The sequence below is a fragment of the Bos javanicus genome, chromosome 1 (assembly GCF_032452875.1).
Source record: "Bos javanicus breed banteng chromosome 1, ARS-OSU_banteng_1.0, whole genome shotgun sequence".
Classification (NCBI taxonomy): Eukaryota; Metazoa; Chordata; class Mammalia; order Artiodactyla; family Bovidae; genus Bos; species Bos javanicus.
In genome coordinates this window covers 106,830,740-106,966,128 of record NC_083868.1, presented here as the reverse complement: position 1 = coordinate 106,966,128, position 135,389 = coordinate 106,830,740, and the positions used below count along the sequence as shown (strand labels likewise).

The window sequence follows — 135,389 nt, the reverse complement described above, 5'->3', positions numbered from 1 at the left end:
ATAACAATGTGAATTCCCTGAGCCTAGGGATAAAATTCTCATTTTCTTTAGATGTTTGCTTTTAAATCATTTGCAATTCAAAATGTGCTCTCCCACAGAAGTGGCAAGAATGAGAGAAATGAGGAAGAGGAACATCATGGGGGAAAAAAGTGTCTCTAGGTATTTGAACTAGCTGGCATTACAACTTCCTACGGTGGGAGGAAAAGAAAGGAGACAATGTGAGAGCCATTCTCAGGGTACGTCACGAAGCACAAGGCAGCTTGATTACTTTCCAGAGAAATGGCCTTGCGTGGAGCCTCTGTGAGACAGTGTGTGGCCGTCTACTTTTACACAAAAGTCTTTTATAACTCAGATTTGTGTCCCTTGGTCATCACTGCATAAACAATCCAAAGTCACCATTCTGATCTCCAGGGTAGATACAGAATCTCTTTGCTGGTTCCATGCGTTGTCCAGAATCTTCTACAACAGTTTTCTGTTATAATCAGTTTGAATATAAGGTCCATGAGAGAATAGACCTTGTCATTTTATTTGCTACTCAATACTCGTAGGGCCTAGAGCCAAGCCCAGCATGTAGTAAATGGAAGGTGTTCGGGAAATATCTGTGGCCTGATTAACTGATTGAGCTTCCTGCAGGATCCTGGACAGACATCTATTAACCAGAATGTAGATGGTAAAGAGTCTGCCTGTAGTGTAGGAGACACAGGTTCGATTCCTGGGTTGGGAAGATCCCCTGGAGAAAGAAATGGCAACCCACTCCAGTATCCTTGCCTGGAAAATTCCATGGACGAAGGAGCCTGGCAGGCTACAGTCCATGGGGTCACAAAGAGTAGGACACAACTGAGCGACTTTACTTTAACTGATTATTTTGTGCTATGATGAAACTCTTTTCTCAGCATATCCTATACTGAAGACAACAATTCTATAGTGTATTGGCTTACTCCAAATTTTTCTATGTAATAGTTACATTTTGGAGCTGTACTTTAGATATATAACAACCTTTACTACAACACTAGTTTCCATCTATTAGAAGACACTTTTCCAGGATGTGTGTGTGTTTCCCATAATCAAGAGATGTGACCGTGCAGTTATGGCAAAAACATAAATGGTCATATTTGAAATACTAAATGAGGCATTAAGCTCAGAACAAAGTTACTATTATTAGTTTAGTCTACTGGTGGGGTTTATTGCCATTTAATTTATCAAGTATTTATGAAGACCGAAATATTTGACTTAAAAGATAGGAACCCAGGCCTTCTAGCTGGGAAGCCAGGAAACCTACACTGTAAGGAAATAGCTAAACGACAGCACAGTGAACATGTGATTAAAGCTCAGATGAGTGATAGCAATGTTGAATGCTCTGGGAGCATCAAAGGTAAAGTGAGATCACTATGAACTCTCAGCGACAAAGGAGGCTTCAGGAAAAAGTAAGTCTGAACTGGACCAAATAGCTTCACTTTGAACCCACGTGGATCCCCTCCGGTTCTTCTTTGGTTATATACCCCACACAAGCAAGGAGTGTGGGGGTACACCTCCCCCGTCTTCTGGACCATGCTGTGTACTGCGGCCCCAGGATTCTGGCCAAACGTGGAGCCACTTTCAGGACCTCATCTCCTGGCAGCCGCAGGCAGGCAAAGGGTTGAGTGGAAGGTGGAAAAGAAGCAGGGTGGACCCAGGGCCTGAGGCTGCAGACTGGTGCTGGTTTATCCTGTACCATCACATCCTGCCGCAGAACAAGAATTCTAACTTAGAGCTCAGCCTTCCAGATTACTAGGAAGGTCAAGGGAGGAAGATAGAACAAATTAAAAAAAAAATTTTAGGATAATTTGTAACACTTACATATTTAGCCATAGTAATATTGATTCAAATTTGTACTTTTGCCCCAGACCTGACAAATTTCAGGGGCAAGCCCGACTAGAAAGGATGGGGGAAGGGGAAGGAGGAGGGGAGTGGAATGAAAAAGGGGATGCCTAGGAGACATGGTATCCAGGGAGCTCCGCGCGATAGGTGAAGGGGATCTCTTGGAGTGGGAAGGTGACAGTGACGGGTTCTTCTCCATGACTAAGAGAAGAGAAGCCCTTACCTGAACTTGTGCACACACACGTTAATAAATCATAAGTTCCCTGTGATTTGTGGTAATTTTGTGGGATATCTGCTTTCCTTTTAATAAATTTGTCACTGTATAAATCAAACAGAGTACAGTTCTGAACTGCAATTACTACTAGTATAAAAACACAAAAGAGGGGCTTCTCTGGTGGTCCAATAGTTAAGGATCCACCTTCCAAAGCAGGGGACATCGGTTTGATCCCTGGTTGGGGAACTAGGATCCCTCATGCTGTGAGGCAACTGAGCTGCAACTAAATTCCAACAAAGACAAATAAATATTTAGAAAGAACTTATAAAAATAAACAAATAAAAAATCAAAGCACACAAGAAAGGCTAGGGGTGATAGATATATTCTATGATAACAAATTAAGAAACAAACAAAAAAACCTGGAGCCAAGCAAAATGGCCAACAACAGAATTAGTAAGTGAATGATAGTCTATCTGTATCGTGAAATACTATGTAACCATTATAAACCATATCAGAGAAGATCATTTAGTGACTTGAGAAATTGTTCATGATACAAATGAAAAGAGCAGGATATAAAATTGTACTTGGTAAAAAAAAAATTGTACTTGGTATAATATTAAGTCTGTTTTTAAAAATAGATCATATGCATATTGAAAAGACTGAAAATAAATCATCATAATGGCAACTAATTATTTCTGTTTGGTGAGTAATAGACATTTTTTATTTTCCCATATTTCCAAATTTTATATGATGACATGTATTAGGGTTGCAAACTGCTGCTATAAACACACACACACACACACACATACTTACACACATACATATGCACACACATGATCTGGAGAAAAGAGAAAAAAGCAGAACTAAGAATCATCATCAGAGTATTCCAGTTCAATATGGTGATAGAACATATGTATTCCCATATAAGAACTTGTTGAAATGCTGAAATTAAAATGACCATGTAAAAGAGCAAAAAGAAACAAACCTTTGGGTAAGGAGGGTAAGTGAGAGGGTGCATCATCAGAAGAGGGGCATCAAGTGGTTTCAAGAAGATGAGAAGCACGAGCGGGTTAATCAGAGTGGAGGAAGCCCACAGTGCAAGTCTAAAGAGACTGAAGTGGAGGTGAGAGCCAATGCTAGGGCGGAAATCTGGGGAGATGCTAGGCCAGGAACTGGGGTGGTGGAGAGAGAGATGAGGGGGGTCTGGAACAAGGGTACATGGAAGGTGAACATTTAGCCCCTTAAATGCCCTCCCTATGCCTATATGCAAGCAAAACAATTGACATTTATCTTGAGTGCAACAAATTGAAAACAAAAACAAGAAGCATTTACCCAGAGATATGGATCTGCTTGGGAAGAACTAAGGCTTCCTCCTCCTTAGTCTGAAATGTTGAGGCTCTTGGGTAGATGATCAGCATCTTAGCCACACACTTTAAAGCAAGTCTGCAGTCAACAAGATCTCCTTAAATCATGCAAAATTCTCAGCCTTGTCAGTTTAAGAAGAGATACCTTGGGGGAAAAAAAAAGACCTACAGTGTAATAGTAGAGAAAACACACCAGTGACCTATATCAATCTGATCCTTCAGTCTTAAAGATGAACAGAACACCAAAGATCACTGTGTTTAAGTACCAACAGCAAGAAAGATAAGGATCCAGGTAAGCAAAGCACCTGATCACAGAAAAAACAAATTTGGGGAATAGAGGGGTAAATGGCTTTCTAATTAACACTTAAAGAGATTTAAGAAGTCAGTAATCCATAAAACAAGAATAGAATGCATCGAAGAAGGAACATTGAAAACTATAAATGAAGCTGCTTGAAAATGAGAAATAAAAATTGCCAAAGTGAAAAAAGGAAATTAGAGAACTGTTAAAGGAAAATACTTCTTTGGTGGCTCAGTGGTAAAGAATCTGCCTGCCAATGCAGGAGATTCAGGTTCAATCCCTGGGTCAGGAAGATCTCCTGGAGAAAGAAAAGGCAACCTAATCCAGTATTGTTGCCTGGAGAATCCCAGGGACAGAGGAGCCCGGCAAGCTACACAGTCCATGGGGCCAGAAAAGAACTGGACACGACTTAGTGACTAAACAACAACAGCAGTATTTCCTTGGGGGTAATTAACAATTAACCAAATAACAAAGTAAACAAACAAACAAACAACTCTCCCAGAATGTCGAGAAAAAACAGACAAGGGATGGGATGAAAAGTAGCGTCTAAGGGTCAACATTTATGTCCTCCACCAAAAGAAAAAAAAAGAGAAGAAAATGGAGCAGAAAAATTTTTTTTAAAAAAGGACAAAACATTTCCAAAATCTAAGAAAGACATGAATCTGCCTAACATGATAAATGAGGCAAAATTCATGCTCAACACCATCATCATTAAGTTTCAAAACACCATGTATAAAGAGATCATAAAAAGATTCAGAGGGGAAGGAGGATAATCAGATTACCAAAAAGGGAATGAGAATCCCACTGTTACAGGAACTACCATCAGTAATATTAGGTGCCAGAAGACGAGTGATTTCTTCAAGGCTCTGAGAATTCTAGATCTGAATGAAGGATTCTATACTTCATTATAGAATTATATGTCAAATTAATGTGAAAGTAATGTAAAGATATCTTCAGACATTCAAATATGTCAAAAATGTATCTCCATCAACTATTTCTGAGGAAGTTACCTGAGGATGAATGACCTTAAAACAAAAAGAATAAACAAAAAAGAGAAAGATGTGGGATCCTCCCAGGAATTATCAATCCCCAGATTACCTCTTGCAGTGAGTCTACATTGGAGCAGACAGTGGAAGGCTCTGGAAGAGATATTTCAGGGGGATAAAGAACTTCATGATGTCAGTTTTGTAGCAAAGTTAATATAATCCTAGTGCACTATTTGGCTCTTGTAGTGAGCAACATATACACAATAATATAATCATATTCATTATGTTTCAATGTTTAGAATCAAACTATAGGCAAGACAGACAAGATGACTATAACACATGATTATGTGATTATAACACATGGTTAAAGAAAGATTTACAGAATACAGTTACAGAATAAAGTGAAAAATAAGTCTAATAGTTTATAGCAACATTATTCATAATAGCAAAACAAAAGTGCAAATGACAAAAAATGTATATCAACCAAGATGGAAAAATAAAATGTGGTATATCCACACGATGAGGTATTATTAAGCAATAAAAAGGAATAAGGTACATGCTTCAAAAGCATTTTTCGAAGTGAAAGAAACTAGTCACAAAAGACTGCATATTACATGATTTCAGTCCCATGAAGTGTCCAGAATAGGCCAGTCTATGAAGACAGAAAGCAGGTTAGCGATGCAAAACGTTGTGCAGAAATGGGGAGCTAATGGAAATGGGGTTTCTTTTGAGGGGTCCTGAAAATGTTCTAAACTGAGATTATAGTGATGTTGCACAACTGTAAATACACACAAAAAATTTGAGTTGCACACTTTAAATGAGTCAACCTTAAATTGTAAATTATATCTCAACCAAGCTTTTTTTTTTTTTTTTAAAGTAAAGCTAACAGAAGTTGGGAGGTGGATGAGAGGAGTGGAGAAAAGAGCTGAGATGGTAACACCCTTATCTAATTGTCAGGAGGTTAAGAGACGATGTTGAAAGTTGACAAGAACTGGAGACTTAAAAGAACAATTTAAAGTATAGAGGTCACCAACAGGAGAATTCAAAAATAGCTTATCAAAAATTGGTAAGAAAAGAAGAGAGGGTAATTTGAGGGAGTAGAGTTTGTCTTTCATATATAGGAAGCACATACTATCTAACGTTGAAAGAGATATATGCATACTATGCAAAGTTTTGTGTGTCACCCCAATTATAATAAAGATAGCTGTCCCTGGGGAATGAAACTGGAATGGAGAGGAAGACTAATGTTTCATAAAAAGCCCTTTTGTCCTCAGTTCAGTTCAGTTCAGTCACTCAGTCATGTCTGACTCTGCGACCCCATGAATTGCAGCACACCAGGCCTCCCTGTCCATCACCAACTCCCAGAGTTCACTCAAACTCACGTCCATCGAGTTGATGATGCCATCCAGACTTCTCATCCTCTGTTGTCCCCTTCTCCTCCTGCCCCCAATCCCTCCCAGCATCAGAGTCTTTTCCAATGGGTCAACTCTTTGCATGAGGTGGCCAAAGTACTGGAGTTTCAGCTTTAGTATCATTCCTTCCAAAGAAATCCCAGGGCTGATCTCCTTCAGAATGGACTGGTTGGATCTCCTTGCAGTCCAAGGGACTCTCAAGAGTCTTCTCCAACACCACACTTCAAAAGCATTAATTCTTCGGCGCTCAGCTTTCTTCACAGTCCAACTCTCACATCCATACATGACCACTGGAAAAGCCATAGCCTTGACTAGATGGACCTTTGTTGGCAAAGTAATGTCTCTGCTTTTGAATATGCTACCTAGGTTGGTTATAACCTTCCTTCCAAGGAGAAAGCGTCTTTTAATTTCATGGCTGCAGTCACCATCTGCAGTGATGTTGGAGCCCAAAAAGATACAGTCTGACACTGTTTCCACTGTTTCCCCATCTATTTCCCATGAAGTGATGGGACCGGATGCCATGATCTTCGTTTTCTGAATGTTATCCACTGTTTATTTTACCAAGGACCTACAGTGCTTTGCTTAAAGCAAAAAGAGAACAAAATTGACTATGATTACAAAACTATGGAGGGAACTCAAGGAAAAATACTTACCTGACTCCCAAAATAATTGTCTTGTATGATAATACATTTTATATATTTTAAACCCTCGATTTAGATCCTTGAAAATTATAAGCCAAATAAAAATTTGTCATAAGACCAATTTCAAAAGGCTTCCATAAAACCTTTTTCACACTGCCACCTTGTGGCAGAAAAAAAGCAAAAGTGTATTTATGTAGAAGTTATATATTAATATTAATTTATATTACACACATGGTGTGTCTGTGTTGTGTGTTCAGTCACTTCCGTCGTCTCCGACCCCATGGTCTGTAGCCCGCAAGGCTCCTCTGTCCATGCGATTCTCCAAGCATGACTACTGGAGTGGGTTGCTATGCCCTCCTCCAGGAGATCTACCCAACCCAGGGATCGAACCAGTTTTTTCCTGCATCTCCTGCATTGCAGGTGGATTCTTTGCTGAGCCACCCAACAAGCCATTTGGTACACACATGGTACAAAATTCAAAAAGAATTTTTTTAAAGCATCATGTTTAAAAAGGTGTCTCTCCAACCATGCCCTTCAGGATCCCAGTTCCTCTCCAAAGAGAATCCAGTGTTAATATTTTCTTGTGCATATCCTTCCAGTTTGAGCAAACTCCGGGAGATGGTGACAGACAGGGAAGCCTGGTGTGCTGCAGTCCATGGGGTCACAAAAAGTCAGACATGACTGAACAACTGAAAAAAAAACAACAACAATCCTTCAAGATATTTTAAACATATTCAAGCAAATATGTTTATATATAGACATACACACAAAAAATACTGTACACAGTTATATATTTTGCTTTTTCAATATTTTGGAAAATTTTCTGTATCAGTACACAAAGAGTCTTCCTTAATTTTATTAGTAAGTGTAAAATATTCCATTATACGAATGTTGTTGCTGCCGCTGCTTAGGCACTTCAGTCGTGACTGACTCTGTGCGACCCTATGGACTGTAGCCGGCCAGGCTGCTCTGTCCATAGGCTTCTCCAGGCAAGAATACTGGGGTGGGTTGGCATGCCCTCCTCCAGGGGATCTTCCCAACCCAGGGATCAAATCCCAGTCTCTTGTATCGCAGGCAGATTCTTTACCACTAATACCACCTGGAAATCACTTCATTTTAACTTAATTATATTTTTATGGAACCTATCTCTAAATAAGGTCACATTCTGAGGTACCAAGTGTTAGACTTCAACATATGAATTTTAGGAGGACTCAACTGAAGTCAAAATAAAGCCATTTATAGTTTCTAAACTGTTCATATATTTTATCTATTTTCCACTGAACCTTTAAAAACTGATTTGTAGGATCTTTTCATGTTAGAAAGATTGATTCTTCCTCTAGGATGATTATGAATACTTTTCTCAGTTGTTTTTCTTTCGAAGTTTTCTTTCTTATGAAGATTTTCCTGCAGAGATTTCTCTAATTATTATGCAAATAATCAATTTCTTATTTATGGTGTTTCTGAGTTTTTGTATTATATTTGAAAAAAATCCTTCCTTGAGATGTAAATATTTGAGTGAGTGAATGAATGAATGAGTGAACGAACAACAACAATAAAAACTGTCCTTTTACATTGATAAAATAACCCTTTCATGGCTCTCCACTAGCACTTCCATAGTATCAGTATTTTTTTTTTTTATTCATTTGAGTTTTTTCCTGATAAGCAGTGTGATATATAAACCAATTTTCTTTCTGGATGGCTACTCAGTTTTCTATTACTATTTATTGAATAATTCATCATTTCCCATTTATTTGAGACACTGCTTTTAATATATACACTATGTTTCTAAATGTGTTTAGATCTATTTCTGGACTTTCAGAAAATTTGTCTCTTGTAAATTATTATTAATAAGCCAGTTCTATACTGTTTTAATTAAAATTTTATATATATTTTACAACATAGCAGAGCTAGTAAGTACTCCTTTTAAGAATTTTCATATTTCTGTTCATATTTTTTTCTTTTAAAAGATCAACTCAGGAGAACTGACATATTGGTAACTTAAGAAATTTTCGACTTTTAATTCAAATCTCCACTTGTGTTCAGCAAGAAGTAGCATTTAAAAAAAACTTTAAGTATATTTTATAGTGAATTTAATCCTTTTTAGTGGACAGTTCTATGAATCTTGACAGATGAATACACTTTCTCACCACTCCAAAAATTTCTCATGCCCATTTTCTCTCCCACCTAGTCCCAGGAGACCACTGATCAATGTTTTGTCCCTACAGTTTGCCTTGTCCAGATTGTTGTGTAATTGGAGTGAAAATCAAGTGGCTTTCACTTAGCATAGTGCATTTGAAATTCGTTCATGTTGTTTTCAAAGAAGGCAATAACAACCCACTCCAGTACTCTTGCCTGGAAAATCCCATGGGCAGAGGAGCCTGGTAGGTTGCAGTCCATGGGGTCGCAAAGAGTCAGACATGACTGAGTGACTTCACTTTCACTTTTCACTTACATGCATTGGAGAAGGAAATGGCAACCCCCTCCAGTGTTCTTGCCTGGAGAATCCCAGGGACAGGGGAGCCTGGTGGGCTGCTGTCTATGGGGTCTCACAGAGTCAGACACGACTGAAGCGATTAAGCAGCAGCAGCAGCAGCAGCAGCATGTTGTTTTATCAGTTTGTTTTTATTGATGACTAATAATCCATTATTATTAGTCATCAATAAAAACAGGAGGAGAAGGGGATGACAGAGGATGAAATGGCTGGATGGCATCACTGACTTGATGGACGTGAGTCTGAGTGAACTCCGGGAGTTGGTGATGGACAGGGAGGCCTGGTGTGCTGTGATTCATGGGGTCACAAAGAGTCGGACACGACTGAGCGACTTAACTGAACTGAACTGAATTGAATAATCCATTATATGGATGTACTTGTTTAGCCATTCTCCAGTTGAAGGAATTGGGGGTGGTTTACAGTATTGGGTGATGATGAATAATGCAGCTATAAACATTCACATGCAGGTTTCCCTGTGAATGAAGTTCTCATTTCACTTGAGGGCATATCTGGGAGTAGACTGCTGGTTGCAAGGTTAACTGTGTGTTTAAGTTTATAACAAACTGCCAGACGGTTTTCTGAAGTGACTGGGTCATCTTGGGTTCTCTCCTGGAATGTAAGGGAGTGTAAGTTGCTTTGCATCCTTGTCAATAATTGGTATTGTCAGTTATTTGGCCTTGGTTTTTTGTTTAAATTTTAACCATTCTAACATAGGAGTTTAGTGGTATCTTGAAGTCTTTATTCACACTCCTCTCATGACTAATGATGCTGAACATCTTTTCATGTGTTTGTTATCCACATGTCACTTTTCCTGAAATGTCTGTGCAAATGTTTTCTCATTTTAAATTGGGTTTTCTTATTATTGACTTTTGAGATTTTATATAATTTGAGATTACATTGATTTCCTGCAGTGGCATTTAATGTTTTATCTTAATCTGGCACATTTCTTGTAAAGTTATTCTTTGGATAACATTCCAGTTCAGTTCAGTTCAGTTACTCAGTCATGTCCGACTCTTTGTGATCCCACGGACTGCAGCATGCCAGGCTTCCAGTCTATCACCAACTCCGGGAGCTTGCTCAAACTCATGTCCATCGAGTCCATCACCAGATGCCATCCAACCATTTCATCCTCTATCAACCCCTTTTCCTTCTGCCTTCAATCTTTCCCAGCATCAGGGTCTTTCCTAGTGAGTCAGTTCTTCACATCAGTGGCCAAAGTATTGGAGTTTCAGCTTCAGCGTCAGTCCTTCTAATGAATATTCAGGACTGATTTCCTTCAGGATGGACTGGTTTGATCTCCTTGCAGTCCAGGGGACTCTCAAGAGTCTTCTCCAACACCACAGTTCAAAAGCATCAATTCTTCAGTGCTCAGCTTTCTTTACACTCCAACTCTCACATCCATACATGACTACTAGGAAAACCATAGCCTTGACTAGACAGATCTCTGTCGGTAAAGTAATGTCTCTGCTTTTTAATATGCTGTCTAGGTTGTTTACAGCTTTTCTTCCAAGGAGCAATCATCTTTTAATTTCATGGCTGTACACACCAACTGCAGTGATTTTGAAGTCCATAAATTAACTGTTTCCATTGTTTCCTCATCTATTTACTATGAAGTGATGGAACCAGATGCCATGATCTTAATTTTTTGAATTTTAAGCCAGCTTTTTTCACTCTCCTCTTTCACTTTCATCAAGAGGCTCTTTATTTCCTCTTTGCTTTCTGCCATAAGGGTGGTATAACCTGCATATCAGAAGTTATTGATATTTCTTCCTGCAATCTTAATTCCAGCTTGTGCTTCATCCAGCCCAACATTTTGCATGATGTACTCTGCATATAAGTTAAATAAGCAGGGTGACAATATATAGCCTGGAGATACTCCTTTCCCAATCTGGAACCAGTCCATTGTTTCATGTCTGGTTCTAACTGTTGCTTCTTTACTTGCAAACAGATTTCTCAGGAGGCAGGTAAGGTGGTCTGGTATTCCCATCTCTTTAAGAATATGATCCAGCCAAAGGCTTTGGGATAGTCATTGAAGAAGTAGATTTTTTTTTTTTTAATTCTCTTGCTTTTTCTATGATCCAACGGATGTTGGCAATTTGATCTCTGGTTTCTCTGCCTTTTCTAAATCCAACCAAGAACATCTGAAAGTTCTTGGTTCACATACTGTTGGAGCCTAGCTTGGAGAATTTTGAGCATTACTTTACTAGAGTGTGAGATGAGTGCAATTGTGCAGTACTTTGAACATTCTTTGGTATTGCCTTTCTTAGGGATTGGAATGAACACTGACATTTTCCAGTCCTGTGGCCACTGCTGAGTTTTCCAAATTTGCTGGCATATTGAGTGTAGCACTTGCACAGCATCATCTTTTAGGACTTGAAATAGCTCAGCTGGAATTCCATCACCTCCAAGAGCTTTGTTCATAGTGATGCTTCCTAAGCCCCACTTGACTTTGCATTCCAGGATGTCTGGCTCTAGGTGAGTGATCATATTATCATGGTTATCTGGGTCATTAAGATATTTTTTATAGAGTTCTTCTGTGTATTCTTGCCACCTCTTCTTAATGTCTTCTGCTTGTTTTAGGTCCATAGCATTTCTGTCCTTTATTGTGCCCATCTTTGCATGAAATGTTCCCTTAGTATCTCTCATTTTCTTGAAGAGATCTCTAGTCTTTCCCATTCTATTGTTTCCTCCATTTCTTTGCATTGATCATTTAGGAAGGCTTACTTATCTCTCCTTGTCATTCTTTGGAACTCTGCATTCAGATATATCTTTCTTTTTCTCCTTTGCCTTTCACTCCTTTTCTTTTCTCAGCTATTTGTAAGGCCTCCTCAGACAACTATTTTGCCTTTTTTTGCATTTCTTTTTCTTGGAGATGGTTTTGATCACCGCCTCCTGTACAGTGTTATGAACCTCCATCAATAGTTCGTCAGGCACTCTATTAGATCTAATCTCCTGAATCTATTTGTAGCCTCCACTGTGTAATCATAAAGGATTTATGCCATACCTGAATGATCCAGTGGTTTTCCCTACTTTCTTCAATTTAAGTCTGAATTTGGCAATAAGGAGTTCATGATCTGAGCCACAGCAGATCCCAGTCTTGTTTTTGCTGACTGTATAGAGCTTCTCTGTCTTGGCTGCAAAGAATATAGTCAATCTGATTTCGGTATTGACAATCTGGTGATGTCCACGTGTGAAGTCATCTCTTGTGTTTTTGGAAGTGGGTGTTTGCTATGACCAGTGTTTTCCCGTGGCAAAACTCTATTAGCCTTTGCCCTGCCTCATTTTGTACTCCAAGCCAAACTTGCCAATTATTCCAAGTATTTCTTGACTTCTTACTTTTGCATCCAGTCGCTTATGATGAAAAGGATATATATACATTTTTTGGTGTTAGTTCTAGAAGGTCTTGTAGGTCTTCATACAAGAAGAAACAACTTCAGCTTCTTTGGCATTAGTGGTTAGGGCATAGACTTGGATTACTGTGATATTGAATGGTTTAAACTTCAGCTTCTTTGGCATTAGTGGTTAGGGCACAGACTTGGATTACTGTGATATTGAATGGTTTGCATTGTAGACCAACAGAGATCATTCTGTCATTTTTGACATTGCATCCAAATACTGCATTTTGGACTCTTGTTGACTATGAGGGCTGCTCCATTTCTTCTATGGGATTCTTGCCCACAGTAGTAGATAAAATGGTCATCTGAGTGAAATTCACCCATTCCAGTCCATTTTAGTTCACCTATACCTAAAATGTCGATGCTCACTCTTGCCATCTCCTGTTTGACCACTTCCAATTTGCCTTGATTCATGGACCTAACATTCCAGGTTCCTATGCAATATTGCTCTTTACAGCATCAGACTTTACTGCCATAACGTCACATCCACAACCGGATGTTTTTTTGCTTTGGCTCTATCCCTTCACTCTTTCTGGAGTTATTTCTTCTTCACTCATTTCCAGCAGCATATTGGGCACCTACCGACCTGGGGAGTTCATCTTTCAGTGTCATATCTTTTTGCCTTTTCAAGCTGTTCATGGTGTTCTCAAGGCAACAATACTGAAGTGGTTTGCCATTCCCTTTTCCAATGGACCACGAAAAAGGGAGAAGGAAATGGCAACCCACTCCTGTACTCTTGCCTGGAAAAGTCCATGGACAGAGGAGCCTTGTAGCCTACGGTCCAGGGGGTCGCAATTACTTTTCAATGGACTACGTTTTGTCAGAACTCTCCATCATGACCCATTTGTCTTGGGTGGCCCTACACAGCATGACTCATAGTTTCATTGGATTAGAAAAGGCTGTGCTCCATGTGATCAGTTTGGTTCATTTTCTGTGATTGTGGTTTCATTCTGTCTGCCCTCTGACGGATAAGGCTAAGAGGCTTGTGCAAGTTTCCTGATGGGAGGGATTGGCTATGGGGGAATCTGGGTCTTGTTCTGATGTGGTGGTGGGGGGGTGGGGGGGTGGGGCAATGCTCAGAAAATCTTTAATCCAATTTCTTGTTGATGGGTGGGGCTATGTTGCCTCCCTGTTGTTTGGCCTGAGGCCAAACTACAGTAGGGGTAATGGGCGCAATGGCGACCTCCTTCAAAAAGACTTATGCCAACAATGTTGTATTCAGTGCCCCTGACCCCATGGCAGCCCACTGTCAACCCATGCCTCCACCGGAGACTCCTGAACACTCACAAGCAAGTCTGGCTCAGTCTCTTGTGGGGTCACTGCTCCTTTCTCCTGGGTCCTGGTGCACACAAGGTTTTGTTTGTATCCTCCAAGAGTCTGTTTCCCCAGGGTTCTAGGCGATGCGCTATATGGTTCTTATGTTAGTCTTGTGAACTTTAAGGTGCTCCAAAGAAAAGGAATGGAGTTTTATGTGAATAAAGAAATTTTAAGTTGGGCAGTAAGCGCAGGTATCCCTTAGAATGTGATGCTCAAGCTGAGGGATAACAAAGAAATGGGAAGGTGACATTCTAGCAAAGCGAAAAAAATCAAAGGCCTCATGAGAGGAGAAGCTAAAAAGCCAGTGCAGTCAAAGCACAGAGAAGAGTGGTCTGAGTGAAAAAACAGCCAGAAAAGCAGGCAGGGGCCAGAAAATGAAAGGCTATGGCCATGTTAATGATTTTGGTTAGTACAATGGCATTTGAACATGGATTAGATACTTGCTATTAAATGCTAATTTTTTAAAGATTTGAGTTTAAAGTTCTTAATTTTTTGGAGATATATAATGCCTAGGATTTGCTTCAAAATAATACTATCGAGATAGGAAATGTGGGTGGGTCAGAGAGGAAACAAGACTGATCATGTATCAGACTTCCCTGGCAGTCCAGTAGTTCGGACTCTGCCCTTCCATTGCAGGGGGCGTGGGTTTGATCCCAGGTTGGGGAACTAAGATCCCACAAGCCTCAAGGTGCCGCAAAGAAAAAAAAAAGATTGACCATGTGTTGTTGACGGCTGAAATTGTGTGATGGGCACTTAAGGATTATCTTACTGTATTTTATGCATGATTAAAATCTCCGAGAAAAAGGAATGTTGGTTTTTATTCTACAAGCAATGAGAAGATATGAAGTGTTTTAAGTAACAACACTGGCACACACAGATTTGATTTTTAGAAAGATTATGTGCATGTGTGCAAAGTCACTCTAGTCGTGTCTGACTGCGACCCCATGGAATGTAACCCACCAGTCTCCTCTGTCCATGGGATTCTCCAGCCAAGAATACTGGAGTTGGGTTGCCATCCCCTCCTCCATGGAATCTTCTCCACCCAGGGACGGAACCCACGTTTTGGCTTTAATGCAGAGATCAGACTGAAAGGGAGCCAGAGTAGTCAAGGCAGATTATTTTAATATACTTACAATGGTTCAAGAAGAGATGATGGCTGGACTCAGGTAGAAATGGAGATAAGTGAAACGATGCCAAGAGTCATTTAAAACTCAGGGGAGGTGGCACTCACAGAGATAGGGAACAATCCAAGAGGACACACTTGGGGGTAGGAGAGGAAAACCACAAGGCTTAGGCTGGGCAAGTTTGAGTTGTGCTTGCTTTTTCAGGCATCTAAGTGGTGTGACTATTGTATCCTTGCACAGATTAGAGGAGACTGGTTTGAGAGGACCCTGGGTTGAGGGTTAAACCTCTTAAACACTTAATGAAAAGGAAACATATGTGCTAGAAAGGAGACAAAATGCTGGGTAGGAGTTTGAGGGGCAGGGCAGAGATACAGGGAAGGAGGTAGCAGTGGTCGAGGAAGAGGGCTGTGATTGATAGGAGAGGTCAAGAGTCTAATTTTTCTGGGAGTCAAAAATTGCTGATTTAGGGATCATGTAGGCATCACGTCAAGGGCTTTATGGGGTGACGAGGGTGAAGGAGACTGTAATGGGCTGAGAATGAGGCTTGAGCAACTGGATGGAGCAAAGTCCTTAAAAGAATTTTTGCTGTGATGGTAAGGGGAGGGTGCGGTAGGAACTGGAAAGGGAGGGCGGGCTGCATTCCCATTTTTAGGTTGGGAAATATTTGTTGCATGTTCAAATGTTAATGGGAAGGATCACTCTGAAGGGCAATAGTTGAATACATAGGAGAGAAGAGTGGTGATTCATAGCGTGAGGGTCCCGAGTAGCAGCAGGAGGTAGGACTGAAGACAACAGGATGGCCTTAATTATGAGGAAAGATACCTACCTCCTCTAACAGAGGATGGAGTGGGTGAGTAATCCGTTAGGTTTAGAAGTGGGCTGAGGAAGTTTGTTTCATACAGTTTCTCTTGCCACCTACCCACCCCTAAAATAGGTAAGTTAACCTACTAAGAATGAGAGAAAAACAGAAGAGGGGGGGGATGTTGGGGGAAAAAGAAAAAAAAAAACCTGAATAGCCAAAGAAAGTCTGAAGTTGGAAATAATGAATTTAAGACACAGGAAGTTTTTTTGTATGGTCCATCAAAAGCTAATGTAGTCCCCAAACTGGGGGTACTTTTATAGGTTTACCTATATGATGATATGATGCACATCTGTTACTGTACTTAGTTTTGGTTTTTCCATTTACAACTGCCTCTTTCTCAGTAAACTGAGAACAAGTATACATTTTAATTAACTTCGTATCCCTAGCCCAAAGTGGGTTCTCAGGTATTTGTCAAATGTAAAAAATTAGGTTCTGCTTTTATCTTCAGCAGAAGCTAAAGGGAATTTCTCCTGCTGCTATGTTTATTATTTACATAAGATTATTCTGAGTGTTTTACATGAATTAACTCATTTAAGCCACAAAATAACCCATTGGGGTAGGTATTATTACATTTTCCATTTTTTCAGATGAACAACTAGGAAACACATAAAATAATTTTACAAGGTTCCACAAGAGCTGAGTGGCAGAGCAAGGATTTGAAGCTAAAGACTCTGTCAAAGGGGCCACTGTACGCATTTGTTCTTAAGGCCTCTGGGACACTGACCAGCAAAAAAAAAAAAAAAAGAATAAATACCATGGTGATTATCCAACTGTTTAGATCAGGACTACATAAAACTGACAGAGTTCCTTGTGCTTGTTCCTAATTATTTTTAGCATCCAAAAATTTGTGTAATTGCTAGTCGGGTATAGGAAAGCTTATTATGTAAAGAACACTGCAACATCAATAACCAAAAAGGATTCTGATTTCATACTGTAGACTAAGACAGTAATCACTTAACTTTATGGTTTGGCTACTTCGTAAAAACACTATTATGATGCAAAGATATTTCAATAAATGACATTGCAAAAATTAATTGGATCAATAGTATTAGATACTAGGTCACCCCCTGCTTTACAGTATGCAGAGCTGGTATTTTAAAGACACATGAGGATGCATTGCAATATCCTGCGAGTGTCAGATATCCAGATCTGACATTGGTAAATGATCAAAAGTGATGAAAAGGAAGTAAAGAAATGAGCATTCATCTGACAAGGAATGAAGTATCTCTTCCTATAGAAAACATCCTAAATTTTAGATCCAATAAGGCAAACTGGACAATTCCAGATTGAAGAGTTTTAGAAAGTCACTGTGATCAGTTAATGTGGGAGGTTGCATTGTAATCACAAACCTTTATTGAGTGCCCACAGAACTCATGGCACTTTCATGGGATTTACAGAGCTTTACCTGTTGACTTTGCCCTTAAGGAGCTTACAATTTAGTGGAACCGACTCTACAGACTGAAACATTACCATAAGTATGAAACACACACTGTAAAGTGAGAGCTGATGGGGATGGCGAGGGTAGTAGACAGTATGGGATGTGTTTGGCTTCCTGAAGGAGACAGGCATCTGAATGTTAACATGTAAGGTGGCTGGGAGTATAGGGATCCAAACAAGACACTTCCTTATCTGCTACTTTGAGCTTTCCTTACTCTCTGCAGCTGGGGAGAACTGCACAAAAGTTGTGTGGGATCAGAGGTGAGAGGGAAACAAACTTTTCAGTCTCTTTCAGCACCTCTGATCACTAGCGGACTCAGACTGGAGCAAAGTTACCATTTAGGTATTTTAATAGGAGCTCTTTAACAACTTTCCTATACCATCCTGTTAAACAGGTTCAAAGAAAAAAAAAAAAAAAGGTGAAAACCAGTTTCTCTGTACCAGTTATACACACAGAGGTGGGGGACCCTGTAGACCACACTGGGAGCTACTAGATTTGAGGCAAAGTATAATTTGTTTATGGAGGGAGCACACAGGCAAGTACAAAGGTAAGCGGTTGGAAGTAGAAAATACCCATAACGTATTACGGACAAGTTCTCTGCTAATGAGTTGAACAAGGGGACAACCCCTAAGAGATAACAAGTATGGAGTAAGGCAGCGGAGAACACCACTATGTCAACTCCTTCCCAAATCCAATTATGACCCAAAACGATCTTTTCTGGCTGTGTAGTATGAGGGATCTTAGTTCTCTGACTAGAGTTGAAATCTGTGCTCCCTGTAGTGGAAGCTGAGTCCTAATCAGGGACTGAACCGAACCCCCAGGAAGTCCCCCTTTTTGAGGTAAGAGAAATACCCTCCTGAGTCCAAGTGTTTGGATATTAGCATTATAATAGCCAATTATAAAATCAGTCAAAAGGTAACCATGTACAAAGTATGGGGGAAAGATGGCTTGGAAATCTCAAAAATCCGAGGACTAGAAAGATGCGACACTGAAGGAATGATCTGGAAGGCAGGTAACTGGAGACTGAGTGCAACAAACAGCATGTAGATTTAAGCAGATTATCAGTTGTTAGAAGAGCAAAAATAGATGAGGAAATCTTGGGTAAGGTCACAGACTTACAAAGAATCCATGAGCTATACAAATCAGGGTAAGATATAGTCAGGGAAAGCAGGATTCATGCTTGAATAATAGAAACAAAAAGGTTATAAAAGTTTTTCTTCATGAAGAATAAACTTGGAAGAATTGACACTTTGGAAAAACTAAGTAACCTGGAGCAAGCAGCATATTTAGAGCTGCAAAGATGCAAAACTTGTGAAGGCAGAAATTGGGACAACAACATAAACCATGAGTGCAGGTCTCTTCTAAGAGGTAAATCTGAAAGGATCTTCAGGGCAGCACCTGCCCTTATACACAAAGTAGCAGCTGTCAAGTCAACTTTATAAACAGTACATCCTGACATGGACATCCTGAACCAAACTTGTCACTTAAAGAACCTGAATTTAAAGACATGTTCAAACTGCTAGGTTAAGTCTTACAGAAAAAACATTAAACCTACCTTCCTGTACATTGATACGATAGTTAATATTCACTGTACACTACAGTTCAGTTGCTTCTGATCACACCAGAATATAGGCTTTATAAATCTTCATTCTTTTCACCTTAATTTAGGAATTAACTGAATACAGTAAGACTATGAATGTGCACTTTGATTTTATTTAAAGGCATATAAATTTCATTACTCATATTTTTAAAAAGCATACACTTCATTAATGTGTCTGCTAAAATGAAAAACCATTTTCTCCTTAAATGTTTAAAATGTCATGTTTAAGAGATAAATAACCCATTAGGCCTCAGGAGTTCACAACTGGTAACTTCTCTAATTCAAGCTAAATTGGCCTGTTTATATATAGTTCACCTTCTTAATATCCACAATGAAAGATTCAATTTTGGAAAATCAGAAAGAAATAAAATACAGTGGACCCCTGAATAACATGGGTTCACTTACACGTGGACTTGTTTTCACTGTAATACTGCATGATCTGTGGCTGGTTGAATCCTTGGATGCAGAACCATCGATGAGGGCCACTGCCCCTAACCTCAGCTGTATTCAAGGGATTAGCTACACAGTATTTACAGTGTACTTAACAATTATTTACATAGCAGTTATACTGTATTAGGTATTACAAGTAATCTAGAGACAGCTGATTTAAAGTACAGTTGACCTTGAAGTACGTATTTAGTGGGGAAAAAAGGCATGTAAGTGGGCCTGCAAAGTCCATGGTGTTCAAAGTGTCAACTGTAATTTCAAAACTCACAGACAAGCTTCTGTAAAATTAGTGTGTCATTTCTCAAACTACAATAAGAAATGCTGCATAAATGCTTTTTGGCATTGGCTCACAAATTTAAATGAGTTTTGCAGCAGTAATTGAAAGCATAGCTCCCTATTCTAAGAGTTGAGATCTGGGTCTTATCTAGCCCTTAGTAGTAGTTGTGACCTTGGTCAAGTCACCTCTTGGCAAGTCCATCATCTGAAAGGGAGGACTCGGACAGATCATATCTTGAAATTCAGACTCCCACAGAGCTCCCAACTGTATGTATATGTATTCTGGAAGGAAGCTCGGGCAGTTTTCATTAGATTCTCACAGGGGACCTTCATCCAAAAATAAGCTTGTGATATGTTAGGTGATCACATCTAAATTGCTCCAGCTCTAAATGCTAGTTATTTCTTTGTGGTACAGGAACTCTTAAGGTGGCTTCCAAGATTCCCTGATATACATACCCTTTATAATTCCATTTACTCAAGTGTTGACAGGATTATTTGAGCATGATGGATATCACTCTGTGACTAGGCCAAACAGTAGGCTTCCCAGGTGGCGCCAGTGGTAAAGAATCCACATGCCAATGCAAAACACTTGAGAGATGTGGGTTCGATCCCTGGATCAGGAAGATCCCCTGGAGGAGGGCATGGCAACCTACTGCAGTATTCATGCTTGGATAGAGGAACCTGGTGGGCTATTGCCTACAGGGTCACAAAGAGTTGGGGGCAACTTGGTATGCACGCATAGGGTAAAGAGGAAGGGATAGTGCAGGTATAATAATGTACTCATCAGTTTGGCTTTGGGTCAATTAAAAGGGAGATAATAAGGGGTAGGCCTGATTTAATCAGGTGAGCCCCTTTAAAAGACAGTTTAGGTTCTTCTCTGAGATCAGCTTCTTCTGCAGGCCTTGACTAATCAAGCTGATATGAGTCCAGCACTCGTAAGAAAATTACTCTATAAAATCATTTGGCCTATTATAACCTCACTGGCTTACTTTTAACCAGGTTTTTGTACACTAAGAAACAAGATTTATGCAGAGCACTGTTATGTTACTTCTGGTAACTTATGCCATTTGTAAAATCATACTTTGTGTGCACTCTATCATTTGCAGCCATATGCTGAAGTAATAGAAATACTTAAAATATATTTCAGGTTGTCTCTCTCAGTCCACTTTGCTGAAGGAGTGAAGGTAGGTCAGAATCTTGGTTTGGACAGGGAAGAAGTAGAAGCACAGATGGCATCAGCTGAACAAATTCAGTAAGTTGGAATATTAATACATCTATAGTGAAATTAGGACTTCCCTGGTGGCTCAGACAGTAAAGCATCTGTCTACAATGCGGGAGACCCAGGTTCAAGCCCTGGGTTGGGAAGATCCCCTGGAGAAGGAAATGGCAATCCACTCCAGTACTATTGCCTGGAAAATCCCATGGACAGAGGAGCCTGGTAGGCTACAGTCTATGGGGTCACAAAGAGTCGGACACGACTGAGCGACTTCACTTTCACTTTCATACTGAAATTAAAGAATTTAAGAAACTTCTTTTGTAATGTTGGGTCAATGTTAAAAGCTTATGAAAGACAAGCAAACACAAGCCACTGAGTTGTACTCTAACTTTACATTAATATATATATAAAAAATGCACACAGCACACACACATGCCCCATGTAAAACATTGCTTTGAGTTTTAATGTTTATTTCCCCAAGATAGCCTAGCCTGCACTCTACCTGGATAAATTTTACAAGCTAGTTTTCTGCTGCTTCTAGTTTTAAACTTTAACCATGTTTTTGATGACAAGGAATGCTGCAAAAATACTCTAGTTCAACAAAGAGTTATGATCACAAAATAATTTTTATCCATTCTACAGTGTTTCAGAATTACCAGTTGATTTTTAAACACAAAGTAGATATAGATGCTAATGGTGGCTAATCTGGTATGTTTCTTATAGCAAACTGTTGTTCATGCAACACTTGTGCTCAAAGGGGAAGGCACAGGATTTCCTACAATGAGCCACCTTATAAAGAGTTCTTTTTGTACAAATTAATTTATGTCACATTTAATTTAGTGTGCATAACCTCAAAACTGAGGTATTATTCCAATTTATAAAAACCACTTGCATAACTTTTATGCAAGTTTTAAAAATACAAAGTTTTCTCCCTAAAGTGGCTCAAAATAGATTGTTCATGGCTGCCTACATCTAAGATAAAAAGATTCTAAAACAATTGAACAGATTAGGCATATTATTAAAGGTGTTCAAACCATTACTTGATTTGTACATCTATTCAAACCTCTTCATCGGTCTTTATTCAGCAGTACATATGCACCAAATTCCATTTTAGAAGTTTCCATATCATTTTCATAGAAAACAAAGTTTGAAAACAAGTAACATTTAAACACAGCACGGTATTCTACCACAACTGAAACTTTTTTCTTCTTCTTCTTTACAGGACTCAACAAAATCTAAAAATGAACTAGGCTGTAGATTTACCTCATGCAAAGATCTTTATGTTATCTCTGAAAATGAAAAGGATGGCTTTTAAAAGCACATTTTACTGTTTTATACTATAATGGCAACTTGTGTACTGCAACACAGTCTATTTTGAGGGAAATTTATGATTTTTTTTTCATGCAAAAATCTACACAAATTAGTTTTGATGATATGGAAAGCTTTTCATAGCATCAAACATTCATCTGGTGCAAATGCACAGGGAAACCTTCCTGAAAGTTTTCTGACTTGAGAAGCAACTAAAAAGCCATACTAGGTAAAGTAAATAAAAACTAAAAACAAAACAAAAAACTCCCACAAAAAAAAAAAACCTAAAAAAAAAAAAAAAAGGAGGGGGTGGGAACAGGGAGGAAGGGAAATAGAAAACACAGGCTGCAGAGTACACCAATGTCTGCTGCTGAACTGGTCTTTGTTTTCATGTCCAGTGTACAGTAACACTTATGATCTCACTCTGATGATTTTACTAGGTTTGTTATCAGCCCCCTGAAGGCAAATCAAGCTTGCATGCGTTCACATACAGCACCACAACCATACTCTCGTACACAGTCACTCCAGGACTAGGAGTCTGCTTCGTGAATGAAGAGCCCTAGATTTGAAAGATGAACCTGGCTCTCCATCACTGAGCCAGACATTCATTCAACACTGTCCACTCACACACTGCTTCATAGCAAGGCCTGGGCTCGTTTTCCTTTGACTTTTATGGGCATCCTATTCTCTTTCATGCTTACAAGGCTTGAAGATGACAGTACTGCACTTTCCCCTCAATTGATACAAAGTCATTGTTCCTTCTCAGGCACTGAAGATCTGTGACCTGTAGCCCTTTTTACTTTGAACAACCTAAATAAGCATCCATGTAGAGTTTTCATTACATTTTGCCACTCATTCTCACTCGCACCCACTCGCCATCTTGACCTCATTTGGGCATTTTCTGTGATTCCAAATGAAATCTTCACATTTTCTTTCCCGATTTAATGCAGCAGCAGATCCCATGAGCCAAGCTTGATGGATCAAACCTTTTTATATATATGTATATATATATATATATCCCAGTGCTGCATTGTACCTAACTTCCACAACATCTTTCTAGAACTGGAACCCTTCTGTTGGTACATTGGCAGATGAATTGAAACCAAATGTTCCACCTTGTATTGCCTCTGGAACAAGGCTAGGGTCTTCATCAATCTAAAGGGGAGGGGAAAAAAAGAAGGTGATGGTTAGTTTTAAATTATAAAACATAGAATTGTAGTTAACACTTCCATTTAAAAAGTATGAGAGATTATGGGTGGCCAACACTGTCCTACCATCCCTTGAGAACCCTGAAAACACTTCATAAAGGTTTTTTTCTTAAGGGATGCCAAAAGAGAAGAAACTGAAGAGAATATGCAAAATGGATGAAAGAATGAAAGAGATTGGAGATGGGACTATGTCTCAAATTCAGACAGTATACTCATTCTAATGCTACCACTTTTGGAGGCTAAGTGTATTCTTCGGTTAATATTTTAATAGCAACTGGAGACAACTTTTGAGCTTTAAGTGTAACATAATAGCCCTATTAAAATGGATAACTGATATTCTTTCTATATGCTTTATATCTAACAGTTGAAATACCACAAAATTATGTGCCTATGGTATAGTTCCTATAAAGAGGCACATCATCTTTATTATTATTTTCACAATGTAACAGAGTAAGCAAGACTTGCATGTTGAAGTATTAAAAATCATTAAGGCTTTGTGTATACCTAATTATCAATTAGGACTTCTAAAAATATCCAACTTTAATACATGATAAAAGCTACTTTTAAAAAAGTATGCTTTTTAACAAATATTATATTCTAAATAGGACTTAGCTTGATAATCTGTAGGTATATAGTCTAATTCTTTTTTAGTATTGTCCTTCTCAAGTTAATCTACAAACCATATATACTTAACAAAATATTTAATAATATTCCATTTTCTTTTTTAAAAAGTTGAGAAACTCAATCAAGAAATCTACTGCTGGCTATATCTGATCACTATAATTTTAGATTTAACATTCCCAAAGAGATAATACTAAAAATAATTCTTTAATTTCAACTACCATATACTGACAATCTGAAAACATTCTTCTATAGTATACGTTATATAGTAACTTACATTTCTTGATAATTTTTTTCCACTGTATCTATTTATCTTCATATTTGTTTTTGGTCACCAACTAAAATTAATGGTGGCAATATATTCAAATACAGATTAATTATTGTCATAATGGATTTATTATAGGATATACTAGCTTCACTATTTTGTTTATAAACACATTAGGCTATTAGCAATATAAAATATAGAGACATCAAGGGAAAATAAAGCCTAATTTATTCACTCTCAAAAAATTCTCTTCTGTTTTTGCCATTTGAGCTAATACTACTTTTTAATACCCCAAAGGACTTTAAAAAACTGAAATATTATGTATCTATTTCAATTCCATTCTCTAAAATGCATACATATATGTCCTAGCTTAAATTTCATCCAGACTTATGCTTATTAAGTAAAACTAAGAAAATGATAAGATTATTAAATACATCATCTGAAGAGAAGAACTGATCAATGATCTCATAGGCCAATTTGTAGATGTCTTCATTTTCATGATTTTGAAGCTGTTCAATTTTCTCCAGTCCTGTAAGAGATTTTATGAAGTGAAATAATAATAATATTAAAACAACAACAACAACAACACAGCAGCAGAAAGTGTTACAATAATCTTGGGAACACATAAATTCAATTTTGGGGTATCTATTCTAAAGGTGAATCTTAAAAACAGTAAGGATTTTTTCACAAAGATATAGCGTATTTATCTTAAAAAATTATCTGAGGGACCTCTCTGGCAGTCCAGTAGTCAAAACTCCACACTTCCAATGCAAGGAGCTCTGATTCAATTTCTGGTCAGGGAACTAAAATCCTATATGCCATGTGGCACACTGCAGCCAAAAAAAAAAAAAACAAAAAACAAAAAACCCAAACACTTGAGTGTTTAACTACATATAAATTAAGCAATGGGATATCTATCTATTCAGAAGAAAATTATATATCATACATCAGTGTTTGTAAGGAGTAATAGTATGTAAAATTACTCTGTTAAAAGCTGGGAAATCCCTGGTGGTGTAGTGGTTAGGACTCTGGGCTTTCACTGTCATGTGGCTCGGTTTCAATCCTGGTTGAAACTGAGGATCCCATGAGCCATGTCTAAAGAAAAAAACCAAAAACACCCCAAAACAAACAGTAAAACCCAAAGGTGCAAGAAAAGTAAAAGAAGTTAAAAGCAAGTTCTTTCTATTTAGTAGCATTTGCCAAATTTTTCTAGTGAGCATCTAAGAAAAAACTTTTAAATACTCATGATTAACAAATATGAATGTTAAGACAGCTATTAAGTACAATGAAAAATGATCATGATCAACAACAGTATTTCAGGGGAAAGAGGATTTTTCCCCTGTAAATACTAACAAATGTATTAAATCAAAAGCAAAATATGTAAACAACCTATTGATATAAAAATTGAATACTGTTTTGCTTTGTAGTGGTTTAGTCACTAAGTCATGTCTGATTCTTGCAACTCCACGGACTGTAGTCCACCAGGCTCCTCTGTCCATGGGATTCTCCAGGCAAGAATACTGGAGTGGGTTGCCATTCCCTTCTCCAGGAGATCTTCCTGACCCAAGGATCGAACCCTTGCCTCCTGCAGGTGGTCTCCTACATTGCAGGCGGATTCTTTACCAACTGAGCCACCAAGGAAGCCTAACAGGAGTAATAATTAATTTTAAAATCTCTGAATTAAAGTGAAATTGCCCTTTTATGAGTATTTGTCCTCTATTTCTTAAGCGGAGGAAATTGCTTTAGGCATATTTCTCACTTTACACACTTTCCTTATGGGGCCTTTTCACGAAAAGGCTTAACTACTATTTACATATAGGTTGAGGACTTGTACTCATCTATGGATTCATTTTTCTGAGCGTCAGATGCTTAAAACTTTAAACCTGCTTGATAATTCCATGAGGACACTTTATAGGTACCAAAGTTCAAGCTGTACAAACACAATGTTATCTGCCATTCTTCATTTACACTGTTTATTCTACTGTATTCTTACTGGTGATAATCAACAACAGTTTGAAATCTGTGAGAAAGACTAATTATTAAAGTTCCCCTTTCCCTCAACTCTATAACAGAATCTCAAAAACCTCAAAGCCTATCCTATCCATTTTTTGAATCCTGTCATCTCCCCCTCGTCTCTATTATCACTGCCTTCATTTATTGTGGTGTGATCGCTATACACTTTCCTAGGTGGTTTCCTGCCAGTCTCTACCAGGGTTCCATTCCCCTCATATCCATGTTCCATTAAACATATCAATTCCCTTGGTAAAATCTTCCAATGACTTGTTGTACCGTATGGCAGAGAATCCTTTGGGAAATCTGTAAGGTAGGCTTTACTTCCAGTGAAATAGGCAATGCTCAAGATCTATATTTTTATATTAATATAGAAAATAAAATTTTAATTATTAAAAGGTTTATATAGTAAAAGAAAAAAATACACAAGTAGGAAAAAAATTTTTAACTATTCCTTTTAAATTTCAAATTTTTTAAGTTTTAAATTTTTTTCTGGAACTCACTTTCTAATTATAATTAGTTACCTAACAGTATTTCCCGTTTCCTGTTCCCAATTTGATAGTTACAAATTTTGTTGTTGTTGTTCTGTCATTTTGTGTGCTGCGTATCACTTAAGTAACTTTAAAAACACTTCCTATTAATTTTCAAGTCACCAAATTCTACTAAATAAGTTGAAGATACTTGTTCTCCTATTCTTAGCTACCTGTCCTTTCACTTACTTCTCAACTTCTATCCAAAACAGCTTTACTTTTACGCTTACCTAGGTTGATAATATATTTTGTTCCACACCCACACGAGAAACTTCCATGTTCTGTCTAGATGTTCATCTTAAGAGCTGAAAGCTAAGGCATGTTGTGTACCTTCTTGGTGGTTCTGCTACACTGCTAGATTTGGGAACCACCGCCTTAAAGTATCTGCTGTGCTACAAAGCTTCCAAGACTGTAGGGGCCTGATCAATGGCTAACTCTACAGTCTCATCTTCTGGCGTTTTCTATCTCATACTTTGTGATTTAGCAACACTGAACTACTTATAATTTGCTGAATGCTATTTCTCACCTCAGACTTTGCTCATGGTGTTATCTCTGCCTGGAACACCTTTCATCCCTTTTTACTTTCTTAATCCTTATTCATCTCTCAAATCTAGCTCAGGTTACTTCCTATTTCTTCCAGGACAAATTCGGTTTTTCACTTTGTTGCACATTTCTATTAGGGTAATCATTAAATCAGTTCATGTTTATCTCCATGATTGGACTACATGCCTTGAGGGCAAGGACTGTGTCTTGTTTATCACTGTCTTCCCAGTATCTTAGCACAGTGCCTGTTCAATATATGGCAGCAATTCAGTTACCTAAGAATATGCAGCAAGCTCAGCAGGACTGTACATATAGAATATAGTATTTAGACAGAAAAATATAGAAGTGTGCATTTGAAAATAAAAGTAGTTACAAAAAGAATATTAAAATGTGGAATAACAGCATATAATAAACTTACCTCCACATTCTTCTATAAGATTGGCTATGGTTTCTGCCTCATCTTCAGCCATTTTTAATATATTACTTAGTCCATCGAGTACTACTTGCACAACTTGTGCATCTTTTACAGTCAGCAAGTTGCAAAAAGGTGGGATAACATTTTGTTGGATTAGGTAGGCCACCTGAAGAACAAAAATACCATGATATAATAAATGTTCAGTGAACTTCTTTTGTGCATCCTGTTATCTCACTGGAATAATTCTGACTTTATAATCTTGAATTTGGAAATATGACCTCATTTCTCACATGTTAAGTTCAGTTTCAGTTCAGTTCAGTCGCTCAATCGTCTCCAACTCTTTGTGACCCCATGAATTGCAGCACGCCAGGCCTCCCTGTCCATCACCAACTCCTGGAGTTCACTCAAACTCATGTCCATCGAGTCAGTGATGCCATCTAGCCATCTCATCCTCTGTAGTCCCCTTCTCCTCCTGCCCCCAATCCCTCCCAGCATCAGAGTGTTTTCCAATGAGTCAACTCTTTGCATGAGGTGGCCAAAGTATCGGAGTTTCAGCTTTAGCATCAGTCCTTCCAAAGAACACCCAAGACTGATCTCCTTTAGAATGGACTCGTTGGATCTCCTTGCAGTCCCAGGGACTCTCAGGAGTCTTCTCCAACACCACAGTTCAAAAGCATCAATTCTTCGGCACTCAGCTTTCTTCACAGTCCAACTTTCACACCCATACATGACCACTGGAAAAACCATAGTCTTGACTAGATCGACCTTTGTTGGCAAAGTAATGTCTCTGCTTTTGAATATGCTGTCTAGGTTGGTCATAACTTTCCTTCCAAGGAGTAAGCGTCTTTTAATTTTATGGCTGCAGTCACCAGCTGCAGTGATGTTGGAGCCCCAAAAATAAAGTCTGACACTGTTTCCACTGTTTCCCCATCTATTTCCCATGAAGTGATGGGACCAGATGCCATGATCTTCGTTTTCTGAATGGTGAGCTTTGAGCCAACTTTCTCACTCTCCTCTTTCACTTTCATCAAGAGGCTCTTTAGTTCCTCTTCACTTTCTGCCACAAGGGTGGTGTCATCTGCATATCTGAGGTTATTGATATTTCTCCCGGCAATCTTGATTCCAGCTTGTGCTTCTTCCAGCCCAGCATTTCTCGTGATGTACTCTGCATAGAAGTTAAATAAGCAGGGTGACAGTATACAGCCTTGACGTACTCCTTTTCCTATTTGGAACCAGTCTGTTGTATCATGTGCAGTTCTAACTGTTGCTTCCTGACTTGCATATAGGTTTCTCTAGAGGCAGGTCAGGTGGTCTGGTATTCCCATCTCTTGAAGAATTTTCCACAGTTTATTGTGATCCACACAGTCAAAGGCTTTGGCATAGTCAATAAAGCAGAAATATATGTTTTTCTGGAATTCTCTTGCTTTTTCGATGATCCGGCGGATGTTGGCAATTTGATCTCTGGTTCCTCTGCCTTTTCTAAAACCAGCTTGAACATCTGGAAGTTCACGGTTCACGTATTCCTGAAGCCTGGCTTGGAGAATTTTGGGCATTACTTTACTAGTGTGTGAGATGAGTGCAATTGTGCAGCAGTTTGAGCATTCTTTGGCATTGCCTTTCTTTGGGATTGGAATGAAAACTGACCTTTTCCAGTCCTGTGGCCACTGATGAGTTTTCCAAATTTGCTCACATATTGAGTGCAGCACATTCACAGCATTATTTTTCAGGATGTGAAATAGCTGAACTGGAATTTCATCACCTCCATTAGCTTTGTTCATAGTGATGCTTTCTTTCTAAGGCCCACTTGACTTCACATTTCAGGATGTCTGGCTCTAGGTCAGTGATCACACCATCGTGATTATCTCGGTCGTGAAGATCTTTTTTGTACAGTTCTTCTGTGTATTCTTGCCATCTCTTCTTAATATCTTCTGCTTCTGTTAGGTACATACCATTTCTGTCCTTTATTGGGCCCATGTTTGCATGAAATGTTCCCTTGGTATCTCTAATTTTCTTGAAGAGATCTCTAGTCTTTCCCATTCTGTTGTTTTCCTCTATTTTTTTGCATGGATTGCTGAGGAAGGCTTTATCTCTCCTTGCTATTCTTTGGAACTCTGCATTCAGATGCTTATATCTTTCCTTTTCTCCTTTGCTTTTCGTTTCTCTTCTTTTCACAGCTATTTGTAAGGCCTCCCCAGACAGCCATTTTGCTTTTTTGCATTTCTTTTCCTTGGGGATGGTCTTGATCTCTGTCTCCTGTACAATGTCACGAACCTCCATCCATAGTTCATCAGGCACTCTATCTATCAGATCTAGGCCCTTAAATCTATTTCTTACTTCCACTGTATAACATAAGGGATTTGATTTAGGTCATATGTGAATGGTCTAGTGATTTTCCCTACTTTCTTCAATTTAAGTTTGAATTTGGCAATAAGGAGTTTATGATCTGAGCCACAGTCAGCTCCCGGTCTTGTTTTTGCTGACTATATAGAGCTTCTCCATCTTTGGCTGCACAGAATATAATCAATCTGATTTTGGTGTTGACAATCTGGTGATATCCGTATGTAGTCTTCTCTTGTGTTGTTGGAAGAGGGTGTTTGCTATGACCAGTGAATTTTCTTGGCAAAACTCTATTAGCCTTTGCCCTGCTTCATTCCGTATTCCAAGGCCAAATTTGCCTGTTACCCCAGGTGTTTCTTGACTTCCTAGTTTTGCATTCCAGTCCCCTATAATGAAAAGGACATCTTTTTGGGGTGTTAGTTCTAAAAGGTCTTGGAGGTCTTCATAGAACCGTTCAACTTCAGCTTCTTCAGCGTTACTGGTTGGGGCATAGACTTGGATTACTGTGATACTGAATGGTTGGCTTTGGAAACGAACAGAGATCATTCTGTTGTTTTTGAAATTGCATCCAAGTACTGCATTTCAGACTGTTTTGTTGATCATGATGGCTACTCCATTTCTTCTAAGGGATTCCTGCCACAGTAGTAGATATAATGGTCATCTGAGTTAAATTCACCCATTCCAGTCCATTTTAGCTCGCGATTCCTAGAATGTTGACGTTCACTCTTGCCATCTCCTATTTGACTACTTCTAATTTGCCTTGATTCATGGACTTAGCTAACATTCCAGGTTCCTATGCAATATTGCTTATTATACATTGGACCTTGCTTCTATCACCAGTCTCATCGACAACTGGGTATTGTTTTTGCTTTGGCTCCATCCCTTCATTCTTTCTGGAGTTATTTCTCCACTGATCTCCAGTAGTATATTGGGCACCTACCGACCTGGGGAGTTCCTCTTTTGGTATCCTATCATTTAGCCTTTTCATACTGTTCATGGGGTTCTCAAGACAAGAATGCTGAAGTGGTTTGCTATTCCCTTCTCCAGTGGAATTCCCTTCTCCATGTTACGTTAGCCTACATTAACCTTTTCTTTTTATGCAGTATGTTTGTTTTTCACGAACTTAGAGAAAAAAAACTGAAGTGAAAATGAAGGAATCAACCCATTTCATGTGACACATTTCTCTGCCATAAGGAGTACTTCCTTCAGAGAGCCTTTCTCCTTTAATATTAAATTATGAAGTCATTTAAGAGGCCAGGTAATTTTTTTTAAATTACAATTGTTCAGTGTGACAGCATCCTTTCTTTGCTTTAATATTTAGCACTGTCATATACCTGGCCACCTCTCAATCTGCTATTCTGTGGTTCCATAAAATCTGAAAATTTTCTATCATCTTTATATTAGTTATTGCCATGTAATATATTTATATTCTGCTCTATATTCATATTTGAGTGGATTCAGTCTATGGCTTATCTGTGACAATTATGTGCTCCAAATTTCCCCTTTTTACTTGTCTGTGAAACGTATCTGGGACTGGGACTTTCCTGGCAGTCTAGAGGTTAAGACTCTGTGCTGCCAAGGCAGCAGGCATGGGTGTACAGTCCCTGGTCCAGGAACTGGCATTAAAAAAACAAAAAAACATTAAAAAACAAAAACAATGCTGACAATAAGTGCTTCATCTTACCCTGGATTAGAAAAACTCTTGTAGGCCAAGAAGCTGGAAAGTGAACACTTCACATTTATGAAATATAACTAAAGGAATTCAAGGTGACACTTTTATATATCACAGGATGTCTATTATCTTGCTATTATCTTAAATTATGATTTACTGAAATACAAACCTTAGAATTATTAGTACTATTACTTATCAGTTTTGAGACATACATAAGAGCTGAACTTACTTGATCCTTTCTTCCACTAATTGTTAAGTTACTTATGGCCCACGCAGCTTCTTTCTGAGTGCCAAAATCTCCCTACAAAAGCAAAGTAAAGGATATAAACTGCAATATAAGATAAACTGGAAAAGGTGTTTCCTGAAATGATTTTTCAACTGCATACTCCCCCTGGTTTTCTTCTAGCCTTTATGTATCCATATAATAAAAATAAGGCTTTGAACCCAATTTACCCTAAACAAATGGAGATTCTATTTTGTGAACTTTCCCAACAACAAACTGACTTGATATTGCTGTTCATAATATCAAATGAAGTCAATGATAAAATACAGGAAAATCAGTTAAAAAAAATAAGGAAGTTACAATTTTACTTTAGTCAAAGAAATGTCAAGGTGAAATAAAGTATCTTTTTAAACACATAGTTTTAAAAATAAAAATACCCATGATTAATGAGACTGATAAAGACTACTCTTATAAAGGTTACTCTCATACAAATTAAAAAATAAATTTAAGAAGTCATATATTTGATTTAATAATCTCACCTTTGAGAGTTAACCAAGAAAATTTAAAAAACCACAATGGATTAATACTGAACACTAAATCAACCATACTTCAAAAAAAAAAAGCTGCAGTAGGACATCTACTTTTACTTATCAGATTGAGAAAACCCAAGTATCTGTCAGTAAGACTGGTAGGAGTGTAAAACAGTGCACAACCTTACTTGCAATAAATGGGCATTATATAGCAAATTTATGTCTATTTGTGGATCCAGTGATCCTAAATGTAACCTGGCACGCGGAAAAAACCTTACATAGACATTTGCTTATATTTAAAGAAGAAACAATATTAGAATAACCCAAAAATTAAGGGAAAGAGTAGGGAAGAACAGACAGAGACAGAAGTTAGACCTTTGTGTATTACCTTGAAAACAAGGTACTTATTTTTCACTTGGAAACTATAAATGCTTTACATAACCAAAAACAAAATAAAAAAGGGAATTTTTTAGCAGTCCAATGGTTAGGTCTCCACACTCTCATTACTGAGGGTCTGAATGAGGAACTAAGAAACCATAAGCCTCTTGGCATGCGCAAAAATAAAGAAAAATAAAACCCCAAAACTGAAGCAATTTCCCCAAATAAAAGAAAACACAGAAACAAAAAACTGTATATTAAGCTGGTGGCTTAACTACACATATAGAAATTATTTCAAGTGACATTATTTTTAAGTACATCATTGATGGAATATATCCTGAAGAAAAAAAATCCTCAAGGAAATCCCAAAAGTGGAGTAGTGATGTTATTAGCATCAATGTGGTCTTGTTATTTTGACAGATTTTATATTATATACCTCAATATATGTCAAGTAACTGTGTCTACAGAAAGATTTCCACCATAGATGAGATAAAAATACAAAATCAAATAAGTGAAAATAAAAAAGTTATCTTAGTGATATCTGATAGCTTTCTTTCATTCACAATTTGTTTTTATGAATTCTCATGTTTACAAAAATTACAATATGTATATCTTTCATTTTCTTAAAAAAAAAAAAAAAAAATTTACTTCCTATTTTATTCATTCAAGCCTAGATAGATATCATGACAATCTTGTAGCAATGATCATCCTTAGTATCTGAACTATGACCTTTAAATACCACTTGCTACAAAAAGGAAGCAAGACACCCTGAAAATAGTTAATTCTAGGTCTAGGTCAGAAAATATACCAAAAAAAAGCGCCCAAGAATCATGTCATATCCAAAAGGTAGGAAGCTCTCAACAAATACTCGGGTGATGTTAAAAAGACAGGCACCAAACTTAAAAGAGATTCCCACTGGTCAGGGACAACCTGAGTGTCAGAAAGAATAACTACAAAGGACTGAAACTTTTAATAAAAATAAATGTATGTAAATCCGTAATTTCCTAATGACACTGAAAACTTCGCACTAGTCTCCTTTTGAGGTTGCTAGGGAACCATGTCATTCTAAAAACTGAATGATAATAAGCAGGAATCAAACATTTATCTTGCTTTTAATATATATTTAAGAGTAAACAAACAGCTGATAAGGAAACGCTCTTTAATCTTCTTTACTGAAGAATCACGCCTAATACATAAAGAATGACACAATTACAAAGTCATCATTTTGCAGTTCCTAGTAAAATAAGAGATCTAGGTACTGTTCATCATGACTGCTTAAAAACCACTATGTGAAAGAATGATGAATAACATTATAATAATGGGTGGAACAGTCTGGTAACACTTGAGCTCACTTATCAATCTAAATTATCACTAAATGTAGGATAAACAGAATGAATCTCCCCATGTGAATCATTAGAGCATTAAATATTTTTCCCTAAAAACTGAACCCAATCTAGCAGTTTGTAAGAAACATGGAGGAAAAGAGGATAGAGATAACTTCTCTTTAATGAACAGATCAGTGTTCAGGAAAAAACCCGCATGCTGTGATTGTGACATTTTATTTTTTGATTGTGACATTTTAAATTGTGTCCTTCCCAAAAGTTAATGTAAGCATGTGATGACATGGCATATGACTAAATAGCACAATTACTTGCTGTTTGATCTTGGGCAGTTTATTTGTCTATACTGGAGTTTCTTCATCTGTCAAATGGAAATAATTCTTGACCTTATAGAGTTACAGCATTAAATAAGGTAATATATGTAAAGTGCATGGAACAATATTCAAGCATATATGATTTTTAATAAATTCTAAGATAATGGTAATTTTGATAAAAGAATAAGAAAAAGGGCCAGTGGTTTCTAAAAAGAAATGTTTCATGTATATAAAAATTGCTTGTAAGTTTTAATATTAATACTACTTTACTGTACTACTCATGCCACTGTATCAATTCTAATTAAACAGAAAAATATATATACACACAATTAGTTATATTAAGTTCTTCTCCTCTTACACAGATACTAACAAGATGACTTTCTTACCTTATCCAAAAGGTGTATTATCATTGGTACAAGATTGGCATCAATTACTGCCTGAACCTGCTGCTGATTTCCTGCAGTGATGTTAGAGAGGAACCACACTGCTTCCTGTAGAAAAAAACTCCTTTAATATTTCTTACTGAAAAATAAAATCTGCAGCTGAAGTAGGAAAAAGCATTCACTACCATGACCAAATGATTTTTACTATGGAATGAGTTTCATAATAAAAAATTTCAGCATCTGTATTTCCCTGTCCCCTTTTCTGTATTTTTCCTTGGACAAATTGCTAATGAAATAAACTAACCTTCTAAAAACTTCTTGAAAATGTTCCAAGCACTAAGACTATAAAGAAGCTTGGCTGAACAAATACTAAGAAATTGATGAACTCTAACAACCCAGCAGAGGTGATGGAATTCCAGTTGAGCTATTTCAAATCCTAAAAGATGATGCTGTGAAAGTGCTGCACTCGGTATGCCAGCAAATTTGGAAAATTCAGCAGCAGCCACAGGACTGGAAAAGGTCAGTTTTCAATATAATCCCAAAGAAAGGCAATGCCAAAGAATGCTCAAACTACCGCACAATTGCACTCATCTCACATGCTAGTAAAGTAATGCTCTAAATTCTCCAAGCCAGGCTTCAACAGTACGTGAACCGTGAACTTCCAGATGTTCAAGCTGGTTTTAGAAAAGGCAGAGGAACCAGAGATCAAATTGCCAACATCCGCCAGATCATCAAAAAAGCAAGAGAGTTCCAGAAAAAAACATCTATTTCTGCTTTATTGACTATGCCAAAGCCTTTGACTTTGTGCTGCTGCTGCTGCTAAGTCACTTCAGTCGTGTCCAACTCTGTGCGACCCCATAGATGGCAGCCCACCAGGCTCCCCCGTCCCTGGGATTCTCCAGGCAAGAACACTGGAGTGGGTTGCCATTTCCTTCTCCAATGCATGAAAGTGAAAAGTGAAAGTGAAGTCGCTCAGTCATGTCCGACTCTTAGCGACCCCATGGACTGCAGCCCACCAGGCTCCTCTGTCCATGGGACTTTCTAGGCAAGAGTACTGGAGTGGGGTGCCATTGCCTTCTCCATTGACTGTGTGGATCAAAACAAACTGGAAAATTCTGAAAGAGATGGGAATACCAGACCACTTGACCTGCCTCCCTGAGGAATCTGTATGCAGGTCAAAAAGCAACAGTTAGAACTGGACATGGAACAACAGACTGGTTCCAAATCGGGAAAGGAGTACATCAAGGCTGAATATTGTCACCCTGCTTATTTAACTTATATGCAGAGTACATCATGAGAAATGCTGGACTGGATGAAGCACAAGCTGGAATCAATATTGATGGGAGAAATATCAATAACCTCAGATACGCAGAAGATACCACCCTTAAGACAGAAAGTGAAGAACTAAAGAGCCTCTTGATGAAAGTGAAAGAGGAGAGTGAAAAAGTTGGCTTAAAACTCAACGTTCAAAAAACTAAGATAATGGCATCTGGTCCCTGCACTTCATGGCAAATAGCTGGGGAAACAGTGACAGACTTTGTTTTTTGGGGCTGTAAAATCACTGCAGGTGGTGAATGCAGCCATGAAATTAAAAGACACTTGCTCCTTAGAAGAAAAGCTATGACCAACCTAGACAGCATATTAAAAATCAGAGACATTACTTTGCTGACAAGGGTCTGTCTAGTCAAAGCTACGGTTTTTCCAGAAGTCATGTATGGATGTGAGAGTTGGACTATAAAGAAAGCTGAGCGCTGAAGAACTGATACTTTTGAACTGTGGTGTTGGAGAAGACTTTTGAGAGTCCCTTGGACTGCAAGGAGATCCACCCAGTTCATCCTAAAGGAAATCAATCCTGAATATTCATTGGAAGGACTGATGCTGAAGCTGGAACTTCAATACTCTGGCCACCTGATGCAAAGAACTGACTAATTTGAAAAGACCCTGATGCTGGATTGAAGGCAGGAGAAAAAGGGGACAACAGACGATGAGATGGATGGATGGCATCACCGACTCAATGGACATGAGTTTGAGTAGGCTCCAGGAGTTGATGATGGACAGGGAGGCCTGGCATGCTACAGTTCATGGGGTCGTAAAGAGTCAGACACGACTGAGCGACTGAACTGAATACAAACACAAATTTTATTTATTCCCTCTTCTATTCTGATCAAGAGACCTAGCCAAAATGGATGAGTATCTCAATTATTCATGATGATGAAAACACACAAAAATGAAACAACGGATTGTTTTTGTACACTTATTTGTAATATTCATTTACTGCACCACCTCAAAGATAAAACAGAATCAGATGTTCAACGGCTTTACTGATCTACCTCAATGATCTTTTTATGCTACCCTTTATACCACAATGGTGCTACTGCTACCAAGAGGATTACAAATCGCTTTTCCTCATAGAAAATAAAAGCAACTTGAAAACACAGAAAGAAATGAGACAAAAAAAAAAAAGAAATGAGACAAAATATCTGCCTAGTGTCCTATGTAGGATATTACTATAATTTATAAACTTAATAAATCTATTAAACATATCAATTTACTAAAGGAAACATTTTCTCTCTTTTAAAAAACTAGTAAACAAATTTTACTCCTAATGTGCAGAAGGCTCTTTTGGATCAGATCACAGGATCACGTTCAGTGAACCTGTCAGAGATTTTAAGGTGCTAGGCTACTTAGGTGAGCTGCTCCTGGGCTATAATCATAGGCAATGTTGTAATCAACAACCCATGCACTTCTACAACAGCCTCAGATGCACTCCAGTATCAGCATCACCAGTCAGTGCCCCCTTTTCATAGCCTCCACAAGCACACACACATGCACACGCACATACACACACTATCAGTTAAAAAATATTAAACTTAAGATTACTTAGATATTAAAATTTTCTAATCATACAACATTTAACACCCAATTATCTCTATTTCATCATTTCCAGGAGAGCCAAGTTTGCACTGTTTGCAACTGGTTTATTGTAAAAATGGAAAATCATGTACCAGTCCATATCATAAAGAGTAAAATATCTTAGTTTCTCGTAATGTCTAAATGACAGCTTATATTAACAATAAATATTAAAGATTCTCAACCATGTAATTTCATAAATGAAAATGACTTCTTCACATGCTATTTATTAAACAGTATTTAAAAATACTTACTTTATTAATTTTCTCTTTGGGATGTGTCAGAAGTGCAGGGAAGTGTGAAAGAGCATCACAGTTTAAAACTACTTGTGTTTGCTCATCAGTTCCAGTAACAATATTGCCTACAGCTCGAAGTGCTGCTGTCTGAAACATAAAAATATTTAATAAGATGATGCTGTTCTACAGGAATCACTCATTATACACAAAGGTGTATTAGGCAGACTATGAGAAATATCTTCATTCATTCATGGCAATCTATATTTTTGAGCAAGTTGTGTCAGACACTGATTTAGAAACAGAGGAGTGAATAGGTCAGATACAACCTCAGTTCTTAGGGAGCCTCCGTTACTATAAGAGTAAATGGTCAATAAACAAGTAAGTATGAAGGATAACTTTAGATAATAATTATGACCATAAAGAAAATAAGATAATACAGAAGTTTTGTGTGAACACGTTTTCAGTTTTCTTGGGCATACACCTGGGTGTGGAATTTCTGGGTCATATAATAACTGTCTAACTTTTCCAGGTACTGTCAAATTACATTCCAAAGAGGCTATACCATTTTACATTCTTACCAGTAATGTACAAGGATCATATTTTCTTTACATTCTTGCCAACACATGTTACTGTCTTTTGGATTATAGCAATCCTGGTGCGTATAAAGTAGTACTTCACTGTGGCTTTGATTTACATTACCTTAGTGACTAATGATGTTGAACATCTTATGTGCTTACTGACCATCTGTATGTCTTCTTTGGAAAACATTACTTTTTAAAAACCATTTAGAATTGGGTTGCCATTTTTTGTTGAGTTTTAAGAGTTTTTTATGTATTCTAGACACAAATCCTATTTCATATATGATCTGTGAATATCCCCTTCCATTGTGTGGGTTGTCTCTTCACTTTCTTGATGGTCTCTTTAGAAGTTTTAAATTTTGGAAGTCTAATTTGGGGGGCGGGGGGGCATTTTTTCTTTGGCTTCTAACTGTCAAATCTAAGAAACTACTGCCTAATTCAAGGTTATGAAGATTTATGCCTTGTAAGAGGTTTATATTTCCAGATGTTTCATAATACCTGTTTTCATTTAATAATAGCTGTGATTCATTTTTGAGTTTATTTTTTAAAAATATAGTGTGAAATAGGGATCCAACTTCATTCCTTTATATATATGGATATCCAGTAGCCTCAGAACCACTTGTTGAAAAGACTGTTTTTGCTCACTGAATTTTCTTGGCACCCTTGTTGAAAATCAACTGATCACAAATATATGAGTTTCTTTCTGGACTCTTGATTCTATTTCATTGATCTGTATGTCTATCCTTATACTAGAATCACAATTTTGTTTTCTCTAGCTTTGTAGTCAGGTTTTAAGTGAGAAGTCCCCAAACTTGACTCCTTTTTCAAGACTGTTTTGGCTATTTCTGGGTCCACTGTATTTTCAATATCGATTTTAACAAGAACTGCATTTAATCTGTAGATAATTTGGGGGACCATTACCACCCTAATACTGAATCTTTCAATCCACAAACATAGGTATCTTTCTACTTATTTAGGTCTTATTTAATTTCTTTCAAAAATGTTTTGTAGTGAGCCAGTTTCTTCAACTGGAGAATGCACTGGCGACCCACTCCAGTACTCTTGCCTGGAAAATCCCGTGGATGGAGGAGCCTGGTGGGCTGCAGTCCATGGGGTCGCAAAGAGTCGAACGCGACTGAGCGACTTCACTTTCCCTTTTCACTTTCATGCATTGGAGAAGGAAATGGCAACCCACTCCAGTGTTCTTGCCTGGAGAATCCCAGGGACGGGGGAGCCTGGTGGGCTGCCATCTATGGGGTCGCACAGAGTTGGACACGACTGACGTGACTTAGCAGCTTAGCAGCAGTTTCTTCAACAAATAAATTTAATAAGGGAAAGAATAAAGGAAGAGTAACAGAAACGTAAGGGCATGGCTACTAAATGTAATGTGCTGACCTTGTTTGAAGACCTACTGATTTGGTCAAGTTGTGGGAAAAAAAAGAGGCAAAAAGTAAAATTCAGATACTGATTGGATTTGAATGATTATTTCTAAAGTGCTCTTAACAGTACTGTGAATGTTAAAAAATAGGCTTACTTCTTACAGATGCAAGCTGGATGAAATTATACAATATCTGGGATTTGTGTCAAAGTAATCTGGAGGGGAAGTAGAAATATACAGGAAACCTACATAGTTCATTACATTATTCTTTCTACATGTCAAATTTATGGCATGAAAAATTAAAAAAGTTTTACAAAATCTGTATTAGTAATCAGGTAAGGTATAGAACATTAAATTTCTCTGAGAGCTGGCTAAAGTAAAAGTCTAAGCGCTATTTTCTCAAAGTCCAGTATTAAAAGTGAAGATGCATTCAGAAAAAAAAACAAAATGCAAACCAAAAACCTATACCAAGACATAAATACCACATTTAAGAAATGCAAACTTCATGATAAGAATTTAGTAGGAATATTTAAAATAGACTACAAATACCCCTAAATGACAAAGTATTCTATTAATCAATTATTTGTGAATTTAGCTAAGTGTTCCTTCTTTTCTTTAAAGTGCTTTAAATTTTAGAGATGGGTTTTCATTTTGATAGCATATGAAGAGCTTTTTAAAGCCCAGATTTCAAGGAAATATAGCAGATTTATTGAAACAAATTCTAAAAGTTGGGCAAGGGAAACCAATTTTTTTCTTTAAGCTTCACACACCTGATTTTATCATCTGGCCAAGGTTGATAAAGTGAATCTGGTTAACAGTTTTCCTTATGCTATTATTGTAGTTTATAGGTTCTTTGTCATTCTATGATTAAAGCACCCTATTTACCTCTGAAGGACAGGGAGATCTTGCTGCACCTCCCTTTACCACCGTTGTTTGACAGTTATTGCTTAAAACTGTGTGAACGTCTCACCTTCTCTTTATTAGCTTTTTCTAGATGCAGGTTATTTGGGATATTTCTATGGAAGGATTTTAAAATAATACAATAAAACAAAAATCAAAGAAAACGATTTTACATAACTGGAAGAATACAAGTTAGGAAGCCCCTAAGCAGCACATTTCAGTACAGAGCCTTTATCACAGTGCCAGTGACGCTGAGCATTAACTAAACTTGCCAGGTGCAGTGAAGAAGAGTAAAAAAGGACAGCTGTAGGGGGAAAAAAGAGTAGGAGAGTAAAAGAAGAAAAACAGGGAAAGTAGGAAACATAAAATCATCAATACTTGTTTCAGATGCTACCCAAGTTGCTTTAAGAACTGCCCTGCTCTACGTTAGAGATCAGTAATTTACAAAGAAGTCAACTTGGCTTTTTTTTCTGAAGGAAAAGGGATATTCTTGTAGTAATCATACCTCATTGTCTCCTTCTTTAAAATGGGGATATAATAATTCACTCTTTTCCATCACAGATATATTATTATTAGACTAAAAAATACTTTAAACTATTGATATTATCCATATTCGAATGTCATGTTTAAAGCAGATAGTAGCATGTTATTAATATAAAACTCACCTGCACTTTAACTTCCTGGTGGCTGAGAAGAGGAACCAAATGAGGGACTATTCCAGAGTCTATTACCATCTGTATCTGTTCGTTGCCAGCATCAGTAAGGTAAGAGAGGGCCCAGACTGTATCTACCAATATCTAATGAATAAAAACAATTAAAATAATCCTTGAATATTTTCTCATTTCAAAAAATGTTAACCATATGGACTAACCTCTGATTGTTCTACCATCTTCTTTCTTGTTTGCTCTCACTTAAAATCACTGGAATGTTAGCCTTCTCTATTATACTAAGCACCGTCAACTATGAATGTCTGTATCAAGTATGTTCATGTTCCAGTCATAGTTAGGATATTTAGGTTAATTATGATCCCAATCACTAATAGCCACTCCTCAATCACAAAGATACAAATATACTATGTAGCACATAAAATATGAGAAAAAGACATTCTCTTTCCCAATGCTCAGATGGAGGGATAATAGGCCCAAGGACATTGTGATAAATGTATACAGTTGGAAAGAGTATATGTATCCAACATTATATGTATATGTATCCACTTTAAAAATATCTGGGGTAGGTGAATATACTCAAGGTGTTCTCACATCAGTACCACGTTGGCTGGTCTAAAGCCAACACTCCAGTATTAGGGTTATAGTACTTTCATCTTTTCCAACCAGTTTGCTTTACTTTGTAAAACCAGAGGCAATTTCCCAGAAGTCTCCCACAGCTACAGATAAAGACATTAAAAGTAACCACAGGTCAGCCTATGAGATCTATAATCAAAAAACATGTTCTAGTTTAAAAAAACAAAACAATGAATCAACCAACCAAACTATAATTTACATCAGCTGCCAAAACTACTTTTTTAAAAAAGCTCATGTAATTAACTTATTATGATTATATTTCAAAGTACAACAGGCCACTGTGTTTCATCTTTGTATGTTAAGTCCTAATTAGAAGTTATGGCAAAACAAAGTATGAAAAACAACTGTTAAGCTGCTAAATAATGCAATTATTGACAAAGATACAGTAATAAATTATGTTTGAAACTTTACTTTCAAAGCCTTTCTAGAATATGAACTCTATGAACCTTTAGATTCTAAATCAATGGTATATTTATAACATCCAAGAAGCCCCCAGAAGAAAACAGCACTTTGTCATTTTTCCTTTCAGAAATTCAAGAAAGAACTATGGATATTTTTTAATGTAAAAAGAAGACATTGAATGAAAAAATTCACACACATAAGTATCAAAACAAGTGAGACAACTAAATTTCAACTCACAAAAGTAACTTCATATGCACTTTTTGTGTCAGCAAAGTTAAGTCTATGGATAAGTTTACTAATTACAACTCTCGTGTAATTTCAATATTTCACTTATGGTTTGTGGAAACAGTTTCGTTATTTTAGTTATTTTTACTTCTTTGATGGCCTGATTTAAGAACTTGCTCCTAAGTGTTAACCAAAGAAGATTTTAATTTTAGTAAACATTATTATTTAGCAAACAATATCACTAATGCTAGTAAAAAAAGAACAATGCGAACTGGTTTAGGAAATTCAAGATAACATCAAGAGTAAGAAAAATGGAGTTACAATCTCAAATGGATTGGGGTAAACAAGTGGAAAGAACACAATACAGCTCTGAAAATAAGGTCAACCAAGATATCTGATTTTTCCAGTAGACTTACAAACTTTGAGATTAATCTTTCTTGGAAATCTTTTAAAATAAAATATGAAAAATTTGACTATAAAAAGCCAAAACCAAAATTTGCTTACGTGTGTTTTCTGTTTGCTTTTAAAGAGCTTAGACTATTTGGAGCTATTAAAAATATCTTTAGAGCAAAGATCATGTTCCTCTATGAATGTCAAACACATAATATAATTCTAACTTAACGTAGTATAATTTGAAGTTTAAGTTGTTCCATATCTTTAGAGAGATCTTGGTAAAAAGGTATTACTACGTAAGAAACTGAAGAAATGAAGCAGTTTGTCACACACTGATCATACCAAACTGTGTTTTTAAAAACTACACGTTTCTGATGGTTGCTATGCATTTTGTTCATGTGATTTCCTTTTACCCATAACATGTCTAGCTCCTCTAACACAGGAAGGCTAGATTGACTTTATAAGCAGTTAGATCTGTTTCCTACTCATTCATTCTTCCTGAGTTGCTTTTTCCATTGCTGTGTTAGAAAGAATGAGTAGGATATATTTATTATGTTTAAAATCTAGTTTGCACTGATTTTTTTTCCCCTGTTGTTTGGATACTCAAGAATTATCTTTATACCAAGTGAGGCCATTAGCAAAGTCACTATAAATGAATTAACAGAGTAATAATGAAATTAAAGAGCAACTGACGTTTATGGTCTGGTGTAAGAATGGTACATGAATGCAAATGCACGCATAAAGGCACACACACTTTTTTTACCTTTCAAAAAATAATACCACTAGGCGTATGTGTTCTCTCACGGGCCAGCTGTCAGAATGAGCTTCCATAAAAAGATTATGAACAGTCAAAGCTATAATCTTAGTGAGAGCTTACTAACTGGCAACTTTAACAACTTCTAATGTCAGTTTTCGCAAAAAAAAATACATAATATATGCACACACATTACTGCCCAGACCAAAATAAAAGGCTTGATTTCACTTGAAATTTACATTTTGTGATATGGGTAAACACAGAGTAAATACAAAAATACCAAACTACGTATAACAGTTCTTGAACTAGGGTGAAGCCTTAAATATATATACACATAAAAATATATGATGGAAAGCATTTACTCACATTTACGTCCGTGTGGTGAATTAAAACACAAAGAGCTGGAAGAATCTAAAGAGGGAGAAATATATAGATTTTAAAATATACATAGATAAAAATATACACATAATAATATCTACTTTAGTTTTTTAAAAAAATACAAAAAACACTTGTTACCTCCTGAATGGTTTCCATTGGGGGTGGTGGGTCTTTGTGGCGACATAGGTTGACCATAACCCAAGTAACATTTCTTAAGAATGTTATAGGAATAGATGGACTTATGAAGGAAAGTAAAGGTTTCACAACTCCAAGACTTATGACATAATCTCTACACTGTGGCCCATCACCTGTAGGAAGGAAGATTTATTAATACAATAAGTAATTCAGAAAACATAAAGCACTGGGTTCAATATGCTGCTTATTCTACTTGAACCATATATTTTGATATATGCAGCAGTTTTAGACAATAATAACCTAGCTCACATTTTAGGTCTTTGAGCCAAGAGATGTAACATAAGGTACTAAGACTTCCCTTGCACATTATTCATGTATTCAGGTTTATATGCTGCTCACCTATAAAATGTTTTTATGGCATCTAAATGCCAGAAGCCTAAATAAGGTTTTCAAGTACTTTGTGAACAGAGAATTGTTGCTTTTTGTCTTCTCTCTCAATGGTACTCTAAAAAACCTTCATGTTATAAAAAGAAATATGGGAATACCATTACAGAGAAAAATATCTAGAATTTATACTGATGACCTGAACGTCAAAGCACAGACAGTATATTAACTTTATATATTTAAACTATGTAAACTATGTCTACAGCATTTGAAGATAAAATATTTGTTCTTTTTGTATCCATTTATTATATAATGTCACTAGAATTAAAAACCAGAGATCAAGATGTGGTATTAAAAGTTATAAATCTAAAATTTGATATAAAGTAAGGGACTCTGGATATACAAACGATAGCATTCCTAACAGCAATATATTGTATGCCGAGAACAGTTTATAGGGAAATCTGCCCATTTGAAAACTCACAACTGTGGGGCACTAACCATACTTCACCTTCCATCTTGGCCCCCAAAAGGGTAATAAAGAAGAGCTTTATCAGAGCAAGGCTGATTACTTCCACGCAAAAAAAAAATCTGTGGCAAAAATAACTTTTAATATAATGGTACACAATACAGTTCAGACCCCAGATTTTTTCCATTCTCCAGCTTTTTTAATTTTTGAGTTTGCGTAAACTTAATGTTGTAGTTAAAAAACAAATTCCTGAAATACTGGAGCTGTCTTTAATTATTCTTCTTGCAATTATTTATCAGAGAAAACCAGAAAGGTATGGTAATCACGGTGGTCAACATTTAACAAGGCTGTCTATATGACAGTCATATAGACACCTGTATGATGATGACTTCATGATAATAGTGGACAACATTACTATATTTTACTGTACTAAAATCTATGAGATATAAAAATTTTCAACTTAAGATTCCTCTCAGAACTGCTATTGTAGAGAAAAAGTTTGGTTTAAGTTTTACCACCTCCTTTTTTCTTAATATTTCCTAGGACAGTTAAGAGAGTTGAGGAATAAAATGGACCTCACTGTAATGAAGGAGGATGAGGAAAATACCTAAATCATACACATATTTTGTAATTATTCAAATAACTAAGAGCTGACTATATAAAAAGAGATATAATGGCATAAGCAACAAAATGTTCCTTCTGTTTACTATGTGTTTACACTTAAACAGCTGTAATTTCTGTAAAATAGTTCATAAACACTAGAACTGAAAACGGCAAGCTGCTTTTCCTTTTCAACTCCTAGTAGGCATTTGTACTACACAGTACATGATCACAACAACTGCTGGACTAGAATTATGAGTTTTAGACAAACCTATGATATTTCCCAGGGCCCACACTGCTTGCTCACAGACATTCTGATGAGGTGAATGGAGAAGCCTCAGGAAAAGTGGCACAGCATCTGAAGGAAGAAAACACATGCTATCATTTAAGTCTGAAAATATTATTATATATTAGATTTTTTTAAAATTGAAAAAAAAAAGTTGTCAATACTGTAAACTGAAAACTGAACTTCTTTGCTGAAATTCCAAAAGAAATGAGTCTATCAAAAAAATATACATATAGAAAATAAATTCTCATTAAATGATTTTCATTAGAATAACAGTAGTACAAAATTTCTGAGGAGCAGACAAAACTGTCACCATCAAAATGACAGCTTCAACATATAGACAAATATCAAATTAAGTGGATAAAACTTTATTCATAATTAAACCTGGATTTAAATTAAAAAAATTCCTTATAGAGTAAGTATTATCTTCAAATTTGAAGAAAAACTCTCCAATAATTAAAATAACTTTTGAATATAGAAATGTAAAATAGTATATCACATGGGTCTTTAACCTGGCCACATGAGACATTTTGAATCAGAAAATGCTTCTGTTACTTAACAACAAGGAAATACAGAGGGACATTTAACAGAAGAATACTACACTGAATACATGATTCTTCCATTTCTTTTCCTTCTGATATTGTTTTGAAAAATGCTACTTTTAAGTACATAGAGATCAGTCAGGTATACTTAGGTGTGTGTTAGTCATTCAGTTGTGTCTGACTCTGTGTGACCCTATGAACTGTAGCCTGCCAGGCTCCTCTGTTCATAGAATTCTCCAGGCAAGAATACTGGAGTGGGTTGCCATTTCCTTTTCCAAGGGATCTTCCCAACCCAGGGATCGAACCTGCGTCTCCTGCATTGGCAGGTGGATTCTTTACCACTGAGCCACCTGGGAAGCCCTTAGACAAGAATACTGCTTATATATTTCAAGGGGATTTTCAAAGTACCTTCTCAAACTCATGAATTTCTTTGTTTAGTGTGTGCTAAGTCACTTCATTCGTGTCCAGCTATCTGCAACCCTACTGACCATAGCCCATCAGGCTCCTCTGTCCATTGAGTTCTCCGGCCAAGAATATTGGAGTGGGTTGTCATTCCCTTCTCCAGGGGATCTTCCCAACCCAGGGATCAAACCTGTGTCTCTACTGTTTCCTGCATTGGTAGGTGGGTTCTTTACCACTAGCACCACCTGGGAAGCAGAATGAAATAATACTCATGGACATCTCAAGTTACAATAACATAACTCAGTGATTATTTCCTACCTACATTTGTTGGAACATAAACAACCAATCCTATAATAACAATGAAAAAAAAATTCAAGCCATTCTCTCAAAGGGCTACTTTATAAAATAGAACATGTCACTCACTGGGATAAGATGATCAAAGTAACATACTTAAGTTGGCTTATTTCAACTGCCTTATGTGTTACTGAATTCAAAGTAATTATTTTATAATTTAATAGCTCTATTCTTTCAGAAAAAGCACTAAGTGTTTTAAATAACATGTTTTTGGAAAATTACAATTTTGTTTCTTAATAACCAACTTACTAGACTGAACTACTGCTTGAGTTTGTTCAGAGGTTCCAGATGCAATGTTTGTCAAAGCCCATGCCGCTTCAAACTGTAAAGAAGGACTACAAAAAAAAAAAACAAATTGTTTTAAACAGCAGGCATTTCTATATTGGCCCAAAATATCTACCAACCACTCCTCCCTTCCAGCATTTTAAAAGTATTAAATATTTTGATGTAAAAGATCTATATACCCAGTATTTTTTAACTTCCAATGACCATTTAAAATATCTCTTTGGTATAAAAAGCATATAACCCTCTCAAGGTGTCCTTATTTTTATTAAGAACTCTTTATTAAGATACCTGCACATTACTAACTAAACAGCTTTCTCAAGTAATTATCTGGATAAACTAGATCTTACTAATTTTCAAAGCTTAAAGGCTAACTAAATTCACTTGCAAGTTCCCGTTTGATCTTTATCTTCTCTTAGGGTAAACATATCTTATATTGTTTTTCACGTTGGCTTTTCAACTCCATCTTATAGCCCTTTTTTTTTTTCGTTGAAGATCTAATTAACTACTAAGAAAATGTTGTCTTCTGCAAAGGACACACTGTAAATTATTTCTTAAAAGAATGTACTTACTTGTCATCTCTTTCAAGACAATGGACTAAAATAGGCAATATTCCAGATTTTATTAAGTCATCAATTGGTGGGTTTCGATCACTGGACAAAAGCTTCCTATAAGAGATATACATACTCCTTATGAAACTTAATGAAACATAATTAAATTCAAATTAATGTTTGATTACAATAACCTGAATATGTGCCACACTCTTCTTGAAAGTTACTTTTAAATTTTATATAATGCAATTTTCTCTATTATAAAAAGATTTATAAATTCACAGAAATTATTACTAATTAGGAAAAATGGTAGACATGAATCATTAGACATAGTTCTAACAACCATAAAGACATGAACACTTTACCACTTCTTTTAAGTTAGGACAAAAGTGTGTAGGATGCTGGTACAAGTTTATAGCTGATACCAGTTTCCAATTCTTTATCCTACTCTATACACTAAATTAAAGACCATAAAAGGTCAACCATTCTCAACAACTAAAGGAAATGTTATTCCCATATATAAACCAAGTGATAGCTGCTAATTTACTATCTTATCAATGTAAACTCCTTGACTGAGCTTTGTAACATTCCACAAACTGACTCCATTTTATTTGTCTAACTAATTCTCTGTAATTCAAGGATCAGTTGTCTGTCCCAACATTTCAATCTAATTTGCAGGCCCTTTAAATCCTATTTCCCACACTCGGAATGCTCTCTTTTCTGTCTAGGCAAACTCTATCTATATAACCTGTGTGTGTATGCTTAGTTGCTCAGTTGTGTCTGACTCTTTACAACCCCATGGACTGTAGGCCACCAGGCTCCTCTTGTCCATGGGGAGAGCTCCAGGCAAGAATACTGGAGTGGGTTGCCGTGCCCTCCTTCAGGGGATCTTTCCAGCCCAGGTCTCCTGCACTGCAGGCAGATTCTTGACCGTCTGAGCTGCTCTCTCTAAATTCCAAGAATATCTACATGGCATACAGCCATACTTACTGTTGAGCATCACTATTTTTTATATAGTTTTGCCTTCCCAATTAGCTTCTAAACTTCCTACAGAGCAACAATTATTCCACATGCCTCCTCACAGTATTTTCCATAATATATGGCACAATTCTTTACACAAAATAGGATATAAGCCAGTCTTTAACCCAGTCTTTGTTAATCAAGGTTTCAAATTTGATAAAAGAAAACTTTTTTACTACTTCACTGAGGACATTCTTAAAGAGAAATGATGTTTTTTCTTGGATTACAAAATGGTATATACCATATATACAATGTATCATTAGTTTGGTGACACTGTTTTGGTTTGTGCTAAGGTGCCAGTTAATTTACCCAGCCAATTTTGCAACATCAATGTGAATGCTAACACAATTTTTAAAATGGCAAATAAAGTCTTATTCTTTTTTAGAATTATTGTGAAAATAAAAGCCCCTAAAGTTATCTCAGGATCTCCTAGGGATCCACACACTGTATTTTCAGATACCCTGCCTTAGGACTTTCATTATCTTGCAGAACTCATGTTGAGAAGAGCTGCTCCAATATTTTAATTAACACTGACAATGGTGAGCATAATGTATTAATTTCTTAATCATTCTTCCTATTAACATTAATTTGCTGAGATATGAAGATTTCTGTGACTTTCTTCCTATATTAACTAAGACCTTTCTAATAAGTTCTTTAACCTGTAGAGGACAACACTGTAATCTTATAATTTCCTTATCGGTTCTAGGCCATATACAGTGAATATACAAAAGTAGCAAAGTCTAATAAACATAAAAGGGACTCAAAAGCACTGGATAAGATATTATATGAAGATGTGAAGTCTTTTTCCACTTTAACATTTTATAACAAGTTAATTTCTTGCTTAAGTGTCTCTTTCCTACTGATAATTAGAACATAGGGTATTATTCTTAGATATATAAAAAAACAAAGAAACCACTATATTGTACTATGATACAACCATGTCTTCCCCAAGCTATTTATTAATACAAATGTCTCAGTAGTTAAGTTTCTCTGGCTTTTCCTTTGAAATATGAGTGCACAGGTTTTACAACAGAAATATGTAAAATGATAAGTAGGAGTTTCTGTAGTCCTAAATCTTAACATCTTGCAGCCTGTACATGCTGTTTAGTTCAGTTCAGTTCAGTCGCTCAGTCGTGTCCAACTCTTTGTGACCCCATGAATTGCAGCACGCCAGGCCTCCCTGTCCATCACCAACTCCTGGAGTTCACTCAAACTCATGTCCATTGAGTTGGTGATGCCATCCAGCCATCTTATCCTCTGTCGTCCCCTTCTCCTCCTGCCCCCAATCCCTCCCAGCATCAGAGTCTTTTCCAATGAGTCAACTCTTCACATGAGGTGGCCAAAGTATTGGAGTTTCAGCTTTCACATCGGTCCTTCCAAAGAAATCCCAGGGTTGATCTCCTTCAGAATGGACTGGTTGGACCTCCTTGCAGTCCAAGGGACTCTCAAGAGTCTTCTCCAACACCACAGTTGAAAAGCATCAATTCTTCAGCATTCAGCTTTCTTCACAGTCCAACTTTCACCCCCATATATGACCACTGGAAAAACCATAGCCTCGACTAGAAAGACCTTTGTTGGCAAAGTAATGTCTCTGCTTTTCAATATGCTCTCTAGGTTGGTTATAACTTTCCAAGGAGTAAGCATCTTTTAAAGCTTTAATTCAACTTATCGTTTGATCAATATGAAAATTGTGAGAAGAATCAGCTACCCGAGCAGGAGCTGAAGAATCTGACTTTTAATAAAATTAAACCTATTATTCATTAAAGAATGAAAAGTTTTACAATGTTTTTCTATTAGTCTATAGCAATAACATGTCAAATCAACCTTTCTCCAGTGTTTGCACATTTTAAATGTACATTAAAGTTTCTGGTTTTTAGTGAATTAGAAATTTGCTAATTTTAATATTCTAAATTAGAGAATAATCTTAGAGAATAATTTTTAAAATAAATTCATTAGGTCTATGACTATTTTTTATTGTTTGTCATCAAAGTTAATAAGAAACAGGACTACTATATAGTAAAAACCCAAACCTAAGTTACAAACATTAAATATGTCCTTAACTTACCTAGCAGCTTGAACTGCACTTAATTGAATTCCTTGGTTATCACTTGAAGCATTCTATAAAAAACCAAACAATTTTTGATGCAGATACACAATAATTAGTTGACAAGTACAAGAAATATGAATGAGGGTGGGGGAGGGGAAATCAACTTACTTGAACTATAGCTTCTAGAGAGGTATTTTGCTAGGAAAAAGTTAGAGAAAATTAAGTTAAAAATTCACCTTGTAATTCTGTATTTATGTAAAAATCACAGAATTTTTAAATTACCAGAATAACAATAACTTACCACTCTATAATCGCCATCTATGTCAGAGTCTTCACAGATATCTTCATGTGGTACATTCCTCCTCTTTAAGAGATGTTCATCTCTTTTATTCTTAAAAAAATACAACTTCAGTTAAATTTTTAAAAGCTAAGTAGTTTCACATAAAAATTAGACAATCCTGTGCCTACAAAAAAATACAAAGTGACTTTTAAAAGTAAAATGCAAATGCAGACAATTAAACCAAATTGTGAATTAAACAGGTAAGCAACACCTATTTGAGCCCCAAACTCCAAACACTACATTTTTAATGAACTGTGAACAATGTAAAAACAAACTAAAAAAAAAAAAAAAAAAACTAATTTGATTAAAAAAGATAAGAGTAGAGTTTAAGCCAGGACCAAACAAACATACGTATTTATTTAAAAGTACTGAACCATTTTATACATCATCTGGGAGCTTCTCTTTATCACCTAAAAGCAAAGTCAAAGCAAAAGTTGGGCAGTTCAAAAATCAGACAAAAATTAACAATGTCTTACAAAAATTAAGGGTCACTTGAATTTCACTAAAATGTTCAGGATGAATTTTAAAATATATTCTCAACTAACCTACTTTAATACTTGAAAAGTTGATGAAATTTTTAAATACCAAGCTCCTTTTATGGAGTAATTATTGTAAATAGCAGAACTATTTAGTATAACCATGACATACACTTTATATAAACCATTTAAAATTACAGAAGAAAAAACCATCAGATAATATGTTTACCTTTATTTTAGATACTTGACAAAATGCACCTTGCCAATAGTTGTCAAATTTAGTCAATATCTCCATTTTCAAAGAAAAAAGAAATGCTCATTTAAGCACTTGAGATTCATATACATTTGCTAATTTCTCTATATATGGCTGCTGTAATTATACTTGAAAGTACACAATATTAATCAGACTCACCTTTCTTAATTCAACTACAACTTCATTTCGTTGTCTTCTCATGGTCTGAAAGAAATTAAAGAAAATTGTTTTTAAAAAATCACCTCAAATTCCATCACCCAGAGAAAACTGCTATTACCATTTTGATGTACACCCCTAATCTTTTCTTCTAGTCATATATATACATAAAGTCATATTTTACTCCTAATAAAGATTATATGATGATTTCCTATCTTCACTTCATATTCACATTCTTAAATACTGAAAATCTCTTTGAAATTACTACTGGAACTATAATATTGGATATATCATAAAAGTTTAAAACTGTAACATAGGAATTATTAAAAACACAAAGGTACAAAGAATAATCCATAATCTCACTTCTTGTAAGAATTCCCTATTTAAAAAGTAATATATGTACAAGGTTAGTAAACGGAATTGCTTTAAAAAAGGGGGGTGGGGGAGGGGGCGAAAACCTTGCTGACAATTCACAGCCTCTTTCTTTAAAGATAAACATAGCTAGGTTTACTATGATTCTGATACACTTATTCTGTTCTTTACCTTATTTTTATTTATTTTATTTAAAGATCTGGAAGACCTTTCATGATGGTATATGCAGATCTATTTTATTCTTCCTAAGGAGCACATAATTATTCTATCACATACTGTAACCATTCTGTTTTTTAACCTGTTTTTCTCACTTTAAAGTTACCTAACACATGGATACATGGATACATGTAAAACATTCAGACATTCAGAAACGATACCAGTTCATATTATGTACAGGACCACCTCATTCTTTCTAATAACTGCATATGCCAAGACATATTAAGTGGAGCGAGCAATTCATGAAGTAATACTTAGAATGTCTAATAAATACATCAAATGTATCTGAAACCGAAACTTTTAATCTTTAACAAACATATGTTCTACCCCATCTCACATGGTTCATATGAGGGTTAGATTATGAGTTCTTTTACTCTTAGTATTTTTGTATTTTTATAAGCCTTATGTTACTGTTTTAAAAATTTGCAATATATCCAATATTCCAGGTCTATTAATAATTTCAAAGAGAATTTCAGCAAATGGCAACTCCATCCTTCCAGTTGCACAGATCAAATTATATATTAAAGCCAACCCTAATTCTTCCTTTTCTCTCATATTACACACTTGATTTGTTAGCAAAGCATATTGCTTCAATCATCAAAACTTATCTGAAATACAACTACATATGATGATTTCTCTGCCACTCTCTGACCCAACTCACCATTCTCTCTCCACTAGATAACTGCAAAAGCCTCCTAACTTGCATCCCTCTCTCTGTTCTTGCTCTCCATCTTTCTTCCAGTCCATTATTATCACAGCAACCAAAGTAATCCTCATAGGGAGTCTTAATCTTTGTGTGCCATAGACTTGTCAGCCCAGTGCAATCAATGGCTACCTTCTCAGACTGTTGCTGTTAGTTGCTAAGTCGTGTCTGACTCTTTATGACCCTATGAACTGTGCCAGGCTTTCTTGTCCTGTATCTCCTGGAGTTTGCTCAAATTCACATCCATTGAGTTGGTGAGGCAATCCAATGAACTCATTCTCTGTTGCCCCCTTCTCCTTCTGCTTTCAATATTTCCCAGCATCAGGGGCTTTTCTTTTGAGTTGGATCTTGGCATCAGGTGGCCAAAGTATAAGAGTTTCAGCATCAGTCCTTCCAATGGATATTCAGGACTGATTTATTTTAGGACTGACAGTCTGATCTCCTTGTAGTCCAAGAGACTTTCAAAAGTCTTTTTCAGCACCACAATTAAAAAGCATCAATTCTTCAGTGCTCAGCCTTCTTTATGGTCTAATAACGCTCACATCCGTACACAACTACTGGAAAAACCACAGCTTTGACTATACAGATCTTTGCTGGCAAAGTGATGTCTTTGGTTTTTAACACACTGTATAGGTTTATCATAGCTTTTCCTCCAAGAAGCAAGTGTCTTTTAATTTCATGGCTACAGTCACCAGTAATTCTGGAGCCCAAGAAAATAAAATCAGTCACTATTTTCATTGCTTCTTCATCTTCTTGCCATGAAGTGATGGGACCGGATGCCATGATCTTAGCTTTTTTCAAAAAGCTAATGTTGAGTTTTCTTTTTTTTTTTTTAATATAAATGTATTTATTTTAATTGGAGGCTAATGTTGAGTTTTAAGCCAGCTACTTCACTCTCCTTTCACCCTTATCAAGAGGCTCTTTAGTTCCTCTTTGCTTCCTGCCATAAGGGTGGTGTCATCTGCATATCTGAGGTTGTTGATATTTCTCCCAGCAATCTTGATTCCAGTTTGTGCTTCATCCAGCCCAGCATTTCACATGATGTACTCTGCATAGAAGTTAAATAAGCAGGGTGACAATATACAGCCTTGACATACTCCTTCCCCAATTATGAACCAGTCTGTTGTTCCATGTCCGGTTTTAACTGTTGCTTCTTGACCTGCACACAGGTTTCGCAGGAGGCAGGTCAGGTGGTCTGGTATTCCCATTTCACAGTTTGTTGTGATCCACACAGTCAAAGGCTTTGTGGAGTCAATGAAACAGAAGTAGATGTTTTTCTGGAATTCTCTTGCCTTTTCTATGACCCAATAGATGTTGGCAATTTGATCTCTAGTTCCTCTGCCTTTTCTAAACCCAGCTTGTTCATCTGAAAGTGCTCGATTCATGTACTACTGAAGCCTAGCTTGAAGAATTTTGAGCATTATCTTGCTAACATATAAAGTGAGCGCAATCATACAGTATTGCCCTTCTTTGGGACTGGAATGAAAACTCACGTTTTCCAGTCCTGTGGCCACTGCTGAGTTCTCCAAATTTGCTGACATACTGAGTGCAGCATGTCATTAAATCATCTTTTAAGATATTAAAATAGCTCAACTGGAATTCCATCACCTCCACTAGCTTTGTAGAAATGCTTCCTAAGGTTCACTTGACTTCACACTCTAGGATGTCTGGCTCCAGATGAGTGACAACACCATTGTGATTATATGCGTCACTAAGACCTTTTTTTGTATAGTTCTTCTGTGTATTCTTGCCATCTCTTCTTAATCTCTTCTCCCGTTCTCCTTTATTGCGCTCATCTTTGCATGAAAATGTTCCCTTGGTAACTCCAATTTTCTTAAAGAGATCTCTAGCCTTTCCTTTTCTATTGTTTTCCTCTATTTCTTTGCACTGTTTACTTAAGGCTTTCTTATCCCTTCCTGCTATTCTCTGGAACTCAGACAGTGGTTTTAAATATAGAAATGAAATATGGACTATTACCAAAAAAGCCAATTAAATGTATTGTTCCCAAAATATAGAAAACATGAAACAACAAACTGTAATACATATGCTTCATTGTCATATTAAATGGAACCTAGCAGTTCCATAATAATTACTATACTTTCAAAGTAATGATGACCATGAATGGTATTTCAGGATATCTTGCAACAAAACTGATTTTTATAGGCAGTAACAAAAATCACAGGTAACTTTAATAAATATGGAGGTTTATTGGCTACATTATTAACTGAAGGAAATACTCTTTCAGCTAGAAGTTAGTGAAAACAAGGATGCAATTATTTTTTTTCTAAGTTCCCAGGTTTTCTTGAATTCTACCCATAGTCTTCATGGGAAGAAAGACTCAGTAAAGAAACCCTTTCTAAAAAGTCATTCAGATCATTTTACTCCCCTCTTCAAAACCACCCAATGGTTTTCCACTTTGGAGTAAATGCCAAATCACTGCAATGGCTTCAGTATTCCCATCTCATCCCCTCCCTGGTTACCACCTCCTAGATCTCAATTCCTATGATTCTCTCCATCCATTCTGCTGTATCCTCACTAACTTTACTATTCCTCTAACACACTGGAAATTCTCTCTTCAAGGCATTTTCTAACACACCATATAGCAACTACTAAGAAAATGGACTCTAGAAATAAACTGATTTGGTTTAATTTTCAGCCATAATAATTGTTACCATGCCCCAGTTTCCTCATCTATACAATGGGGATTAATAAAAAAAAAAAAAAAAAAAAAAAAAAAACCACCCATGGGCTTCTATGGTAGCTCAGTGGTACAGAACCCACCTGCCAATGCAGGAGACGAGGGTTCAATCCCTGGGTCGGGAAGATTCCTGGGAGAAGGAAATGGCAATCTGCTCTAGTATTCTTGCCTATGGAATCTCATGGACAGAGGAGCCTGGCAGGCTACAGTGCATGGGGTTGCAAAAGAGTTGGACATGACTTAGTAACTGAAGAACAATAACAAAAATATCTGTATCATAGGATTACTGTAAGGATTAAACAAACACATACAAAGTACATAAAATTTCTGGCACATAGTGCACATGTTAAGGTATTTATTATTGCTATTGTTATATCCTCAGGCTGTAATGCTCTTCCCTCAATATCTGCAGTGTTCACTCATCTTCGAGTGTTTCAAATGTCACCTCCATGATGAGGTCTTCCTTTTCCTAACTATCCAGCAACTATACATCTGGGTACTGGGCTTCTCTAATTTTTCTCCATAGCCCTTACAACATTTTAATATACTATGTAAAACTTTATTTGTTTATTGTTCCCTTCCTCCATTAGACTATACACTAGTTCTATATATAAGGAATAACATGAGGAATAAATATTATTCCTTCTCAAAATGTACTGATCTTAAATGTGTGGAAATCTTTACCTCAATTTTTGACCAAATCAATTTATCCCATCTTTGTTTAAGTGATCATCTGAGCTTTGGTAAAGCTATGGAATTTAAAAATATGACAACTAAAAATACTAATAAATATTAGTATTGTATAGTACGCTGCAAATGAGTAAAAACAATTAGCCAAATATTATAATAAGACTTTCAATATTCACCATGGTTCAATCATTACAGCCTTCAGAGGTAAGAAGAAAAAATCTTTCTTTCTTTTTGCAAATAAGGAAACTGAGGCTTAGAAACGTCAAATTACTTGACCAAGGCTACATGGCTAGAAGTGTGACACCCAGGATTACAATTGAGAGCGTGTGTGCATGTTTAGTCGCTCAACTGTGTCTGACTCTTTCTGACCCATGGGCTAGGCTCCTCTGTCTATGTGATTCTCCAGGCAAGAATACTGGAGTGGGTAGTCATTTCTTTCTCCAGGGGATCTTCCTGACCCAGGGATAGAACCCACATTTCCTGCATTTCAAGCAGTAAAGGATCCTTTACTGTCTGAGCCACCAGGGAGGCCCAGAATTCAGAGTTTCATACATAGCCAATTAACCACTAAGTGATACTGTCTCCCACAAGTCAAATGGAGTTCAAGCCAGTTTTTAGAGCCAATGGTTCATTCTAAAGCAGAAGCACCACTATCAAGACAATGGGCTTTTCACTGTATCACAATACTAAAACAATAAACAACTCAAGTAAACAGTAACAAAAAACAATGTCCTATGTCTCACACACAGAAAATAAAACCTGCAAAATGTACTAAGGTTTGTCTAGTAAAAGGCAGACTTCTGAGGGACAGAGATGATTTCTAGTCTGGTTTCTCATCCCATTTAAAGAAGTGGGATTAACGTATAATCAACAGGCTGTAACTTCTTTTTAATAAAGCAAGCTATTAATAAATCCTAAACAACTGCTATATATACACAAAATTTCCCCATTTTAATCTATCTTATTTATTAAATTTAGAGTTTCTGATAATTTGAACCACTACAAAAGGATTTATCAAACTAATTTAGACTACAGTTATGACATAAGCTTTGGGCTATTACTAGCCATAGAAACATACAAAACAAGAGAAGTGACAATCGTTTTTATAATAAAGCAAAAAAGATTTTTTTATTTAAGAGAATGATTGAGGTAAAGAGACAACTGAATAAAATAGTAGAAAGACATCCCATGCACCAGCCTGGTAGCATTTACTGTTTTTTGTTGTTTTTTTTAAATTGCAAAAAACCAAATGTCTTAAAAGTATTAGATATTTAGATATTTTCAAATCACAATCCCATCTCAAATCAAGGATTTTTTTCCCCTGAGGTCTCATGAAAGGGATACATAAGGTTTCTTTTTCTAAATTTTAACTTATTCTAAAGAGCAGTTTTTTACACACTACATGCAAACACAATAGTTATGGAGTCACATGATTTACACTGATGCAGTAAGCTGTCAATCAGAATTCCAAAAGGCTGCCAAACTGGCCAAAGGCTTATTTATAGGCCAAAGACTATCTAAAGGACAAAGGCTGTAGAGGGCGCCTCCCTCCACTTCTCCTCCCCCAATAAAGAGTAGATAGAGTTCAGGCTGATCTGATCACCCAGAATTTCTGTATTTCTTTGCTTGTAATACAGCTTCAAAGTTTTAAATTCAGGCAAAAGGGGACAAGAAATCGCCAAAAATTCAAACAAGTGAATCTTACAGAACACAGAACTTCCATTTAGAAGGAATGTGGTTCTTAAAATTAACAAATAATTACTGTATGTCCATTACTGAGCTAGGTTCTAGGGATTAAATACTTTTTCTGCTCTAATGGGGTGTAGGGTATAGTATTTTCTTTCTTAATTTATGGCTATTTAATTTCTAAGTCACCTTTATCAATATACAGTTTTCTTTAAAAACTATTAATCTAAGATATGGTAATATAACAACATACAGTATGAAACTTAAATGTCTAAAGAAAATTCTAAAGTTAGTCATTCAAGAGATAAGGAATTTAATACTTTGACTTTATGTCATCTAGCCTGTCATTTTTACCCTAGAAGTATTGATAATTAGGTAATAGCACAAAAAAGAAAAAGAATAAAAAATCTTATTTTGTGAAGAGATGAAATATATTTTAAAACGGGATTGTAGTAGTCAGCACAACTCTGAAAATCTGCTAAAAATAATTAAATTGTACACCTAAAATGGATGAGGTTTATGCAAGGTAAGCTATATCCCAGTAGTTTTTAAAAAGTTAAACACACACATATCCTTCCCACAACATAGATTCTACTGTATTACCACTTTAAGCCTGCTAAAAAGCATACACTCAACCATCCAAATATTTATTAATCACCTATATGCCAAGCACTAGAAATACAAAGATGGACTGGACATAGCATATCCATGGCCTTAAGCTAGTACTCTTATGGCAGAGAAATATAATTTAATAAAATAAGGTCTAACATTTAGCAAACATTGGGTGCCAAACACCATTCCAAACAGGTTACTTGACTTTATTTATTTAAATATATGCAATGTGTTATAACATGCAAACTGATCTTAGCAGCAGGGAGACTATGTAATAAAGATGAAATATAAGCTGAATCTTTAAGATTGAATTGAAATCTGGATAGAGACAGGCATTCCAGGTAGAAAATACAGCATATACAAAAACAGAGATGCATAAAAGATGTCATGTGCAGGATCTGTTGAAGAACATGAGAAGCCAGGAACAGAAAGGTAGGCAAGAAGTCAAATTAGTCATGACATGAAAAGCTGCCCTACACAACATTTCAGGGAAAAGTGAGTTACTAGTGTTTTCAACTTCAATAGCCATCACATCCTAAACACACTCGGTAAGGACAACAGCTCTTTAACCCAATAAATGCAGTAAATTGAATGTGAAAGATAAAATAACTATAAAAAATCTGTCTTCCGTTCTTTACCTATTTTTCCTCCTCTCACTTCCACCTGTTGATCTCTGCAGCAGCAGTCATTATGGTGCTTATTTATTTGCTAGCAAATAAATTTCAACTCCACATTTCAACTTTACAATAAAAGTTAAATGCTTAACACTAAATGCTTGCTCTAACTGTGGACTTACTTCTCAGTGATAAATAATAGGAGCAGTATGAGAGAAAAGTTCTAATTAGCACTACTAGTGATAGGTAAAAGTCTTCACAAGCAGAATCAAGTTCTTATCTCTGCCAAGCATAAAGATGAATGCAGATTCAGTACAAGAGAAGTTTAAGAGTAAATTCACAGTAGGAGGCCACATGAAACCTTGGCAAGCTTTTGGAGCAGTTTTAAGAAACAATTCTAACCTACAGATACTATACTTTAAAATGATACATATCTAAATTATAAGCATTGAAATTTATTAGTACATGAATGTAATTTTTTTTAAAAAATCACAAAAATGTAAGTAACCATTAACACTTGTTAACTCTAAGGAAAGACATTAGAGTTTCATTATTTACTCAATATTCAAACAATAAGGAAATAGATTAAATTCAAAAGTTATATTTGGAAAAGTCAGAAAATAAAGGTAAGAAGAATACGAAAAAGTTGAATTTCTGAAGTTTTCTATATTCGCCTATCTTGTACAAGCAAATCAAATTCACTTGATTGAACTGCCAAAGTACACTGGATCATCGAAAAAGCAAAAGAGTTTCAGAAAAACATACACTTCTGCTATATTGACTACGTCAAAGCCTTTGACTGTGTGGATCATAACAAACTGTGGAAAATTCTGAAAGAGATGGGAATAGCAGACCACTTGACTTGCCTCCTGAGAAATCTATATGCAGGTCAAGAAGCAACTGGACATGGAGCAACAGATTGGTTCCAAATCGGGAAAGGAGTACGTCAAGGCTGTATATTGCTACCTTGCTTATTTAATTTATATGCAGAGTACATCATGAGAAACGCTGGGCTGGATGAAGCACAAGCTGGAATCAAGATTGCTGGGAGAAATATCAATAACCTCAGATACGCAGATGATACCACCCTTATGGCAGAAAGCAAAGAACTAAAGAACCTCTTGATGAAAGTGAAAGAGGAGAGTAGAAAAGTTGGCTTAAAGCTCAACATTCAGAAAACTAAGATCATGGCATCTGGTCCCATCACTTCATGACAAACAGACAGGGAAACAATGGAAACAGTGTCAGACTTCATTTTGGGGGGCTCCAGAGTCACTGCAGGTGGTGACTGCAGCCATGAAATTAAAAGATGCTTGCTCCCTGGAAGAAAAGCTATGACCAACCTAGACAGCATATTAAAAAGCAGAGACATTAGTCAACAAAGGTCTGTCTAGTCAAGGATATGGTTTTTCCAGTAGTCATGTATGGATTTGAGAGTTGGACTATAAAGAAAGCTGAGCACCAAAGAATTGATGCTTTTGAACTGTGGTATTGGAGAAGACTCTTTGAGAGGCCTAGTCCATCCTAAGGGAAATCAGTCCCGAATATTCATTGGAAGGACTGATATTAAAGCTGAAACTCCAATACTTTGGCCACTTGATGTGAAGAACTTACTCACTGGAAAGTGATGTAAGGATGCTGGGATGTAAGTGATGCTGGGAAAAATTGAAGGTGGGAGGAGAAGGGGACGACAGAGGATGAGATGGTTGGATGGCATCACTGACTCAATGGACATGAGTTTGAGTAAGCTCCGGGAGTTGGTGATGGACAGGGAAGCCTGGCATGCTGCAGTCCATGGGGTCGCAGAAGAGTCAGACATGAATGAGTAACTGAACTGAACTGATCTTGTAGAAGAGGCTTCCCTGGTGGCTCAGACAGTAAAGAATCCGTCTGCAATGTGGGAGACTGGGGTTCAATCCATGGGTTGGGAAGATTCCCTGGAGGACAGCATGGCAACTCACTCCAATATTCCTGCCTGCAGAATCCCACAGACAGAGGAGCCTGGTGGGCTACAGTCCATGGGGTCACAAAGAGTTGGACACAACTGAGCAACTAAGCACAATATCTTGTACAAGAGGTGTATACACACACACAGAGCAGAAGAGAAAACACATGAATACATACATGTCTTCTCCCAAGATGGGTTACTATAATATGACTAAACTACTTTATTAGTATATGGCTACTAGTCCCATATTTGGTAGGGAAAGAAAAAAGGTTAAGAAATGACAAGTTTGGTGAGACACATAAAACCAACCCTCTCAAAAGATGGAAAATGCTGCAAGGTAAACTTTCAGAATCACACAGGTGGTGATTAAGGACAATGCAGAAAGAAACCTGTTATACCAAACAAATACATATTCAAATTTTACATGAGCAAAAGGGTAAGTACTCCCTTCTCTTTTATAATGAGACTGATCAAATCCTGGCAAGAATGATCATTTCTCTTCAAAGATTTTGAGTACTTTATAGAAAAAATACAATTTCAGGAAGTGACTGACAGGCTGAAGAAAACTTAACATATGGCAAAGACAGTGGAAAAAATTATGATGAACAAGAATCTAAACAAGATTCAACCAAGTTAAGGAAGTCAACAGAACCTAAGCTTAACACACTGCTGAGTTATATCTGTTCTCTCTGCTTATTTGTTGCATTCTCAGATGAGAAAACCAGTTCGTTTTTTCCACTTACAAAACAGCATCTGATTAAAATAAAATATGAGAGATATAAGAGATTAAGGAATATTTTCCTTGTATGTATAGCGTATGAATATAATCAAAGTCATGGTTTTGTTACAGAAAAATCTACACAAAAAGCATTATAGGATTTTACAACTGGAAAAAACAGAAATCAACTAACTGTCTCATTTTATACAACGACTTGCCAAAGAACAGTAAGGCTCAGATTATCCTGGTCTCAGGCCAATTTTCTTTATACTAGATCATACTACTTTTTCATTCTAGGTCTGCTTCTGTGGCATCTTTCTTCAAATAAGCTACTTTTCCTTTTTCCTATTTTCAAAATAGTAATTTTTCTTTGTGAACTAAAGTTCAAAGATTTTCACACTGCCAACAGAAAAACTTTACTGAAAGGCAAATCACTGAATTACTCCATTAAAACACCATTTGAGAAACATTAATTATGTTCACATACTAAACAGACGTGTACATCTACACAGAAAGCCAGTCATTCACTCAACAAATGTTTACTGATCACTATGTACCACAAACTGTTTTCAGAGTTAAGGACACAGCAGGGAACAAAAGGACACAAATCTCGTCTTCATGGAACCTAGTCTGGGGAAAGACAATTAATAAAAACTAAAATATATAGTATGTTAGATAGTGAAAAATATTATAGAGAAAAAATATAAAGTCAAGAAGGGGGATATTTTTAAGTAAAGACCTTAAGATGAGTGAGCAAGCCATGTGGGTAATTTGGCAGAAAGTATTCAAGGCAGAGGAATTAGCAAATAAAAAATGACCAGACATGAGAGGAAAGAAAAGCAAAGAGTCCAGCTGGCTGATACGCAATGAATTAAGGAGCAGGAAATGGTGGCCACTGTAAAGATTTTGGCATTTACTTAGTGAGGCAGAAAGTCACTGATGGGTTTTGAGCAAAGGGAGACATACTGACAGGAACAGAATCATTCCAGCTACTGTGTTGGGAATACACCATAGCTATAGAATTCCAGTAAAAGATGACAGTTTGGAGCAGAGCAGTGGAGATCATGAGATGTGGATTCTGAAGACTGAACCTATAAAATGTGCTAATTAATGGGATAGATAAGACTGGGAAGAGAGGAAACAATAAGAGCTGGAAGCTTTCTGGTCCAAGTAAGTCAAAGACAGAACTACCATTTACTGAGATGGGGCAGACTGAATGATGAGCAGGTTTAGAGGGTAATATCACTTTTGAAAATGCTGAGCTGAATATGCTTATAATTAATCAAAATGAGACATCAAGCAGTCAATTGAGCAGAGGGTTCAAGGAAGAAGTTAGGACTAAAAACATCAACTTAAAAAGCTGGCTGTGTATAAACTGTATTTAAAACTAGGTGATCTGATAATTATCTATGGAATGAACACAACTTCAGGCACTCTAAGGGGTAGAAGACTAAGACTCAGTGAGACAGAAGACAGTAGGAATCTGTGCAAACCTGGAATCGAGTAAAAAAAATTACTTTTTCAAGGACATATACACAATTAACTAGGTCAAATGCTGGTTTTAGGGAAAATAAGATGATGACTGAGAACCATCAGATTACTGTATATTTATTTTGTAATATGGCTCAACATCATAGAAACAATACCTGTACCCCATCTACTATGAATTCTGGTCTGTTCCTGTTACCATTTATTGCCATTTCTGGGAACTTAAAAAGGTAAAAAGCACTACCCAAGAATCAAAGCTTCTAATCCATGTCTCCTTTACTGTGCTACAGTACTGTAGGTGAATAAGTTACAGAACTTTTAAAGGTGAGCTCTGGTACCTACAAAACAGATTTCTTCAAATGAAAATAAACCTCACTCTCTAGCCCGTTCTTCTTCTCTGAAGTCACTCTGCAGGCATTCTCATTTCTGAGTAGGTAACAGTATTTCAGGAAAAGACTAAATTTATGTAAATAATAGTTCCTCCTCTATCATTGTAGTCAATGAAGTAGACTATATTTTAACATATATTCCCAAATTAGTCACTTTATCTATAAGAATGAAGTTATTAAAAAAAAGTCAAATATACAAAAAAAGAAAATTGTAAAACACTCATGTATCAATAAATGCCACTATTTTGCTCTATTTGCTTCATTTTTTAAAGAAATAAAAATTTCAGAGTGTTACAGATATTGCTAAAATCTCACTCCAGCCTCAACCCTCTACTCTACCCTTCCCTTTTGCCTTGCCAGAAACAACCATTTTCCTGAATTCTCATGGGTGTTTTGACTGTGTATCAATAAATCTGTTAAAGCTTTATATATTTAACATTTTAATATGGATAATATCATGACATACATACATTTTAAAAATATATTTTTGATGTGGATCTTTTAAAAAATCTTTATTGAATGTTACAACACTGCTTCTGTTTTATGTTTTGGCTTCTTGGCCTTCAGGCATGTGGGATCTTAGCTCCCAGACCAGGGATCAAACCCACACCCACTGCACTGGAAGGCAAACTCTTAAGCACTGGACTGTCAGGAAGTCCCTATATATACTTTTTTGAAAAATAAACATTAGAGCAGTTTCAAGTCCACAGAAAAACAGCAAGTTCAGAGTTCTCATGTATTCCTAGCCCTTCTTCCACTATTAACATCCTGAACCAGGTTGACACCTTAGTTACAAATGATGAACCTAAGACATCACTATCACCCAAAATTCATAGTTGACATTAGGGCACATTCTACAAGTTTTGGCAAATGTAAAATAACATGTATCCACTCAGGTGGCGCTAGGGCTGAGAACCTGCTTGCCTATGCAGGAAAAATAAGAGACCCGGGTTTGACCCCTGGGTCGGGAAGATCCCCTGGAGAAGAAAATGGCAACTCACTCCAGTATCCTTACCTGGAGAATCCCATGGACAGAGGAGCCTGGCGGGCTATGGTCCACAGGGTCACAGTCAGAAATGTCTAAGGTGACTGAGCACACATGCATCATCACAGTACCATACAGATTAGTTTCACTGTCCTACTCTGCCTATAATCTCTGGAAACACTCATCTTTTATTGTCTCTACAGTTTTGGCTTTTCCAGAATGTAACATAGTTGGAGTGATACAACAGGTGATCCTTTTAGACTGGCATCATTCATTTAATAGTATATATTTAAGCTTCCTCCATGTCTTTTCATAGCTTGGTAGAACATTTTTTCTTAATGCTGAGTAATATTCCACTGTCTGGATGTATCATAGTTACTTACCTTCATTTGCATAAATACCAGTGTGATTAATGAATTGTATGGCAAGAGTTATGTTCAGTTTTGTAAGACCCCCTGCCAAACTGTCTTTCAATGTGACTGTACCAATTTGTATTCCCACCAGAAATAAATGAGAGTTCCCCCTGCTCAACATCCTAACATTTGTTGTCAAGTGTTTTTTCTTTTCTTCTTTTAAACTTACAATATACATGACATAAAATTTACTATCATACCCATTTTTAAATTAAAACTCCATATCTGGGTTGGGAAGATCCCCTGGAGAAGGGAAAGGCTACCCACTCCACTATTCTGGCCTGGAGAATTCCATGGACTGTAATCCAAGGAGTCGCAGAGTCAAACACGACTGAGCGACTTTCATTTTCTTTCCATACCTACTAAACAATTCCCTATTTCCTTTTTGGCCCAGCAACCATTAAGTTACTTTCTGTTTCTATGAATTTTGCTATTATTCAGTTCACTTCACTTCAGTCGCTTAGCTGTGTCAAGACTCTTTGCGACCCTGTGGACTGCAGCACACCAGGCCTCCCTGTCCATCACCAACTCCCGGAGTCTACCCAAACCCATGTCCATCAAGTCGGTGATGCCATCCAATCATCTCATCCTCTGTCGTCCCCTTCTCCTCCTGCCTTCAATCTTTCCCAGCACCAGGGTCTTTTCAAATCAGTCAGTTCTTCACATCATGTGGCCAAATTACTAGAGTTTCAGCTTCAACATCAATCCTTCCAATGAGTATTCAGGACTGATTTCCTTTAGGATGGACTGGTTGGATCTCCTTGCAGTTCAAGGGACTCTCAAGAGTCTTCTTCAACACCACAATTGAAAAGCATCAATTCTTCAGCTTTCAGCTTTCTTTACACTCCAATTCTCACATCCATATATGACCACTGGAAAAATCATAACTTTGACTAGATGGACCTTTGTTGGCAAAGTAGTGTCTCTGCTTTTTAATATGCTCTCTGGGTTGGTCATAACTTTTCTTCCAAGGAGCAAGCATCTTTTAATTTCATGGCTGCAGTCACCATCTGCAGTGATTTTGGAGCCCCCCCAAAATAAAATCTGTAACTGTTTACACTGTTTCCCCATCTATTTGCCATGAAGTGATGGGACCAGATGCCATGATGTCAGTTTTCTGAATGCTGAGTTTTAAGCCACCTTTTCCACTCTCTTTCCCTTTCATCAAGAAGCTCTTTAGTTCTTCTTTGCTTTCTGCCATTAAGGATGGTGTCATCTGCATATCTGAGGTTATTGATATTTCTCCCGGCAATCTTGACTCCAGCTTGTGCTTCATCCAGCCCAGCGTTTCTCATTATGTACTCTCCATGTAAGTTACATAAGCAGGGTGAAAATATACAGCCTTGACGTACTCCTTTCCCGATTTGGAACCAGTCCGTTGTTTCATGTCTGGTTCTAGCTGTTGATTCCTGGCTTGCATACAGATTTCTCAAGAGGCAAGCCAAGAGGTCTGGTATTCCCATCTCTTGAAGAATTTTCCAGTTTGTTGTGATCCACACAGTCAAAGGCTTTGGCATAGTCAACAAAGCAGATGTTTTTCTGGAACTCTTGCTTTTTCGATGATCCAACGGATGTTGACAGTTTGATCTCTAGTTCCTCTGCCTTTTCTAAAACCAGCTTAAACATCTGGAAATTCATAGTTAACGTATTGTTGAAGCCTGGCTTGGAGAATTTTGAACGTTACTTTACTAGCGTGTGAGATGAGTGCAATTGTGCGGTAGTTTGAACATTCTTTGGCATTGCCTTTCTTTGGGATTGGAAGGAAAACCGACACTTTCCAGTCCTATGGCCCCTGCTGAATTTTCCAAATTTGCTGGTATATTGAGTACAGCACTTTCACAGCATCATCTTTTAGGATTTGAAATAGCTCAACTTGAATTCCATCACCCCCACTAGCTTTGTTCATAGTGATGCTTTCTAAGGCCCACTTGACTTTGCATTCCAGGATGTCTGGCTCTAAGTGAATGATCACACTATCATGATTATCTGGGCCATGAAGATCATTTTTCTACAGTTCTTCTGTGTATTCTTGCCACCTCTTCTTAATATCTTCTGCTTCTGTGAAGTCCATACCATTTCTGTCCTTTATTGAGCCCATCTTTGCATGAAATGTTCCCTTGGTACCTCTTAATTTTCTTGAAGAGATCTCCAGTTTTTCCTTTTCTATAGTTTTCCTCTAATTCTTTGGACTGATCACCGAGGAAGGCTTTCTTATCTCTTATTGCTATTCTTTGGAACTCTGCATTCAGACGCTTATATCTTTCCTTTTCTCTTTTGCTTTTTACTTCTCTTCTTTTCACAGCTATTTGTAAGGCCTTCCCAGACAACCATTTTGCTTTTTTTTGCATTTCTTTTTCTTGGGGATGGTCTTGATCTCTGTCTCCTCTACAATGTCAGGAACCTTGGTCCATAGGTCATCAGGCACTCCGTCTATCAGATCTAGTCCCTTAAATCTATTTGTCACTTCCACTGTGTAATCGTGAAGGATTTGATTTAGGTCATACCTGAATGGTCTAGTGGTTTTCCCTACTTTCTTCAATTTAAGTCTGAATTTGGCAATAAGGAGTTCATGATCTGAGCCAGTCAGCTCCCGGTCTTGTTTTTGGTGACTGTTTAGAGCTTCTCCACCTTTTACCTAATATAAGTGGAATTATATTAATTTTTGCTCTTTGTGACTGAACATAATGGCCTTAAGTTTTATCCACATTGTAACATGTACCAGAATTTTCTTTCTTCTTAGGTCAGAATATTTCATTGTATGCGTATACCACATTTTATTTGTCCATTTACCCACTGAACAACACATGGTTTGCTTCTATGTTTTGATTACTATAAATAATGCTGCTACAGATATTAAGTGTACAAATATATATATCAAGTGTACAGATATCTCTTTCAAGTCTTTTCCAATTCTTTTGGGTATATTCCTAACTCAGAGGTAGAACTGCTAGGTCATATGGTAACCCTATTTTTAATTTTTTGAGGAATCAGCATATCATTTTCCACAGTGGCTGAACCATTTTGCATTCTTACCAACAGTGTACTAGAGTACCAATTTCTCCACATCTTCATCAACACTTGTTATTTTGTTTTTTAAGCAGTCATTCTAAACATGAGGTGGTTTTCCCACTGTGATTCTGATCTCCACTTCCTCAACAACTAGTAACGCTGAGAATCTTCTCATATGCTGTTGTTCAGTTGCTAAGTCGTGTCTGACTCTCTTTGTGACCCCATGGACTGTAGCCCACCAGGGTCCTCTTTCCATAGGATCTCCCATGCAAGAATACTGGAGTGGGTTGCCATTTTCTTCTCCAGGGGATCTTTGACCCAGGGATCAAACTTGCGTCTTCTGAATTGGCAGACGGATTCTTTCCTGCCATCTGTATCTATTTTCCTTGGAGAAATGTTTATTCAAATCCTTTGCCCATTTAAAAATGGTTTATTATTGAGCTGTAAGAATTCTTTATATATTCAAGATATTAATCACATATTAGATATGCAAATATTTTCTCCCATTCTGCCAGCTGCCTTTTCACTATGTTGGCCAGGTCCTTTTATGTACAGAAATCTTCAAGTTTTATGTAGTCCAATTTATCTATTTTCTCTTTTGTTACCTCTGCCTTTGGTGTCATATCCAAGAAATTATTGCTAAATCCATGTCATGAAGCCTTTGTCCTATGTTTTCTTCTAACAGTTTTATGGTTTTGTCTTTTATTTATGCCCTTGGTACATTCTGAGTTAATTTTTTTATATGGTGTTAGGTGAATGTCCCACTTCATTCTTTTGCTTGTGGATATCAAATTTTCTCAGCACCATTTGTTGAAAAGCCTGTCTTTTGAATGTCCATTGAATGCTCTTGATACTCTCACCAAAAATCATGTGCCCATATATGCAAGGGTTATTTGAGGGCTCCCCATTCTATCCCACTGGTATATATGCCTGATTTTGTGCAAATCCTACAGTTTTTACTACTGTAGTTTTGTATAATACTAAGTTTTAAAACCAAGAAATATGACATCTCCAACTTTATCTCTTTTTTTCCCAAGATTATTTTTGGCTATTTAGGCCCATTAGATTCCATATAAATTTTAAGATGGATTTTTCTACAAATAACACAATTTAGATTTTGCTAGAGATTGCATTAAATCTGTAGATCACTTTGGGTAGTACTGACATTTAACAATAATAAGTCTTTTAATTCATGAATACAGTTATGTCTCTATTTGTGTCCTCTTTAATTTCTTTCAGCAACATTTTACAGTTTCCCATGTAAAAGTTTTTCTTCTCATTGGTTAGTTTTATTCCTAAGCAATTTATTCCTTTCAATGCTATTGTAAATGGGTATGCCTCTCAGTTTCCTTTTCAGGTTGTTCCTTCTTGGTGTTTTGTTAGTTCTATACCCACAAGACTACGCTCCAGGGGTTCTCACCCAGGATGATTTTGTCATCTGTGGGACATATGGCTATTTCTGGAGACAATTTTGATTTTTTACAACTTGCAGATGAGAGGGAACAGATAGATATGTTACTGGCATCAAATGGACAGAGGCAAGGGATACTGCTGAATATTCTACAACGGGAAGTTTCCCACAACAAAGAATTATCTGGCTGAAGATGCCAACTGTGCCAAGGCTGAAAAACTTTGCTATATTCCAACTACAAACCCAAATTAAGGCCAAATATACTTGAAAAATGTACACAAGAAAAAGAAAACATCACAAAAGATAACAGCAGCAAGGTTATAGAGGATTATTTTATTTTTCCTATTCCAACTTCTACAATTACCATGCCATTACCATTCCAAGAGAAAAAAATTAACTTGATTTGAAAAAAAATTTTTCATTTAGTCGCTAATTTTAACCTTCAGAGTTTAACTTCAGAGTCCATGGCTTTTTGTTTTTAAAGTTTCATTTGATTCCCAGAAATACTGTTTAAGTGCTACTTATATGCCAGGCTCTGTGATGAGAATTCAGAAGAGAGTGGTGTACAAAATAGACAAGGTACATACTCTCAGGGAGCTTACAGTCTGATGGGAGAAATGAACACTGAGTTAATACACTAACAAATTATGCTAAATATTCTTAAGGAAAACAACAAAAGGATTTAACTTTCAACAAGCTTGTTCAGGGATGGCCTCTTCAGGTAAATGATATTGAAGATTCAAAAGATGAGAAATAACCAAGCAGGTGAAGGGAGTGGGGAGGGCGTTCTGACAGAAAGGCATGTGTAAAAGGCCTGAAGAGAGGACTATTATTCTGTTAGAGAAATTAAAAGATGAATGAGAGAATAGTAAGGGGAGATAATAAATTGAGTGAGGTAGGAGGAGGAGACAAGCACCAGATGTAGCAAGGCCTTAAAGGTCTCAGTAAGGAGTTTGTAAGCTAAATGTGGTGGGATGCAACTGAAGTAGAGCAGTGTGACTGGATTTATTTATTTTTAAAGAATCATGCTGGTTTATTATGAATTAGAGAAGAGCAATAGCAGAAATAAGGCAACCACTGTGAATATGAGATAATGACAAGGTAATAATGATTTGCCCAAGATTTTAATAGTGAGGAGAAAGTTAACAGAAAAGTAAGAATGGAGTGACATTAACTAGTATCAAACTTAAAAAACATTATCTAAAAGAAACTTCTTTCCAGGGATGTTGTTGCAAAATCAGCAAAGAATGTTACTTATGTGACACCCACTTTCCCTGACCCCACACATGACAGGTGGGGAGGTGAAGGGGAAAAGCCAATTCATAATCAGGCCAGCAGTAAAAACAATCTGCCTCAGTTTGGACACAGCTTATTAGTGCAAGCAGATTCTGTGAGCAATTCAACACAAAAGTTACATAAAGACTATAAGAGTCGGAATCTAGGAAAAATACAATTTACCAGCTGAATTAGTGGCTGGCAGAGCAGCAGAGCAAAGATCCAGGAATTCCTACCAAGACATTCCTACCTGAAATAATCTTGGATAATGTGAACACTGGTTCCTTAATTTTCCTAATGCCTCACGCTTATTTGACATAGTCTGAATAGGGTGTTCCTTGCTTTTTTTCTTTTTATTTGGCTGTGCCTTGCGGCTTATGTAATCATAATTCCCCAACCAGGGACTGAACCCCGGGCCCTCAGCAGTGAAAGCATCAAGTCCTAACCATTAAATTGCCAAGGAATTCCCTGTTCCTTACATTCTTAAAAGCTTAATCAAAGTAAGTATCCACTAAAGTGAGACTTTAATTTTACAGAATTTGTTGTTCAGTTGCTAGTCGGGTCTGACTCTTTGCCACTACATGAACTGCAGCATGCCGGGCCCCCCTGTCCCTCACCATCTCCTGGAGTTTGCCCAAGTTCATGTTCATGGAATCGGTGATGCCATACAGCTATTTCATCCTCTGTCACATTCTTCTCCTTCTGCCTTCAATCTTTTCCAGAATCAATTTTACATTAATTTCCCTCAATTTTACAGAAATTGAGGCTAAAAAAAAATTATGAGAAAGCTTTCCTAATGGCATATAGCTAATGAGATGCAATCCTAGGTCTTCTCATTCTTGAAGTCAACCTTTTCCACAAATCTCAAGGGAAGAGTTACTGAATGGCAAACATTTAAGATGTTGTTTCTCTTCAAATCTGAGGTATATTATTTATTATAAATTTGAGTTTAGGAAAGAAAAATAAGCTATCTACAACATTAGCTCACAGTGGCTAAATATCCCCACAGAGTCAGTTCAGAGCAGGGCTCTGAGAAATCGTGACCTGCTAGAATGCAAAAACCATGAAAAGAGGAATTTAGCCTGTGTTACTCATTGCTCAAGCCTCACTTACAACAGAACCTCAGACAAAGAAACTAAATAAATATTTGCTGAACAAATGAATTCAATTCAGGGAAGAGTAGATGAAGAAGTTAAGTGAAAAAGAGCTGCCAACAGTTTATCTGTGACCCTTAGGCAGTAGAAAGTTACCGTAATCCCTACTTATTTCTCTTAATTAAGCTACAACTTTATTGGGATATAAACCACATACGACACAATTTACTATTCAAAATGTAAAATTCAGTGGTTTTTAGTATATTCACAAAGTTGCACATCAATCACCACCATCTAATTCCAGATCATAATTTTCACCACAAAAAGCCCCATGCCTATTAGCAGCCATTTCCCATTTGCCTCTTAACCCAGGCCTTGGCAACTACTAATCTACTTGGTCTTTTTGGATTTCCCTATCCTGGACATTTCATATAATTGGAATTATAGAATATGTGATTTTTTCTAATTGGCTTCTTTCAGGTACCATAATGTTTTCAAGGTTCACCCATGTAGTAATCTGCAGCAGTAGTTAAATTCTTTTTATGGTAGAATAATATTCCACTGTATGCATATACCACATTTTGTTTATCAATTCTTGAGTTGATGGATATTTGGGTTGTTTCCATGTTTTGCCTATTTTAGATAATGCTACTACAAACATTCTTGGTCAAGTTTTCGTGCAGACACTTGTTTTCAATTCTCTTGGGTTTATACCTAGGAGTGGAACTGCTGGGTCACATGTTAACTGTTTAACTTTTTGAGGAACTGCCAAACTGCATTCCAAAGTAGCTGAACCATTTTATATTCTCATTAGCCATGTATGAGGGTTCTACTTTCTCTACATCATCACCAACACTGGTTTATTTTTTTGCTTACAGCTATACTAGTAGGAAGTGGTATCTCATTATGGTTTTCAGCTTAATGATTAATGATCTTGATCATACACTGCATTTGTTTATTGGTCCTAAATAAGCTTTTTCATAATTTAAAGATAATACTGTTACTATTTTAAAGCTGGGGAACAAAAGGGAATTGAGAAAAATTATTCAAGACATTAAGAGAAAACAATGTGAACACTGATATAAGATGTTTAAGAAAATAGTTGATCAACAAATGAAGTCAAAATTATAGTGTATATTCTTTTTTGGTCCAGCTTATTTCATTCAGTATGATAGTTTTTAGAGTCACATTTTGCCTGTATCAATCATTTGTTTTTATTGCTGAGCTAACCCATTGTATGTATATACCACAGACTGTCCATTAACCTGCTAATGAATGTTTAGATGTTTCCAATTTGAGGCTACTACAAATAGTTTTTACAAACATCTATGTAAAAAAAAAGATGAACTCAAATCTGTAGCTATACCTGTGAATGAACATCTCTATATAAAAGTCAAAGGCAAAATAAGAAACCATTCTACATCTATACTGTATGGTAGTGCTTTATACTTATCTTCAATAGGCTTTTTCTTCCTTTTTCCTTGAAACAGATAGGCCTCTGATTCAGGGAAACCTGTGGTTTAATTGGGGCTTCCCTGGTGGCTCAGCAGTAAAAGAATGTGTCTGCAATGTAGGAGATGCGGGTCTGCAGGTTTGATCCTGGAGTCAGGAAGATCCCTTGGAGAAGGAAATGGCAGTATTTTCTAGAGAAGGAAATACTCTAGTATTCTTGCCAAGAAATCCTATGGACAGAGGAGCCTGGCGGGCTACAGTCCATGGGGTTGCAAAGAGTCAGACACAACTTTAGCAACGAAACCACCACACCAACACCTTTCCCAATCAATCCCCGCCACCCCCCCAACCCACACCTGGTCTGTGGCACATGACTTTGTACTGGCCAATTACAAAGCCATATTCCTCTGCCCACAGTGACTAAATTCAGGTACAAGCATGCAATCAAATCTTGATCAGAGTCCTTCCCTAGACTTTCATTAGAGCTCTTACAAAGTGAGCTACAGCTCTGAACTTCCTGGTTTTTAAGAGCCAGATTCCCTCATTGTGCTTAAACTAATTCAAGTTGCGCTCTGAATATTAAAAAAAACCAGCCTTTTCAGCCTAAAGCTATCAGACCTAACTTTTAATATCAACATTATGGAAAAAGTTTATGGTATTTAAAGTCACTATTCTAAAGAAAGCCAGAAAATATAGGGTTTAATAATTACTAGAGAACCTAGAGTAATTATTAAAAAATCTCAAAACTTTATTTTGCTTTTTACCCCTGTACCTGAAAAGCTCAAAGTGGCTAAAGAGGAACAGGAAAATAGGCAGGATGGGTGGCAAAAAGTGTAGGGTTATTTAATACAACCAGGTAAATAATTACTGTAACTAAATTTATGTAACATTTACTTTAAGGAAACACAAAGACATACTATAAAAACTAAAACAAGGTAGTTCCCTGGTGGTCCAGTGGTTAAGACTGCGCTTCCACTGCAGGGTGCTTGAGTTCATCCCCTGGTGGGGGAACTAAGATTCCGCATGTGGTGCAGCCATAAAAACACTAAACAAGTATTAAGAGTAGTTACCAGGCAACTAAAGTTTTCATTTAAAGAACTGGAAACTGAAGCAGAACATAATTTGCTTTCTAATATTAAAAATGTCTGTCACCAAATTATGAAACACCACATTATCTTAGGATTCTGACTTTTGTTAATTAAAAAGTTTCAGGTTTGTCAAAACACACCATTATTGAAAATGTTAATTTACATTAATTGAATGTAAATTAATTGAGGGTAAAAGTGATAGTTAATCAAATTTTATCCTAATAATACATAAACAGTAAAAGAAAAGTTTAGCATTTTATAATCAAGCTAATCTTATAGTACCAGCAAATGACTATGGCCTTAAGCCATTTTTCATTATGTGTACCAAATGGTGTGAATTTGAGCTATTTTCTGGTTCAATTTAGTTTTGTGGGCCATCAGTTAACAAAATCTACATAAAGTATTTACAAAACTACTTACAACACAGGATTAGAGAAATGAAGTCAGAAATCAGTAATTTTGTGACAATTTGGTTAAGCATGCAGGAGAAAGTAGGCTTTCACTTGAGTGCTAATGAAGGGAAAAAAGAAGTCCAATTCATGTGATGTGATTTGAATTATGGTGCACAGTGGTACAAAAGGAACTGCAAACAAAATGTTACTCTGACAGGGAACACACAGTTGGGGGAGGAGGGTTATTTGGTTGTAACCTATGATGAAGCAAGTTGATACAAATAGAGCCACCATTCACTCTGCTTGCAAAGATACTAAGTTAACTTCTGTAACTATTGAACAGAGGAACTAGGGTTCAAATCAAGGTATGACTCCATAGTCCATGTTATTTAACTGTGATACTATAAAGCCTTTTAAGAGCCTTGTATCAATTAAAAGTGACTATCACCTGTAACAGAACCTACAATACACAAAGACAATGATTCTCCAAGTGTGGTCAACAAGCCCCTGTGGGGACAGTGAGACCTTTTCAGAGGGTCCACAAGGGCAAAACTATTTTCTTAAATTACTACTAATAGTTGTTTTTATTCAGTTAACATTTGCACTGTACAGCACTGCAGTGGATAAAGCAATCACTGTATTTCAGTTAAAAAGAAAAGAGGCAGCTCACTTGAGAATGTCCTTGATAAATCAGTAAAAAAAATTGTTACTGTTATTAAAAAATTTTTTTAAAGCCTTTTCTTTCTAAAATTTTGTGATAAAATGGGGAACACACACAAACCATTTCTACAGAATACGCCTGCAGCAGGATGACTGTCTCAGGAAAAAGTATTTGTGGGACTGTTTGAGTTGCTAATTGAACTAGCCACTTTTTTCATGGAACATCATCTTTACTTGAAAGAACAACTGACAGACAAATTATGGCTATTCAGTATCTGGCAGATGTTTTCACAAAAATGAGCAAAGTGAGCTTATAGCTTCAAGAAAAACAACTTACAGTATTCATTGCTAATGATAAAGTTTGAGCTTTAAAGTGAAGATAAGAACTTTGGAAAACTTCTATCTACCACTGTGAGCTTGACAGACTTCCAATATTTAAGATTTTTCTGATGAACTTATGTGGTGATGCTAACTGTGAATTTTTACTGTATAATCAAGTGTGTCAGCATCTGGAAGATCTACGTAACTCAGTGAACTAGTATTTTCCAAATGACCAACACACGATGTTACAAAATCAGTAACGTCCAAGGGTAAGACAGACCAGTGGATTTTAACGTAAGAGTAAGAAGTTTACTAAGTGATTTCAGATTCCATACTGCAACTAACTTTTTAAAGAAACTATGGAGCTTGGGCTTATATGGTATGATATGGTATATCAAAGTAATTTTTATAATTATCTAAAAAGATTATTAAGTGTTCTTCCCTTTTTCAACTGCCTATTGTGTGAAGCTGGCAATTCTTCATATACTTCAACCAAAAGAGTATATCACAAAAATTGAGAATTCACCTATCTTTTCTAAAGCCAAATATTAAAGAGACTCAAGAAAAGTGTTAAACATGGCCATTCTTCTCACCAATTTTGGAGGGTTTTGAAAAATCAGTTCTCTTTGGCTGGAAATTTATGTTTATATAAAACTCCTCTATTATTGCTATTTTATGAATTAATATTTTTAAAAATTCTTACTTGTTTAACTTCTAAAATGGTAAAAGTTGATAGAAACCTGCAAATAAGGCTTTTTGAGGGTCCTTATTTTTAACTGCATAAATGGGTCTTGAGACCCAATGCTCTGAAAATTTCTGAACTAAGGCCATTACAACCACATATATTTTGTCTTTATTTAGTAGGTGCCAATATAAAGATTGTTTTCATTTGATCTGTAGAAGGGGGAGTCTTCTTCATACCTGTCTTACTAAGATGGAAAGGACAGTAAGTAAATGGATTGTGTTCTCTAGTTTAAAGTCTACAAATGAAACACAATTTCCAAAAATATTTCTGGTAAAAACAACAACAACAAAATATCCTTACTGAATGCCTATTATACCCCATGGACTATACTAGGTGCTTTCCATTTACCCTTTAATCAACTTTGAGATCTGTATTAAGGCTGAGAGAAGCTAAAGGGAGGTCCTAAACATAATACAAATAGTACAGATTTCACTTTGAAACATCTGCGTTAAAGTCATTCCCTTGAATGTTAAGCTATTATGTCATGTAACTCTAGAATGTTTTCTTTACATAATGAATAGTAATCCCTACTTCTATGATTGAGAGAAATGAAAATACAAGTAAAAGTATATATACAGCAGATGCTGAAGAAGTTAGTTCCCTTTAATCAAACTTCTCCTCTGTTCTAAAACTAAACCTGTGAGTATCACAATTATCACTCAAGGTTAGATTGGACAAGCTCTCATTTCATTATTATAGGCCTCAAGTAGATGAATGCTGTTTCAGCAACATTAAAAAATACCTTAAGGACCCACAACCACTATCAGATACAAGAGATCAATGTTTAAAAATTACCTACACATTTTTTTTCTAAAGTATTTTCATTCTTTTAAAGCTAAATTACTCCTACAACTCTTCCCAATCTTGTTATATTCACATCTGACATACTAGGCTCTATGAAAAACAAAGATCTTGATATCTCTAAGAAAATTACCAATGAAGCAATTCTGAAATTGGTTGCCTTATAAACTAGGAAAGCTGGCAGAAAGCACAATTATTTAATTCCCAACTATATTTCTATCAGATATTTCCTATTGTCACATGCCTGGACTATTATATGAAAAATTAGACAGTGGTTATTTTAAGTATAGCAAATATGTTCCAAGATTTGTGATGAGAGAGGTCAGTCTCTAAAAGTTAACAAGACTTAATAGCTTAACAATGCCTTTCACTCTGTACAGTTTAACAAATCACCAAGGCCATTTCTAAACAACAAAACAGCTGATCAATTTATTAAACTCTTGCCAACCAAGTAATTTTTTCCTAAAGTTCAAGCTGACTTCATATTTCATGTTGCGTGGACGATTATAAGTTTCCAATTATGTAGTATTTTAATATTCTTTTATTTTTAGGGTAATCATTTTTCTCAAAGCAGTTTTTATAAAATCTAATTATTTACCTAACAAAACTTATGCTCTATTCAAACCTGGATAATCTCAGAACTTCTATAAAAATTATGCAGGTTTATTAGAAAGTCTACAAGAGAATTTCCCCTCTACCTCTCTACATTTAAAACTTAAGCTAGATGAACTTGGTCTGCTTTATTCTGACTCATTTTTTAATTTGAAATTTGGTCAGTACCCATTTCCTGTGTTAAACTGTGCATACCCTCTCTATGGTTACTATCTCAAACTAATGATGATCCTTCATCACACTACATAAAAGAAGCCACACCTTGAATACCATCTGACAGTTCCTATAAGTTATTTTAAAAGGGTATTGACATACACCTTCTTTAATGCCGTTATCTTTCAAGAAGTTAGCATGACCATATTTTGGAGGAGCCAGAATTGTAGAATAAATGATAGGAATGAATATCAGATTGAAGGTCATATAATTAGTTTCAATTCTAACAGAAATTCTTACTTTAGAAGGGTCACTAATTCCCTGTTCCCAAACTATCTTTCAATGGGCAATTCATAGCTCTACATTAAAAATGTTCCCATAAATTTTAAGTTCAACGTAAGATATATGCACATGGAGGAAAAAACAAGGAGCCAACTGCAAATAAGGAAGCAAGACTATCAATTCCACTAAATCCTATTAAATCCCCTTCTTCCTCCTAAAAAGAAAAGCTGAAGGTGATAAAACACTCAGAGAATTGCCAGGCACCTTTCTAACATTAAACCTATTAATCTTCACAATAGGAAGTAGATGTCAAGTACCTCTAATTTTACAGATGAAAGAACTGTAAGATTAACTGACTCTCCCAAAGTCACACACAAAGTTAGATATTAAACTAAATTCCAGGATTTCGTACCCATAATTTGGAACCAAACAATGTTAGATCAAACCAAAAATGCTAGTTATCTCACTCTACTTGCTCTCCTCTATATCAGTGCTGTCCAATAAGGTAGCCACAGCTGCAGCTGAAATGGAGCTAGTCCAAACTGAGATATTCTGTTAAGTGTACAAGGCCAGATTTTGAAGACTTGTATGTAAAGAAGAACATGAAATATTTAATTAACCATATTTGAGGGGGAAGAAATGGGCATAATTAGTATTTTGAGGGACACAGGCATGTATATAATTAATAAATACACACACTAGGGCTTCTAGGGCTTCCCTGGTGGCTCAGACAGTAAAGAATCCACCTGCAACGAAGGAGACCTGAGTTCCATCCCTGGGTTGGAAGATACCTTGGAGGAGGGCATGGCAACCCACTCTATTATTCTTGCCTGGAGAATCCCATGGACAGAGGAGCCTGGCGGGCTACAGTCTATAGGGTCACAAAGAGTTGGACACGACTGTGCGACTAAGCACATACACACATAGGCCTTCTAATATTCTCCAAGGATAATAAAAGATGTTTTTATTTCATTGCAGGCATATGTGACAGGATAAGTGAGGAGAAAGGATGACTTTCTCTTAGAATCATATCCCATTTCTTTAGGTGGAAACATGAAAACACTCATATTCCTAATGCACACACAGTTATCAAAGTCACCAAAGGATGCCCATAAGGCAAAATGAACTTCTCAAAACATTTTACTTAATGTGTATTTACAGCTATTTTTAAAAAATCACATAGCAAATATGGTTCTAATATAGAATCAGCCCTTAATCTTATTTTGACTAAAATAATAAGAGATACACAGTGAGGGGAGAACATGAATTTAAAAAATAAGGATCACCTAAAAACAGCTTGGCAATTCCACAGAAAGTGACACATAAAGTTACCATACGTGTAAAACCAAAGAGAAATGAAAATGCAGGTCTACACAAAAAATGTGTAGATGAATATTCAGAGCAGAATTATGCATAATCATTAAAAAGTGGAAACAATGCAAATATCCATCAAATGATGAATGAACGAACAAAAAGCAGTATATGCACACACTGGAATAGTCAGCTATAAAAAGGAATAAAGCACTAATACATTATTTTTACAATACGTATAAACCTTGAAAACATTATGCTACCTGAAAGAAGCCAGTCATAAAAGATCACATACTGTATAATTCCATTTATATGAAATATTTAGAATAGGTAAATCTAAAAAGACAGAATGACTGTTAGTGAGTCTGGGTTTCTTTTGGAGGGTGATGAAAACGTTCTAAGACTGACTGTGCTGATGGCTGTACAACTAAGTGAAAATACCAAAAATTTGGGTGAACTGTATAGTATGTGAATTACATCGCAATGAAGTTGTTTAAAAAATAAAAAGCAGCCAGAAAAGTAGAAGGGAAAGAAATTTGAAGGACTGTCAAGCATTTAATTGATATTTCTCTAGATTTTTCTAATTTTGCCATATTTAAGCTTTTAGGTTTTGTAATTTGTGATTTTCCCCCCTCATTTTAAATATTCATAAAAGTCAAAATTTTTTTCATCACATCATTACACTACTAAACAATGAAAATCATAAATTCTACATTTAAATGGCACGTTCAATAGCATGTGAATCATCTCAATAAAGTTAAAATTCTTTCATTAAAAAAAAAAAGTATTATAAAAATTATGCCTGATGTTAACCTTAAAAGAATCACAGAATTAACCAGATAGTATTTAAGTCCCTCAAACTAGGAAACTCACTGAGACAGCATTAACTGCCTTGGAGAGTAAATGGCTTTGTGGAAAGCCCCCCAAATAGTCACTATCTCAATCAGGCAAAAGCTCAAAGTTCAGAAACAGATAATGGGAATTTGAAGATTTCAGTTTAAAAAAGTACAAAAAAATAAAAAATACTACTAGACCACCTTCTTTTAAAAGCTAAACTCTTGATTCAGATGCAGAATGGAAATATTAAAAAAAAAAAAAAAAAAGGCAAACAAAAGAACCCCTATTCACCTAGACTCGTAAAACTGAAGGGAAAAAGTCTATCAAAAATGTTTATAGGTGTTATATCTGTTAATATATGTTAATAGGTGTTTTAACTCACACACCTTATGTACCTTAAGAACCTCAAAAGCAGCTGTTATCTAAGATAATGAAGGGTTTTTTTTCACCCTTTTAGAATAATAAAATGTGATGGTGCCATTCCGCAGCCCACCCCATCCCCCATTACCACCACCACCGGCAGGTGGAGGGAAAGGATACTGTAGACTAGAGGAAGACAGCTTTGAATAACCCTTTGGACTTTATAGATAAGAATGCAGCTGGTGGTCTCTCAGGAAGGGGTAAAAAGATTTGTGAACAAGCTGACATAAGGGTTATCCTTTGCCAGGAAGAGCGCACACCGTGAGCCACATCTTGCTCATCCACATCAGCTATATCCACAGTAAAACACAGGCCGCTGGAAGGCACTGTTAGCATCACCAGGAAGGCCTCTCACGCCGGGGGTGTTTTTTTTCAACGGAGAAGTTGACTCCTGTAGTTTGGATATTGGGGGGAGGCAGGGGTAAAGCGGGAGTCGGAAAGACCAGAGAAAGTGCCTTTAAGTGGAGACGACTCGGGCCTCGCTGAGGAACTTCCGAGCCCCACTCGGTCGCCACACGCTAGTCCCTCCTCCCTCCCCACCCTCGGCCCCAGACGTCGATGCGGGAGCCAGAACCGGAATCTCCGCCGCCGCTCCTGGGCTGGGGGCGCAGGCGGGCCGGGGCTGCGCGGCACACGCACGCCTCCTCCACACTCGCCGCGCCCGGCCTCCCTGCCGCGAGGCCCAGCCCCTTGCAACCGCGCCGGGCCGGCTCCGCGGGGCAGGCCTAGGCCGCGCCAGCCGTACCCCGGCACCTCGCTCCCCGCGGAGGCGGACCAGGCCCGACACAAACTTCCCGGCGCGTTAGCACACGCGTCACGGACGGGCCGGCCCCCAGCGCCATTCCCCCGCGGCCCGGCGGCGGCGGCGGCTCCCGCCCCTACTCCCCACACTCCGAGTCCCGGCAGAGATCGACCCGAGGCCCACGGCCCTCACCCCGCCGGCGTCCCCGAGTTTACCTCCAAGTCGCGGCCTTTGTTCTTGAAATTCTTGAGCCGTTGGTTGTCCAGTTTCTCGTTGTCCGCCATGGCCGGGCCGGTGACTCCTTCCCCCGCCCGGGCCCCGCGGGATCCGCCCCAACCACCACGCCGCACCGACACTCCCAGGAACCGGGCCGCTGCCTGAGCTGCTGTGCCCGCCGCTTCCTTCCTCCTCTCACCTGCCTCCGCCGCGGTCTTCGCTCTCCCTGCCCGTCCCCCCCCGCCCTAACCCCAGCGCGACCGCAGCTCCGGCGAAGACAACTGCGGAGCCGGGCGGCGGCAACGGCGGCGGAATGTGCTGCCGGCTGCGAGGGGGAGGCAGCCTCGATCTGAGGGCCCCGGCGCCGCGGCCACGCCCATCGCCGCCAGTCCCGCTCGCCGATTGGCCAACCAGACTCCGGTGCGCGCGACCAATCAGAAAGAACGATGGAGAGCGGGGGCGGAAGAGCGAATGGAAAGGGGAAGCGGGAGACTCTGGGAGGAAGGGGCCGCGGGATGGGCCCGGAGGGGAGGGGCTGTGGCGAGGAAGAGCAGGGAGGGACCACGTGCCCCCGGAGCAGGGGGGAGGAAGCGAAAGAGAAGTAGGAGGCTTAAAGGAAGGCGGGATGGGGAAGGGGGAAGGAGACGCCCGGGAACGAGTTGGTTTGTTCTGGTTGTAGGGCCCGCCCCAGAGGTCTGGAGTCCCCGGGCCGAAGCTCAGTCAAAGTACGTTCTTTTCTTCTTCGGTGCGTCTTCTCTCCTAGGGCATTCTTTACGCGCTCCTGGTGCTTTACAGGAGATCTGCGCCTCGGTTCCATCCCGGATCGGGACAGCCCCCTATTCTCAATCGAGCTCCCTACCCTGGCAGGGGTCTCTGCTGTCTGGGGGCCCGGCCTTGGGGGCTGGATTGGAAAGAGTGACTTGCGTTCCGGAGTCGCAGCGGAAAGCGGGAGGGTCAGTGGCTGGAAAAGGAAAAGGACGCTTTAGAGGAATCTGATTCATCCCCTCTGACCAAGTCCCGCAACAGGTGGGAACTAGGGAAGCGCTGATTTATCCTGTGGTTATTCTTGTGTTGTTGGTTAGTTGCTAGGACTTATCGGACTCTTAGGGGCTTCCCTGATGGCTCAGTGGTAACCGTATAGGACTCTTGGCGACCCTATGGACTGTAGTCCGCCAGGCTCCTCTGTCCATGGGATTTCCCAGGCAAGAATACTGTCGTGGGTTGCCTTTTCCGTCTCCAGGTGCTCTTCCCAGTCCAGGGATCGAACCGGTGGCTCCTGCTTGGCAGGCGGATTATTTACCACTGAGCCACCAGGGAAGTCCCCCATCCTCCAAGATACTTCGTCTTGTAAAGTTAAAGGAACTTCTCGGCCACACAGTACTAACTTCGGAAAGGCGGGAACCGTGGCACCTGACATAGGAAATGTAATATTGTGACTCTGTTGAGAAGGGAAAAGAGTTCCAAACATACACATCTCTAACAAAAATGTTATTACCAGAGATAAAAATAACACAATCTACGAAAGAATGTACTAAAAGTACTTAAGAAAACGGGAGACGGAAATGGTTTGAAAATATATTTTAAAACGTTTAAAATGAGAATAATGCCTTTAAAGTCCTCAATACTTAGTATGCTTTCAGCTACCTAGGCAAACAGAAGCTGTGCTTGGAAACAATTCACACTGTACGTTAACGTGAATGTAAATTCAGTGCCGATTTTAAGTTTAAAATGATGTTCATTATAAATTTTATTCCCCATAGAACCATTTAATTGAAGTAACATTGCACACGGTAGCACTGATGTCTTCAAACTGAGTTTAGAATAAGAAAATTCAGTTCAGAATATCCTACTCCTAAAAGAAGGGTGTGATCACAGTATCCACTGAGAGAGAGGCAATACAAACAGGAAATAACCACAACTTGTAATTTTGGTCTTCCGTATTTGTTTAATGTCTGTCTAAGGTGCCTCTCCCTCTCTAGACAATAAGCTCTCTGAAGTCAAGGGCCGTATTTGTTTTTTCTCTATATTCCCAGCACCTCGTGCTTGGCACCCTTAGTATGCACTCAGTGACAAGTCAGGACCTACAGCTAAACTGTTGTGAGTGTATGTTTCATTAAGTTAAGAAACAAGCTAACACTTCTTGATTAAAAATGTTGATTGAGTTGTTACAGTTTCTAATCTACACTGGGTTCCTTCTAAGAATTCTTAATTTTGTATCATGCTCATTCTAGGGTTAAAGTTAAGGGAGTAGATTCAGACATAGGCTTCAGGGCAAACCCCCTACATGTTTAGGAGTTGGAACATACTTTTCTAAAATGAACAATTATCCTTAATTATAAGGATAGGTAGTCTTTCTGTTGGCCTAAATTATTCATTTGAAATTATCCCTACCCATTGCCTCTCACTTTACATGTAGTTCTTTCCAGATGTGTGTGTGTGTTCTAAGACACTTCAGTAATGTCTGACTCATTGCGACCCTATGGACTGTAGCGTGTCAGGCTCCTCTATGGGATCCTCCAGGCAAGAAGACTGGAGTGGGTTGCCTGTGTCTTCCCAACCCAGGGATCAAACCCTTGTCTCTATGTCTCCTGCAATGGCAAGTGAGTTCTTTACCATTAGCGCCACCTGGGAAGCCCTCCTCTTTACAGATAGAAGACATATAATTTATAAAAGGGGTACACTGTTTTCCCTGGAGTTAGTAATAGATCTAAATGCAGATTGGCAATCTAATTGGCAAGATATGGTAGCTCTAAGCATAGTTAGGAGGTTTCAGAAATTTAACTTGGAGAACTAAGGAAATAGTAAAATGCAGCCATTAATATCATTTCAACATAGATTAATTAACAAGTGTTTTTGTGTATATGAAATATAATTATAACCAAATACTATAAGACTTCTACACAAGGCCTATTTTTTTTTAAATTATGAAAGTGTGATAACACATTTACAGGAAACTTGGAAAATACAGAACAAAGTTACACATAGTTCTACTACATATTACAATGTTTTAATGAAGATAAATTAGGATTTTTAGTTGGAGTTTCAGTATCAAATTCTCAAAAATTAACAAATAGAAAAGTAGAAAGATATACTAGACTTGAAAAGCACTATGAACCAATTCCACATAATTAAGATTTATACAATTTTCACACAACAGCAGGATACAAATTCTATTCAAGTTCCCATAGACTATAAACCAAGAGACACTGGAACATATCCAGGGACATAAAGTGCAAAAATTTCATGGTCTAAAGGTATTGAAATCATACAGTCTATTCTCTTATCACTGTAGAATTATGTTAGAAATCAATATCAAAAGATATTTGAAAATAAACCACATTTACCAAGAGAGATCTTTGACTTAGCCATTGAAGGCCCATAAGACCTATTTTTAAATAGGATATTCAATATCAGGTACTTAATATCCCGACATTATTACTTTGGTATAAGAAAAGTCTAAAATATTGTGGAGATATTAACTTTCAATGTGTTGTGAAATTCTCTTCTTAGAGTCACTTTCTGAATAAACAAATTTATTTATTTTCTTTACTATTTCTCTGTTCTGCAGCAGAGATTTGTGAAGAGGATTTGTGAAGCTTTATATGGTGTTTTAGTTGATCAAATGTAATTTCAAAAATAATTATAATTGATCATAGTTTCATTTAAGCAGTTTGGAGTATTCTTATGATACATACATTAAATTGAAGAATGTAGAATCCCTCTTTAATCTAGAGTATGGATCTTATAGTTTGTGTTACCATTTGGGGAATTATGTGCAATTTCTTGAGCAAAACTCTAGGCAGTATTTGCTGAAAGAAGAAGCAGCTTTATATGTTGCTAAATCTTTTTTTTTTTTTTATGTTGCTAAATCTTAATTAAAATGTAATTTATATTTTTTTATAGTTGAAGTGGTTCTTTTTTTTTTTTTTTTGAGAGAGAGAAAAAAGCAGTGAACCTTTGTTAACACAATTTTATTTTCTTAGGAAAACAGAACTGATCAGGTATTAGGGGACTTTATTTATTCCTCTTTATTGCCAGGATTTTTCAGACTTGAGTTTTTCAGACTTGACTTCTTATTTTGACTCAGGGCTCTGAATGGTAAGAGATTAAAAGGCTAGCTGTTGATAATAATCTGACTGAGAGAGATGAGCCATGAGCTTTTCTTAAGTTAGATTTTTGTTTGTTTTAAAGCTTAGTTTTTACTAATTATTAATAATTGGAGAAATGCTCATAATTCATGTGTACAAATTATTGATTATTGGTAAATATCTATTTGTATTGCCATGAGGCAAACATCCATAGACTTTCTAAAATTTTTTCACTTGCTTTTTATTTTGATCTAAATATTGGGAAAATGAAAGGATACGTACTCTTCATTTTTAACTTTTAAAAAGTAAATAAAACAGAAGGAGCCACTTGAATCAAACAGTCAAGGATACTGATTATATGACTCAGAGCAGTGCTTCTCAAACAGAGTTCCCCAGATCTAGATGTTAGTAAGTGTTCCTTAAACACACATACACACTTTTGCTGGCCTAACAATTTTAGGAACTTAGTAGGCTGGGGGAAGTAGGAACTTCAAGACATTAGTGTTAAGCAGAACATTATTTGGAAACTTGAAATAAGTGAACCTAGAAGGGTCACTATCCCTCTTCATTAATTTTGTGTTAAATTTTGTGTTAATAACACCAGTTTGTAAGTATATAACACCTAGAAGGGTCACTATCCCTCTTCAGTTATTTTGTGTTAAATTTTGTGTTAATAACACCAGTTCGTAAGTATGATTTATAAATGATTGGTATTTCAAAAGTTTGCTTGAAGATTAGTTCTTTGAAATATGTGCATAAGAGCATGGTCATGACTAGGGAGTAGGTGTTCAAGTTAGTCCACAAGAGCTTATTTAATTTATAAAGTACTTATATGAATGACATGGAACCCAGTGACAATATGTGGCAATAGTTCTATAAGGAAAATATTTGGATTTATAACTTTGGTTGGGAGGAGCACATTCCTTGTCTTTACCTCTATGCACCAGAAGCTGTGTTAGGTGAGAAAGTTACAGTGTTGTTTACATGTGCAATTACATGTATCAGAGATTCTGCAAATCCATATCTTACCCAATGTTAGGGGAGCCTCAACTCGCTCTCACTAGTCAGGCTTCTATGGCTTTCATTAGCCCTAACTAGTGGAAAGGAATGTTCGGATTCTAGGGGCTGAGAAATAAGGAACTGGCCCAACCTTTTGCCCCAACTCCTATCTTTTTTTTTGGTGGGGGGTGCTTTTATTTTTTATTTTTTAATAATTATAGGTTCACACGTACTGCCAAAAAAAGTACAAGGAGGCTGTATATATTCTTTACTCAGCTCCATCTCCTCCCCATGGTAGCATCTTGAGTAATGATAGTACACTAGCCAAACAAGAAAATTAATATTGATATAATTCATAGAGCTTATTCAGAGGGGAGGGGAATCATTAGGATGTAAGAGCTATAGAAAGGATCAGGGGTACCTATATACTAGAGCCTCTTATAATCCTGTGCTTGAAGAGAATTTTATGATATAAAAATTGCTACCAGGAATTCCCTGATGATTGGTGGCTAGCACTCTGAGCTTTCACTGCCAAGGGCCTGGGTTGGAAAATATTAATAAGATCCCACAAGCTTTACATTAAGACCAAAAATAAAAAATTAATAATTGCTACCAAATATTTAATACCTATCATATTCTAGGTCTAGGTGTTCTATCTATGTGATGTATCTTATTATTATCATTGTTATTTGCATTTTTACTATTATAAGCGTAACAATTTTTGAGCAACTACAGGGCAGGCAGTCTTCTAAGCAATTGATAATATTGACTCATTGAATCCTCACAACAACCCTATGAAGAAAGTATCTCATTACTCACTTTATAGATGAGAAATATGAAGCACAGGTTTAGTAATTTGCCCAAGATCACACATTAAATAGAAGAGCTAGCATTTGAACTGAGCCAGACACTGGAGCCAACACTGCTGAGTGCCATGTAGATACATAGACTTCAGTGTTCATAGTAACCTTTCAAGGTAGACATTGTTTCTGTTTTCTATATATGGAACCTGAGGTTCAGAAAGGCTAAGCAATTTGCTCAAGATCCTATACAACTAACAATTATTGGAACCCAGTTTGATTCCAGGTCTGACTAGTTGCAAACTCTTACTATTTCTAGTTTGCCATTGGTATCTTGGGCTTCGCTGGTGGCTCAGATGGCAGAGTCTGCCTGCAATGCGGGAGACCTGGGTTCTATCCCTATTTGGGAAGATCCTCTAAAGGAGGGGATGGCAACTCACTCCAGTGTTCTTGCCTGGAGAATCCCCATGGACAGAGGAGCCTGGTGGGCTACAGTCCACAGGGAAAGAGTTGGACTCAGCTGAGTGACTAAGCACAGCACAGCATTCTGACTGGTATAAGGTGAAAGCTCATTGTAGTTTGGGCTTCCCTGGTGGCTCAGACAGTGAAGAGTCTACTTGAATTGGAAGACCCAGGTTCAATCCCTGGGTCAGGAATATCCTCTGGAGAAGGAAATGGCAACCCATTCCAGTATTCTATCCAAATCCCATGGATGGAGGAGCCTGGCAGGCAGGCTACAGTCCATGGGGTCGCAGAGTGCTTTCACTGCCAAGGGCCTGGGTTCAACCCACAGTCGAAACAAACTAAAACAAAAACAAAACAGGGAGGCAAAAATAGATTTTTGTGTACTCAGGCTGCTATAACAAAATGTCATACAGAAAACAACAAAATTCTGTAAAGCAATTATCCTTCAATTAAAAAATAAATAAATTTTTAAAAAATCATAGACTGGGTGACTTATTTATAAACAACAGAAATTTATTTTTCATGGTTCTGTCCAAGAGTCCTAACCACTGGACCACCAGGGAATTCCCACCTCACTGATTTTTAAACACAAATCCCTGCCAGACCTCAATGATACTGTGATTTAAGAAATGAATATATGGTCTTCCAAAGTTCCTGGCACAGAAATGGCAAAAAAAAAAAAAAAAAAATTCCTTTGCAGTTTCCTAATGATAAGGATCTTGGGGATATCTTTCTTTCTCGGCTTCTGAAGTAGCTCCAGAATGAAATCCATGTCCTTTCAGCCACCTCTAAGTTCATGTAAATATGACTTTTGGAAAGTCCCTAAGTATAGGGACTTCAGAGGAGGAGAGAGGGGCTGGAGGTTAAATCAATAGCTAATGAAGCCTCCATAGAAAAACCCCAAACCAACTTGTTCAAAGAGCTTCCATGTTGGTGACTATGGAGGTGCTGAGAGGGTGGTGAGACTAGAGAGGGCATGGAAGCTCTGCACCCTTCTTCACACCGAGCCCTGTGCATCTCTTCCACCTGGCTGTTTCTGAGTTATTAATATATCCTTTTATAATATACTGGCAATGGCAACCCACTCCAGTACTCTTGCCTGGAAAATCCCATGGACGGAGGAGCCTGGTGGGCTACAGTCCATGGGGTCGCTAGGAGTCGGACCGACTGAGCGACTTCACTTTCACTTTTCATTTTCATGCATTGGAGAAAGAAATGGCAGCCCACTCCAGTACTCTTGCCTGGAGAATCCCAGGGACAAAAGAGCCTGGTAGGCTGCCGTCTATGGGGTCGCTAGGAGTCGGACACGACTGAGCGACTTCACTTTCACTTTTCATTTTCATGCATTGGAGAAAGAAATGGCAACCCACTCCAGTACTCTTGCCTGGAGAATCCCAGGGACAAAAGAGCCTGGTAGGCTGCCGTCTATGGGGTCGCACAGAGTCAGACACAACTGAAGCGACTTAGCAGCAGCAGCATAATATACTGGTAATCCAGTAAGTAAACTGTTTTCCTGAGCTTGGGGAGCTGCTCCAGCAAATTAATCAAGTTCCAGGAGTGGGTTGTTTGAACCCCCAGTTTACTGCTTGTGGATCAGAAGCACAGGTCAACAACTTGAACTTGTGACTCATCGGGGCGGGGCTCAGTCCCCCAAGATTTTAACCTGTTGGATCTGACAGTATCTCTGGGTAGTGTCAGAACTAAGTTTAAATGTAGGACACCCAGCTGATGTGGTAGCATTGTTTGGTGGGGCAAAAAAAAAAAAAAAACCTATCACACACTAAACAATCAGAAGTGAGAGAAATGCTGTGAGTAGACAGAAAATAGAAGAGTATTTTTTTTTCCTAAGCAAGCTCTAAAGAAGTCCAAGTCTGAGACCCAAGGCAGCGGCTGTCAAACCTTAGAGTGTTTTAGAACCAATTTGCAAGACTTAAAACCCCAATTGGTGGACTCCACCTGCAGAGTTTGTGATTCAGTAGGTCTTGAAGAGCAAGTGCTCACTTGATGCTGATGGTACTGGTTCTGGAACATACTTTGAGAACTACTAGATCTGGCCTGTCATCCCATTTAAGGTGGTTTCAGACTAAGGGAAGGATAGAATTAAAATAAGGGTGATCAGACATCACAGTAATAGATGATGATATATCAGCAAATTTTCCAAGTACTGCAAGTATAAAATAATGGTTCTGTGACTTACTTGGAAAAGGTACCGCATACTTAACGTTTCAAAGATAGAATATACATGTCGGTAATATGCAATTCCATTTACTTTCTGAATAAATTGATGCAGTATTTTCCTGCGTTTCCTTTCTGCCTCTAGTTTTCCCCTTGAGTTTTCTCAAGTTCCATTTTCTTGATGACATTCTTCTAAAACAGGGGTCCCTAACCTCCAGGACCTAATGCCTGATGATCTGAGGTGGAGCTGATGTGATAATAAAAGAAAGTACACAATAAGTGTAATGAGCTTGAATCATCCTAAAACCATCCCCACGCCTTGCTCCCCAGTCCATGGAAAAATTGTCTCCCATGAAACCGGTCTCTGGTACTAAAAAGGTTGGGGATTGCTGCTCTGAAAGATTAGCTCCATTGCACCTGTAAAATCTCTTCTGAGTTCCTTGTGTTTACTTAAATCTCATATTCTCTGCTACTGCCTTCCCTAGCTCCTTGAAGTCTCAGGCCCATCCTGCTTCTTGAGTCAATTCACAAAGAGGCAGAACATGTCTCCATTAACTGTTCTTCCTCAGCTCCTGAATTCTAGCCTGTTTGCTAGGTTTTCCTCTATAGCTGCCTCCTCAGGGCCATGCCTGCGCAGGTTCAGTCAGGAGTGGGGTCTCCTGGAACTGTCTCTGATACCATCAAACAAAACAGAAATGCAGAGTTAACTTTGTTTTTAGTCACCTTGTTCAGGGGATTCCTTCACAATCAAAACAAAGAGAAACCTGTTCATTCTTAATCCTCCTTTCTCATTTCTGCTAATGGTGCTATTCGCCTTAGTTTCTTGAACTAAAAACATTGTGTTATTGATTCCTCATCCTTTTCTCCTGTATTCCATGTCTAATCAAGGGTGAACAGTATTGAGTAAATAGGACATCTTCATGGTGACTCTTTCCCTCTCCTGGTGACCATTTTCTGCCCTGTTGGTGACCTGAGAATTGTTTCACAGTCATGATGTCTCAGAGTTTGAAAACAGCACACTTGTTAGCTAGTTCAACCACCTATTTTGTGCTTGAATTCTCGTGTCAACTTTGTCATCAAGTGCAACACATTTGTTAATGGGGAATTCAATATCTATTGAGTCATAGCCTATTCGGTCTTCAGAGGATATCATTAGAAAGTTGTTCATGTCAAACTCGTGTGTATGTAATATCATTTAAAAGGAAAAGTCATTGTAATATTTAAGACTGAAGCAGTTAAATATCTAGAGACAAGAGAAAGGGCAGATGCATTAAGTAGAGCTCTTTTTAAAAAAAATTGTGAAAATGATAGATTCCCACCTTTTTAGTAACGTCTAAAACCTGGATTATGAGTCCTATTTTGAAGTTTGAGAATAGTTGTGCTAGTCAGACTGGTGAAAATTCTCATGGATATGAGTGATTTTAATAACTTTAATGAAGACAGAACTGATGCTCTAAAACAGATGACTGCCTTGGATAATCACATATAAGTAGAACTCTGATGTATTTATTAGTTGTTTTTCCCCCTTAGTATAAATTAGATGTGACGTATGGTACTATACATACACATATAATTCTAGGAAATGTCTTTTAAAATAGTTCAAGATTGAACACCTTCAAACAGACATAGAAATTAGTGTTGAAATACACAACACCTCAAAGCATCTATCAGATTTCTATTTCTGGTTCTGTCACTATGTTTTACAAAACCCTGAAGTCTGTTGGACTTCTCAGATAGTTTCAACAGACTTCCCAGACGCCTACAGAGTCAAAGGTCTGTAGCTCCTGTTGTGCCATTTAGACTTAGTTACCTTATGATGGACTTAAAAAAAAAAAAAAAACACCAAATCTTTTAGTGTTTTCCTCACTACTTCCCCACTTGGTTGAAACCTTGAGATCCTTGTACTTTTACCTATAAGTTTATCCCAATACTCATTAGGTCCTATAAAAACCTGCTATCTTTTAAACTAATAATCAGAGCCTGGTTAGTGTTAGACCGTCTTATTTAGAGTTTGTTAGATGTTAGAATGTCTTATCCTCTTGCCTTTTGGCTACATCCCTAGGATCTGCCTAATCAAATCTTGATGTTCTACATGGCAGAACATAAGCTACCATGCTGATCCCAAATTAGACTTCCCAGGTTTTTAGTTCTACTTATAAATAGAAGTATCAGAGGAACATTTAACTTGTAGACGGATGAAGTCAACTAAATAGCAGTACTATTATTTGCTTAATTCAAGGATATCATAGAACCCTTAGAGCAGTGGAAAAATATTTATGGATACCCAGATGGCCTGAAGAGCTATTTAATTTCTAGAGATAAAAAATTCACATTTATATTTCGTGTTCTTTTTTTAAAATTTTACTTGCCACATGACAAGAGGAAAAAAATTACTCATCATTTAATATGGAAGTCATTAAAGTGTCATTAAAATGGAAGCTCTTTAAATATAATTCAGATCTGCCACAGAGTAATCTTTTGAAAGCTGCACATCTCTCCTCATCGAATCTCTGGCAGTCCTCTTGGAGGCACTCTTGTGGCATGCACAGTGATCTAAAAGGTACACTGACAAATTGCTAATCTTGGCACCCTTAATGTGCTAGCTCCTTTTAGGAATAATTTAAATATGCTCTGGATTGCCCTTCTCACAAAGTATTATCCTTATGATAATATCCAAATTAACAAAGAGGTGTATGGAGCAGACAGACAGCATGTGTATTTCCACCCACCATTCAATATACCACTGCTTAGTGTAGTGTTTACCTTAGTATATACATCGTAGTGTAATATACACTGCTGCTGCTGCTGCTAAGTCGTTTCAGTCGTGTCCGACTGTGCGACCCCATAGACGGCAGCCCACCAGGCTCCCCCGTCCCTGGGATTCTCCAGGCAAGAACACTAGAGTGGGTTGCCATTTCCTTCTCCAATGCAGAAAAGTGAAAGTGAAGTCGCTCAGTCGTATCCAACTCTTAGCGACCCTGAGTATAGTATATACCTAAGTGTATAGTATAGTGCTAGGGTCAACTTCGTAAACATGTAACCTGCATTCAAAAAGGCCCCACATTGGACTTAATGTGCTGCTGTCCCTATCTTGAAATTCTTAATTTTTTATCGAGGGGCTCCCCGTTTTCATTTTGCACTGGGCTTGCAAATTATGTAATCTGCCATGGATAGTGCAAGTATATTCTTCTAACTTTCTACACCCAAAATTCTTTCTAGCATATGTTTCTTCAATCTTTAAAAATAAATGCTTGTATAATATCTGTTTTAAATATAAATAAGTAATACAGATATACATAATGTCATACTATATCTACTACTCTGCAGCCTATTCTTTAATTAATACATTAGAGATATTGCTCCCTGTTAGTTATCTCATACTTTGTGATAGTTGAAGAATGGTTTCTTGTATGGATAAACGTTATTTATTTAATCTCCTCTTGATGGATGCATCATGTCTCCTGTTCTTTGCTATGATAGAATATAATACATCTGTGCTCACTTACCCCACTATTTCCTTAGGGTACATTTCTAGAAATAAAATTTCTGAGTCAAAGGGTATGAACATTTAAAATGTAATACATACTATCTGATTGCTCCTTAAAAAGATTATACCAGACTATACCAATCTAAATCCCACCAACAGATTACAAGCACTATTGCTGCCCCACTTGCTAACTGATCATAATAACTTCATCTCTGCCAATCTGATAGTACTTGCTATTTCTAATAACCTTAGCCTGAGTTATTAGCTCCCTAGGATAACACTGATTCAACTAACATGTTTATTGGCAGTTCAGTGACTCAAGCACCAGTGTGCCTATCAAAGTGAATACTTTCTGGGGGGTGATTTTTATGCTGGAATTCCTAATCAAGATATCTGAGGCACTCTAAGCTCCCAGCTTTTCTATTAAAACAAGGCTTTTGCTTTCCATGTGTAATATTCATGGATACTGTAAATGTTCAAAGAGCCCCTACCAACATTAATCTTACTATCTTTCTGTTCTTAACCCCTAACCTTTAAAAATCTTTTATTTTGAAACAGTTTCAGACTTTGACTAAGTTGCAACAGAACAGTACACAAAATTCCCATATAGTCTTCACCCAGAGTCCCCAAATGTTAACATTTTATCACATTTGCTTTCACTTCCTCTCTTTTATCTGAACTGTTTGAGACTTAGATGCAGGCATGAAGCCCCTTTACCCCAAATGTTTTGTGTTCATTCTCTTATATAACCACAGTGTGCTTATCTAAATCAGGAAAATTGATGCAATATTGGTTTCTATAGACATTATTTAAATTTGATCAATTCCCAACACTTTATAGAAAAAGAGGAAAACTATTTTTTTTCTGGTCCAGGACTCAAACCAGGACCACACGTTACATTTAGTTCTTGTGAGTTCCTCTATACACATACTTTTTGGGGTCATATTTTTCTAGATAAATCCTAGGTTAATGTAGAAAAATACTTTTTGGCAACTTGAATTCCAAAAACCTGGTTGGTTAGCCTTTTTTGTATTTATGTTTTCAAGCAAAGTTGCTTAAAAGGGGAAAACAAAGAATCAAACAGGTTAAAGAAGTGGCACACTTTGTAGATAATACAAATTGTCAGCAGTAAATCATATATACAAAATGAAAACTTCAAAAGCCTTTTAGGAATGCTCTGGACTTTCAAGAAAAGTTTCTCCAGGGCTGTTCTAAAAAGACTGGCACTTGTGCTGAAGTATCAGGTGTTGAGAAGTCCTATTTGATTATATACAAATAAAGTTATTTCCAAGTTCCTAGAGAGCCTAGGGAGGAATAAAACCAAACAAATGTAATATGAAATGACTCAACACCAAAGTAAGGGCATTTGTATTCTTAGTAGGATGACATTGTGAGGAGCTTTCCTTTCTCTTGAGTCTTTTGTTAATAACCAAATGGTGTGAGGTGTGTTGAGTGGGTAAATTAAACTATGGCTAGCCCATGAATCACAGAAGGAAATGGCAACCCACTCCAGTACTCTTGCCTGGAAAATCCTATGGATGGAGAAGCCTGGTAGGCTACAGTCCCTGGCGTCTCGAAGAGTCGGACATGACCAAGCGACTTCACTTTCACTTTTCACTTTCATGCATTGGAGAAAGAAATGGCAACCCACTCCAGTATTCTTACCTGGAGAATCCCAGGGACAGATGAGCCTGGTGGGCTGCCGTCTATGGGGTCGCATAGAGTCAGACACGACTGAAGCGACTTAGCAGCAGCAGCAGCAGCCCATGAATGGGCTTCCCAGGTGGCACTAGTGGTACAGAACCTGCCCGCCAATGCAGGAGACATGAGATGCAGGTTGGGTCCCTGGGTTGGGAAGATCCCCTGGAGGAGGGCATAGCAATCCACGTCAGTATTCCTGCCTGGAGAATCCCATGGACAGAGGCGCCTGGGAGGCTACAGTCCTTGGGGTCACACAGAGTCGGGATACAACTGAAGTGCCTTAGCACAGTACAGCACACAGCTCATGAACAGACTCCTGAAGCACTGGGGACTTTGGTTAGTTGTGACTGGATAACCTGAGTGCTTCTACAACATAAAGATGAATTCATAAAGAAGGAGCAGATGGATATTTTCCCTATTAAGCAAACATTTGAAAAGTGATCACTGAGTGTCAATGTGTTAACCACCTTGAATGAAAACTCATCAGGCTATTACTTTTTCATCTTACAAATGGAGAAATGGAGGCATAGAAAGGTACAGCAATTTTTGTCCAAGGTCACAAAACTAGTAGGTGCCCAGGAAATTGAGGATCTCTAGGTAAAGCCAACAGGCTGAAGTGGTGGTGTAAGTCCATGAATTCTCAAGATTGACCCATCAGTTTCACCTCAAGTCTGGGGCTTCACACTGAAGAGAAATGACTGGAAGCGTAATTAAAATCCAACAGGACAAAGATGGTCAAGAAAGATGTCTAAATATCAGACATGACACCATAAAACTAGTAGAGAACATAGGCAAAATATTCTCTGATATAAACTGTAGCAATATTTTCTTAGGTCAGTCTCCCAAGGCAAAAGAAATAAAAGCAAAAATAAGTCAAACCAATCGAACTTAAAAGCTTTTGCACAGCAAAGGAAACCATCAACAAAACAATGACAACCCACTGAATGGGAGAAAATATTTGCAAATGATGCAACCAGCAAAAGGTTAATATCTGAAATATACAAACATCTCATAAAAATCAATATATTAAAAAAAAAAAGACAACATAATCAACAAATGTGCAGAAGACCTAAATAGACATTTCTCCAAAGAAGACATACAGATGGCTAACAGGCTAACATAAAAAGATGTTCCACGTTGCTAACTATTAGAGAAATGCAAATCAAAACCACAATGAGATGTTACCTCACACTGATCTGAACAGTCATCATCAAAAAGGGAACCAACCCTCCTACACTGTTGGTGAGAATGTTTTCAGTTTCATACTGTTTTTCACTCTGGAAAACAGTATTGAGGTTCCTTAAAAAACTAAAAATAGAGCTACAATATAACCCTACAAATCCCCTCCTGGATATACATTCAGAAAAAAAAAAAAGAAAACTCTGATTTGAAAAGATACATGCACTCCAGTGATCATAGCAGCACTATTTACAATAGTCAAGATATGGAAACAACCCAAGTGCCCATTAAAAGATGATGGGCTTAAGAAGATGTGGTGTATATGTGACTATAATGGAATATTACTCAGCCATAAAAAGAATGAAATTTTGCTATTTGCAGAAACGTAGATGGACCTAGAGACTATTACACTTAGTGAAGTAAGTCAGACAAATACAAATATTTTATGGTATCACTTATATGTGGAATCTAGAAAGTAATACAAGTGAATCTACATGCAAAACAGAAGCAGACTCTCAGGCATAGAAAACAAACTTATGGTTACCAAAGGGCAAAGTGGGAGGAGGGATAAATTAGGAATATGACAGTAACAGATATAAACTAGAATATATAAAACAGATAAGCAATAAGGATTTATTGGGCATTATATTTAATATCTCATAATAAGCTATAATGGAAAATAATTTGAAAAACATATATATAATTAAATCACCTTACTGTATACCTGAAACTAACAGAGTATTGTGAATTAGCCATACTTCAATTTTTTAAAAAAGGAAAGAAAGAAAAAGAAGACCTAAACTAACATGGGAAAGGGGAAATATCAGGAAACATCTGAGAGCAAGCTGCTCTATTTTGAACAAAGCTATAAAAGTTTTCTGAACAAAGCTTTCTTCTTAAAATTCGGTAAAACTGAATTCATATAAAAATGAGCAACAAGTACATATCAAGATCTGATGTGATATAAAATTGTTATAAGGAAAAAGAATAAGGAATAAAATAACAAGCATACATTCTTTACCACTAGGGCCACCTGGGAAGCCCTACCAATTAAATGGAGGGCTGACCATATGCAGATTTTCAACTTAGTGGAAGGTTGGCATCCCTTGCTCCAGTGTTATTCAAGGGCCAACTGCACTTTTCAAAGTGGTTTTAAAATAATTTAAAATAATAAATTTGGTAAAGATGATTATTTTAAGATAAAACATGAAAATTTCACTTTATAATTTTGTAATTCAGTAGCAAATTATCATTTAAATCTCAGGCCCTATAGTTTTAATCCAAAGTCTGCTGTGCCTTACTACATGGGAGTTTTGTGAAACGAGAATAAAATTTTTTTGAAAGTCAAAACCATAAAAGGGAATTTAATAAGTGGCAGCAAATGTCACAATATATTATGGCGACATTATGTAGAAATTCACCCAAAACTTATTAGAATAATCTTTTGTAATGTCACATTGCATTATTATGAATTTGGAATTTTGCCATCATAAAGGTGTGAGAAATATATTTAAGAAAGGGTGCTGTTAGCAGCATAATTGAAGGATAAACTTAGAACAATTATTCTCAGAGTGAGAGAGCATGTGTAATTTTTTAAAGTGTATTGAATATGACTACTACTGTTTTCCTAACACAACCTTAGAGAATTAGGTTTGATAAAATCTGTTCAGTTGTGGATGACTTATTCAACTGTGAGAAGGCACTGTAAAGGAATGGAATGATAAAGTCTGAGACATATTGACACAGACCCTGATTTTCGTGCTTGCGCATGAAAGTGTTCATTAGAGTTGGATAGATACTGACTTGATATATTCAAATCACTGTGGTATATTTTCCAAACTATAGTACACAGGTCAAGCCTGTCCCTCCCTGACTGAAAATCACAAATATGAAATATTAAGGCTAACTGGAGAGAGATTTTAACTATGTGCAAAGGCTGTATATTTTAGTGTAGATCATCCTAGAAAACTTACCTATCCCTAATTTTTTTTTCATAAAAACATTGGGCTAATGAATGTTGACAAGTCTTAAAGAGAAAAGGATGACTTTGTCAACAAAATATTTTTCTCCTAACTGGTTCCATATTTTTGAACCAATATAGAACTGGAGGAGGAAAAGAATTTTTTAAACCAAATTTTGATGAACATAGAAGTCCTAGGTTCTGGTTTGGACTTCTCCATAACAATTTTGGATCTGGCTTTGGAGCCCCAAGTGGGCCTACCTCATCGAGAAAGGAAGTGGAGGTGATCTAGATCTCTTTGTCCAGTATTTTTTAATGTTAATTTACTAGTACAACTGAGCCATAGATGAGCACAGATAAGATTAGTTGATTTATCTGGGGCTCATTTCCGGGGCGAATTTGGACTCTGGACCCCAGGTGACTTCGACTTGCTTTGTTTCCTAGCACCTTAACCTCACTGCCTTACACAGCCAGCCAGTCCTTTCTTATCTATCCAGTGACTGAATTCTTTCATGACTTATCCAGAGTCTCTGCCTTTTTTTTTTTTAAGTGCATTTCCACTGCTTACAACACACTGATTGGAGCTTGAGGTTAAGAAATAAAAGACAATTTAACTCAATTCATCTAAGCCTCGTTTTATTTCCTATGAATAGCTTTAACAAAAAGTTTTTGTTCAGTTCAGTTCAGTCGCTCAGTCATGTCCGACTCTTTGCGACCCCATGAATTGCAGCACGCCAGGCCTCCCTGTCCATCACCAACTCCTGGAGTTCACTCAAACTCATGTCCATCGAGTTGGTGATGCCATCCAGCCATCTCATCCTCTGTCGTCCCCTTCTCCTCCTGCCCCCAATCCCTCCCAGCATCAGAGTCTTTTCCAATGAGTCAACTCTTCACATGAGGTGGCCAAAGTATTGGAGTTTCAGCTTTAGCATCAGTCCTTCCAAAGAACACCCAGGGCTGATCTCCTTTAGGATGGACAGGTTGTATCTTCTTGCAGTCCAAGGGACTTTCAAGAGCCTTCTCCAACACCACAGTTCAAAAGCATCAACTCTTCGGCCCTCAGCTTTCTTCACAGTCCAACTCTCACATCCATACATGACTACTGGAAAAACCATAGCCTTGACTAGACGGACCTTTGTTGGCAAAGTAATATCTCTGCTTTTTAATATGCTATCTAGGTTGGTCATAACTTTCCCTCCAAGGAGTAAGCATCTTTTAATTTCATGGCTGCAATCACCATCCACAGTGATTTTGGAGCCCCAAAAAATAAAGTCTGACAAAGGTTGGATCAAAACATGTGATTAATAAGAGATCTGAATTTTGAAGAGTCCAGTTTATATTTGGTATCATGATCCTGGGAATACAGAGAATTAACTCATTTCTATTGACTATGCAGAGGTTCAGCTTTATTTTTACATAATATAATAGAGAGTGTTCTAGTAAGAATATCAATAAATTCTCAGAAACTTTGGGGAAAGCGCTGACCATCTCCAAGGAAGAGATTTAAAAGACAAACAAACAACAACAACCAAAAAATCCCCCCAAAACCCACTTATGTAGGTTTTTTAAAAATGTAGTTAACTTAAAAAAAATTGTGGCTTGTGGTTACTGTAAGATAATACATGCATGTGGTAAAAGTACATAAAGAAAATCAAACATTAGGAGGTTATCCAATAAAAACCAAATCTTTGTCCCAGATCTGCTTCCCAATCTTCATTTCCCTCTGAAAACTACAAGTTTCTAAAGCTAAACTTGATAAGTAGGTGCTGAATTAATCCTTTTGAAACTCAGTCTTAGTCTTTAAGGACCAAAAAACACAACACGTTGGGCTATAGCCTTAGCACTATTGGAAAGAACCACACAGCACTGGTTTCCTAAGAGTCATCATTGGTGTTATTTACATGTAAAGTGGCTGTGATCCAAGGTTTATAAATGATTGCACAATAAAAATTAGAGTGCCCTGTTGTGGATCACTGAATAGGTACCATGTAGGTTACAATTTAACCATGCTAAAGAAACTAAACTATGGAAACAAACGGTAATAAGTAAAATATTCATCAGAGATTTGAAACAATTTCCTTTTAATTTATATTTTTACGAAATACTCTTCCTCCCTCAATATCAGAGAATTTGAGTGACTGTTTAATTTTGATAGAAGTTTCCAAAGAGAGAGATATATTACAAGATAAATCTACTTTCTGATTTTATAAACCTAATTGTAAGTGTGTCACTTTGTTTTGTATTCACTAATGTTTGATTTTTTTTTCACATGAAAAATTGTCTTTTTGTGGTTAGTACCTGTTTGTCTTTGATATCTGATTATTATATATCTAAAATAATGGTGAATATAGTCTCTGTTTATAGTTCATTGCATTAAAACAGAGCATAGATATTTTCCATAAACTAGTTTTTCATGTCCTGGATTACTTTTGTGGTTGTATTTTGACAACTCAGAACTCAGTATTTCATTACTGCGATCTGAGTTACTTTCTTCTAATGCATTTGCCTTAATATTTATATTGAATTCATTTATCATATTTCTGTGTTTTTTATTCCAATCAATAAACTTTCATTTCTTCACCTAGCAAACATTCACTGAATATCCACTATGACTCGAAGTTGGGTAAGACACAGTGCTGTTTCTAGTAATCTCACATTGTTTGACTTGAGAGGCCAACCAATGTGGGAAAGCAAAACACACTTGAGCAAATCAATTTTATGATATATTAACACAGAACATTTGGTGGTGGACAGGGAAGCCTGGCATGCTGCAGTCCGTGGGGTCGCAAAGAGTTGGACATGACCGAGCAACTGAACTGAACTGAACTGAACATAGAAAATACATTCACAATATGGACACCACTTGGCAGTGAAACATTATAAGAATATTAGAATAAACTTTATTCTTGCTTAGAGAAATCATCACCTGCTATTCTCAGGTCATTGGATGAGAGCTCAGAAATATTCTTCTGTCCTACTCAGAAGAGAAATGTCTGGTCATTCATGATTCTAACTTGTGTTTTTGCAAATGCTGAAAGAGTTGTTTGGTCCTAGCTTCAAGGGTTTTACATTCTGGGAACTACTATATCCACAAGGGTATGATTGGTCAACTGGGGGCGCTCGGTCTGCTTAGAACTAACTTGCTGATGTTCATTATGAGATATTACCAACCTAAGATACAGTCATTAGCATTTCCATTCAGAAATAAGTTGTTCAAAGTTCAAAGTTTGTTCAGTAACTTCCTTGCCTGCTTTTGCAGCATCTAAACACTAGGACTTCTACCTTCTAACTCTTTAGGCATATTTCATTTTGAAAAGAAAAATCCTGTGACTCAATTCTTACCTAATCACTACATTCTTTCATTATTGTTATTATTATTACCATTGTCAAGAGAAAGGAACATCTCACATCTTTTAACTGAAGGCTTTTCAATTTCTCTCCTTATCTATGCCTATCTGGGTGTTCTTCTTAACAGTGAATGGTAAATTTGTCCACCCAGTTGCTCATGTCTGAAATCTGACTGCCATGCTTGAAAATTCCATCTCCCTGTGATCACTTATTCACATCCAGTAAGTGATATTTCTACATTCAAAATATGTATTGAGTTTGTCCACTCTTCTCCATCTGCATTGCCATTGCCCTGGTCCAAGCCACTGTTGTGTCTTCTTGGACAACCGAAAAAAATGTCTCACTGGAAACTCTGTTCACACTTGCCTTTTCTCCAATCCAATCCTCAGCAGCTATGAGAGTGATAGTTTTTAAAAATATTTACTTATTTGGCTGTGCCAAGTCTTAGTCGCAGCATGTAAGATCTTTTAGCTATGGCATGTGAACTCTTAGTTGCAACATGTGGGATCTAGACCCTGAACAGGGATCAAACCTGGGGCTGCCGCACTGGGAGCTCAGAGTCTTAGTCACTGGACCACCAGGGAATTCCCAAGAGTAACAGATCAAAGGGTATTTCTCTTAGTCCATTGTTGTTGAACATCTGCAAGCCAGGCTTCAACAGTACGTGAACCATGAAATTCCGAATGTTCAAGCTGGATTTAGAAAAGGAAGAGGAACCAGAGATCAAATTGCCAATATCCTTTACATCATCAAAAAAGCAAGAGAGTTCCAGAAAAACATCTACTTCTGCTTTACTGGCTACGCCAAAGCCTTTGTGTAGATCACAACAAACTGTGGAAAATTCTTCAAGAGATGGGAATACCAGATCACCTGACCTGCCTTCTGAGAAATCTGTATGCAGGTCAAGAAGCAACAGTTAGAACTGGACATGGAACAACAGACTGGTTCCAAATTGGGAAAGGAGTACCTCAAGGCTGTATACTGTCATCCTGCTTATTTAACTTATATGCAGAGTACATCATGTGAAATGCTGGATTGGATGAAGCACAAGCTGGAATCAAGATTGCTGGGAGAAATATAAATAACCTCAGATATGCAGATGACACTACTGTTATGGCAGAAAGTGAAGAAGAACTAAAGAGCCTCTTGATGAAAGTGAAAGAGGAGAGTGAAAAAATTGGCTTAAAACTCAACATTCAGAAAACTAATATCATGACATCCAGTTCCATCACTTCATGACAAATAGATGTGGAAACAAAGGAAACATTGACAGACTTTATTTTTTTGGGGCTCCAAAATCACTTCAGATGGTGACTGTAGCCACGAAATTAAAAGACACTTGCTCCTTGGAAGAAAAGCTATGACCAACTTAGACAGCATATTAAAAAGCAGAGACATTACTTTGCCAACAAAGGTCCATCTAGTCTAAGCTATGGTTTTTCCAGTAGTCATGCATGGATGTGAGAGTTGGACGATAAAGAAAGCTGAGCACTGAAGAATTGATGCTTTTGAACTATGGTGTTGGAGAAGACTCTTGAGAGTCCCTAGGACTGCAAGGAGACTGAACCAGCCAATCCTAAAGGAAATCAGTCCTGAATATTCTTTGGAAGTACTGATGCTGAAGCTGAAACTCCAATATTTAGGCCACCTGATGCAAAGAAGTGACTCTTTGAAAAGACCCTGATGCTGGGAAACATTGAAGGTGGGAGGAGAAGGGGACAACAGAAGATGAGATGGTTGGATGGCATCACCAACTTGATGGACATGAGTTTGAGTAAACTCCAGGAGTTGGTGATGGACAGGGAAGCCTGGCATGCTGCAGTCCATGGGGTCGCAAAGGGTGGGACATGACTGAGCGACTGAACTGAACTGATTATTGTTGTTGTTTAGTCACTAAGTTGTGTCCAACTCTTTTCAGTGACCCCATGAACTGTAGCCCACCAGACTCCTCTGTCCATTGGATTTTCTAGGCAAGAACACTGGAGTGGGTTGCCATTTCCCCCTCTAATTGATCTTCCCAACTTAAGGATTTAACCCATGTCTCTTACATCTCCTGCATTGTCAGGTGGATTCTTTACCACTGAACCACCTGGGAAGCCCCACATACATGCTCACTAGTACTCAAAAAATTAAATACAAGGATGAATGAATGAATTAATACATGACAAAATATTTGTCATGTATTTTTTCCTGATTATGTACACTACTGGCTTCCGGGATGACTCACAGATAAGGAATCTGCCTGCCAATGCAGGAGATGAGGGTTCAATCCCTGGGTTGGAAAGATCCCCTGAAGAAGGAAATGGCAATCCAGTATTCTTGCCTGGGAAATTCCACAGACAGAGGAGTCTGATGGGCTACGGTCACTAAGAGTCAGACATGACTTAGTGACTAAATAGCAACAACAAAAAAACAATGTACATTAGAGAAAGTTTGGAGAGTACAGGGAAAAATAAGTAATTCATATTCTCACCACAGGAATATCTGTATTTCTACTCTACAGATTTTGGAAAATATCCCTCCAGTTAGCTGATGTCAAGAAATGACTTAGAAAAGCACCAATATGTTTCATTTGGTATAGAGTGGCCCTAAGTAATCTCAGGCCCAACTACCAGGAGGGAACAGAGCACCACCCATCAACAGAAAATTGGATTGTTGATTTACTAAGCAGGATCCCACCCATCAGAACAAGACCTAGATTTCCCCACAGACATTCCCTTCCATCAGGAAACTTCTACAAGCCTCTTATCCTTATCTGTCAGAGGACAGACAGAATGAAAACCAAAATCACAGAAAACTAACCAAACTGATCACTTGGATCACACCCTTGTCACACATGGAGCACAGCCTTGTCTAACTCAATGAAACTATGAGCCATGCCGTGTAGGGTCACCAAGACGAACAGGTCATGGTGGAGAGTTCTGACAAAACATGGTCCACTGGAGAAGGGAATGGCAAACCACTTCAGTATTCTTGCCTTGAGAACCCCATGAACAGTATGAAAAGGCAAAAGATAGGACACTGAAAGATGAACTCCTCAGGTAAGTAGGTGCCCAATATGCTACTAGAAAAGAGTGGAGAAATAACTCCAGAAAGAATGAAGAGGCTGAGTCAAAGCAAAAACAACGCCCAGTTGTGGATGTGACTGGTGATGGAAATAAAGTCTGATGCTGTAAAGAACAATATTGCATAGGAACCTGGAATGTTAGGTCCATGAATCAAGGTAAATTCAGTTCAGTTCAGTTCAGTCGCTCAGTCATGTCCAACTCTTTGTGACCCCATGGACTGTAGCAACCGGATCTCCCTGTCCATCATCAATTCCTGGAGTTTACTCAAACTCACTTCCATTGGGCTGGTGATGCCATCCAACCATCTCATAATCTGTCCTCCCCTTCTCCTCCCACCTTCAATCTTTCCCAGCATCAGGGTCTTTTCAAATGAGTCAGTTCTTTGCATCAAGTGTTGGAGTTTGCAAAGTATTGGAGCTTCAGCTTTAGTAGCAGACCTTTCAATGAATATTCAGGGCTGATTTCCTTTAGGATGGACTGATTGGATCTCCTTTCTATCCAAGGGACTCTCAAGAATCTTCTCCAATACCACAGTTCAAAAGCATCAATTCTTTGGCGCTCACCTTTCTTTATAGTCCAACTCTCACATTCATAAGTGACTACTGGAAAAACTATAGCTTTGACTAGATGGACCTTTCTTGGCAAAGTAATATCTCTGCTTTTTAATATGCTGTCTAGGTTGGTCATAGCTTTTCTTCCAAGGAGCAAGTGTCTTTTAATTTCGTGGCTGCAGTCACCATCTACAGTGATTTTGGAGCACCCAAAAATAAAGTCTGTCACTGTTTCCATTATTTCCCCATCTGTTTGCCATGAAGTGATGCCATGATCCCATCAAGGGAGCAGATGAAGTGATGCCATGATCCCATCAAGGGAGCAGATGCCATGATGTCAGTTTTCTGAATGTTGAGTTTTAGGCCAACTTTTCCACTCTCTTCTTTCACTTTCAAGAGGCTCTTTAGTTCTTCTTTGCTTTCTGCCATAAGGGTGGTGTCATCTGCATATTTGAGGTTATTGATATTTCTCCCGGCAATCTTGATTCCAGCTTGTGCTTCATCTAGTCCAGCATTTCTCATGATGTACTCTGCATATAAGTTAAATAAGCAAATTCACAGTATATAGCCTTGACATACTTTCCTGATTTGGAACCAGTGTGTTGTTCATGTCCAGTTCTAACTGGTGCTTCTTGACATGCATACAGATTACTCAGGAGGCAGGTCAGGTGGTCTGGTATTTCCATCTCTTGAAGAATTTTCCGCAGTTGTGGTCCACATAGTCAAAGGCTTTAGCATAGTCAATAAATCAGAAGTAGATGTTTTTCTGGAACCCTCTTGCTTTTTCGATGATCCAATGGATGTTGGCAATTTGATCTCTGGTTCCTCAGCCTTTTCTAAATAACTTGAATAACTCAAAGTTCTCAGTTCATGTATTGTTGAAGCCTAACTTGGAGAATTTTGAACATTACTTTCCTAGAGTGTAAGATGAGTGCAATTGTGCAGTAGTTTGCGCATTCTTTGGCATTGCCTTTCTTTGGGATTGGAATGAAAACTGACCTTTTCCAGTCCTGTGGCCACTGCTGAGTTTTCCAAATTTGCTGGCATACTGAGTGCAGCACTTTCACAGTATCATCTTTGACGATGTTAAATAGCTCACTGGAATTCTATCACCTCCATTAGCTTTGTTCGTAGAGATGCTTCCTAAGGCCCATTTTACTTCGCATTCCAAGATGTCTGGCTCTAGGTGAGTGATCACAGCATATCGATTACCTGGGTTGTGAAGATCTTTTTCATACAGTTCTGTGTACTCTTGCCACTTCGTCTTAATACATTCTGCTTCTGTTATGTCCATACCGCTTCTGTCCTTTACTGTGCCCATCTTTGCATGAAAATTTCCCTTGGGATCTCTAATTTTCTTGAAGAGATCTCTAGTCGTTCCCATTCTATTGTTTTCCTCTATTTCATTGCATTGGTCACTTAGGAAGGTTTTCTTATCATTCCTTGATATTCTTTGGAGCTCTGCATTCAAATGGGTATATCTTTCCTTTTCTCCTTTGCCTTTCACTTCTTTTCTTTTCATAGCTATTTGTAAGGCATCCTCAGACAACGATTCTGCATTTCTTTTTCTTGGGGATGGTACTGATTACTAACTTCTGTACAATGTTACAAACCTCCCATCCATAGTTCTTCAGGCACTTTGTCTATCATATCTAATCCCTTGAATCTATTTTTCATTTCCACTGTATAAGTGTAAGGGATTTGATTTAGGTCATACCTGAATGGTCTTTGGAAAAGACTCTGATGCTGGGAGGGATTGGGGGCAGGAGGAGAAGGGGACGACAGAGGATGAGATGGCTGGATGGCATCATTGACTCGATGGATGTGAGTCTCAGTGAACTCCGGGAGTTGGTGATGGACAGGGAGGCCTGGCATGCTGCGATTCATGGGGTCACAAAGAGTCAGACACGACTGAGCGACTGATCTGATCTGATCTGAATGGTCTAGTGGCTTTCTCAACTTTCTTCAATTTAAGTCTGAATTTGGCAATAAGGAGTTCATGATTGAGCCAAAGTCAGCTCCCGGTCTTGTTTTTGCTGACTGTATAGAGCTTCTTCATCTTTGGCTGCAAAGGATACAATCAATCTGATTTCAGTATTGACCATTTGGTGATGGCCATGTGTAGAGTCTTCTCTTGTGTTGTTGGAAGAGGGTGTTTGCTATGACCAATACATTCTTTGGCAAAACTCTGTTAGCCTTTGCCGTGCTTCATTCTGTACTCCAAGGCCAAATTTGCCTGTTACTCCAGGTATTTCTTGACTTCCTACTTTTGCATTCCTGTCCCCTATAATGAAAAGGACATCTTTTGGGGTGTTAGTTCTAGAAGGTCTTGAGGTCTTCATTGAACAGTTTAACTTCAGCTTCTTCAGCATTACTGGTAGGGACATAGACTTGGATTACTGTGATATTGAATGGTTTGCCTTGCAAACGAACAGAAATCATTCTGTTTTTGAGATTGCATCCAAGTACTGCATTTTGGACTCTTTTGTTGACTATGATGGCTACTCCATCTCTTCATTCTTTCTGGAGTTATTTCTCCACTGATCTCCAGTAGTATATTGGGCACCTACAGACCTGGGGATTTCATCTTTCAGTATCCTATCTTTTTGCCTTTTCATACTGTTCATGGGGTTCTCAAGGCAAGAATACTGAAGTGGTTTGCCGTTCCCTTCTTCAGTGGACAATGTTTTGTCAGAACACTCCACCATGACCCATCCATCTTGGGTGGCCCTACATGGCATGCTCATGTTTTCACTGAGTTAGACAAGGCTGTGGTGATTGTCATCAGTTTGGTTAGTTTTCTGTGATTGTGGTTTTCAGTCTGTTTGCCCTCTGATGGAGAAGGATAAGAGGCTTATGGAAGCTTCCTGATGGGAGAGACTGACTGAGGGGGAAAGTGGTAAATCAGAAGTGGTCAAACAGGAGATGGCAAGAGTGACCATCAGCATTTGAGGAATCAGTGAACTAAAATGGACTTGAATGGGCAAATTTAATTCAGATGATCATTATATCTACTACTGTGGGTAAGAATCCCTTAAAATAAATGGAGTAGCCCTCATAGTCAACAGGAGTCCAAAATGGAGTACTTGGGTGCAATCTCAAAAATGACAGAATGACCTTTGTTCATTTCCAAGGCAAACCATTCAATATCACAGTAATCCAAATCTATGCCCCAACCACCAATACTGAAGAAGCTGAAGTTAAACAGCTCTATGAAGACCTACACGTCCTTCCAGAACTAACACCAAAAAAGAGATGTCCTTTTCATTATAGGGGGCTGGAATGCAAAAGTGGAAGTCCATAGATACCTGGAGTAACAGGCAAGTTGGCCTTGGAGTACAGAATGAAGCAGGGCAAATGCTAACAGAGTTTTGCCAAGAGAACACACTGGTCATGGCAAACACCCTCTTCCAAAAACACAAGAGATGACTCCACACATGGACATCACCAAATAGCCAATACTAAAATCAGATTGATTATATTCTTTGCAGCCAAAGATGGAGAAGCTCTCTATACAGTCAGCAAAAATAAGACCAGGAGCTGACTCTGGGTCAGATCATGAACTCCTTATTACCAAATTCAGACTTAAATTGAAGAAAGTAGAGAAAACCACTAGACCATTCAGGTAACCTAAATCAAATCCCTTACACTTATACAGTGGAAGTGACAAATAGATTCAAGGGATTAGATCTGATAGAAAGAGTGCCTGAAGAACTATGGATGGAGGTTCATACCATTGTACAGGAGGTGGTGATCAAAATCATCCACAAGAAAAATGGTTGACTGAGGAGTTCTTACAAATAGCTGAATAAAGAAGAGAAGTGAAAGGCAAAGGAGAAAAGGAAACATATATCCATCTGAATGCAGAGTTCCGAAGAATAACAAGGAGAGATAAGAAAGCCTTCCTAAGTGATCAATGCAAAGAAATAGAGGAAAACAATAGAATGGGAAAGACTAGAGATCTCTTCAGGGAAATTAGAGATACTAAGTGAACGTTTCATGCAAAGATGGGCACAATAAAGGACAGAAGCAGTATGGACATAACAGAAGCAGAAGGTATTAAGACGACATGGCAAGAATACGCAGGAGAACTATGCGAAAAAAATCTTAATGACCCAGATAACCATGATTGTATGATCACTCACCTAGAGCCAGACATCTTGGAATGGGAAGTCAAATGGGCCTCAGGAAGCATCGCTATGAACAAAGCTAATGGAGGTGATAGAATTCCAGTGAGCTATTTAACATCGTCAAAGATGATGCTGTGAAAGTGCTGCACTCAGTATGCCAGCAAATTTGGAAAACTCTGCAGTGGCCACAGGACTGGAAAATGTCCATTTTCATTCCAATCCCAAAGAAGGACAATGTGCAAGAATGTTCAAACTACTGCACAATTGCACTCATCTTACATTCTAGGAAAGTAATATTCAAAATTCTCCAAGCTAGGCTTCAACAGTACATGAACTGAGAACTTTTGAGTTGTTCAAGTTGTATTTAGAAAAGGCAGAGGAACCAGAGATCAAATTGCCAACATCCATTGGATCATAGAAAAAGCAAGGGAATTCCAGAAAAACATCTACTTCTACCTCATTGACTACAATAAAGCCTTTGACTGTGTGGATCACAACAAACTGTGGAAAATTCTTAAAGAGATGGGAATACCAGACCACCTTACCTGCCTCCTGAGAAATTTGTATGCAGGTCAAGAAGCAAGAGTCAGAATCGGACATGGAACAATAAACTGGTTCCAAATTGGGAAAGGAGTACATCAAGGCTCTATATTGTCACCTTGCTTATTTAACTTATATGCAGAGTACATCATGTTAAATGCCAGGCTGGATGAAGCAGAAGCTGGAATCAAGATTGCCAGGGGAATTATAAATAACCCCAGATATACAGATGAGACCACCCTTATGGTAGAAGGTGAAGAGGAACTAAACAGCCTCTTGATCAAAGTGAAAGAGGAGAGAGAAAAAGCTGGCTTAAAACTCAACATTCAAAAATGAAAACCATGGCATCTGGTCCCATCACTTCATGGCATAGATGGGGGAACAGTGAAAACAGTGACTGACTTTATTTTTTTTGCATCCAAAATCACTGCAGATGGTGACTATAGCCATGAAATTAAAAGTTGTTTGCTCCTTGGAAGAAAAGCTGTGACCAACATAGACAGCATATTAAAAAGCAGACACATTACTTTGCCAACAAAGTTCCATCTAGTGAAAGCTATGATTTTTCCAGTAGTCATGTATCGATAGGAGAGTTGGACCATAAAGAAAGCTGAGCACTGAAGAATTGATGCTTTTGACCTGTGGTGTTGAGAAGAGTCTTGAGAGTCTCTTGAACAGCAAGAAGATCAAACCAGTCTATCCTAAAGGAGATCAGTCCTGAATATTCATTGGAAGGATGATGCTGAAGCTGAAGCTCCAATACTTTAACCACCTGATTTGAAGACTCATTGGTTAAGACCCTGATGTTGGGAAAGATTGAAGGCAGGAGGAGAAAGGGACGACAGAGGATGAGATGGTTGGATGGCATCACCAACTCGATGGACATGAGTTTCAGCAAGCTCTGTAAGTTGCTGATGGACAGGGAAGCCTGGTATGCTGCAGTCCATCGGGTTGCTAAGAGTCGAACGTAACTGAGGGACTGAACTGAACTGAAGGATCAGAATGCCACAGCTGCACAGAAACCATCCTCTCAGAAAAGTGTACTTCTATCCAGTGGGACTGGACACATTGAAGGACTATTGATGTATTTTTATACCTTGATATAAATTTAGAACTCAGAGGTATAGATTCAAAAGCTATAAAGGAATGTACATCAAACATGGACCTCCCCTGTTATATTTCAACCACCTAATACTCCTTCACAGAAACAACCATCGTTATCAATTGATTTTACAGATTAAAAGACAATTACCCCAAGTAATCCTTCTTAGAAAAATAATTTTTATATATTACCCCTTGCCTTAGTAGACAAAAATTGCTGTTAAAAATCCATACCTTATATCTAAATAATAACCCTGATTTAGTCAGAACCAGTAAATTGATATTGTGAAATGGGAATTCAGTTTAAACACAGGTGAATGGATAGTCTTGAAGTTGCAGTAAATAGGCTTTACTTATCCACTGGCGTGGTTTTTGCTTCTCAGTGGCTTACAGTAGGGCTTCTGGAGAAAAATGATGTAACTATATAACTTGGCACCTTTGAAATGGTCCCCAAATCATTTGTTTTCCAAATTGGCTCTCTCCTTATTTTAAAACTTCTGAATTCTTCAAATATCTGATTCTGTCTCTTTCTTCCTCACTTTTATCAGATGACTTTGCCTCTTTACAGGGAAAAAGAAACCATCATCAAGGTTTTCTGTGTAAGAAGCTTCTTTCTGCCAAGCAGATGCACATGTGTGTTTTAGAAGGACTATCTCATGGTCCATTTTGTATGGAAGGAGATGTTCTGAGGTATGAATCTATACTGATTCCTGAGCTACATCAGGTCATGGAAAAAGAAGATTGAAAACTGTGACAAGGAGATATGAGGAAGGAAGTGCACGGACGCACAGCTTTAGATTGTGCCTGGATTATGAGAATATCTGTCCCATGTGGATACTTGCCAAGGACTCCTGCAGAGAAGGTTCTCAATAATTAGGTGGACAAAATGGCCTTGCCCTAGGCATCTAATTGTTTGTTCAAAAGGCTCATTTTAAAAGGCTCCATAGGGGAGAGAGTGGATGGAAACATGTACACTACTGTAAGTAAAATAGATGGCTGATAGGAATTTGCTGTATGACTCAGGGAACTCAAACTGGTCTCTGTCATAACCTAGACAGGTGGGATGGGGTGGGAGGTGAAAGGGAGGTTCAAGAGGAAGGGGACATATGTATCCCTATGGCTGATTCACGTTGATGTGTGGCAGAAACCAACACAATATTGTAAAAGCAATTATCCTTCAACTAAAAATAAATAAATTTAAAAAATAAAAAGGGGCTTCCCAGGTGGCGCTAGTGGTAAAGAAACTGCCTGCCAATGCAGAAGGCGAAGACGCAGGTCTGATCTCTGGGTTAGGAAGATCCCCTGGAGGAGAGCATGGCAACCCACTTCAGTATTGTATTTGTGCCTGGGGAATCCCATGGACATAGGAGCCTGGCAGGGCTCCTGGGGTTGCAAAGAGTCAGACATGACTGAAGAGATTTAGCTTGCATAGGCACTTCCCTGGCAGTCCAGTGGTTAAGATGCTGCATTTCCACTGCAGGAGGCACAGGTTTGATCCCTGGTTGGGGAACTAAGATCCTGCATGCCAGGCTACATGACCAAAATATTAAAAAAAAAAAAAAAAAAAAGCTGCATAGTGGCAGGGAAGGAGATTACGTGTAGGTCTAACATCAACTTCCTCCAGCAGGGCTGATTGGGCTACTTCACCTTCTGAGTACCTAACATACCTGCAGCAGTGATCAGTAACTGAACCCTGATCCAGCCCCAGCCCTGGAATATTTACCAGCCATCTAGCCGCAGATTGGTTACATAGGCTTCTTCCATTATGGAGGGGGAAGCAATATTTCCTCACTGTGAATATGTATTTACTATAGATATAGGTTTACTTTCCCTGAATGCCAGATTTTTATCTGTACCATTATCTCTAGTCCTACTAGGTACCTAGTTCATTGTTGTGGTATCCATTTAATCATTGCTTCTAACCAGGGAATTTGTTTATTGATGAATGAAGTAAAGCACTGAACTAATACTGTTGTGATTCACTGATCTTATCATGTAGCCCATCATCTAGAAGTGAATGGACTTTTAGGAAGATAGACAGTCCTTTGAGAAATCCAGTAAAGGTACAGGCTGGGAAATAATACTTTGTGAGGGTAATGCTATCAGTCAGGATGCAGTAAATGCGTATCTTCCATGCCCACAATACATGGGTCCAGAAACCATGGATGTAAAGTGGCTGTGCTGTCAATGACTTGTGCAAAAGCCAAGGTTGGTTCCTTAGCCTTCTGGACATCCTGTAAACTAATCAGTATCCTGTAATAAATCCTTTTCTGCTTCAACTAGTATGTGTGTACTCTGTAGTATAAAATGAATACTCCAGTGAATATGTTTCTAAACTAGTCAGTGCAAGAGCAATAGAATCCCCCAATTTCAGAGAGGGGGCAAATGTTTGTGATTCAGACACAATAACCCCCTTACTTCCCATTCAGTCCTCAACCACTGAAATCTCACATCTACCTCCCCTGCTACTGCCTTTGTTAAGATCACCAAGACTTCCCTGATGTCATCTCTTGGCAACATTTAACCCTGTTGTCCACCTAAAAGTTCTAGAAAAATCTCCCTTCCTTTAACTGCTGTGTGTGCCATTTGGTTTCCTTCCTTTTTCTCTGTTCCTCCTCAGTATTTTCTGAGGGGCTTGCTTTCTCTGCTGTTGATCATTTTAGATGAGTATTCCTCAGTGTTCTCTACCAAATCTGCTCCTCTTCTTACTCTACATAGTATTCAGGGGTGATTTTAGATTTTCTCTACTCCCACAGCTTTAATGAATTCCTGTACAATGCTGACTTCCAAATTTATTTCTTCAGGACAGTTACCTCTCCTCAGGACCAGCTGCATTCTGAATATCTCTACCTCAGTGGCTCAAAAGCACCTTCAACATAAGATATATAAAACAGAGCTCAGTAGTTCCTCCTCTCACCTCTTCAAAATCCTTCAAACTAGCCAGTTACTTCTTTATTATATTTCTTACCCTGATCACCAACACCACCATTAACAGGAGAGCTCAAGCCAGAAACTGGGTGTTGGCCTTCCCTCTTCACTCTCCTGTGCTTACCCAATGATTCCTCAAGTCCTACAAAATCTACTTCTCAAACATCTCTCACCTTTACTGCCTTAGTTGTCTTTTTTTTCTCTTTTGTTTTTGTAAGAGAGCTTGGGAATAGGCTATTTTATTTGTGTATTTATTTTTTGGGCCGCTCCCCACAATGTGTTGGATCTTAGTTCCCCAACTGGGGATCCAACCCATGTCCCCCGCATTGGAAGTATTGAGTCTTACCCACCAGACCACTAGGGAAGTCCCCCTTAGTTTTAGATTCCATCATCTCCAGCCTAGTTTATTGCCTCCTAACCAGTCTTTTCCTCCTTCTAATCCATTCTTCACATTAAAGACAGACTGATACATTCAGAACACATGCAAAGTCACGTCTTTCCCCTGTCCATAGAATAAATAATATCCTAACCCCCTTCTCAAAAGGGCTTGGAAGGTCTTCCACGGGTTGGCTTCTTCAGCATCGTTTACTGCACTGCTTGCTTCCTTTCCAGCACAGTTTGTATTCAGTCTTACTCAAGTTTTCTCAGGTCCTAGAATATGCCACACTCTCCTTGGCCCGAGGAACAGCACAGTCTTCCTACTCTAAAGACCCTGAATTCAACTTAGACATTATTTTCTTTAGCGAGTCTTTCCTTCTGGGTTGTTGCCCCTGCTTTGTTCTCTGTTAGCAGGGAGGCACCATCTACTTCTCCATCATACACGTGTGGCAAGCAATTGTAACTCCTGATTTACTTTTTTGTTTTTCCCCGATAGACCTCCCTCAGCGGAAGCATGAGCTATGTCTCTTCTGTTCACTGTTGGTGGTCCCATCACCTAGCAGAATTTTGGGCACTTAAATATTTGTGAAATGAGTGAACAGTTGACACAATAAGGTAGTAAATGACAGGGAAGTAATAAATAATTAATTGTTCATCAATTATTGGCTAATGAACATAATGTCAAAGAGTTAGCTAAAATGAAACAGAGTCGTATAAATCTAAATACCCAAGCCTTTCTTCCTACATCAAGGATATCAGCAGTGTGCTTCTCTACAGCAACTTAAAAAAAGTGTTTTATTGAAATACAAGTTAAAACGTACAGATCTTGAATCTAACGTTTGACTGGCTTTTGTATATTCTATACCAGGGTAACCACTACTGAGATTAATATGTAGAACATTTCCAGTAGCACAGAAGGTTCCCTCATTGCCAAAGAGCATCCTCTCAAAGGTAACCGCTTCTGACTTCCTACCACCGCAGATTTGTTTGCCAGATTTTTTTAAATTTATTTATTTTAATTGGAGGTTAATTACTTTACAATATTGTATTGGTTTTGCCATACATCAGCATGAATCCGCCACAGGTGTACAAGTGTTCCTCATCCTGAACCCCCCTCCTGTTTGCCAGGTTTTGAACTCCACACAATGAAGCGGCTTCCTTTTCTCAACATCACATTCATGAGTTTTGTTCTTTTACACTGCTGTACTTATCTTACTGTATGACTACATGGTACTTTATCCATTCCACTGTTGAAAGACATTTGGGTTTATTTCAAGTTTGGACTGTTATTTATAAAGCTATTATGAATATTCTTGTATGGGTCTGTTGATCGACATAAGCACTTATTATGTTGGGTGTATAGCTAGAAGAGGATTTGCTGTATCACAGGATATGTAGTAAGTTCAGCTTAAGTGAATATATTATCAAATACTTTACTAAAGCCATACCAATTTATTATACTCAATAAATGTATAAGAGTTTCAGTTGTCCCACATCCTTGATATCACTTTATTTGATTGATTTATTTTTATTTTTCGGCTGTGCTGGGTCTTCATTGCTGCACGTGGGCTTTCTCTAGTTGCAGCGAGCAGGGGCTGCTCTTCGTTCTGGTGCACGGGCTTCTCATTGCAGTGACTTCTCTTGTGGAAGGCTCTAGAGGCGAGAGCTTCAGTAGTTGCAGCTCATGGATTTAGAAGTTTCGGCTCCTGGGCTCTAGAGAGTCAGCTCAGTAGCTGGGGCCCCTGGGTTTAATTGCTCCAAGGCATGTGCAGTCTTTCTGGACCAGGGATCAAACCTGTGTCCCTTGCATTGCAAGGTGGATTCTTTTATTTTTTTTTAATATTTATTTATTTGGCTGTTCTGGATCTTAGTTGCAGGATGTGAACTCTTGGTTGCGGCATGTGGGATCTAGTTCCCTAAACTTATACAACTAAGATGAAAACTGAACTTACTGTGATAGTATAAAAGCATTCAAAACCAGCTTCTTGAGGCTGTTTTTTAGGCATAAGATAATAAGAATGGTTAATATTTACTGAGTGTGCTTTGCTTGCCAGGCATATTCTAGGTACCTTATGTAGGCTACCTCATTTAATTATCACTACAACTATAAGAAGTAGATACTATTATCCCCTTTTCAGGGATGAAGAATTTGTGGCACAGAGAGACATCATTAAATGATAGACTTTTAAAGAACTAGATGGCAGTACCCTGAATGGATTAGTTAATGCAATCCCACTGTATTGACAGAAAGCCAACTTATACAGTAGGCTGCATCTTATGAAAAAGAGGTCACCTAGTATGTTAGAGAAGACTCTAGATTGGAATCCAGATCTCCTAACTTCTTGTCTAGCATTGATAACAGAACCAGCAGTGTACAAATCAGGTAAAATTAATGGTAATCAAAACAAACACATTTAAAAAAATTACTTCATTCCCTTCAGAATTTAATTACTATGGCTTTGATTTATGGAATAGTTTCACCAAATTCTAAAATGATGCTTAAAGTTCGAGCAAGGTCACATAAAGTTTCATATTTTACGGGGGCCAAGTCAGTTCAGTTACTCAGTTGTGTCTGACTCTTTGTGACCCCATAGACCGCAGCACGCCAGGCTTCCCTGTCCATCACCAACTCTCAGAGCTTGCTCAAATTCATGTGCATCGAATCAGTGATGCCATCCAACTATCTTGTCCTCTGCCGTCCCCTTCTCCTCCTGCCTTCAATCTTTTCCAGCATCAAGTCTTTTCCAATGAGTCAGTTCTTCACATCAGGTGGCCAAAGTATTGGAGCTTCAGTTTCAGCATCAATCCTTCCAACCAATCCTTTTGGCCTTAAGGGGGGCCAAAAGTTTATATAATTAAGGTGGGGGTGGGGCTCATTAAGAGAAAGAATATAAAAGTATCTTTTGCAAATGTTACAAGAACCTGTGAACAAACTGCTGGGGGCCTGGTGGTAGCCACCCTCCCGTTATGAAGATTTCCCCCAATAGTCCCTATCTCATGGTATTCATGCCCTTGTATAATTCTTCTCCAACACTGTACTGAGATTGGTCTGTGAGACCAGCTGAATATAGAAGTGATGTCCCTTTGGAGGCTAGGTTATAAAAGACAGTATGACTTCTACCTCTCTCTTTCTTGGATCATTCACTCACTCTGGGTAACCCAGCTGCCATGTGGTGAGACCCCTCAGGTAGCCCTGTGGAGAAGCCCATATGGTGAGAAACTGAGGCCTCCAGCCCGCAGCCATGGGAGACATTTTGGAAGGGGATCCTCCAGCTCTGGTCAAGCCTTTAAATAACTGCAACCTTGGCTACAACCTCATGAGGCACTCTGAGCCAGAAAAGCCCAGAAAAGCTGCTCTCTGCTCCCAGACTCAGAAACTGTGTGGAATAATAAGGCTTTTGTTTTAAGCTGATACATTTTGAAGCAGTTTGTTGTACAGAAATTGGTAAGTAGGACTTCCTTAGTGGCTCAGTGGTAAAGAATCCACCTGCCAGTGCAGGGGACATGGGTTCGATCCCCGATGAGGGAAGAGCCCACATGCTGTGGAGCAACTAAGCCCTGTGTCACAATTACTGAGCCTGTGCTCTAGAGCCCAGGAGCCGCAACTACTGAGCCCATGTGCCACAACTGCTGAAGCCTTAGAGCCTGCGCTCCGCAATAAGAGAAGCCACCACAGTGAGAAGCCTGCGTGCTGCAACTACAGAGTAGCCCCTGCACTCTGCAACTAGAGAAAGCCTGAGCAACATTGAAGACCCAGCACAGCCAAAAATAAATAAATAAAAATTTTTAAAAAGAAAAGAAACTGGTAATGAATGCAGGCCCCTCACAGGGTCCTGGAGGAGGTCCATGTAAGTGAGAATCCTAGAAGTTTGAATTTCATAAGCTTTATAATAAATTGGTATCTGCCAATGTTAACAGCTGTCTATTAAAGTGCTGCAGCAAAGACACCTAGTTTCTCTGAATAATTTGTTCTTTCTTCCATAGAGGCCATAACTAGATCATGCCTGTCCAGCCAGGAGTGTCCAGCCTCCTTTGCAGCTAAGTGTTTCACGTGGCAAAGCTCTTGTTAATGGAATGCAGCAGAAGTACTGCGTTCCTTTCTGGACTGTGCAATCAAGAAAGTGGGTGTTAACACGCCTTTCCTCCCTCTCCTGGGGCAAGGATGGTGACAAGTGTAGGGAACTTGGCAGCCACATGTTGAAGATGGCAGAGCTCTGCCGGCTAAGTCCCTGAAAGAATTCACAGAGCACAGTCTCTACCCCTCCAGATTGGAATATACCCCCTGAACAACTTTGTTAGAAATAAACTTCCATTATATTAAGTGACTATCTTTTAAAAGAAGTGAACCTGCCCTAATTAATTAGTTATCTTCTTCAAAACTCAGATACCTAATTTTCCCTCCAGGCTCTAGTCTTGGTGTTATTTATTTCTATATCTGTTTGGTAATTTATTAGCTTTTACTTTGTAAAATTTCAAACATATGAAATTAGAGGAAATCATATAATGAAGCCCTATGTTCAAGTCGCTCAGTCGTGTCCGACTCTTTGCAGCCCCATGGACTATAATCCACGAGGCTCCTCTGTCCATGGAATTTTCCAGGCAAGAATACTGCAGAAGGTTGCCATTTCCTACTCCAGGGGATCTTCCTGACCCAGGGATTGAACCTGCATCTCTTGTGTCTCCTGCATTAGCAGGTGGATTCTTTACCACTAGCACCACTTTAGCTCCCTAAAGAAGCCCTATATTCATCACTAAACTGTGTTTATCAGGCCATTCCTATTTCCTGTGTGTGTGTGTGTCATTTCCTACATATTTATGGCCATTTCCATGTCATTGGCATCCTCTCTCCCCTTTGCTCTCTCCTCAATTATTTTAAAGCAAATCTCAGAATCTCAATCAACATATCATTTCTCTGGAGACACTTTAAATGCCGTGTAAGAAATCTCCTTTGCCTTACCTGGAAGCCAGTGTTTTCCGTGAAACTGCGGCTATGCAAAAAGCCAGCTCCCCACTGCTTGACAGCATATGATGAGGACATCGTGAACTGTGAGGTTAAGCTCACCCGCCAGTGTGAGAGGCACAACCTATTCACACAGTGTACCAGACTCTACCTTCACCCCATTCAAGCTAGAAGTTTTGAGCCTATGAAAGGAACTGGCAGGGTTAGGCAGGTTGAGAGTATGGAGTGAGAACTAAAGTCAGGTGACTTGGATCCTAAACGTCTAAACCGTGATCAGCTACTCACTAGCTGTATGCTATTTACTTAATTATTCAGATCCTCACATTTTCTCATTTATAAGATGGAAGCAATATCTATTCTACCACTGGACTGATATAATAAAATCAGCTAAGATTTTTTAAACTATAAACTTTATATGATGGTCCATTTATAACATGGAAGTAAAGATACGCTAAATTTTTAATTCTGACTTAATATTCTCTTGCAAAGTAGAATTTATAGTCACTTAAGCTACAAGAAATCCCATCAACAGAGGAGCCTGGTGGGCTACAGTCCATGGGATCGCAAAGAGTCAGACACAACTGAGCAACTAACACACGCACACAAACTACAAGAATCAATTAAAATCAGTGTTATTGGTGGGAGTAAGTACTTTTTCTTAGTAGTTTATTGAATATGAATCAGCACCACCATCCCATGAAAGGGAAAATGATGTTGCAGTTTGTCCATTTCTGAATATTTTGCATCTGAGAAAATTGGACAGCACCATGGTGAGCTCCTGCAGGGAAAACAGTAACTACAATCTAAGCTGAATTTTTCCCTCAGTCACTTGCCTTCTCCCCCACCCTCACCAATATCCAGATTTTGACCCAGACAGTTCTGGATATTCTGGGATATGGAGATTTCCAGATCCTAATGACATCCCCCAGACACCAAAATGTCTCTGCATTTAAGCTCAGTTCCAACCAAGTCACTGTGTTGGGCAAGGTTGGTGTTGCTGGGGAAAGAGGTGAAGCAGTTGTTTTGCTCAGCGCACCTGTGGGCTCCCTGGAACTGGTGATGCCTGCTCACAGACTCTAACCTCTCACTCCGGCTTCCTAGACTTCACTCTAATCTCTGATCTTGCCTCTTGCTCTCCTGTATGTCTGCTTTCCTTTTCATTTACAATATTCCAGTAACATCATCACAGAACTATTTTTAAAAAGGAAGTGTACAATAATTCACGTGAAAAATAAGTAATATCTTTTCTCCTCTCCCGCTGAATCTGTATGCAATGTTTTTCCTTTCTGGTTTCTGATTTTAAATTGTAAGTACCTGGTAAGCTAGAATATCACTGGTGGCTCAGATGGTAAAGAATCTGCCTGCAATGCAGGAGACCCAGGCTCGATCCCTAGGTTGGCAAGAATCCCCTGGAGAAGGGAATGGCTACCCACTCCAGTATTCTTGCCTGGAGAATTCCATGGACTGGGGAGTCTGGTGGGCTATAGTCCATGGCATCGCAAAGAGTCGAGCATGACTGAGAGACCAACACACAACTGGTAAGCTAGAATATTATTGTTTTTTTAAACCTTAAATTTAGTTTTATCATTTATAACTTTTTATTTTGTATTAGTGTATAGCCATTAACCTATGGTTTTTCCAGTAGTCATGTATGGATGTGAGAGTTGGACTGTGAAGAAAGCTAAGTACCGAAGAATTAATGCTTTTGAACTGTGGTGTTGGAGAAGACTCTTGAGAATCCCTTGGACTGCAAGGAGATCCAACCAGTCCATTCTGAAGGAGATCAGCCCTGGGTGTTCTTTGGAAGGAATGCTGCTAAAGCTGAAACTCCAGTTCTTTGGCCACCTGATACAAAGAGTTGACTCATTGGAAAAGACTCTGATGCTGGGAGGGATTGGGGGCAGGAGGAGAAGGGGACGACAGAGGCTGAGATGGCTGGATGGCATCACTGACTCGATGGACGTGAGTCTGAGTGAACTCCGGGAGATGGTGATGGACAGGGAGGCCTGGTGTGCTGCAATTCATGGGGTCGCAGAGTCGGACACAACTGAGTGACTGAACTGAACTGAACTGAACTGATAGCCATTAACAACGTTGTGATAGTTTCAAGTGGACAGAGAAAGGACTTGGCCATACATACACATGTATCCATTCTCCCCTAAACTCCCCTCCCATCCAGGCTGCCACATAACATTGAGCAGAGTACCACCTGCTATACAGTAAGTTCTTGTTAGTTATCCATTTTAAATATAGCAGTGTGCACATAGGATAGTTTTAGATTTACAAGAAAGTTGCAAAGACAGTACAGAGAGTTCCTGTCTGCCCCTCACCCAGTTTCTCCTATTGTTAGCGTCTTACCCTAGCAAGCTACCTTGGCACAACTGAAAAACCAACAATGATGTACTACTATGAACTAAACTCCAGACTTAATTAGAAGTTTACTAGTTTTTCCTCTAATGGCCTTTTTCTGTTCTAGGATCCCATCCAGGACAACACTGTACATTTAGTCATCATGTTTCCTTAGCCTCCTCTGATTTGTGACAATTATTTAGGTTTTCCTTATTTTTCATACCTTGACAGTTTTGAGGAGTACTGGTCAGTTGCTTTGTATGTATCTCTTTCAATTTGATTTTGTTTCTGTGTTTAGACTGGGGTTACAGGTTTTGGAAAGGATGACCACAGAGATGAAGTACCATTCTCATCACATCATATCAGGGACAGATACTATCAAAAGAACTTATCACTAGTTGTGGTAACCTTGCTTACTTAGTTTAGGTAGTGTTTGCCAGGTTTCTTCACTGGAAAGTAACTTTCCCCCTTTCTCCATAGTCTATAGAAGCAAATGACTAACTCAGCCCATATTCAAGGTGGGAACACAGATTAAGCTCAGCCTCCTTGAAGGGAAGTATCCCCAACAATTACTTGGATTTCTAATGAAAGAAAGACTTGTCTTCTCTCTCTCTTTTTTGCTTTTCCAGCCATTTATTTTTATCAGTAAGGACTTCTGGACATTTTTTTTATACTTTGGTACAATGCTACGTTATTTTTGCTCTCAAATTCTCCCAGCTTTGTTTTGGGAGCTCCTTCAAGTTGGCTCCCATATCTTCTTGACATGCTTCATCCTTTTGGGTTTTTTGAGTACAACAGCATGCTTCATCTTGTATTTTCCTTGTCCCAGCTTTAGAAGCAGCCATTTCCCAAAGGAGCCTTGGTTCTTTTTATTAGAGAATGTATTAGAATTCAAAATCTGGGCACACTGGGCATGCTCGTTGCTACTGGGGAGAAACTTTAAAAATGTATTGAAATTTTTTTTTATTTGGCTGTGCTGGGTCTTAGTTGCCACATGTGGCATATAGCTCCCTGACTAGGGATCAAACCCAGGCCCCCTACATTGGATGCACGGGGTCTTAACCACTGGACCACCAAGAAAGTCCCTGGAAACATATATATTTTAAAATTGTGGTTGTTTTAGTATAAGGCATTTGCCTGTGCTTTATAAACTTAATTATGAAAAACTAATAGGCAAAAATCTAATCTCACAAAAAATGAATGTGACAGTAGATTGTATTTATACGAATTACAGAAAGGTTCTCATCCCATTAAAATAATTTTAAGCAGAACAATCCCCTTACATTCATTTAAAATATAATTCAATCTGACTAAATTTGATTTGAGCATAACTTTTTGGCAACCCACATTATCTCAGTTCAGTTTTCCTGGAAAACAAAACCTGAGGCAGAGGTTTGCCCCTGCCTTACCCACCACGTAAGGGTTTATTGGTGGTGCAGTCTCAGGGGAGCAAGAGTGAGGGTAAAAGAGAAATGAGGCATGAAAAGAAACCTCCCTGAAACACGGAACAGTGCATGGAGGGAGGAGAAAGAATTTATCTGTTGGACTTCTTGCTGAAGCCCAGCCCTCATCCTCAGGGGAACTGAGAAGTTGATGATGTTAGAAGATGGAGTGGTAGTAGCTACAAGTAGCAGAAGGGATGGGCATAAGTGGAGGCCATGTAAATTTGCTGAGGTGCATAACTAGGTCTGGTTACATATACATGGAGCAAAGCAAGATATATGCCCAGGGACTTCCCTGGTGGTCCAATGGCTAAAACTCCAAGCTCCCAATACAGAAGGTCCAGGTTTAATCCCTGGTCAGTGAACCAGGGGGGCTTCCACAGAGGCTCAGTGGTAAAAAATCTGACTGCAATGCAGGAGCCACAGAAGACTCGGGTTTGATCCCTGGATTGGGAAAATCCCCTGGAGGAGGAAATGGCAAACCACTTCAGTATTCTTGCTTAGAGAATCCCATGGACAGATGAACCTGGTGGACTACAGTCCATGGGGTCGCAAAAGATTCAGATACCACTTAGCAACCAAACAACAACAAAATACCATCCTTAATGCCCAGCTAAATAATATGGTCTCTACCCCCACAATTTTGTCATTTAAAGACAAAGTAAAATGAATGATGTTGTATAAATGAAATGAATGAATGTTGTGTAAATGAAATCACACAGCATATGACCTTTAGAAATTTTATTTTTTCTTAGATATACTTGGTTTTAAGTCCTGGCTCCACCAGAGAACACTGTGATCAGGACAGTTACCAAACTTCTGGGAGCTTCTAGAAGAAATGAAATAGACACACAGTTTGTTTTATTTGGTTTTATCCTATCTCACAAATATTATAATAATGGAGTGGTAATAAAGACTTATTTGCATAATTTACAATTAATAGATTTTATTTTTTAGAGAAGTTTTAAGTTTACAGAAAAATTGTGTACAAAGTGCAGAAGGATCCTATATACACTTCCTCTCTTCTGTCCAATTTCCCTTAAAATTAACATTCTGCATTAGTGGTTAACTTTTGAACTTCTGCTGTATTAGAAATGAAGAGTAGAACAGTACTGTTGTGGCAAAATAACCTTTTGACTCCCAATAAATATCAGTGTTTTCCTATGAATAGAAACAAAAGAGAAGTCTTGGTATGGAGACAGATAACATGAGACTCCAAATGCTATTACACAAATAGGGGCAGAGTCGTTTAAAATTTTCTTTTCTTTCTGATTTTAAAACTCTTGACTCATCTTCAAAGAGAAAAAGAATAGAGGTCATTACAAATATCATAGCCAGCTCTGTGATTTTATACTTGTGAGGACTAGTTTCAAAGTAAGTTCTCGATTCAATTCTTTGAACTAAATTGAAAACGAAAACTGCATCTGAGAGGAAGGACCAGCATCTGAAGAAAGATGATTGAAGTTCTCGTGGTGACTGGCACGGGAAGATGTCGTAGGTCACTAAGTATCCACAGGAAGAAGACATTTCTGTGTCTGCCAGTGAGACACCTCCGTTTCTGGGACACATTGATAACCACCCCCCCGAGAGGTGTTTTGGCAGTGTCTGTCAAATTTTTATAGGGGCCCAAGGAAATCCCCTTCAGTTTGGACTTAATCTGGAAGTTATTTCTTTCTAAAGGAACTGAGCTGGTTATGAATCTCACTGAAAACTTCATGATAGGCAGAGCACAGAGATGCTGGCCAGAGGCAAAGCTGTGAGTGTGGCAAAGGGGCTGTACAAAGCTGGCAGCAGGCTCGGCACCCTGTACGCAAGGAAAGCTATGCGTCCACAGCCGAGGTCCAGGGAGTTGTTCCAGTAAATCTGAACTTTGAGCAACTGCCGATACAGATTCTGAAAACTCTGTTAAAGGACTTGTCAAGTGGCTGTTGTTCCTGGGCAAACTGGTATGTGGCAAAAACAGAGTCAATTATTCAGAGGAGGACTGCCTGGACAATGTAAGAAGTGAAATCCAGTTGAGAACAGAAACATTTCTTGAGAGTTGCCTAAGAATGCCCACCACTTCTTTAGTGAAGGCAGGATACCAGAACAGCACTGCCCGGTGTCTGTCCTGTAGGTGTGGGTATAATTAATGAAAGGCATGCATTTTCTCTGACTGTGATTCACTCAGTTAGTCTTTTTATTGTCTTTATTAAGCCCCAAGTGAAAGAATCCCTCCAGTATTGTTATAGACAACCATCAGGGCTGAGTGGATGCAAACAACAGTTGCGGTCAGCTGCCTGAATGAGGTGACCAGGTGGACAGTTGCCCTGGCAGCGTGGTGCCTGGGTATTCTGTTTGGTGTATTGCCTGTTTACAATGGCACTGGGCAGGAATTCATGTTCATATGGTGATGGCCCCACAAGAAAGGGCCACTTTCTGTTTTGTCTGTTCCATTCCAAAAGACAAGTAATTTTCAAGCTTTTGTACTCTAAAGCAGTGGTTCTCTAACATTATCATGCGTCCGAATTCCCTTGAGTGTGATTAAAAGTTTGCTGGGCCCCACCCTCAGAGATTCTGATTCAGTAGATGGGGTGGAACCCAAGAATTTGCATGGTAAGCTTTCATTCTGTGGAGCAGCCGGATAAATTTCTCATTCCTCATGATGCTGAACTTAAAACTGGAGAGGTTATTGCCAAGTGACAGGAATGGTAAGGCACTTGTTGCAGCTGACCCTGCTTCTTTGTCTGCACCAAAGCCTCTGGGATCACTCTTCTGTGCTTATCCTTTACTGACACCACCTCCAAATCAGGATATCTAAAATGGGGAATTCACTCCCCTCTGTTATTAATTCCTCTATTCTCTTTCCTCTAGCTCCTGCTGCTAATATATGTATAAGAATAATAAATAAGGGACTTCCCAGGTAATCCAGTGACTAGGACTCTGAGCTCTCAGTGCAGAGGGTCCAGGTTCAATCCCAGGTCAGGGAACTAGACCCCACATGCCACAACTAAAGATTCCATGTGCTACAACTGGGACTTGGTGCTGCCAAATAAATAAAATAAATAAATAAATAAAAATAATGAATAATATACAGCAGCATGTAACTGAGCCATTGTATTTCAGGAGTTCAAGGAAAGACCCATGGTGGAATTGAAACATCAGCTCCACCTGGACAGAAGGATGGCATCGGGCTAGGCAGATGGGAGACAGCGTACATTTCACACACAGGCAGCATCTTGGGCAAAAACCCAGAGGTAGGACAAGTGGAGAGACAAGCCTGAGAGGGGTGTGTCCTGGAGACAACTAAAAGCAAAGACTGAATACGTAGGGTGGGGCTAGAGATCCTGGCAGAGTTCAGGGTAGATTTTGTAAGACATGGGAAAACAGTGAAGGCTTTAGAGTCATTAAAGTCCAGCTTTGGGCAGATTAGCTGGGTGATGGATTGTGCAGGATGGCTTAACAGTGGAGGCCATCTAGCAGGCTGTTCTGGAAATTTCAGATCTCTGTAAGCTGGCAGCAGGTTCTTTCTTAGAACCTGAAAGTGAAGTGTTAGTTGCAGCTGTCTCTTTGTGATCCCATGGACTGTAGCCTGCCAGGCTTCTCTGTCCATGGACTTCTACAGGCAATAATATTGGAGTGGGTAGCCATTCCCTTCTCCAGATCTTCCCCACCCAGGGTTCAAACCCAGGTCTCCTGCATTTCAGGGAAGCCCAGGTTCTTAGAACCAGACATGTGTCCAATTCACGATCGAAGTCATCCCTGGATGTGACCTCAGTGGGTCAGAGCAAGCTGAGCCACATCATGTTTTGCCTACTGTCTCATATTTAAACTTCCTAAAAATCACTTTCAGTTACTTTCAATACTTTGCATGTAAATGTTCAAACTGATTTAAAATAAAGCCTTACTTTTATTAAAAAATTTTAAGCCTTAACTTTTTAAGCTTAAAAATCTCTTTCCAACTGGCTATTGTTTCTAAACCAGCCTTTGATTTCTTTGCACTCCCTCACTTTCTCAATCCTCCAAGGTTTTCTTTCCTACCTCAGTAACCTTTTCTCTTCCCTTTGATAATCCAAACCTAAATTATCTCTACATTCTTTTTCCTGGCTTAGTTTAGAGGCCTCTTTTGCCTCGTGATCAAATTCACTAAAATATACAGTGGCAGATGGTTCTCCCCCTAATGTTGCTTCCACTTAATGATTCCAGATATATGATTCATAGATTATCTCAGGAAAAAAAAAGGATATTTTCCTCATTTGGATAAGGGAATATGAACACTGTTCTCTATGTTATATGTGTCATCACATTTCTGCAGGTCGTACTGATGAAACATGAAACAGCCACTTGTGGTTCAGTCTTCATCAGCAAGATACGGAAATTCTAGGCCTCAGGACCTTCACAAAAGAGTAGGGTGTCTGCTACAGAGGCTGTCTCGCTGCTCCCGGCAGCCTCATTTGCCCTCCAGTGTCAGCCCTGTGGTCCCCACTGTCCTGACATTCCCCTCTCTCCCAACACAGGCATATTCTGGGTTGCTCCTCGATTCCACTCTCAATTACTGTCATGCCACCCGGCTTTCCCAGCTTACCCTCTTCCTGGGCCCCCAAGCAGATATACCTTGTGTTCTGTACTCCTCAGGGACTCTGTTCTTTATCACTGCCCCTTACCAGGAACAAAGCATGAGGCCGGAGCAGCCCTGCAGTCTCAGAGACGCCTCACTGTGCTGCCTCGTGGCTGTGCTCCCTTTGATCTCCTCCAGTGCCCCAATATCAAGAGTGTGTGTGCCTCAACTCTCTCTCAGAGAACACGCAGAATCATGAATTATGTGGCAAGATTTATACAGCCAATTTCATAAACTTTGTGCAGTTTTTTAAATCATGATTTCCACAACTATAAAATTTTGTCTTTGGTAATTTGGAAATGATGGTGAGGAAACCCCACCCCTCCTGTTTCTTACCACTCTCCCTGGAGGTTTTATGTGTAGCCTCCATGTATTCAGGAATGGAGTTTCTGAGGTCCTCATTCAAAAATCAGCTGAAGCTCTCAGCACCCCAAGAACCGTCAAAATATCTAAATTTCCAAAGTTCACAAACTAGGTCCATTCAAATGTAACTTTTGAGTATCTACTCTGTGCCAGGCACTATTCTTAGTACTTGGCTGATATAAGTGAACAAGGTAGACAAAATCTCTGCTCTCAGAGAACGGGTGTATAAACAAACAATTTCAGACAGCGATACATGCTATGAAGAAAATAATACATGGTGATATGAGAGATAGTGATGGGGATGCTGAGGGAGGCCTCTCTAAAGAGGTGAAATTGATGTGTGACCTCCGTGACAAGGAAGAGGCAGCCATGAGAAGCCCCAGGCAAAGAATGCTCTAAGTAGGAGGAGGGTTTGGTGTAAAGTTGGCAGTGGGAGGGCCAGTGAGCCCAGAATGGAATGTAACTGAGAGATGGGGAGTGATGGGATATGAGATAAGAGAGGGAGGTAAGGATGATGTCATATAGGGCCTTGTGGGACTAGGTGAGGAGACTGAATTTTATCTGAGTACTATAGGAAGCTATTGCATGGTTCAACTAGTGGGAGATCATGATCTACTTAACTTTTTTGTCTTTTCTCATTAGCGTTTTTGAAAACTGAGATATGATGTATATAATATGTTACTATTTTAGAAGTGTATAATTCATTGGTTTTGAGAAATTCATAATGGATACAACCATTACCACTAATTCCAGAACATTTCCACCACCCCCAAAAGAAGCCCTGTACCTGTTGGCAGTTATTCTCCTTGCCCCTTTCTCCAGTCTTTGGCAAAAAAATTGTCTAGTTTCAATATCTATGGATTTGAGTCTAATATAAACTGAATGATATAGCCAATTGTGTTTAGCTTCTTTTACTTGGCATTATGTTTTCAAGGTCATCCATGTTATAGTATGAAATAGTATTTGATTCCTCTTTATAGCAAAATGATATTCCATTGCATGTATATACCATGTTTTGTTTATGCATGCATCTGTTAATGGACATTTTGACTGTTTCACTTTATATCTTTTATGAATAATATTGTTATGAACATTTGTATACAAGTTTTATATGACTATATGTTTTCATTTCTCTTGAGTATATACATGTATGAATATATACTTTATTTCTCTTCCATACAATTGCTAGGTTATATGATAACTCTTTGGGTTTCCCAGGTGGCACCAGTGTGGTAAAGAACCCGCTTGCTAATGCAGGAGATGTAATAGATGGGGGTTGAATCCCTGGGTTGGAAGATCTTCTGTAGAAGGGAATGGCGACCTACTCTAGTGTTCTTGCCTGGAAAATTCCATGGACAGAGGGGCCTGTTGGGCTACAATCCATGAGGTTTCAAAGAGTTGGACATGACTGAGAAACTAACATACACACACAGTAACTCTTTAAATTTTGAAGAAGTGCCAAATTACTGCATTTTCCAAAGTGACTGCACCACTTTCACAATATCAGCAATTTATAAAGGATTCCAATTTCTCTACATCCTTGCCAACACTTGTTATTTTCTATTTTTATCATTATAGCCATTCTAGTGGATGTGAAGTATCTTAAGGTTTTTTTTTTTTTTCATTCCCCTAATAACAAAGGATGTTAAGAGTCATTTCATGTGCTCATTGTCTATTTGTATATCTGCTTTGGAGAAACGTCTATCCAAGTCCTTTGTCCATTTTAGAATTGGGTTATTGTAGTCAATTTACAATGTTGTGTTAACTTCTGCTGTACAGCAAAGTGATTCAGTTATACATACATATAGATTCTTTTTCATATCTTGTCCATTATGCTTGATCCCAGGAAATTGAATATAGTTCCCTGTGCTATATAGCAGGACCTTGTTGTTTGCTCATTCTGTATATAACAGTTTGCATTTGCTAATCCCAAACTCCCTACCCACCCCTCCACCCTCTGCCGCTGGCAACCGCAAGTCCGTTCTCTATGTCCGTGAGTCTATTTCTATTTAGAAGATAAGTTCATTTGTGCCATATTTTATTCCACATATAAGTGATATCATGTATTGTTTGACCTCTTCCTGACTTACTTCACTCAGTATGACAATCTCTAGGTCCATCCGTGCTGCTGCAAATGACATTTATTCTTTTTTACGGCTGAGTATGGTAGGGACCTAACAGAAGCAGAAGATATTAAGAGGACCTGGCAAAAATACACAGAACTGTACAAAAAAGATCTTCACAACCCAGATAATCATCATGGTGTGATAACTCACCTAGAGCCAGACATCCTGGAATGTGAAGTCAAGTGGGCCTTAGGAAGCATCACTATGAACAAAGCTAGTGGAGGTGATGGAATTCCAGTGGAGCTATTTTAAATCCTGAAAGACAGTGCTGTGAAAGTGCTGCATTCAATATGCCAGCAAATTTGGAAAACTCAGCAGTGGCCACAGGACTGGAAAAGGTCAGTTTTCATTCCAATCCCAAAGAAAGACAATGCCAAAGAATGCGCAAACTACCGCACAATTGCACTCATCTCACACACTAGTAAAGTGGTGCTTAAAATTCTCTAAGCCAAGTTTCAGCAATACGTTAACAGTGAACTTCCAGACGTTCAAGCTGGTTTTAGAAAAGGCAGAGGAACCAGAGATCAAATTGCCAACATCCTCTGGATCATCAAAAAAGCAAGAGAGTTCCAGAAAAACATCTATTTCTGCTTTATTGACTATGCCAAAGCCTTTGACTGTGTGGATCACAATAAACTGGAAAATTCTGAAAGAGATGGAAATACCAGATCACCTGACCTGCCTCTTGAGAAACGTATATGCAGGTCAGGAAACAACAGTTAGAACTGGACATGGAACAACAGACTGGTTCCAAATAGGAAAAAGAGTACGTCAAGGTTGTATATTGTCACCCTGCTTATTTCACTTACATGCAGAGTACATCATGAGAAATGCTGGGCTGGAGGAAGCACAAGCTGGAATCAAGATTGCGGGGAGAAATATCAATCACCTTAGAAATGCAGATAACACCCTTATGGCAGAAAGTGAAGAAGAACTAAAGAGCCTCTTGATGAAAGTGAAAGTGGACAGGGAAAAAGTTGGCTTAAAGCTCAACATTCAGAAAACGAAGATCATGGCATCTGGTCCCATCACTTCATGGGAAATAGATGGGGAAACAGTGGAAACAGTGTTAGACTTTGTTTTTTGGGGCTCCAAAATCACTGCAGATGGTGATTGCAGCCATGAAATTAAAAGACGCTTACTCCTTGGAAGGAAAGTTATGACCAACCTAGATAGTATATTGAAAAGCAGAGACATTACTTTGCCAACAAAGGTCTGTCTAGTCAAGGCTATGGTTTTTCCAGTGGTCATGTATGGATGTGAGAGTTGGACTGTGAAGAAAGCTGAGCACCAAAGAATTGATGCTTTTGAACTGTGGTGATGGAGAAGACTCTTGAGAGTCCCTTGGACTGCAAGGAGATCCAACGAGTCCATCCTAAAGGAGATCAGTCCTGGGTGTTCATTGGAAGGACTGATGTTGAAGCTGAAACTCCAATACTTTGGCCACCTGATGCGAAGAGCTGACCCATTTGAAAAGACCCTGATGCTGGGAAAGATTGAGGGCAGGAGGAGAAGGGGATGACAGAAGATAAGATGGTTGGATGGCATCATCGACTCGATGGATATGGGTTTGGGTGGACTCCGGGAGTTGGTGATGGACAGGGAGGCCTGGCGTGCTGCGGTTCATGGGGTCGCAAAGTTGGACACGACTGAGCGACTGAACTGAACTAAACTGAACTGAGTATTCTGTTGCATATATGTACCACATCTTCTTTATTCATTCATCTGTCAATGGACAGTTAGGTTGCTTCCATGTCTTGGCTATTGTAAATAGTGCTGTTATGAACACCGAGGTGCATGTGTCATTTTGAATTATAGTTTTCTCTGGGATATGCCCAGAAATGGGATTGCAGGATCATATGGCAATTCTGTTTTTTGAGGAATATCTATATCGTTTTCCATTGTGGCTGCACCAATTTACATTCCCACCAAGAATGTAAGACTGTTTCCTTTCTTCTGTACTCTCTCCAACATTTATTATTTGTATAATTTTAATGATGACCATTCTGTCCAGTGTGAGGTGGTATCTCATTGTAGTTCTGATATACATTTCTCTAATAATTAGCAATGTTGAGCATCTTTTCATGTGCCTGTTGGCCATCTGTATATCTTCTTTGGAGAATTGTCTATTTAGGTCTTCTGCCCATTTTTTGATTTTTTTTTTTCGTTATTGAGTTGTATGACCTGTTTGCATATTTTAGAAATTAAGCCCTTGTTGACTGAATCATTTGCAAATATTTTCACCCAGTCCTTAGGTTGTCTCTTCATTTTGCTTATAGTTTCCTTTGCTGTACAAAAGCTTATAAGTTTGATTAGGTCCCATTTGTTTATTTTTTTCTTTTATTAAAAAGTTAGTCTTTCTTAATGATGTGCCTGACAAAAGACCAGGCAGTCTCCCTCAATAACCCATTCCAGTATCGTTTTATTTTAGTAGTCCGGAAGTTCTTTATGTCCAGTAGAAATCTCTCCTATTTTAAACCCATTTTTTCTCATTGGCTCTTCTGTACTATAGACTTATTGGAAAAGACCCTGATGCTGGAAAAGATTGAAGGCAGGAGGAGAAGGGGACTATAGTGGATGAGATGGTTGGATAGCATCACTGATTCAATAGACATGAACTTGGGCAAATTCTAGAAGACAGTGAGGGAGAGGGAGGCCTGGCATGCTGTAGTCCATGGGGTTGCAAAGAATTGGACATGACTTAGCAACTGAACAACCATAACACTATAGACAAAACAAAACAAAGCCAACTCTTTCAAAACCCCTTTAGTCTTTAAGAAATGGTAAAGGATCATTTATCAAGGTGTTTGAACACTGGTAACATTGCCTGGGAAATCCATGGACGGAGGAGCCTGATAGGCTGCAGTCCATGAGGTCACTAAGAGTCAGACACGACTGAGTGACTTCACTTTCACTTTTTACTTTCATGCATTGGAGAAGGAAATGGCAACCCACTCCAGTATTCTTGCCTGGAGAATCCCAGGGACAGAGGAGCCTAATGGGCTGCTGTCTATGCGGTCGCACAGAGTCGGACACGACTGAAGCGACTTAGCAGCAGCAGCAGCAGCAACATCCAAACAACAGAACAGTGATGATGATTTCCTCTGCCAGTGTTGGCCCAGTGGCCCAGGTCACTCAGTGCAGACAGGACAGTGCTGATTATAACAGGCAGATAGAAAATAACCTTGTCAGTGGCTATTTCAGGTGAAAGAAGAGTACACATTTTATGAAATAAAGGTCAGTTACTACTGAGCAAAAAAAAAAAAAAAAAAAGAAAGAAAGAAAAACTACTGTTGTAGAGGCTGAAGCAGACATTTGGAAATGAAAAGGACTGCAGAAGCAAGCAGACATTGATGAATCTGTCCCAGTGAGTGTTGCGTTCATGTCTCTTTTAGTTTTGCCCAAAGCAATTTCAATAAATCCTGCTAGCAATTTTCTCACAATTCTCTCTACAGATCATCAGAATTTCACAATAAGTAAAAGTGATTTGCTTTTTTATTATTTCATACTGCTTTGGGAAGGATTATTTTAATAAAA

General features: G+C 38.1%; 1 protein-coding gene and 1 non-coding gene across 2 annotated transcripts; both read right to left on the bottom strand.

Annotated features, from left to right (window-relative positions):
• Positions 1 to 21,373: 21,373 nt before the first annotated feature.
• On the bottom strand, positions 21,374 to 83,490 carry KPNA4 (karyopherin subunit alpha 4). Its single transcript, XM_061417179.1, has 17 exons — positions 83,117 to 83,490; positions 52,768 to 52,812; positions 51,841 to 51,930; positions 51,708 to 51,737; positions 51,558 to 51,610; positions 48,494 to 48,589; positions 47,889 to 47,974; positions 46,327 to 46,413; positions 44,609 to 44,778; positions 44,459 to 44,503; positions 41,683 to 41,814; positions 38,180 to 38,308; positions 35,019 to 35,123; positions 32,077 to 32,148; positions 27,842 to 28,004; positions 24,775 to 24,869; positions 21,374 to 23,401 (listed from the first exon to the last, which is right to left on the bottom strand). The coding sequence occupies exons 1-17, from the start codon at positions 83,183 to 83,185 to the stop codon at positions 23,303 to 23,305; spliced, it is 1,566 nt and encodes a 521-aa protein (XP_061273163.1). The 5' UTR covers positions 83,186 to 83,490; the 3' UTR covers positions 21,374 to 23,302.
• On the bottom strand, positions 37,638 to 37,961 carry LOC133255409 (small Cajal body-specific RNA 7). Its single transcript, XR_009738933.1, has one exon. It is a non-coding gene; the product is annotated as a small Cajal body-specific RNA 7 (non-coding RNA).
• Positions 83,491 to 135,389: the final 51,899 nt, after the last annotated feature.

Excerpts from the sequence above, each read along its gene's own strand:
- KPNA4 (XM_061417179.1), bottom strand. The coding sequence starts at position 83,185 with ATGGCGGACAACGAGAAACTGGACAACCAACGGCTCAAGAATTTCAAG. Across the intron at positions 51,931-52,767 it reads TTGTAGTTGAATTAAGAAAG|AATAAAAGAGATGAACATCT; the intron begins GTGAGTCTGATT and ends TATTTTTTTAAG. Across the intron at positions 23,402-24,774 it reads AGTTCTTCTCTTCAGATGAT|ATTGATGAAGACCCTAGCCT; the intron begins GTATTTAATAAT and ends CCTCCCCTTTAG.